General features: G+C 44.0%; 1 protein-coding gene across 1 annotated transcript; it reads right to left on the reverse strand.

The window, feature by feature from the left end:
• Window positions 1–13,990: 13,990 nt before the first annotated feature.
• On the reverse strand, window positions 13,991–94,321 carry LOC139559625 (voltage-gated potassium channel subunit beta-1-like). The gene is made up of 14 exons (XM_071375775.1): window positions 93,027–94,321; window positions 66,345–66,388; window positions 64,745–64,782; window positions 63,509–63,588; window positions 60,934–60,978; window positions 60,224–60,268; window positions 58,705–58,748; window positions 54,952–55,038; window positions 21,748–21,833; window positions 21,256–21,376; window positions 20,977–21,071; window positions 20,751–20,871; window positions 20,541–20,629; window positions 13,991–20,066 (listed from the first exon to the last, which is right to left on the reverse strand). The coding sequence occupies exons 1-14, from the start codon at window positions 93,254–93,256 to the stop codon at window positions 19,971–19,973; spliced, it is 1,221 nt and encodes a 406-aa protein (XP_071231876.1). The 5' UTR covers window positions 93,257–94,321; the 3' UTR covers window positions 13,991–19,970.
• Between the last annotated feature and the right edge of the window lie 49,858 nt (window positions 94,322–144,179).

Below are 144,179 nucleotides of genomic sequence, written 5' to 3' on the forward strand. Positions count from 1 at the left end.
TCCAGGGACAGGGTTAGGACGATGAGAGCATCTACAGGGGTCTGGAAGGAGTGAGATGGAGAGGAACAGACACTTACTGCTCCGTCTACTGGAGATGCAGGAAACAAGGAGTCTGACAAACACCCATAGCTGGCTGCCATCCAACAGTGTTTGTTTTCATGGAGTGGAAAGCGCCAATTGGATTACAGGATGCATCCCAGCCCAGGTGCTAATCTTGATGCTAAACCAATAGAGGTTCAGATGCCTTGTGTCCCTGGCACTACACACACATTGTTAATCTCTACAACAGTGAGTGTTCCTCACTCCTGGTTCTGGAGAGACAGTGTGTGCAGGCGTTTGTGCCAGCCCAGCACTAACGCAACTGGGACAATCAAAATCTTTCTTGATGAACAGTTGATTAGCTGAATCAGGTGTGTTAGTGCTAGGCTGGAATAAAAGCCTGTACACACTACAGCCCCCTAGGACAAAGAGAGAAAGAACACTGCTCTACGATGAAGAGAGAAAGTGAACTAGAAGAGTCAACCTTGTTGCTAGTAGAGGGGTTGGACGAGCCTGTGTGTAGAAACCCACCCCCTGGATGATGGGTAGAGGACTTGCACCATTCTCCGAGCCACAAGAACACTCATAGAAGGCAGGCATCAGGAAGGTGACATCCTGAAGGGACCAAAGACTGAGTGAGGACTATTCAATAGAGCTACATTAGACAGCCCACTACAGCATATAGACACAGCTACAGAAGAAAAGTACTCTGAAGTACTTTAGCTTATTGAATACAAAAGGTCCATACAATGAGTCTTGTTTCCATCAGCCATTACCTGAAAACACAATGAAGGGTGCAGAACTCATAACTATGATAAAGATGAAAATGTATATTGGAAAGAATTTAATTGAAAGCAAACCCCTGAACCTGAGTCTGTATGACATAAGAGGTGCAAATGAATACCTTTCCCTTTAGCTCAGCGTTGCCATAACCCAGGAGGCTGAGGGTGGAGGATGAGGAGACCACTGAGAGGGGCAAACACCCACACCATCCCAGAATACACCAGCCCCGAACCAGAGGAGAGGACACCACTGTCCTCTTTGACTCCTGAAGGATGGCACATAGACTTCAGAGAAAGAAATAATATTGATCTTACATTATGCATGGAATTATACATAAAACATCATGTAAAAAGAATAGAAAACGAGAATACCACTGTGTCCTACCAGAGGACAGTTCCTTTCCATGTGGCTGCTCACAGTGTTGTGAGGTCTCTGCTGCTCTGCAGACTGGGAAGGAGAGGAGGGGGAAACACTGCTGGTTCTTGAGTCCTCCAGAGGTGTCTTTGGGTTCTGAGCAGACCAACCCATCCCCATCCCTCAGCTGCTGGGGTATCCCACACACCACCGATCAGCGTGGCAGACGTGTTGTTGCCTACCCTTACCACCTGGTGGCAGCCCGTCAGGAAGTCCAGGATCCAGTTGCAGAGGGAGGTGTTTAGTCCCAGGGTCCTTAGCTTACTGATGAGTTTCTTGGGCACTATGGTGTTGAATGCTGAGCTGTAGTCAATGAACAGCATTCTCACATAGGTGTTCCTTTTGTCCAGGTGGGAAAGGGCAGTGTGGAGTGCGATTGAGATTGCGTCATCTGTGGATCTGTTGGGGCGGTATGTGAATTGGAGTGGGTCTAGGGTATCCGGGAGGATGCTGTTGATGTGAGCCATGACCAACCTTTCAGAGCACTGCATGGCTGCCGACGTGAGTGCAACAGGACGGTAATCATTTAGGCAGGTTACCTTCGCTTCCTTGGGCACAGGGACTATGGTGGTCTGCTTGAAACATGTAGGTATTACAGACTCAGTCAGGGAGAGGTTGAAAATGTCAGTGAAGACACTTGCCAAATGGTCCGCGCATGCTTTGAGTACACGCCCTGGTAATCCATCTGGCCCCGCGGCTTTGTGAATGTTGAACTGTTTAAAGGTCTTGCTCACATCGGCTACTGAGAGCGTTATCACAGTCATCCAGAACAGCTGGTGCTCTCGTGCATGCTTCAGAGTTGCTTGCCTCGAGGCGAGTATAAAAGGCATTTAGCTCGTCTGGTACAGTGCTTCCTCCTTTAAAAGTTGTGTCATACTGCGACACACCTTGAGGGCTGCTGCAGCATTCTGTGGCATGTTATCTATTTGTTAGCCATTTTTTCTGTTAATTCAAGTTGTTGCTAGTTTGACCACCAGAGGGAATCTTTGAGAAGCATTTGATAACCGGGAGGAAGGAGTAGACTGTCCTTGTAAATAAGAATCTGTTCTTAACTGATTCCATATGTGTTATTTCATAGTTGTGATGTCTTCACTGTTATTCTACAATGTAGAAAATAGTAAAAATATAGAAAATCCTGGAATGAGTAGGTGTGTCCAATCTTTTGACTGGTACTTGCTTAATTAATTAGATTAATATTATGGTGTTTCTATTCCATGAAAAACGAAAAACCCTCTGGTTAAATTCAGATCTTCTCGCTCTTGTAGTGCACACTGGACGTTCGGGCAGAGGAGTAGGGTTGATTTGAGCGTTCTGGCCTTATAACATTTACATTTACATTTAAGTCATTTAGCAGACGCTCTTATCCAGAGCGACTTACAAGTTGGTGCATTCACCATATGATATCCAGTTGAACAACCACTTTACAATAGTGCATCTAACTCTTTTAAGGGGGGGGGGGGGGGGGGGGGGTTAGAAGGATTACTTTATCCTATCCTAGGTATTCCTTGGATAGGATAAAGTAATCCTTAACGGCAGTCAAGCGCCCAAGCTAACATTGGCTAGCTTGCTAGCTACTTCCAGACACAAATCAGACCACTCTGACCATTTTACACACCCTAGCAGAGCTGGTTAGGCAGTTTTTGTGTTAACCAGAGCGTTGGTGACTGCAACTGTGCTGCTGGAAACAATTTAATTGCGCTTTTTTGCCTGACGTTTATTGACACCGGCCATATTCAACTGGTGTTGAGCGCTCGTAAATTCATTATTCTGCGCTCTGGTACATGAAATCGGATTAGATAGCCAGAGCGAATTTACGAAAGCACCCATTGAGAACGCACAACGACTATACCATTTACCTAAAATAAGAATGACGGGAATAACCAAGTCAATAAACATTGGGTAGTTAGACAGCCTATAGTTAATATACTGTCATGTTTGATGTAAAACTACTAACGTTAGGTAGATAGCTAACATACCGGTACGTACTGCTGTAATGATATACTATGTGGTTCGTAAGGACAGAATAGCTAACAAATTATCAGTCAACATAACGTGTAAGGTAACTTATTTGAGAAAAGATGCGCTCTATCCACTCTGCGGCTTGAGCATGCTTTTGGTGCACAGTCGATAGCGCGCTGGACATCGGGCAAGAAGGTTGATGGTTCGAAACCTGTTCCCTGCTTTTTTCATTTGAAGTCGTGCACAATTATCAGTTTATTGTTTGGTTTATATTGTCCATTAATTGTCAGTTAGAGACACAGTAGTGCATTGGGACCCAAAAGCATAATCAGTGCTCTAACTCTCTCCTTGGTCGTTAAGGCAAATCTGGTCTGTGATAGGACGGAGGTTTTCACACCAAGCTCGGCTATTAGACTATTCTTTAGTAAAGGTTGAGTAGTCTATTGTTCAGCTATTAGCCCCCCTCCCCAACTTGCAACAAATGGATGTATTTTTGTTGAGAGCAAAACTTTTTTTATTTTCAATCAAAATCATTTTTCATAAAGCAATTTATTTATTTTCAATCAAATTTTTCTGAAAGCAAAAATGAGGCTTCAAATAAAAACAATGTTTTTCAATCAAATATTTTGTAATAGAGCGCAAAACGTTATGCGTTTTATTCCCCAAAAATATTTAGGAAACAAAAATGTCGCTATCAACCCCCCTCCATTTTGGCCATTTTTTGAATGCCAGTTTGGCTACAACCAATACTGTTCAGCCTTTCTTTCCGACACAAAGGAAGTCATAGCGGACACCTACGAAGGACTGTGTGATGATAGCATCTCAGGTAAGCGGCACTGGGTGTTCTTCCGTCCAACTGACATAGATACATAAATAAAGTAATATGATAAATCATGCAATTATGATTCTAAAGCTAACCAAAAACATTTAGCTACTAACGCCTGTTCTTGCCATTTTCAGTTGAATTTATCTTACTTTCTTTCATGACAACTCATAAGCAGGCCATGTCCTATTTGTTTCAGAGTCGATATACAGTGTCTTGCGAAAGTCTTCACCCCTTTGGCATTTTTCTTATTTTGTTGACTTGCAACCTGGAATTAAAATAGATTTTTGGGAGATTGTATCATTTGATTTACACAACATGCCTACCACTTTGAAGATGCAAAATATGTTTTATTGTGAAACAAAGAAGAAGTAAGACAAAAAAACTGAAAACTGGAGCGTGCATAACTATTCACCCCCGAAAGTCAATACTTTGCAGAGCCACCTTTTGCAGCAGTTACAGCTGCAAGTCTCTTGGGGTATGTCTATATAAGCTTGGCACATCTAGCTACTGGGATTTTTGCCCATTATTCAAGGACAAACTGCTCCAGCTCCTTCAAGTTGGATGGGTTCTGCTGGTGTACAGCAATCTTTAAGTCATACCATAGATTCTCAATTGGATTGAGGTCTGGGCTTTGACTAGGCCATTCCAAGACATTTAAATGTTTCCCCTTAAACCACTCAAGTGCTGCTTTAGCATTATGCTTAGGGTCATTGTCCTGCTGGAAGGTGAACCTCTGCCCCTGTCTCAAATCTCTGGAAGACTGAAACAGGTTTCCCTCATGAATTTCCCTGTATTTAGCACCATCCATCATTCCTTCAATTCTGACCAGTTTCCCAGTCCCTGCCAATGAAAAACATCGCCACAGCATGATGCTGCCACCACCATGCTTCACTTTGGAGATGTTATTCTTGGGGTGATGAGAAGTTTTGGGTTTGCGGCAGACATAGCATTTTCCTTGATGGCCAAAAAGCAAAACATTTTTCTTATCTGACCAGAGTACCTTCTTCCATATGTTTGGGGAGTCTCCCACATGCCTTTTGGTGAACACCAAATGTGTTTGCTTATTTTTTTCTTTAAGCAATGGCTTTTTTTCTGAACACTCTTCTGTAAAGCCTAGCTCTGTGTATGGCTTAAAGTGATCCTATGGACAGATACTCCAATCTTCGCTGTGGAGGTTTGCAGCTCCTTCAGGGTTATCTTTGGTCTCTTTGTTGCCTCTCTGATTAATGCCCTCCTTGCCTGGTCCGTGAGTTTTGGTGGGCGGCCGTCTCTTGGCAGGTTTGTTGTGGTGCCGTATTCTTTCCATTTTTTAATAATGGATTTAATGGTGCTCCGTTCAAAGTTTACGATATTATTTTATAACCCAATCCTGATCTGTACTTCTCCACAACTTTGTCCCTGACCTGGTTGGAGAGCTCCTTGGTCTTCATGGTGTCGCTTGCTTGGTGCTGCCCCTTGCTTAGTGGTGTTGCAGACTCTGGGGCCTTTCAGAACAGGTGTATATATACTGAGATCATGTGACAGATCATGGGACACTTAAATAAAGTCCACATTTGTGCAATCAAACTAATTATGTGACTTCTGAAGGTAATTGGTTGCACCAGATCTTATTTAGGGGCTTCATAGCGAAGGGGGTGAATACATATGCACGCACCAATCCATTTAAATTCCAGGTTGTAATGCAACAAAATAGGAGAAACGCCAAGGGGAATGAATACTTTTACAAGGCACTGTATAATCATATTTCATGACAGTTTAACGGTTGTCTTTTTTACAGAAGGAAGACAGAACTGTCAGGGAATGCTATTCTGATATGTCAGGTGAAGAGATGGACCAGAAAGTCAGGGCCATTAAAGCAAGGATGCCCCATGCGGGCTTTAGAATGGTCAAAGGATGTCAGAGAGCAATGAGCCATCGTGGACAATGGCGAAGAGTTAGGTAGTCTTTGCAGCGTGTAGATGGTACAGGTATCATTGCCAGAATGATCCAGCTTCTTTGCATTGCCTGGCAAAAATTCTCAGTTCCTGCTCCCCTGCCTCTCATCCACATTGATACAAATCATCAATTGATAAGGTACTAAGATGTATAATGTCTCCATCAAATCTAAGGAATTATTTAAACTTTTTTATTGTTACTAATTCGTAGACAAATGTTCAATGATGTATGAAATTGTATTGTTCTTCATCAACTGGTAATACATTAATAATGAAGCAGGTTAACGGGCTAAACATTTCACTTTTAATTCCAATGCTTTTTTTCAATATACAACATTGTCATCTTTGGCGGTATAGATGGATTTTCAAGGAAGGTAAGTATATCATTTTGTATGCATATTGCATATTTCCCATCACCTAATGAACAACCACAATACCAGTCTGGTGTTAAGCTTTCTGTGCTGTATTGACGTATCCTGAAAATGACATCTGCTGCTTTAGATTGAACGGTCATATCTCAGTTATTTTCAGATCTACAAAAAATAAGCTATTTTCTTTACTTTCAGAGTGCGAGCTGATCAAGGGGTCGAAAATGTAGATATTCCCAGATGTATGTTCACTGTTCAAGGAACAGGCCGTGGAAGCTTTATTGCTGGCAAAAGTGTCCATAACCAGAGGTAATTAAACTGTTCTGTGTTATTTTTCTCCCTTCCTCTCTGCCTGTCTTGCTGTACATGGAACCTGTCTCACATGCATTAATTCAAAAAACTTAATGTCAGCTGCTAATTTTAAGATTTACACCACATAAACACTCAGCCATTTTCACTGGACTATCAAGCCCCTGTTGCTGCCAAATGTATCACCACTAATACATATTTGTTTCTTTTGAGCATTCCAGATTCAGCAGGTGGAGGACCTGCTTTATCAGGAGGATAATCTGAAATCTGGAAACACTGACAATGGGGTCATTGTTCTTGACATCCCATGCCCCCTGTCTACTGAGAATCTTTCTGTGCTGCAACGTCAAGTGAACCCTACCACTGACTCCTCATCTTTTGGTCAGGACATATACATGCATGCTCTGCGATTAGTTATGAGTCTCCAGCCTTTTTAGGTGCAGTCCTGACACACTATGTAGGATATTGTTTCAGCCCCAATGACACTCTTGATAATGGCAAACATTTGTATTTTTTGGAGGAGGGTGAAAGGATACCAGGCCCAGCTGTCAAAGTGAGAGAGTAGGCTATTCTGGATAAAGCAGGTTTTTGCCTTAGCACTACTCAGCTGATTCAAATGATCAAGTCATCATCAAGCTTCAAGTGGTATTTATGTATTCATGACGCTATCCTTGATATGATCCTGCTATTGTCACATGCTACACATGCACATGTATCTATCTATCCAATGTTATCATGATTTGTTATAAGGGATATTATACCTATATTATACAGGAAGTATTATTAACGAGATGCTTTACATTGAAATACAGATAGAGATGTAGTAGTGCCAGAGTTAATGATCCAAGGTCAGGTTTGCATTTCACCTCCTGATGATTATGATGACTGACCGTGTTAGAATAAAAATTTAAAAAAACATAATCATGCTCTCTCTCTATCCATATGTCTCTCATCTGCAGGTACTGTATGTTTTGATGTGAGAGAGGAAGCCAGTCCCGTCATCGCCACCTCACCCGCTCTTAAGATAACCTTCGGGCCGACTGGGAGCCCAAGGCTGGTTAGGAGACACCGCAAGAGACACTATGTAATCGTGATGAAGTGAGAGAATATTAGGGTAGCACTGTAATTCATGAATCATATGCTGTCTTCCCTGCTCCTCTGTTTTACCTCTTTCCTTTTCTGTCTTCTACACCTCTCTCCCCACCTCCTATTTCTTCCTATTTTTTATAATGCACACCATATGTGCATTGAAGTACAGACTGAACTTGTATTTATAATGGAATATTACAATTATACTATTTATAATGCATGTATTATGTATTTATAACACCTGGATAATGAACTTTCAATAAAGCGTTAAACATGCTCCACTGGTTGAAATTAAGTATCTCATTGGATTACTACACCTATGCTGTGTCCTCAGATTAATGCACATGAAGGGAGTTAGATATGCATAGGTGTATTTCTGTATATATGAATTACAAATCAGCCTTTACTTAAATCATGTTTATAGTCTTTTGCATAGTTACAATGTGTAATCATTGATGTCCCAGGAGCAGGAGTGGTAAACACTGTTGAAGTGTATAATTGTAATACATACATGCAGACACAGAATAATTTAAAGAACAGCTGCTCATTCTGTTCCCCAGTTCCGGAGGTCTAGGTCAACGGCTTTCTAGGATTCGCTGAGCAGGGATTTTCCTCATTGGCGCCAGACCGACCCGCACCGCGCCCCTGTGGTTGTCCCCGAGGCCGGTGTCATCCCGCTGCTGGTGCAGCGTATCGGGGGGGGGGGGGGGCTTTCTAGGCTTCTCTGAATGAGATTTATTATCATCAACTCCGGACTGTCTTTTCTGATTACACACACCTGGTTCCCATTTCCCCTGATTAGTATGTTATATATTTGCCATCTGTTCCCTCTGTATTTGTCGGTTATTGTTCCCATGTCTGTTGGTGGTGTGAGTACCTATGCATTGGTGCAGCTGTTATGCTGAGTGCTTTATATATTGCGTATTACGGGTATCGTGCCGTGTCATTCAACGAGGTTTACCCTCACTCTTTTTTTGGGGTACAGCCCAGTGTTTTGTATACATGTTTGTTATGGGTGTATTAAAAATCCCTATTTTGTATTCCTGCGCCGGTCTCCAAATCCTTTATACCAGCGTGACAGTTTGATACACCTGGTATTGGATATGACTGAAAATAATGTCTGACAGAGATTCATACCTTTTATATATTTATTTGCACCTTTATTTGCCAAGGAAGACTATATGATCAGTGAATATATTCAATGTACAGACTGCAATGTGGGGATCTCATGCATGGTAATAACTACAGTACATTGTGACGGCCCTGAAATTTTCTGAACCGTCTCAGTGCTTTTCCTTCCAATAGGGCGCTTCCCCTTTAATTCCCAATTAAATAGCCAGCATCAGCTGCGCAAAAGTGGGGTTGTGATTGAGACATGAATGAGGATGTGTTCAATCCTCAGTTCCTGAAGCTTCGCTATTCCGTTTGTTTTGTAGCCTAATAGCTAGTTTACCCAGGATCGGATCCACTCTTTGCGTCTGTGGACTACACCTCTCTGTTGTTCTTCGTGGCCTTTTCTCCGCTCCACAACCTTTTTGTACACGGTATTTCATTTGTTTTGGGTTGATGTATACTGTGATTTATGTAGTTAGTTGTGCGGACGTATTAGTCTTTGATACGCTTTATAGATGTGTTGTAAAATAAGTGGTATTTTGATTGTATGATTAATACTGGGTTTACACTACGGACCAACGTTGCGTGACTAAGGTCACTTGAATCCCTGAACTTCTTTACCGGGCTGGACTCTTTTTAGGCCCGAGGTACAGGACATTTCTGGAGGAACCAGAGCTCATTATTTGTTATATTGTTATGTGTGTGTGTGATCATTTGTTGTTAATACAACCCACACAAAAGAATACACTTGTTTTTCAAGTTCTTTCCAATGTTTTAAGGGTTTATGAAAAGTGTATTTCCAACCTGACTTTTACATAAGTCCTTTGTATTGGTGTAGACTTGACGGACCAGATGGGACTCATTCCCTCCCAAACCAAAAGGAGAAACCAAAGTGGTAGGCACAACCTACCTGGCACCCCTATAAATAACCTCAAGTCAAAACCGTTACATAAAAAATGGCACCCCAGATGGGACCTCAACATTGAGAACTAACCAAAGCAAATCTTTTGTGTGGAATTAAAATAATGGATTCACCCCAAGAAAATGTGCACATCCATATTCTACCTGTCAATGGGAATACACAGGGCCATTCTGACCACCGACAATACAATTCATAATGTGAATGGAAATAATGGAGTTGATTTGGGCCAGAGCCCTGGGAATCTGAATGCTCGGTCTGGACCACAGGCCACAGGAGGTCTAACCAGTTATTCACTTATTGACATGGATCTGTGTGAAAGTACTGAGCTAGCCCTCCCTCTGACGCCCAACCTTCCTTCATTGTCTGGTTTATCTCCAGAGGTTGTAGTCTTACAACTTCAAGGTGACATCCTTGATATTCGTTGGACTCAACAACATCTCCAAACTCTAATCCACCATAAATTAAAATGTCTGAGTGACGAGCAACAACAGAGTGCCATGGAATTCAGAAACTCACTGAGCACTCTAACCCACACTTTGACAGAGCTCAGTGAGAGTGGAAGACGGGAAATGACTGGTGCCATGGACAGGCAGTTTGACTACCAATGAAACCAACTCACTGCCACTCCAGGACCTGCATCCATGGCACAATAAAGTTATTATATTCTACTCAAGCCATAGGCTTCATTAATGCCATTCAGACTTGAAGTCGATAAAACAACTTTGATAGCTGAGGTTCATAGATAGGTTCTGAACTAATATTCATACCAAAAGTTTTAGGGTCCATACACAGATCGGCTACATACTGTAGCTAGCTACACATCCATAGGCATACAGTTATTTTTATCCTCCAGTACACATTAAGCAAATAGTTTGCTCGCTATGTTACTTTAGCTGTATTGCATGGCAAATATAAGCAAAGCAAGCTAACACAAATGTACATTCAATTTGCAGTAAATGCTTTAGCTAGCTAGATTCTTTACGTCCGCTGTTTCACAAGATGACAGCCTGGTTTGCAGGTTTTCTCAGCAGTCCCTAAAACATTAAACAACACAAATTACAAATTCATTCTCATATCATAACACTAGCTAGCTAGCCGGCTAATGTTAGCTAGTCAGCTAACTTTCTTAATAGCGATTTTTGTAAATTAACTTAATGACAGAAAAATATGCACAAACGTTTGTCTCTACATTAACTAACATATTCCTCTCAATTGTAAATGTTTTGCTTGACTCGTTATGACGTTACAACTACTTACATTTGCTTCCACCGTAATGTTTTGTCAGCCATCTTTGCTGAAGAAAGTCACCAGGGACGGGTTCGTCAAATTCATAATTGAAACCACTCAATATGATTGGTCATATAAAAACCTTGGGACCCAAATGCATAATGAGTGCTCTAACTCCCCCTTGCGGTGGTCTGGAGAAATGAAGCCGTGACCCTGGGTACCTCTAAAAAAACTGATTTAAGTTTGCCTGCATTAAAGTCCCTGGCCACTAGGAGCGCCGCTTCTGGAGGAGCATTTTCTTGTTTGCTTATGGCCTTATAGAGTTGGTTGAGTGTGGTCTTAGTGCCAGCATCGGTCTGTGGTGGTAAATAGACGGCTACGAATAATTTAGATGAGAACTAGATAGTGTGGTCTACGGCTTATCATAAGGTACTCTACCTCAGGCAAGCAATACCTCAAGACTTCTTTAATATTAGCATTTTAGTGTTGTATTTTGGAACAGGCTTGAAAAGCTAAGTAGCCAATAGGCAGAGGGTAGCAAACTTTGTCTGATTCTCTGTAATAATGGCATGGGAATAATAATGCATTTTGTTTTGTAAAGTGGTTTCTTGCATCAAACAACAACATTTTCAGTCACCTCCTTGTCTGAAGAACAACTGGATGAACAGGTTAATGTCAAGCCCTGCATGCTTTTTTCAAAAGTCTCATGGACTGTAGGTCTACATTGAACATGTAGGCTGCTACTGTAGGCTGAATCATAGAACCGCTATTTCCATTTTTATAAAAATTATGTGATGCATTTTCTCCATTATTTTTTTTAATGGTAGGCCACTACTGTAGGCCTACATTATGATCAAATAGCCACAGTATTAGAGGGAACATTGCTCCTCAGCACAAATTTCTGCAGGCCCACCAACCAATGAATTTATGTTATGCCCCTGGAATAGAGCACACACAATCTCCTATACTATTCCATTCGGATTAATATTTGAGTTTCATTCCAAATCGCAATACACACCAATTTTTCATATTTATGTTTTTTCATCTGAAATTATTTCTTATGTGTGTGTAAAATATGTAATGTTCGTATCCTGTATATTTGAATTTGATATGTGGTTGTCTCACCTAGCTATCTTAATATGAATGCACTAACTAAGTCACTCTGGATAAAAGCATCTGCTAAATGACTAAATTGTCAAATGTAACTATTTTACATATAGAACTCATAACTGTATAAATAAATAAAAATGTATATAAATAAATATTGATGTCACAAATGTATTATTTGTACAGTTCTTTATTAAAAGTATGTATAGTGTTTAAGTAGTTATGTTTCACATTTGACTGTAAAACCAAGCAGTACTACCCATCTGACAGCGAGGTGGATATATAGCGTTTTGAACCATATGGAAACTATCAAGTGTTAGATTTCAAGCAAATACATGTCTGTCATTGAACAACCCCATTTCATGACTAGATGGTGAAACATTCTCTCTACAAGTTCTTTAAACAGTAAAAGCTAATTTACCAACATTTCGGGAAAAATTAAATATATCGTTTTGGAATAAAACTCTTGATTTGATCTATACAATACATTACTATGTGAACATTTTGCAAATGGACAAGCTAGTTGGCTCGCTCGCTAACAGCTGTGTTAACTTTTCCTTGCTGGCTTGCTTGAGCAGGTTGGTTGCTAAGGTCAGAAGAGCTGCCATAAATTCAGATGAATCTTAAATAAGGTCGCACCCGACACGGTATCGTGTTTAGTGACACAAGTTCATGGGTAGTTGAATGCTAAATATAATCAAAGAAAGAGATTCAACTTCGCTTTGTTATTTGTAGCTAACGTTATGTGGTATCCCAGGAGGTCTACCCCAGGGGGTGGTAATAGAGGGGAGGTACGTGATGCGACGTTGGCTCCCTCTGCTGGGAGTACACGAGCTGGACACCCCGACACGGATAGCTCCAAGTGGAGGTAATTAGGGATAGTGCCAACCAGCCGTGGAGGCCACATAAAAGGAGCACTGTGGCACATCACGAGAGAGAACTGGGAGAGACTGACACAGAGCCAAAGCGGAGAAGAAGTACCGAGCCAAACCTAAGTGATTGTCTTTGTTATATTTATTTTATGTCCTAGTAAAGTTGTGTTTGCGGACTAAAACCTCCCTGTCTCTGTGTTAGTCTCTGCATGCTCAACCCAACACCTCACAGTTTACCACAGTTAGATGGTCAAGAAAAGTTTGCATTATAGCTAGCGGCTAAGTGGTTCTCCTAAACCTGCTACGAAAAGTCAATTTTGACAAAAGCTGTATCCCTTCTAGACAAAACCGGCTTTGGCAGAGGTACCAAACACTGCATTAGTGAAAAGGTGATGAATCAGTGCATTGTGTGCATCAGAGCAAAAGTTTATATTCCTTTGAAATCAATAAAAGGTTTAATGTTGTTCAAATAGAACATCGAAACAATTTAGATATCTTATTGACTTCTGCGTGCTGGTGGAAAAAGCTACATAATGAAATTGGTAGCCTACATCCTTAACTTTAGAGGAACCTTTTCCCAATAAAGTAATCAATTCTACTCTGACCATTACTTTCACAAATATGAATCATGTTCCTTAGTCCTGGAAACTTGTCTTTTACTTGTTTTTTTTACTACATATTTACAGTGCTGCTTGATATGAGGCGCTTTCTGAACAGAAAATACCATTGTTCACACTGGATATTTATTAATATATGTACAAATTAACAACAACAATAACAAATACAGTCTTCACTCAAAACTCAACCACTAACATAATCTCATTATACAATTTTACAGACATTGTATTCAGTTTTAGCCCTGCTGCAATGATAAAGGGCACAGCTAATAACTTGGATAAAATGAAAATGCTTCTCGTGGTTTGGCGGGTCATGTTTCAGAGGACTCGAGCCTTCGCCTCCCAAGCAGGTTGGGGAGTTGCAGCGATTTTACAAGATCGAAATTATGGACAAAAATGGGGTAATTTAAAAAAAATATATATTAATATACATGTTTTAATGTTTCTGTACGTGCTTTGTGGGTAATGCTGTTTACACAATGATAGAACTACGTACATGAGTTCAATATCTGTCAGCAGAAGAGACGATCCAGAGAAATGGGAAGATCCTATGAAAATAGTATTCCAATAGTGTGTTCTGCTGTCCAGCATTGAACAATTTAAATGAGTTAACAGTCATTACAAATGTTTTGAATTTGAAATATTCAACCCAACACACACACCTCTGTTGGTATTTTAGCATCATGATGCAAAAAAAACGAAAGATCTCATCATGTACCAAGGAGTTCATTATCACAACAACAATGCAGGGCTAGGTAAGCACTCAGGTCGTAGGGTAGGAAGGGCTCAGCCATAACTGACCATCACGGACAGTAGAGATCATTCGTACATGCCACTGTCAATCACTCTGAAGACAGGAACACAGTCCTCTGTCCAATAGTTTTTCCTCAAAATGTCCTACTGTAGTCTACAGAGGTCAGCAGGATGGATAGAGAGAGGGTTCACTTTGGCTTCTACAGAATGCAGGACAGCTGGGTGTACCCAGAGCCATGTACAGTGGCAAGACAAAGTATGTGAACCCTTTGGAATTACCTGGATTTCTGTATAAATTGGTCAGCAAATTTGTCACAACAATAGACAAACATAGTGTGCTTAAACTAATAACACACAAATTATTGTAATTTTCGTGTCTATATTGAATACATCATTTAAACATTCACAGTGTAGGTTGGAAAAAGTATGTGAACCCCTAGGCTAATGACTTCTCCAAAAGCTAATTGGAGTCAGGAGTCAGCTAACCTGGAGTATAATCAATGAGACGAGATTGGGGATGTTGATTAGAGCTGCCTTACCCAATAAAAAACACTCACAAAATGTGGGTTTGCTATTCACAAGAAGCATTGCCTGAGGTGAACCATGCAAAAGAGATCTCAGAAGACCTAAGATTAAGCTGGAAAGGGTAACAAAAGTATTTCTAAAAGCCTTGATGTTCATCAGTCCATGGTAAGACAAATTGTCTATAAATGGAGAAAGTTAATCACTGTTGCTACTCCCTAGGAGATGCCGTCCTGCAAAGATGACTGCAAGAGCACAGCGCAGAATGCTCAATGAGGTTAAGAAGAATCCTAGACTGTCAGCTAAAGACTTACAGAAATCTCTGGAACATGCTAACATTTCTGTTGACGAGTTTACGATACGTAAAATACTAAACAAGAATGGTGTTCATGGGAGGACACCACGGAAGAAGCCACTGCTGTCCAAAAAAACATTGCTGCACGTCTGAAGTTTGCAAAGGTGCACCTGGCTGTTTCATAGTGCTACTGGCAAAATATTCTGTGAACAGATTAAACTACAGTTGAGTTGTTTGGAAGGAACACACAACACTATGTGTGGAGAAAAAAAGGCACAGCACACCAACATCAAAACCTCATTCCTACTGTAAAGTATGGTGGAGGGAGCATCATGGTTTGGGGCTGCTTTGCTGCCTCAGGGCCTGGACAGCTTGCTATCATCGACAGAAAAGTGAATTCCCAAGTTTATCAAGACATTTTGCGGGAGAATGTTAGGCTATCTGTCTGCAATTGAAGCTCGACAGAAGTTGGGTGATGCGACAGGACAATAACCCAAAACACAGAAGTAAATCCCCGCTCCTCCGCTCTCTCCACTGGCTTCCAGTTGAAGCTCGCATCCGCTACAAGACCATGGTGCTTGCCTACGGAGCTGTGAGGGGAACGGCACCTCCGTACCTTCAGGCTCTGATCAGGCCCTACACCCAAACAAGGGCACTGCGTTCATCCACCTCTGGCCTGCTCGCCTCCCTACCTCTGAGGAAGTACAGTTCCCGCTCAGCCCAGTCAAAACTGTTCGCTGCTCTGGCACCCCAATGGTGGAACAAACTCCCTCACGACGCCAGGTCAGCGGAGTCAATCACCACCTTCCGGAGACACCTGAAACCCCACCTCTTTAAGGAATACCTAGGATAGGATAAAGTAATCCTTCTAACCCCCCCCCCCCTTAAAAGAGTTAGATGCACTATTGTAAAGTGGTTGTTCCACTGGATATCATAAGGTGAATGCACCAATTTGTAAGTCGCTCTGGATAAGAGCGTCTGCTAAATGACTTAAATGTAAATGTAAATCAACAACAGAATGGCTTCAACAGAAGAAAATACGCCTTCTAGAGTGGCCCAGTCAGAGTCCTGACTTCAACCCCATTGAGATGCTGTGGCATGACCTCGAGAGCAGTTCACACCAGACACTGAAACAGTTTTGTAAAGAGGAATAGTCCATAATTCCTCCTGACCGTTGTGCAGCTCTGATCCGCAACTACAGAAAACGTTTGGTTGAGGTTATTGCTGCCAAAGGAGGGTCAACCAGTTATTACATCCAAGGATTCACATACTTTTCCCACCCTGCACTGTGAATGTTTACACAGTTTGTTCAATAAAGATATGAAAAAGTATTATTGTTTGTGTGTTATTAGTTTAAGTAAACAGTGTTTGTCTATTGTTGTGACCTAAATGAAGCTCAGATCAAATTTTATGACGAATTTATGCAGAAATACAGGTCATTCCAAAGTGTTCACATACTTTTTCTTGCCACTGTATATAGAGAGTTAGGACACTTTTTTGAATATTGTTCTAACTCTAGACATTTAGTTAATTTAAATATTCCCCATGCAATGTTAATGAGGTGCTAACATGGCTGCCATAGAATATTGACATTTATACAATGGGTGGGTCTAATCCTGAATGCTGATTGGTTAAAACCGCATTCCAGCCAGTGTCTATTCCACAAGTTACCACCAGCTAAATCAATGATGTTAAAATGCCTATTTACTCTGTTCCATCTGACTACGCAATCCACTGTCTCATCAGCCCAGCCAGGCACTTTATAAACTTGATCTCCACTATAATAAGCATCTAGACATTTTCTCACATTTCTTTTAGACTAACATTTAGTTTTCAATGGCGTAGATTTATATAAACCTTGCAGTTTATCTCTCCAACATTTGCAACATCGTTTCAATATTCAAATTCGATCTCTAGCTGTCCCATAGTAATGAATGTGTCGGGAGTTGGGACGAGACAGACAGCGTTTCTTACATGCTGACCACACTGCTCTCGCGTGTGCATCTGTGTGTGCCATCGCACGCATGTTCATTTTGTCCATATCAAAACGAACTCTGAACCAAATATATTCATTTGGGGACAGGTCAAAAAGCATTAAACATTTATGGTAATTTAGCTAGTTAGCTTGCTGTTGCTAGTCCTGGGATATACACATTGGGTTGTTGTTATACCTGAAATGAACAAGGTCCTCTACTCCGACAATTAATCCACAGATCAAAGAGTAAACTGAGTTAGTTTCTAGTAATCTCTCCTCCTTCAGTCTTCTTCTTTGGAATTTGGCGGTTGACCACCAACTTTAAGGTGCATTACCAGCACCAACTGGACTGGAGTGTGGACCTCAGTTCATCTTTCAGTCACTCACGTGTGTATACGCTCCTAAAAACCAATGAGGAGATGGGAAAGGCGGGACTTACAGCATGTCAAGCATCACAAATAGAGCCAAGTTCTATTTTAGCACCTGGCTACGCAGACGCTCGTTGATGCGCGCGAGCAGTGTGGATGCAATGACTGAATAACATGTATGTGCACATTTATTTTGCAAAGCTCGCACACGCTACGCGGGCGGTGTGGTCAGCATGTCAGCCAGTCGAAATCATGAATCAGCTGGCATAATTTTTATGTATATATACAAAGAAATGTCAATTGAAAAAAGGTCAAACGAAACGAAGTGTAGCTAATTTGCAGTCTTTCCAGCTTCAGTTTGAAGTGATTGTGTTAGCTGTGTTGTTGGCTAGCTCCTCTGAACAACATTTTCCTGACGAGTGAGCACAATTTCTATGCCAGGCAAAATCGTGCCTCATTTGCTCCTTGTTATGGATGTTTCCAATTAAATGTCTCTAGAAAACAGCTTAAACAAATGCAAATGCAGCTACTTTGCTGTTATTCTGTCTGCACTTTTTGATGTGACTGTAAGTTAGCCGTAGTTGGCTACCTAGCAAGCAAGGGATAAGAATGTTGCCAGCCAGTATGGCAATGGAACATTTAGAACGAACAACTGGGTCACATCCATAGATACAGAACAAAAAGACTGAACGACTGGGTTGCATCTCTGGCAACCGAACCGATAGAATGAACGACCAGCCGGCTTGGGTAGCAACCCTAGATTTGTGTCGGAACTATATCTTGTGGAAGAATGAAATAGTATTAAATAATTCATCAAAATATATATTTTTATGAAAATATGTCAATCATTACTGGAATATGTGATAATAGTGATAGTGATTATGTCCTTGCAGCCGGTGTTTGGAGGATATATTGGCACGCGTTGTCACTTAAGTCATGTACAGTGCCTAGTGAAAACCTACGCACCGCTTGTACAGTCTTCAAATTTTGCTGCCTTGAATTTAAATCTGAAACGGGATTAAATAGGATTTTTGTTTTCCTGCTGATCTAGACAATCTACACACATTTTCAAAGTGAAAGGAGATGCATAGAAAATGTCTAAACGGATTCAAAAATAAGAAGCAAAGATATCTTGATTGCATAGCTCTTGGTGGATGCACTATTTGCAGCAGTTACTGCTATGACTCATTTTAAATAAGATTCCACCAACTTTGTACAAGTTTTAGGGCAACATATATACATTGTGTTTGTCAAAATTGCTCAAGCTCAGTCAATTTGGTTGGGAATTATTGATGTATTAGCAATATTCAAATCTTGTCTCTGATCTTATTAAAGCAGATGTAGGCCAAGTCAGGACTGAGACTGGACCACTAAGGAACACTAAACATCTATTCGAAAGCCATTCTGGAGTGTTTTTGGCCTTAAAATTCATATAAATTTCCTTCTGAAAAATACAATTATATCCTAGTGTTAGGTCTTCAGAGGAATGAGGCATGTTTTCTTGTAAAATTGTAGATTTGCTTTGCTCCACATACTCCCCAGATATTGCCGGTGACATGCATACCCATAACATGATACTGCCACTACAATACTTGAAAATACAGAGGTTTTCACTCTGTGATGTGTTGCGTTGGATTTACCCCAAACTTTTTCTTATTTAGGCCAAAAAGTGAATTTCTTTGCCATGATGTATTGCAGTATTACTTAATGGCCTTGTTGCAAATTGGATGGATGATTTAGAATGGATGTTTTAGCACAGGCTTCCTTCTTTTTACTTTGTCAGACATGCCAGTAATATGGAGTGAATGTGACGTTGTTGATCCATGTACGTCTTTAGCCTCATAGTGATATCCCTGAGCAGTTTTCCATTCTCGGCCACAGCACATTTAGGAAGGGTGGCCAGATCTTTGCAGTGTCTGGGTGATATGATACACCATCCAGAGATGAATTATCATACTTGACCATACTCAAAGGGATATTTAGTGGCTTGGGATTATGTTTAACCTCCCCCGATCCATGCCTGTCTAAAAATGTATTGCAGACATGCTTTTAAAGCTCATTGGTGGCTCTGAGGATGAATCATTGTTCGAAATGCACTATACACTATCCTCTGACGTTACAGAGACAGAGGAAGTTGCTCTCAAATCAAGAGAAAGACTACTTTTACAAACAGATGGACCCCATTCAAGAAATTGTGTGATTTTTTTTTATGAGCACATCTTGATAACGAGGATTGTTTAGGCAAGTTTAAACTGTCTGCACTGTAGCAGAGCTGTGGCATGCATGCTTTGTCAAGTAGAGCTCTCAGTTAACGACATTGAGTACAGATTGATCTTCATACAGATGAGGCAGGAGGAGGAGCTGTGCAGAACACACACACATACACAAGAGCAGGGTTGGGCACACACTGGAGGTGCCATTGATGAGAACTTGTCCAGATTAGGCCTATCAATCACAGTTCTGTAAAATGGTTCTATCCTAATGTGCTTGATGAAAGTCCTTCTTACTGTGCGGTCGGTTTCCCAAGACGTGGTCAATCTCTGTGACAATGCCTGCTGTCATCTTTGGAATGACCTACAATATATGAAGAGGAGAAACAAAACATTTGATTCAGTTAGTTGTGAAGGTGATAGCAGTAGTTAGTAAAAACACCACAATAGATGTACTGTATCCAAAATATTCAACGAACAGTGTAGACTAGAGAGAGGGAACAGTTTTTGAGTGCTGAGAAAGGGATGCCAGAAGCATTACATAATTGATTACAATTTTTATTTACTACGTCCATGGTCCAAGTTCCGGCCTGGTCGTCAGTAAGACAGCTGGTCTAGCTCAGTTGGTAGAGCATGGTGTTTGCAATGACAGGATATATGGGATTACCCATATGTAAAAATTGTATCCACAGATAACTGTATATCGCTTTGGATAAACGTGTGTTCTAAATGTCATGTATTGTTATTATTATTATATATTAAAGCTTGAAATGTATTCTTCAAAGGAGTCCTGCTCCCATAAATGCTGACATTATAGTATATGAGAGATGCTCCTTGCCTCCATGGCCCTCAGGTTCTCTGCAAGCTGGATGGGGTTGGATGTTCCCAGCAACACTGAGCTCACTCCTTCATTCCTCAGGCACCAGGCTAGAGAAAGAGAGAGAGAGGTTAATCAGGACAAGTCCCTTGTGGAGGTAGTCCCTCCAAGACTCAAAATAGGGCAATCCTCTACATTTAGCATGGTTATCTGTCTGTGCCGATATCTTACCGATGGCTAGTTGTGGCAGAGTGCAACCCAGCTTCTCAGAGATGGTAGTCAGCTCCTTCAGCTTGGCCTGTTGTTTCCTCCCGTCCTCACTCACTATCTTCTCCTTCAACCAGGCATACGGCTGGTGGAGAGAGAATGGAGAAGGATCTTAGAAAAGCCCTGAGGACCAAGCAGACATTCATAAAACCCCTCAGGTGTTGTTGGGACAAGAAGATACGAGCAGTACCTTCATGGAGGCCCTGGAGCATTCTGGGATACCATTCTCATACTTCCCAGTGATGATTCCACAGGCTAGAGGCGACCAGGATACCACACCCACACCTGCAATGGCACGTGGTAGTCAGGCCACATGACAGGCAAGGTAATCATCAGACGACCATGGTACGGAAGGACAAAAGAACTGGTATCTACAGTGTACCTTTTGAGGCATGGAATATTGACTGGTATGTCAAAGACCACAGCATGCAGGCCACAGCATGCACAGTCCAATATAGATACCACTTGCCTATCTTGTGGTAGAGCTCAGGCAGCTGTGTCTCCACCTTGTCCCTCTGGAAGAAATGATACTCGGCCTGCTCACACACCGGAGGGATCAGGTTAAACTGCCTAGCCACAGAGTACGCCTCCTAAAAGAATGAGGGATGAGAAAGAGAGGAGGAGGAAGGGGAGAGAAACATGGTGAGGAAAGTGGGATCTGAACTTTACTGACTGCATTTATCTTTTAAAGCTTTGCATTTCTTGTCAGACCAAACTTCCATATCTTCAAAAACATTGATATTACAAGACATCACCTGCACTTTTCAGACTTCATTTACCTTCACCCTGTAGTGTTTGTTTACTCCCTAATGTCAGACTTCAGAAGCATTCATTTCCCAAGCATGCTAGTGAATTATGTGGACAGAATCTAGTTAGTAGGTCTACAGCAAATTAGAGTATGAGGTTGTGAGGAAGTGAGGTCATGTATTGTGAGGTTGTGAGGAAGTGTGTTCCTGCTCACCATGATCTCCATGGCAGACCACCGTGATGTCCCCCAGTACATGGACATACCCTGGTTGATCACATGGGTCATCGCCCTCACGATCTCTGCAGAGACAAAAACAACAAACACCTGCTAGCCACGGGAGGGGACCATGGCTTTTTTGGACAAATGGGATGTTGTGAGTATTGATGTAGGTTGGCATCTGCCCCTTTCTGCACAAAGGGAGTTGGGAGAGTATAGCAAAATAAGATAATTTATGTTTTTAAGTGATGTTCCCCTGAAAATATATATTAATTGTCCGTTTACCTGTAAATCGAAGCCTGGTTGTGTTTTGAGTGGAACATACATAGAGGAAAACTGATACGATGAAGATACTCCAATGTTAAGGAGACATCAGAAAGATCACTTCTCACTAAACGATGCATTATAAAGGCTTTGTATAATTTCATCCAGTAGTTTTGAAAGTAGCGCTCACGAGCCAAAACGGGTCCACGAAAATGTTGTATGATAAATTACGTTCTGCTAAATAAATAAAATACAAAAATATTCCTGAAATTTGTATATGTTACGAATTCCAATTCCTACAATGTGTTAGCAATTTTAAAGTGCTTAAAATCCTGTTCAATCTTCTTAAATCAAATATTGACTTTTGTTGTCTAATATCCTACTGGGCACACCAAGTCATTTCAACCTGGAGAATTGGGTAATATTTGTTAGATGAGATTCCAACCTATTTTCACCCTCTCAAAAAGACCACTGTTACGGCTTTCTAATTCCTCCTCCTCGGACGAGGAGAGGCGAGAAGGATCGGACCAATACGCGGAGTGGTTAGTGTCCATAATTTATTAGCATCAAACTGAACACTATAATGAAACAAAATAACAAATAGAAAACCGACAAACAGTCCCGTGTTGCACAACGACTACACGGAAGACAAACACCCACAAAACACAAGTGAAACCCAGGCTGCCTAAGTATGATTCTCAATCAGGGACAACGATTGACAGCTGTCTCTGATTGAGAATCATACCCGGCCAGACACAAACATCCCAACATAGAAAATACCACATAGACAAACCCACCCAACTCACGCCCTGACCAACTAAATAAATACAAGAAAAAGGAAAACAGGTCAGGAACATGACATAACCCCCCCCTTAAGGTGTGAACTCCGGGCGCACCAGCATAAACTCTAGGGGAGGGTCTGGGTGGGCGTCTGTCCACGGTGGCGGCTCTGGCGCTGGTCGTGGTCCCCACCCCACCATAGTCAAACCCCGCTTCCGTGGCCTCCTCCCAATGGCCACCCTCCATGTCAATCCCACTATAACAAAGTGCAGCACCGGACTGAGGGGCAGCTCCGGACTGAGGGGCAGCTCCGGACTGAGGGGCGGATCCTGGCTGGCTGGCTCTGGCTGGTCCTGGCTGGACGGCTCTGGCTGGTCCTGGCTGGAAGGCTCTGGCGGATCCTGTCTGGCGGAAGGCTCTGGCGGATCCTGGCTGGCTGGCTCTGGCGGATCCTGGCTGGACGGCTCTGGCTGGTCCTGGCTGGACGGCTCTGGCTGAGCCTGGCTGGCGGAAGGCTCTGGCTGAGCCTGGCTGGCGGAAGGCTCTGGCTGAGCCTGGCTGGCGGACGGCTCTGGCTGATCCTGGCTGGCGGAAGGCTCTGGCTGAGCCTGGCTGGCGGAAGGCTCTGGCTGAGCCTGTCTGGCGGAAGGCTCTGGCTGAGCCTGGCTGGCGGAAGGCTCTGGCTGATCCTGGCTGGCGGAAGGCTCTGGCTGATCCTGGCTGGCGGAAGGCTCTGGCTGATCCTGGCTGGCGGAAGGCTCTGGCTGGTCCTGGCTGGACGGCTCTGGCTGGTCCTGGCTGGACGGCTCTGGCTTGTCCTGGCTGGACGGCTCTGGCTGGTCCTGGCTGGACGGCTCTGGCTGGTCCTGGCTGGACGGCTCTGGCTGGTCCTGGCTGGACGGCTCTGGCTGGTCCTGGCTGGACGGCTCTGGCTGGACGGCTCTGGCTGGTCCTGGCTGGACGGCTCTGGCCATACGGACAGCGCTGGGCAGGCAGACAGTTCAGACAGCGCTGGGCAGGCAGGCAGTTCAGACAGCGCTGGGAAGGCAGGCAGTTCAGACAGCGCTGGGAAGGCAGGCAGTTCAGACTCAGGCTGCGCTGGAGAGGAGGAAGGCTCTGACAGCACTGGACAGGTGGGAGCAGCTGGAGAGAGAACCCGGAGAGACAGCCTGGTGCGGGGGGCTGCCACCGGAGGACTGGTACGTGGAGGTGGCACCGGGTATACTGGACCGTGAAGGAGGACACGCGCTCTTGAGCACCGAGCCTCCCCAACCCTACCAGGTTGAATGGTCCCCGTAGCCCTGCCAGTGCGGCGAGGTGGAATAGCCCGCACTGGGCTATGCTGGCGAACCGGGGACACCATCTGTAAGGCTGGTGCCATGTACGCCGGCCCGAGGAGACGTACTGGAGGCCAGATATGTTGGGCCGGCTTCATGGCACCCGGCTCGATGCCCAACCTAGCCCTACCAGTGCGGCGAGGTGGAATAGCCCACACTGGGCTAAGCACGGGTACTGGGGACACCGTGCGCTTTACCGCATAACACGGTGTCTGACCAGTACGACGCCCTCTCACTCCACGGTAAGCACGGGGAGTTGGTTCAGGTATCCTACCCGGCTTTGCCACACTCCACGTGTGCCCCCCTCAACACAAACAATATCAACATTTGAAGGAGATGTTTTTTCTGCTTGGATAGCTCCATCTATGCCACTGAGCCTGGCTTTAATTCCAGTTTGTTTACAAATTAATTATTGATATGTTGGCTTTAAGTCTCCATTTCCACCGAAAATCTAACTTAAAGAATAGAACTAAATCATATCCAATCCAACTTTAAATGCACTTTAAATACGGTTTGATTTGATTTAGTTGTATTATTTTACTTTGATTTTTTGGTTGAGATGGAGACGTGAATCCAACATACACTAAGTGTACAAAACATTAAGGACACCTTCCTAATATTTTGCCCTCAGAACAGCCTCAATTCATCAGGGCATGGACTCTACAAGCCGTTGAAATCTCGAAACCGTTCCACAGGGATACTGGTCCATGTTGACTCCAATGCTTCCCACAGTTGTGTCAAGTTGGCTGAATGTCCTTTGGGTAGTGTACCATTCTCGATACACAGTGGAAACTGTTGAGCATGAAAAGCCTAGCAACATTGCAGTTTTTGACACAAACTGGTGCGTCTGGTGCACCTACTACCATACCCCGTTCAAAGGCACTTAAATCTTTTGTCCTGCCCGTTCACCCTCTGAATGGCACACATTCGCAATCTATGTCTCAATTGTCTTAAGGCTTAAAAATCCTTCTTTAACCTGTCTCCTCCTCTTCATCTACACTGATTGAAGTGGATATAACAAGTGACATCAATAAGGGACCATAGCTTTCACCTGAATTCACCTAGTCAGTCTATGTCATGGAAAGAGCATGTGTCCTTAATGTTTCGTAAACTCAGTGTATTTATAATTAACTTGTAGATTCAATTGGAAATCAACCAAAGCTTGAAACTCCAGGCCTACATATCTATTTTTAGTTGATCCTGGACTGAATTTAAACAATAGCTGTTGATGACTTCCCAGATACTAAATACAGTAGGCTTAAATAGCATCATTGATGTTGTATGATTGATCAAGTATGGTTCCATTTAAATTGCTCTGTTGAACCTACCTTTTGGAATGACTTCAATAGCAACAGTTAATCTATTTTTTTAACATTTCTATTTCACCTTTATTTAACCAGGTAGGCCAGTTGAGAACAAGTTCTCATTTACAACTGCGACCTGGCCAAGATAAAGCAAAGCAGTGCGACACAAACAACACAGAGTTACACATGGGATAAACAAACGTACAGTCAATAACACAACAGAGAGGTAAGGCAATAAATAGGCTATTGTGGCGAAATAATTACAATTTAGCAATTAAACCCTGGAGTGATAGATGTGCAGAAGATGAATGTGCAAGTAGAGATACTGGGGTGCAAAGGAGCAACAAAAAAACAAAACAATATGGGGATGAGGTAATTGGGTGGGCTAGTTACAGGTGGGCTGTGTACATGTGCAATGATTGATAAGCTGCTCTGACAGCTGATGCTTAAAGTTAGTGAGGGAGATATAAGACTCCAGCTTCAGTGATTTTTGCAATTCGTTCCAGTCATTGGCAGCAGAGAACTGGAAGGAAAGATGGCCAAAAGAGGAGTTAGCTTTGGGGATGACCAGTGAAATATACCTGCTGGAGCACGTGCTACGAGTGGATGCTGCTATGGTGACCAGTGAGCTGAGATAAGGCGGGGCTTTACCTAGCAAAGACTTATAGATGACCTGGAGCCAGTGGGTTTGACGAGGGCCAGCCAACGAGAGCAAACTGGTCGCAGTGGTGGGTAGTATATAGGGCTTTGGTGACAAAACAGATGGCACTGTGAAAGACTACATCCAAGTTGCTAAGTCGAGTGCTGGAGGCTATTTTGTAAATGACATCGCCGAAGTTAAGGATCGGTAGGATAGTCAGTTTTACGAGGGTATGTTTGGCAGCATGAGTGAAGGATGCTTTGTTGCGAAATAGGAACCCGATTCTAGATTTCATTTTGGATTGGAGATGTTTAATGTGAGTCTGGAAAGAGAGTTTACAGTCTAACCAGACACCTAGGTATTTGTAGTTGTTCACATATTCTAAGTCAGAACCGTCCAGAGTAGTGATGCTAGACGAGCGGGCGGGTGCTGGCAACGATCGATTGAAAAGCATGCATTTAGTTTTACTTGCATTTAAGAGCAGTTGGAGGCCACGGAAGGAGTGTTGTATGGCATTGAAGCTCGTCTGGAGGTTTGTTAACACAGTGTACAAAGAAGGGCCAGAAGTATACATAATGGTGTCGTCTGCGTAGAGGTGGATCAGAGAATCACCCGCAGCAAGAGCGACATCATTGATGTAAACAGAGAAAAGACTCGGCCTGTGGCACCCCCATAGAGACTGCCAGAGGTCCGGACAACCTGCCCTCCGATTTTACACACTGAACTCTATCTGAGAAGTAGTTGGTGAACCAGGCGAGGCAGTCATTTGAGAAACCAAGGCTGTTGAGTCTGCCGATAAGAATGCGATGATTGACAGAGTCGAAAGCCTTGGCCAGGTCGATGAAGACAGCTGCACAGTATTGTCTTTTGTCGATGGCGGTTATGATATCGTTTAGGACCTTGAGGTGCACCCATGACCAGCTCGGAAACCAGATTGCGTAGTGGAGAAGGTATGGTGGGATTTAAAATGGTCGGTGATCTGTTTGTTAACTTGACTTTAGAAAGGCAGGATAGGATAGATATAGGTCTGTATCAGTTTAAGTGGAGGTTCCTCAGCAATCATTCTCATGACAGCGCAATGGTTATAGTCAGTGACAATTATCAAAACTAAGCAGGGCTGGATGATGTTAAAACTCTGGATGGGAGACTGAAGGGATAGCTCTCCAGGAGGAGGTCTTGCCCAGCCGACAGTTTTTTTCTGATAGTGAATATTACATTGAAGATCTGACGTTGTTTCAAAGGTAAACATTTTACATATTCCATACAAGGTTTTTCTATGTTGAAAATTGGTTACCATGACAACATAATCCTTTGGTTGACATTGATTACTTTTTTCAAATCTTATGTATTTTCCACATAGATTCCCGCGTCAAAATAATTTGACAAATTATACTGAACAAAAATATGAACGTAACATTCAACAATTTGAATGATTTTACTGAGTTACAGTTCATTTAAGGAAATCAGTACATTTAAATAAATAAATTAGGCCTTAATATATGGATTTCACATGACTGGGCATAGGCCAACCCGCTGGGGAACCAGGCCCAGCCAATTAGAATGAATTTTTCCCCACAACAGGGCTTTATTACAGACAGAAATACTCCTCAGTTTCATCAGCTGTCCGGGTGACTGGTATCAGACAATCCCGCAGGTGGTCACAGAGTCCGAGGTGCTAAAGGAGCTCCTTAAACTTGACCCCCAAAAAAACATCTGGGTCAGATGGTTTAGACCCTTTCTTTTTTAAGGTCGCTGACCCTATAATTGCCAAGCCTGTCTCTCCTTTCTGGGCAGGTTCCCATTGCTTGGAAGGCAGCCACGGTTCATCCTTTTTTAAATGGGGAGATCAATCTGATTTTAACTGTTATAGGCCTATTTCTATTTTGCCCTGTTTATCAAAAGTGTTGAAAAAAAAAAAAAAGAAACTGACTTGCTTTCTTGATGTCTATAGTATTCTCTCTGGTATGCAATCTGGTTTCCGCTCAGGTTATGGATGTGCCACTGCAACCTTAAAGGTCCTCAATGATGTCACTATTGCCCTTGATTCTAAGCAATGTTGTGCAACAATTTTTATTGACTTGGCCAAAGCTTTTGATACGGTAGACCATTCCATTCTTGTGGGCCTTTGGGGTCTTTGGCCTGGTTTTCTAATTAACGCTCTCTCAAAGAGTACAGTGTATAAAGTCAGAACATCTGCTGTCATACACTGCCTGTCACCAAGGGTGTACCCCAAGGCTCAATCCTTGGCCCCAGGCTCCTTTAAATTTACATCAACAACATAACTCAGGCAGTAGGAAGCTCTCTCATCCATTTATATGCAGATGATACAGTCTTACACTCAGCTGGCCCCTCCCCGGATTTTGTGTTAAACGCTGTACAACAAAGCTTTCTTAGTGTCCAACAAGCTTTCTCTGCCCTTAACCTTGTTCTGAACACCTCCAAAACAAAGGTCCTGTGGTTTGGTAAAAATAATTCCCCTCTCCCCACTGGTGTGATTACTACCTCTGAGGGTTTAGAGCTTGAGGTAGTCACCTCAAACAAGTACTTAGAAGTATGGCTACACGGTACACGGTACACGGTCCTTCTCTCAGCACATATCAAAGCTGCAGGCTAAAGTTAAATATAGATTAGTTGGTTTCCTCTATCGTAATCGCTCCTCTTTCACCCCAGCTGCCAAACTAACCCTGATTCAGATGACCATCCTGCCCATGCTAGATTACGGAGACGTAAATTGTAGATCCGCAGGTAAGGGTGCTCTCGAGCGGCTAGATGTTCTTTACCATTTGACCATCAGATTTGCCACCAATGCTTCTTATAGGATACATCACTGCACTCCATAATCCTCTGTAAACTGGTCATCTCTGTATACCCGTCGCAAGACCCACTGGTTGATGCTTATTTATAAAACCCTCTTAGGCCTCACTCCCCCTATCTGAGATATCTACTGCAGCCCTCATCCTCCACATAGAGCACCCATTCTGCCAGTCACATTCTGTTAAAGGTCCCCAAAGCACACACATCCCTGGGTCGCTCGTCTTTTCAGTTCGCTGCAGCTAGCGACTGGAACGAGCTGCAACAAACACTCAAACTGGACAGTATATCTCCATCTCTTCATTCAAAGACTCAATCATGCACACCCTTACTGACAGTTGTAGCTGCTTTGTTGTTGTTGATTATCTCTACCTTCTTGCCCTTTGTGCTGTTGTCTGTGCCCAATCATGTTTGTACCCTGTTTTGTGCTGCTACCATGTTGTGCTGCTGCCATGTTGTGTTGCTACCATGTTGTTGTCATGTTGTGCTGCTTCCATGCTGTGTAGTCATGTGTTGCTGCCATGCTATGTTGTTGTCTTTCGTCTCTCTTTATGTAGTGTTGTGTTGTCTCTCTTGTCATGATGTGTGTTTTGTCTTATATTTTAATTTAATACATTTTTATTTTTAATCCCAGCCCCCATCCCCGCAAAAGGCCTTTTGCCTTTTGGTAGGCCGTCATTGTAAATAAGAATTTGTCCTTAACTGACTTGCCTAGTTAAATAAAGTTTAGATAAATAAATTATAGAAAAAAGAAGCCGGATGTGGAGGCCCTGTATGTAACCACGCGTGGTCTGTGGTTGTGAGGCCGGTTGGACGTACTGCCAAATTCTCTTTAACGACCTTGACGACGGCTTACAGTAGAGAAATGTATATTGAATTCTCTGGCAACAGCTCTAGTGGCCGTTCCTGCAGTCAGCATGCCAATTGCACTCTCCCTCAAAACTTGAGACATCTGTGGCATTGTGTTGTGTGAGAAAACTGCACATTTTAGAGTGGCCTTATATTTTCCCCAGCGCAAGGTGCACCTGTGTAATGATCATGCTGTTTAATCAGCTTCTTGATATGCCAAACCTGTCAAGTGGATTGGTTATCTTGGCAAAGGAGACATGCTCACTAACAGGGATGTAAACAAATGTGTGCAACAAAAAATGAGAAAAATAAGCTTTTTGTGCAAATGGAAAATGTCTGCAATCTTTTATTTCTGCTCATGAAACATAGGACCAACACTTAACATGTTGCATTTATATTTTTGTTCAGTATACATTGAAACAACGTTGATTTAACTAGTTTGTGCCCTGTGGGAACTTTCTCACAAACATTGTGTGGTATAAAATAAATAAAACAATTCTGACATTGTATTCCCATTTAAACTGTGTTGTCCTTTAAAATGGCTGAAAGCGCAGTGATAACACATTTACTGTAGATGACAACTAAACAAGAATTTGGTTGTCCTTTTAGATGGCTGAAAGCATAGTGATAACACATTAGGAATTCAACAAACTTCTGGCTGACTTTTAGAGTTGGTGAAAAAAGGTTGCAATCTCATTGACGTCTCTACCAAAATATTACCCACATTTACATGTTGAAATAGTGTGGTGTGCGTGTGCCCAGTGGGTAGCTTGTAGAGGCTCTAATCAGAGTAGTAACATTTGATGTAGCAGAAGTCACCCGTAGTGGACCTTTGTCAGTTCTTTAATGCTGCCTATGACCCTCTGTAATTCAATAACCTCTCTCCTCCCACAGAAACAGTGTTTGTGTATCGCTCTTCACGCCACAATGGCCCTGCAATACCACTCTACCCTCAGGCACAAACAGAACTGACAAAGGTCCCCTTTGGGTGACTTACATTTACATTTACATTTACATTCGATGTAGACTTCTGCTACATCGAATGTTACTACTCAAGTTGTCTAACTAACCAGAAGCTCTATTGTAAGGAAACCAGAACATTCAATTCAATTCCATATACTTTAGATGGGGCAAATATGCTAGGCAAGCAGTGCAATTTGGTAGCTTTACAAAATCCTATATCTATACCCCAAACAAGAAAACGTTGGTAAGATGATAACACAGTACAACTCAACAGGCAGTATAGTATATATATATATATATATATATAAAAAAGTGAAATCACACAGAGAGCTTCGATGATAAAATTACGGGGTGGCAGGTAGCCTAGTGGTTAGAGCGTTGGGCCAGTAACCGCAAGATTGTTGGATTGAATCCCCGAGCTGACAAGGTAAAAATCTGTCTCTGATTCAGAGGTGTTGGATTAAATAAGGAAGACACATTTCAGTAGAATGCTAGAATCCCCCTTTCCCCCAATCCCCCAGTAGAATCCCCCATTCCCCTCATACCCTTACAAATGTGTAGTCTAATCAAGAAATGCAACAGGATGTATTGGGTTTGGGTGCATTTCTCCATAAATAACTACAATCATGCTGTACAACAATATGTAAAACAGGGAGAGATGAAAAAAGATAGATGAACCTACATCAGTGTGATTAAAAAAAAAAAATGTGATTCCCTTTCATGAGCAGCTCATTCTGTGAGCCTACAGACAGCGGAGAGTGCCAGAGTGTGTGGGTGAAACAGATGGGAAGTGGAGAGGGGAAAATATCAGGCATGAACAACAATACATCAGTTCTGAGATGGAAGAGAGAAATGGAGAAAGAATGAAAGAGATAGCTGTGAGGCGTACATTGTTCATCAGATTCGATGAATTCTTAAAGCGGCAATCAGCAGTTGAACAAAATGGAAGTGTTCTTGCTGTCACTGTTTCGCTAAAAACTCAGGGATGGGGCTGGACAATTGCAACCACTCTCAAATTCATAGACAGACCCACAGAGTTTCTAAAACTAGAGGTGCAACGCCATAAGATTTCCGGAAACGCTTGACGAACAGACCAGGCTGGGGTTTGAGAAGACAATGAGAGAAGTGAAAAATTCTTCCTTTGTTGTTCATTTTCTCAAAATCTAAAGGCACAACCCAGATTCGAGACAATGTCTTAAAGAGCTGAACATGTGATTACTCCAACCTCGTGAAAGTGACAAACTGACACGTTTTCATTTTTGTCCAAAAGCATTTTTATACCGAAGAAGTGCCTTTGATTTGACGCCCTGCACATGCGCAGTTCGGCGTGAGGCAACTGTTAGAACAGACGCGCATGACCTTAGCTAACCAACATTGACATGACATGGCCTACAAGTGTGATCTGGGATTTTATTGGAGAAGCAGTTTCGGTCTATCTTTATACTGCACTGTCTTTGACAGAGCTATAGATGTAAGGACAAAATTATAGTTTTAACCATGGTTTACATTGACTTTGTTTACAAACATTGGGGTGAAACATGCTTATATTTCGGGTTCTGATGAGGCAAGACAGTTGAACTAAACTCATGAGGCATTTCTAAGTTATATTCTTCAAGAATCAATGGGTACATATCAATATTTTATAAGTCCAAAAATGGACGTACTGTAGTAACCCAGCTAACAACAAATGTTCCCACAACTTTAGAGAATGTTCCCTTCCCTCTATAGGTCATTAACTAACGTTTTCATAGGAATGTACCCAGGATGTGCTTGGAATATACAAGAAAATATTCCCTTAATGTCAAATAGAACTTACCTAAAACATGGTTACCATGAACTCACTTAAGATATTAATGTTCTATACCCGGGAATGTTGCAAGAACATTCATGTGTCCCGTTTCTGTGTGTTAGGAGAATATTCCATGAACGTCCCACCAAACATACACAGACCATGGTTGCCATGTTCTCAGAACATAAGATATTAATGTCCTAGACACGTTTCATGGGAACATTGCGAGAACATTTATCTGTCCAGTTTTCTGTGGGCCTAAGGAGAATATTCCATCTACGTCCCACCAAACATACACAGAACATAGTTATCGTGTTCTCAGAACATAAGATATTCATGTTACAGACACGTTTCATGGGAACATTGCAAGAACATTCATGTGCACAGTTTCCTGTGTTAGGAAAATAATCCATCATCATCACACCAAACATACACAAAACATGGTTGCTATGTTCTCAGAATATAAGACATTAGTGTTCTAGACGGGTTTCATGGGAACGTTGCAGGAACATTTATGTGTATCAATTGTCAGGACGTCGCTTTATAGTTCTAAAGAATTGCTCCCCCCAACAACAAAAAAATCTTTACACATCACGTTTTGTTACTGTTGCCGAGCCAATCAATGCCCTGATTGGTGAACCACGGATCCATTCATAGCTCGCTGTCTGTTGGCAAGGTTAGAGATACTCACACACATATTTGACATACAGTAATTTTCTATGGGAATCTAGATTTCTGAGGCATCTGGTTACAGTTCCTATGGCTTCCACTAGATGTCAACAGTCTTTAGAAATTGGTCGATGTTTTTCTTTTGAGTAATGAAGAAGTAGCCCTTTCCTTTCTGAGTGTCGAGCCAAGTGGACTGTTTTGTTTGCGGTGCGCGACCTGACGCTCGCTCCACTTTAATTTTATCCGCTATTGAACACAGTATATTCCGTCTTTAATTTTATCGATTATTTACGTTTTAAAATACCTAAAGTTGGATTAGGAAAGTTGTTTGAAATGTTTGGACCAAGTTAACAGGTAACTTATTAGATCATTTTTAGTCATGTTGGGCGAGTTGGAACCGGTGTTTTTCTGAATCAGACGTGCCAAATGAATTGACATTTTGGGGATATAACGACGGAATTTATAGAACAAAAGGACCATTTGTGATGTTTATGGGACATTTTGGAGTGCCAACAGAAGAAGATCTTCAAAGGTAAGGCATGAATTATATCGTTATTTCTGAGTTTTGTGTCACGCCTGGCGGGTTGAAATATGATTGTCATGTGTTTGTATGATGGGGTGTTGTCCTCAGATAATCGCATGGTTTGCTTTCGCCGTAACGCCTTTTTGAAATCTGACACGGTGGCTGGATTAACAAGAAATTAAGCTTTATTTTGGTGTATTACACTTGTGATTTTATGAAAGTGAAATATTTCGAATAATTTAATTTGAATTTGGCGCTCTGCCATTTCACCGGATGTTGTCAAATTGATCCCGCTAATGGGATTTGATCCCTAAGAAGTCATCATGTTGAAATCCTTGAGCGGTTTCCTTCCTCTTTAACTGAGTTAGGAAGGACGCCTGTGTCTTTGTACTGACTGGGTGTATTGATACAACATCCAAAGTGTAATTAATGACTTCACCTTGCTCAAAAGGATATTCAATGTCTACTTTTTTTTGTTTTACCCATCTACCAATGAGTACCCTTCTTAGCGGAGCATTGGAAAACTTCTTTGTAGTTGAATATGTGGAAAGTGGTCAAAATTCGTGCTCAAGAAGAAATCCTACAGATTCCCATATTTGAGTGACAAACTCATTTTAACTATATCACATAGGTATTTTAACTTTGACAGTAACATATTTTGATAAGAATGTGAGAGTAGGGTGATTCCCTTAACTCGTCTCTTAAACTCATTCCACAGAGGGCCGAGTGTCTTCCTCCCTTGTAATTGATTGATGAAGTAAGGTCACTAATTAGGAAGGAACTCTTCTCGCCTGGTTGTCTTGATCTTAATTGAAAATAATAATAAATAAAACAGCAGACACTAGGCCCTCCATGTAAGGACTTTGACACACCTGTCTTTGCGGGTCTCAAATCCAGGCCATCAGCACCATCAGCACAAACACCATAACCACTGTCCCAATAAAGGATTGCTCTAGGACATGTGCTTATTGGGTCAGTATAGTTAGGCCCTGTCCAGTACTGAAAAAAGCCTAACCCTTCCTCCCTAGGCACTTGTGTGGATCTGAAACAACTTTATAGGTGTAAGTGTTATGCTGATGAATGAGGACCCAAAAGCGACGTAATAGTAACAGAGTCTTTATTCCAGTATCAAACAAACAATGATTCTCCTGGATATATCAAAGGTAAATCCAAAACAGGAAACTGAAATCCTCTCGTCAGTAGAGAGGAACGACAGGAGACGCGACCACAGACTGCAGGTCGCTTCAGGAAGGCACAGGCCGTAGCTGACATAGACACCTGCTCACACGCAGCATCTGAAGAAGGCAAAAACACGACAGGGCGGAACAAGGACACAGGAACAGCAAACATCAAACAAGAATCCGACCAGGACAGAAGCGGAAACAGAGGGAGAAATAGGGACTCTAATCAGAGGGCAAAATAGGGGACAGGTGTGAAAGAGTAAATGAGGTCGTTAGGAGAATAAGAAACAGCTGGGAGCAGGAACGGAACGATAGAGAGAGAGAGCGGGAGAGGGAGAGAGGGAGGAGGAGAGAGAGAGAGAGAAAGAGGGAAAGAACCTAATAAGACCAGCAGAGGGAAGCACAGGGACAAGACATGAAGATCAAAGACAAAACATGACAGTACCCCCCCACTCACCGAGCGCCTCCTGGCGCACTCGAGGAGGAACCCTGGCGGCAACGAAGGAAATCATCAATCAACGAACGGTCCAGCACGTCCCGAGATGGAACCCAACTCCTCTCCTCAGGACCGTAACCCTCCCAATCCACTAAGTACTGGTGACCACGTCCCCGAGAACGCATGTCCATGATCTTCCGTACCTTGTAAATAGGAGCGCCCTCGACAAGGACGGGGGGGGGGAGGGAAGACGAACGGGGGCGCGAAGAAAAGGCTTGACACAAGAGACATGGAAGACAGGGTGGACGCGACGAAGATGTCGCGGAAGAAGCAGTCGCACAGCGACAGGATTGACGACCTGAGAGACACGGAACGGACCAATGAACCGCGGAGTCAACTTGCGAGAAGCTGTCGTAAGGGGAAGGTTACGAGTGGAAAGCCACACTCTCTGACCGCGACAATACCTAGGACTCCTAATCCTACGTTTATTGGCGGCTCTCACAGTCTGCGCCCTGTAACGGCAAAGTGCAGACCTGACCCTCCTCCAGGTGCGCTCACAACGTTGGACAAAAGCCTGAGCGGAGGGAACGCTGGACTCGGCGAGCTGGGACGAGAACAGAGGAGGCTGGTACCCAAGACTACTCTGAAACGGAGATAGCCCGGTAGCAGACGAAGGAAGCGAGTTGTGAGCGTACTCAGCCCAGGGGAGCTGTTCTGCCCAAGACGCAGGGTTTCGAAACGAAAGGCTGCGTAATATGCGACCAATCGACTGATTGGCCCTTTCTGCTTGACCGTTAGACTGGGGATGAAACCCGGAAGAGAGACTGACGGAAGCACCAATCAAACGACAGAACTCCCTCCAAAACTGTGACGTGAATTGCGGACCTCTGTCTGAAACGGCGTCTAACGGGAGGCCATGAATTCTGAACACATTCTCAATGATGATTTGTGCCGTCTCCTTAGCGGAAGGAAGCTTAGCGAGGGGAATGAAATGTGCCGCCTTAGAGAACCTATCGATAACCGTAAGAATCACAGTCTTCCCCGCAGACGAAGGCAGACCGGTAATAAAGTCTAAGGCGATGTGAGACCATGGTCGAGAAGGAATGGGAAGCGGTCTGAGACGACCGGCAGGAGGAGAGTTACCTGACTTAGTCTGCGCGCAGTCCGAACAAGCAGCCACGAAACGGCGCGTGTCCCGCTCCTGAGTAGGCCACCAAAACCGCTGGCGAATAGAAGCAAGTGTACCCCGAACGCCGGGATGGCCAGCTAACTTGGCAGAGTGAGCCCACTGAAGAACAGCCAGACGAGTAGAGACAGGAACGAACAGAAGGTTACTAGGACAAGCGCGCGGCGACGCAGTGTGAGTGAGTGCTTGCTTTACCTGTCTCTCAATTCCCCAGACAGTCAACCCGACAACACGCCCTTCAGGGAGAATCCCCTCGGGGTCGGTAGAAGCCACAGAAGAACTAAAGAGACGGGATAAGGCATCAGGCTTGGTGTTCTTATTTCCCGGACGATAGGAAATCACGAACTCGAAACGAGCGAAAAACAACGCCCAACGAGCTTGACGTGCATTAAGTCGTTTGGCAGAACGGATGTACTCAAGGTTCTTATGGTCAGTCCAAACGACAAAAGGAACGGTCGCCCCCTCCAACCACTGTCGCCATTCGCCTATGGCTAAGCGGATGGCGAGCAGTTCGCGGTTACCCACATCATAGTTGCGTTCCGATGGCGACAGGCGATGAGAAAAGTAAGCGCAAGGATGGACCTTATCGTCAGACTGGAAGCGCTGAGACAGAATGGCTCCCACGCCCACCTCTGAAGCGTCAACCTCGACAATGAATTGTTTAGTGACGTCAGGAGTAACAAGGATAGGGGCGGATGTAAAACGCTTCTTGAGGAGATCAAAAGCTCCCTGGGCGGAACCGGACCACTTAAAGCAAGTCTTGACAGAAGTCAGAGCTGTGAGAGGGGCAGCCACTTGACCGAAATTACGAATGAAACGCCGATAGAAATTAGCGAAACCGAGAAAGCGCTGCAACTCGACACGTGACTTAGGGACGGGCCAATCGCTGACAGCCTGGACCTTAGCGGGATCCATCTGAATGCCTTCAGCGGAAATAACAGAACCGAGAAATGTGACAGAGGAGACATGAAAGGCGCACTTCTCAGCCTTCACGTAGAGACAATTCTCTAAAAGGCGCTGGAGTACACGTCGAACGTGCTGAACATGAATCTCGAGTGACGGTGAAAAAAATCAGGATATCGTCAAGGTAAACGAAAACAAAAATGTTCAGCATGTCTCTCAGTACATCATTAACTAATGCCTGAAAGACAGCTGGAGCATTAGCGAGACCGAACGGCAGAACCCGGTATTCAAAATGCCCTAACGGAGTGTTAAACGCCGTTTTCCACTCGTCCCCCTCTCTGATGCGTACGAGATGGTAAGCGTTACGAAGGTCCAACTTAGTAAAGAACCTGGCTCCCTGCAAAATCTCGAAGGCTGACGACATAAGGGGAAGCGGATAACGATTCTTAACCGTTATGTCATTCAGCCCTCGATAATCCACGCAGGGGCGCAGAGTACCGTCCTTCTTCTTAACAAAGAAAAATCCCGCTCCGGCGGGAGAGGAAGAAGGCACCACGGTACCGGCGTCGAGAGAAACAGACAGATAATCCTCGAGAGCCTTACGTTCGGGAGCCGACAGAGAGTATAGTCTACCCCGAGGGGGAGTGGTCCCCGGAAGGAGATCAATACAACAATCATACGACCGGTGAGGAGGAAGGGAGCTGGCTCTGGACCGACTGAAGACCGTGCGCAGATCATGATATTCCTCCGGCACTCCTGTCAAATCACCAGGTTCCTCCTGAGTAGAGGGGACAGAAGACACAGGAGGGATAGCAGACATTAAACACTTCACATGACAAGAAACGTTCCAGGATAGGATAGAATTACTAGACCAATTAATAGAAGGATTATGACATACTAGCCAGGGATGACCCAAAACAACAGGTGTAAAAGGTGAACGAAAAATCAAAAAGGAAATGGTCTCACTGTGGTTACCAGACACTGTGAGGGTTAAAGGTAGTGTCTCACATCTGATACTGGGGAGAAGACTACCATCTAAGGCGAACATGGGCGTGGGCTTCCCTAACTGTCTGAGAGGAATGTCATGCTTCCGAGCCCATGCTTCGTCCATAAAACAACCCTCAGCCCCAGAGTCTATCAAGGCACTGCAGGAAGCAGCCGAACCGGTCCAGCGTAGATGGACCGACAAGGTAGTACAGGATCTTGATGGAGAGACCTGAGTAGTAGCGCTCACCAGTAGCCCTCCGCTTACTGATGAGCTCTGGCTTTTACTGGACATGACATGACAAAATGTCCAGCAGAACCGCAATAGAGGCAAAGGCGGTTGGTGATTCTCCGTTCCCTCTCCTTAGTCGAGATGCGAATACCTCCCAGCTGCATGGGCTCAGTCTCTGAGCCGGTGGGAGGAGATGGTTGAGATGCGGAGAGGGGAAACACCGTTAACGCGAGCTCTCTTCCACGAGCTCGGTGACGAAGATCTACCCGTCGTTCTATGCGGATGGCGAGTGCAATCAAAGAGTCCACGCTGGAAGGAACCTCCCGGGAGAGAATCTCATCCTTAACCTCAGCGTGAAGTCCCTCCAGAAAACGAGCGAGCAACGCCGGCTCGTTCCAGTCACTGGAGGCAGCAAGAGTGCGAAACTCTATAGAGTAATCCGTTATGGATCGATCACCTTGACATAGGGAAGCCAGGGCCCTGGAAGCCTCCTTCCCAAAAACTGAACGATCAAAAACCCGTATCATCTCTTCTTTAAAGTTCTGATAATCGTTAGAACACTCAGCCCTTGCCTCCCAGATAGCTGTGCCCCACTCCCGAGCCCGACCAGTAAGGAGTGATATGACGTAAGCGATCCGAGCTCTCTCTCTTGAGTACGTGTTGGGCTGGAGAGAGAACACAATATCACACTGGGTGAGAAAGGAGCGACACTCAGTGGGCTGCCCAGAGTAACATGGTGGGTTATTAACCCTAGGTTCCGGAGACTCGGAAGACCAGGAAGTAGCTGGTGGCACGAGATGAAGACTCTGAAACTGTCCAGAGAGATCGGAGACCTGAGCGGCCAGGGTCTCAACGGCATGACGAGCAGCAAACAATTCCTGCTCGTGTCTGCCGAGCATTGCTCCCTGGAACTCGACGGCAGTGTTGAGAGAATCCATAGTCGCTGGGTCCATCTTGGTCGGATTCTTCTGTTATGCTGATGAATGAGGACCCAAAAGCGACGTAATAGTAACAGAGTCTTTATTCCAGTATCAAACAAACAATGATTCTCCTGGATATATCAAAGGTAAATCCAAAACAGGAAACTGAAATCCTCTCGTCAGTAGAGAGGAACGACAGGAGACGCGACCACAGACTGCAGGTCGCTTCAGGAAGGCACAGGCCGTAGCTGACATAGACACCTGCTCACACGCAGCATCTGAAGAAGGCAAAAACACGACAGGGCGGAACAAGGACACAGGAACAGCAAACATCAAACAAGAATCCGACCAGGACAGAAGCGGAAACAGAGGGAGAAATAGGGACTCTAATCAGAGGGCAAAATAGGGGACAGGTGTGAAAGAGTAAATGAGGTCGTTAGGAGAATAAGAAACAGCTGGGAGCAGGAACGGAACGATAGAGAGAGAGAGCGGGAGAGGGAGAGAGGGAGGAGGAGAGAGAGAGAGAGAAAGAGGGAAAGAACCTAATAAGACCAGCAGAGGGAAGCACAGGGACAAGACATGAAGATCAAAGACAAAACATGACAGTAAGGCTGTAAGAAATAGGGTGAACGCACTTTGAAGTAAATCTCAACTCTGTTAAAAGTACACTCAAGAAACGCGTTTATTGATCATTGTGATTCAGGAGTATCATTATTATACGTTAACATCACAGGAGGTTGGTGGCACCTTAATTGGGGAGGAAGCGCTCGTGGTAATGGCTGAAGCGGAAGAAGTGGAATGGTATAAAATACATCAAACACATGGTTTACATGTGATCCCTGCTTTTTGTTGCTGTTTCCACCTTCCCTGCGAGCTGCCCTGTCTGGAACTGCGAGGAGTAACAGCGTAGCCTACGTTGCTACCATGAGAAAGACCAAAGCCGGTGAGAGTACCTTTGAGGATAGGTCTATCACAGGTGAGAGATATTTTAGACAACCAAAAAGATTTCTATAAGCAGTTGTTACAACATCAAGCAAATAACTTCAAGAGTTGTGTACAAATACTGGTGGAGTCAACTAATAAAAGAATGGACGACCTGATCAGACAGGTCCAGGACCTGAAGAACAGTTTGCAGTTCTCCCAGAGTCAGCTCGATGAGTTTAAACAGGAAAATGGCAAGATGACAGCAATCTGTAAGTCATTGAGAGAGGACTTTAGTTCTGTATGTGAATCCATGATAACAATGACGGACAAATCAGATTATCTCGAGGGACAATCAAATCAGAACAACATTGTTGTGGAAGGAATTGCAGAATCTCCACATAAGACCTGGACAGAGTCTGAGGAAAAAGTGAGGGAAATGATCTCAGAGAAACTGAAGATGGACCACAGGAAGATTCCCACAGGATTGGAAAACCCACCACCGGCCCACGTGACAGGCCCAGGCCAATAGTGTTTCAAGTTCAAGACAGGCCCAGGCCAAGTTTAAGACAGACCCAGGCCAATCAAGTTCCTGATGTTCAAGGACAATGTAGCTGTTTTGGAAAGAGCCAACAACTTGAGAGGAACATACATTTTCCTCAATGAGGACTATCCTGAAGCTGTGCGCCAGAAGAGAAAATAACTTATTCCGTCCATGAAAGCTGCCAGAGCGCGTGGGGACAATGATTACATCTGCTATGACAGGCCATTGTCCACCCTCATTCCCAAAAGCCTGGAAGGGATGAGAGAGCCAAGCCTATGGGTTCATAGATTCAATCCCAGAGCGCACACACACCAACTGATTAATGGAATTCGTTTTTTTTCTCTTGCTTAGTTTGTTATTTTCCATATTATGTCAATCTCTGAGAAGCTACCCAGGAAAGGCTGAAAATAGCCCATATAGCCCTCTCCTTGTTCGGGCGGCGTTCGGTGGTCAACGTCACCGGTCTTCTAGCCATCGCCGCTCCACTGTTCATTGTTCCATTTGTTTTGTCTTGTTTCCCCGCACACACGGTTTACATTCCCTAATCACACTACATATATATTCCCTTTGTTCCCCCCGTGTCTTTGTGTGGATTTGTTTTTGTTACGCTTTTTGTGTGACACGCCAGGCTGGTTTTTCTCCAGGTACCGTGTTCACCGTAGTATAATTGATTGTTAAACATTTTTGCATCATTGTGACACTTGTCGCGCTTTTCACTTTTGCTTTTGGCTGGAGGTTTGTTTGACGCAGTTGCGTCCGTCTGTTGTTTGCTTCTGCCAAATAAAGTGTGTGCCTGATCACAACTCTCTACTCTCCTGCACCTGACTTCTACACCAGTAGCGCACAACCTGACACATATATTAGCCATTTCTGAGACTTATTTAGATAATTCCTTTGATGATACAGCAGTAGCAATACAAGGACATAACATCTATAGAAGAGACAGGAATGCTTATGGGGGAGATGTTTCTATAGATATATTCAGAGCCATATTCCTGTAATGCTTAGAGAAGATCTCTGTCAAGTGTTATTGAAGTGCTGTGGTTGCAGGTTCAGCTGCCTCATCTAAAGCCTATTATTTTGGGGTGTTGCTATAGACCACCAAGTGCTAACAGTCAGTATCTAAATAATGTGTGTGAAATGCTTGATAGTGAATGTGATGTTGTTGAATTCTAGTTTGAAATACTTGCTTTACTATAAGTTAATTGTTACATGTATGAGGAATGTATATGGTGGGGTCAATGGAGGTGGTATAAGAAAGAGCCAGCGCCCTGTATAGTTACTAAGTAAGGGTAAAGGGAATAACATGTTTGCGGTCACTGATAAGGGTGGATAGGTGTTGATTAGTTTGTGGGCCAAGGTCAGGTCAGGTCACATGAAGGGAGAAGGCACAGTTTATTACCCACATCCCTAAACTTCCTGCCTAGCAACAATAATGTGGTGTTTAGAGAAAGGAGGAGGCTCTGCCTAAATGGGGGTATAAATATGTGTAAAGAGGTATTTTTCTTTGCAGCTGTTTGACCCAGTGGGTGAATAAACTTGGTTTGAAGTGTAAAACTAACAATGTAAACAGAGAGGTCAACTTTCTTGGGGACCTCAATATTGACTGGTTTTCATCAAACAGTCCGCTCAAGAGGAAGCTTCCCACTGTAACCAGTGACTGTAATCTGGTTCAGGTTATTAATTAATCAACCTCCAGGGTGTTTACAAACACGACAGGAACAAGATCACCCACATGTAGTGATCACATTTTTTGCTTTGACTCTTATGTGGATGATCTAAAAAATATTTGTTGGTCTGATGTGATTAATAAAGAGCATCCAGACGGGTGCACTTGTTTCATTTGTGAAATTGCTTCTTCCAATTATTGATAAACATGCACCTGTTAAGGAACGGACTTTTAGAAATATTAATGGATTAATGAGGAATTGAAAAACTGTACGGTTGAAAGTGATGGGGTAAAAGGAGTGGCTAATAAGTCTGGCTGCAAATCTGTGGCTGATTTATTGCAGATTAAGAAATTATGTGACTAAACTCAACAACAAAAAAAGTAACAAATAAATGAAGCCAAGATCAATGATATAAAGGATGATGGGGGGAAAACTTTGGAGTACCTTAAATTATTGGGAGAAAGACAAATTCAACACCACCCTTCCATCAAATCAGATGGCGTATTCATCACAAAACCATTTTATGTTGCCAATTATTCTAATGATTACTTCATTGGCAAAGTGGGCAAACTTAGGCAGGAAATGGCAACAATGAACAGTGAGCCATTAAGGCCACTACTACCTGTCATACATTTAATCTGAATCTACAGGAAGGTGTTTGTCCTCAGGCCTGGAGGGAAGCCAAAGTAATTCCGCTACCCAAGAGTGGTAAATCGGCCTTTACTGGTTCTAACAGCAGACCTATCAGCTTGTTGCTAGCTATCAGCAAACTATTGGAAAAAATTGTGTTTGACCATATACAATGCCATTTCTCTGTAAACAAATTGACAACAGACTTTCAGCATGCTTATAGAAAAGAGCACTCAACATGTACTGCACTGACACAAACGGATGATGATTGGTTGAAAGAAATTGATCATAAGAGGATCGTGGGAGCTGTACTGTTAGATTTCAGTGCAGCCTTTGATATTATTGACCATAACCTTGGTTTTCTTTAAATGGAAACCTCTCTATTGTCAAACATGTAGGGTGTGGTGTACCACAGGGCAACTCTCTAGGCCCTGCTACCCTTTTTTATTTTTACCAATGATCTGCCACTGGCATTAAACAAAGACTGTGTGTCCATGTATGCTGATGATTCAACCATATACATGTCGGCAATCACAGCTAGTGAAGTTACTGAAACCCTTAACAAGGAGCTGCAGTCAGTTTTGGAATGGGTGGCCAGTAATAAACTGGTCCTGAACATCTCTAAAACTCAGAGCATTGAATTTGGTACAAATCATTCCCTAAACTCTAAATCTCAGCTGAATCTGGTAATGAAGGGGTTGGCTGTTTTTTATTTTAGTAGGGGGACCGGAGGACCGGAGGAGGAGGCTCCTCCTGCACCAGGTGTGGTCGGAGAGGACACACCTGGTGCTGGAGGAGCTCGTCTGGGAGTCAGGATGGTAGGCAGATCACTCCTCGTTCACCCCAGGTGAGTCAGCACCAGACTCACCCAGAGCTCCCTGTTGGTCATATGTTCCTACAAATTTTTCTCCCTCTCTACAGCATAAGGCGCTAGTCGATTCAGGCACAGCTGGAAACTTTATGGATCGTGGGCTCGCGTTAAGGCTAGGGATTCCCCTGGTGTCGTTAGACCAACCTTTCCCCGTGCACTCCTTAGATAGCCGACCATTAGGGTCAGGGCTGGTCGGGGAGGCCACGGTTCCACTGGACATGGTAACGCAGGGGGATCATAAGGAGCGGATTAGTCTCTTCCTTATTGATTCACCTGCGTTTCCAGTGGTGCTCGGGATTCCCTGGCTGGCTCATCACAATCCTGAGATTTCATGGAGACAGGGGGCTCTCCGAGGGTGGTCAGAGGAGTGTTCAGGCAGGTGCATAGGAGTTTCCATCGGTGCGACGACGGTGGAGAGTCCAGACCAGGTTTCCACTGTGCGCATTCCCTCTGAATATGCCGATTTGGCTATCGCCTTCTGTAAGAAGAGGGCGACCCGATTACCACCTCATCGACGAGGGGATTGCGCGATAAACCTCCTGGTAAACGCAGCACTTCCGAGGAGTCACGTGTACCCGTTGTCCCGGGAGGAGACAGTGGCTATGGAGACATATGTCACTGAATCTCTGGGACAGGGTTATATTCGGCCCTCCACGTCACCCGTCTCCTCAAGCTTCTTTTTTGTGAAGAAAAAGGAGGGAGGTCTGCGTCCGTGCATTGATTATAGAGGTCTAAATTCCATCACAGTAGGGTTTAGTTACCCGCTACCTCTCATCGCCAAGGCAGTGGAATCATTTCACGGGGCGCGTTTCTTCACAAAACTGGACCTTAGGAGTGTCAGGACCCGGTGCGAGAAACAGTCACTAAATCGGCAGAACCCAGAAGATGAGGCAGACACAGCAGTACTAGAGATGGTGGTTTAATAAAAAATAGATATCTTCCAAAATACAAAGAAAATCCACAAAGTGGTAAAAACAGCAAGGGAAAAACAAACCTCAAAAGACTAATCCAAAATACAAAAGAACAAAACCAGAGAACCTCTGGAAAATCCAACAAGAGAAAAATATATGTTCACAACAAGGCTTAGCTGGGGCTGGGTGCTAACATACAAACACTGAGCAAGGAACTGAGGAACACACAGGGATTAAATACTAACAAGGGAACGACATACAGGTGCAAACAATAATTAGAGCAAGGGAAAAACAAAAGGTACAAAAAAGGTGCAATGGGGACATCTAGTGACAAAAAAACAGAACAGTCCTGGCCAAAACCTGACAGAATCCCCCTCCTAGGAACGGCTCCTGACGTTCCTACCAGCCTTCTCAGGGTGGAGGGCCCTGAACTGACGAATGAGGTCAGGGTCCAGTATGTCCTTGGCAGGAACCCAGGAGCGCTCCTCGGGACCGTAGCCTTCCCAGTCCACCAGATACTGCCAGGACCGCTGCACCCGGCGGGAGTCCAGTATCCGGTGGACGGTATAAGCCGACTGGCCTCCGATGACACGGGGCGGAGGGGGAGGTCTGCCTGCCGGAATAAGGGGAGAAAAAACAACAGGTTTTAATAAAGAAATGTGAAATGTGGGATTGATTTTAAGGGATCTGGGTAAGTGCAGGCGAAAAGTAACGGGATTGACTCTCCTGGCAATCTTAAAGGGTCCGATGAATCTCTGGGACAGCTTGCGAGACTCCACCCGTAGCGGTAAGTTTTTTGTTGAGAGCCATACTCTCTGGCCGGGGTACAGGGTAGGACCAGGACGGCGACGTCTGTTGGCTTGTCGTTGGTACTGCTGTGAGGAACGCAGAAGATTAAGACGGGCCTTCTTCCACGTAAGCCGACAGCGTCTGATGAACCTCGAGGCTGAAGGCACTCTGACTTCTGCCTCCTGGTCCGGGAACAATAGAGGAGCATAGCCAAACTGACACTCGTGCGGGGATATACCAGTGGAGGAGGAGCACAAGGTGTTGTGCGCGTACTCAGCCCAAACAATGAAGGATGACTATGTGGATGGGTTGTTGGAAACCATACATCTGAGGGTGGTTTCCAGCTCCTGATTCATCCTCTCAGTTTGGCCGTTGGACTCCGGATGGTACCCTGAAGATAAACTGGCCGTGGCCCCTATGAGTTGGCAGAAGGCCTTCCAAAACCTTGAGGCGAACTGGGGACCTCTGTCGGAAACCATATCTTGCGGGATGCCAAAGACTCGGAACACATGGTTAATCACCAACTCAGCTGTTTCCTTGGCAGAAGGTAATTTGGTCAAGGGAACAAACCTGGCCGCCTTAGAAAACCTGTCGATGATGACTAGGATCGTAGTATTACCATGGGACGGAGGAAGGCCAGTAATAAAGTCCAGCGAGATATGGGACCAGGGTCGGTGGGGAATAGATAAAGGGTGAAGGAGTCCTTGAGGGCGGAGGTGAGAAGATTTGCCCTGGCAGCACACGGAACAGGCCTTGACGAAAGTGGCAACGTCTTCTTTTATGGTGGGCCACCAGAACTTACGCTGGATGAACTCCAAGGTGCGACCTACGCCCGGGTGACAGGTGAGGCGAGAGGAGTGCCCCCACAGAAGGACTTGGGACCTTGCTGCCTTGGGAACAAACAACCGATTAGCAGGACCTCCTCCAGGGCCCGGTTCGATGGCTTGAGCTTGTTTCACGGTATCCTCCACTTGCCACGAGATCGGAGCCACGATCTTAGCGGCAGGAAGAACAGTCATGTCAGTATCTTCTCGAATGGCAGGAGAGTAGACTCGTGACAAGGCATCCGGTTTGAGATTCTTCGACCCGGGTCTATAGGTGAGAATAAACTGGAATCGGCTGAAGAAAAGAGACCATCGAGCTTGTCTGGAGTTCAACCGCTTCGCCTGCTGGATATACTCCAGATTTTTGTGGTCCGTAAGCACTTGAAACGGTTGAGAAGCCCCCTCGAGCCAGTGTCTCCATTCCTTCAATGCCATCTTAACCGCTAGGAGTTCACGATCCCCCACATCGTAATTCCTCTCGGCCGGGGTAAGCCGGTGAGAGAAGAAGGCGCAAGGATGAAGCCTCTTGTCTTCACCCCTCTGAGACAGGACAGCTCCAACACCAACCTCTGATGCGTCTACCTCCACCACAAAAGGTTCATCCGCCGTCGGTAGTGTCAGGATGGGAGCAGAGAGGATGCGCTGCTTGAGTCCTTGGAAGGCCGTCTCAGCTTCTCTTCCCCACAGAAACCTTGTGTTGCCACCCTTGGTTAAAGCTGAGAGAGGGGCTGCCACCGAGCTGAAGTTCTTGATGAACTTGCGGTAGAAGTTAGTGAAGCCCAGGAAACGCTGAACTTCCTTAACGGACTTGGGGGTGGGCCAATCTGCTACCGCCCCTACCTTCTTGGGGTCCATCTGGACTCGACCGGGTTCCACTACAAATCCCAGGAACTGTACTCGAGAGGAATGGAATTCACACTTTTCCGGCTTAAAGTACAAATGGCTGTCTAGGAGGCGTTTGAGCACTTGTCTGACATGCTTAGTGTGTTCTTGAAGGGAGCTCGAAAAGATGAGGATGTCATCCAAGTAAACAAACACGAAAATGTTAAGCATATCCCTAAGCACATCGTTTATGAGCGCTTGGAACACAGCCGGGGCGTTGGTCAGGCCGAAGGGCATCACCAAGTATTCGTAGTGACCAGTAGGCGTGTTGAAAGCGGTCTTCCACTCGTCACCGGGTTTGATCCGCACAAGATGGTATGCGTTCCGCAGGTCAAGCTTAGTGAAGACCACTGCTTCCTGGAGCAGCTCAAAGGCTGTGGCCATAAGGGGTAGCGGTTACGGACGGTTATGGCATTAAGTCCCCGGTAGTCGATGCAAGGACGTAATCCCCCGTCTTTTTTGGCCACAAAGAAAAACCCTGCTCCCGCCGGCGAGGTGGATGGACGCATGAGGCCTGCTGCCAGAGCGTCCTTGATGTAGGTATCCATAGCAGCTCGTTCGGGAGGAGATAGGGAAAAGATCCGACCCCTGGGGGGGCAGGTGCCCGGAAACAGGTCGATGGGGCAATCGTAAGGTCTATGGGGTGGTAGTTTGGTGGCCCTCTGTTTGCTAAATACCGGTTTGAGGTCATGGTAACACTCAGGAACTCGGGACAGGTCGATGGATTCTAGAGACTCGGGAGGGGAACTCGGGGAACTTGGGAAGATACAAGTGGCTTGGCACGTAGGACCCCACTGCTTGATAGTGCCCACAGACCAGTCGATGTGAGGGTTATGGCTGTGAAGCCAGGGGTATCCAAGGACGAGAGGGAACTCGGAACACGAGGTCAGATGAAAGTTCATCACTTCCTGGTGTTGGGAAACTGAAAGACGCAAGGGGGTAGTGACACGAGTGACAAGTCCAGATCCCAAAGGGCTTCCATCCAACGTAGTAACCCTTATGGGGTCACTTAGAGGTTCAGAGGGAACGCCATTCTCCTTCGCCCAGACACCATCCATGAAGTTACCTGCGGCTCCAGAGTCTACCAAGGCTTGAAGGGGAAGCTCGTGGTTGTCCCAGGAAAGGGTAACTGGAATGAGCAGGCGGGAGTCGGATGGATGAGAGGAGGTTATGTTTCCCGTTACCGTCCTCCCAGGCCTGCACGGGAGAGTGCGTTTTCCCTGGAGCCCGGGACACGTGGAGAGGAAATGGCCCGGTTTGCCGCAATATAGACAGCATCGCTCCCTCATCCGGCGGTCTCTCTCAGCCTGGGAGATGCGTCCAACCTGCATGGGTTCCGGTGGAGTCAGCGGGGATAAAGGTGGAGACTCGGAGCTGGGACCGATAGGAGCTAGGGTGAGAGATCTACGGTTGAGCTCTCTCTCTCTCAGACGCTGGTCTATGCGTGAAGCCAACTTGATCAGGGACTCGAGGTTGTCCGGTGGTTCCCGAGTGACCAGTTCATCTTGGATGGTGTCGGAAAGACCCTTCAAAAAGCACACTGTGAGCGCCTCGTCATTCCAGCCACTCGCTGCTGCCACCGTGCGGAACTGGATGGCATAGTCCGTCACGCTGCGCCGACCTTGGCGGAGAGTCAGGAGCTGTTTGGCTGAGTCAGGACCGCTGGTAGGACCTTGAAACACTCGCTTGAATTCTTCAGCAAAGGTAGAGTAGCTGGCACAGCAGGGACTTTGGGCATCCCACACAGCAGTAGCCCAGGCTAGGGCTTTTTCCGACAGCAGGGTGATGATATATGCTATCTTGGACCGGTCGGTGGGAAATGACGAGGGTTGCAGCTCGAAGGAGAGAGAACATTGGGTGAAAAACCCCTTACAACCACTCGGATCACCTGAGAACCGTTGGGGAGGCGGCAGACGAGGTTCAGCCAGGGGGTTAACTGCCACGGGCACTTGAATCTGATGAACTGGAGCAGAAGCGGTTGCAGGAGAAAGTTGATCAGAAATCTGCTTTATGGAAGTCATCATCTCCGACAGAAGTTGAGAATGTCCAGCCATTAAGGCCTCTTGCTGAACCAGAGCAGCTTCGTGACGTTGGACAGTCCCCTCGTGGTGGGACAGCATGGGAAAAAAGTCCTGGGTACTGGCTGCCTCTGGGTTCATTTTAATGGCTCAGTGTTTCTGTCAGGACCCGGTGCGAGAAACAGTCACTAAATCGGCAGAACCCAGAAGATGAGTCAGACACAGCAGTACTAGAGATGGTGGTTTAATAAAAAATAGATATCTTCCAAAATACAAAGAAAATCCACAAAGTGGTAAAAACAGCAAGGGAAAAACAAACCTCAAAAGACTAATCCAAAATACAAAAGAACAAAACCAGAGAACCTCTGGAAAATCCAACAAGAGAAAAATATATGTTCACAACAAGGCTTGGGCTGGGGCTGGGTGCTAACATACAAACACTGAGCAACGAACTGAGGAACACACAGGGATTAAATACTAACAAGGGAACGACATACAGGTGCAAACAATAATTAGAGCAAGGGAAAAACAAAAGGTACAAAAAAGGTGCAATGGGGACATCTAGTGACAAAAAACCAGAACAGTCCTGGCCAAAACCTGACAAGGAGTGCGTATAATTTGATCCGGGAGGGAGATGAGTGGAAGACCGCGTTTAGTACCACATCTGGCCATTATGAGTACCTCGTCATGCCGTATGGGTTGAAGAATGCTCCAGACGTTTTCCAATCTTTCGTAGACGAGATTCTCAGAGACCTGCACGGACAGGGGGTGGTAGTGTATATTGATGATATACTGATCTATTCTGCCACACGCGCCGCGCACGTGTCTCTGGTGCGTAGGATACTTGGGCGACTGCTGGAGCATGACCTGTACGTCAAGGCTGAGAAATGTGTGTTCTCCAAACAAGCCGTTTCCTTCCTGGGTTATCGCATTTCCACCTCTGGGGTGGTGATGGAGTGTGACCGCGTTACAGCCGTGCGTAATTGGCCGACTCCGACCACGGTAAAGGAGGTGCAGCGGTTTTTAGGGTTTGCCAATTACTACCGGAGGTTTATCCGGGGTTTTGGTCAGGTGGCTGCTCCCATTACCTCACTGGTGAAGGGGGGCCGGGCGCGCTTGCGCTGGTCAGCAGAGGTGGGCAGAGCCTTCAGTCGCCTGAAGGAGCTGTTCACCAACGCTCACGTGCTGGCTCATCCGAACCCCTCTTTGGCGTTCATAGTGGAGGTGGACGCGTCCGAGGTCCGAGGCTGGGGTGGGAGCCGTGCTATCACAGCGCTCGGGCACGCCACCGAAGCTCCGCCCCTGCGTTTTCTTCTCGAGGAAGCTCGGTCCGGCGGAGCGGAACTATGACGTGGGGGACCGGGACTTGTTAGCTGTAGTCAAGGCTCTGAAGGTGTGGAGACATTGGCTTGAGGGGGCCAAGCCCCCTTTCCTCATCTGGACTGACCATCGTACATAGGGTTCAGTGAGTAGCACATAGGGTTCAGTGAGTAGCAATAGATGAGTCAGGGAGCCAATTCAGTAGTGCTACTACGCTAGGCGAGCTGGAGACATGGCGATTCAGACAGCTAGCGGGCCGGGGCTAGCAGATGGGCCTCCGGGAACGTCGTAACGGAAGAGCCTGTTGAAACCACCTCGGACAGTTATGTCGGCAGACCAGTCGTGATGGATCAGCGGGGCTCCGTGTCGGCAGTAAAGGGTCCAGGCCAATTGGCAAACAAGGTATTGTAGCCCAAGAATTGGCTGATGGACGTCTTTGGCTAGCCGGGAGATGGGCCTAGCTCGAGGCTAGCTCCAGGCTAACTGGTGCTTTCTTCGGGACAGAGACGTTAGCCAGGAGTAGCCAATCAGATAGCAGCTAGCTAGCTGCGATGATCCGGTGTAAAGGTTCAGAGTTTGCGGTAGGAATCCGGAGATGTGGTAGAGAAAAAGCAGTCCGATATGCTCTGGGTTGATATCGCACTGCGCAGACTGGCAGGAATTGACCGGGCTGAGGCTGGCTGATGTCCGAGTGCTAACTGGCTAACTGACTACTAGCTAACTGACTACTAGCTTGTAGCTACTTTGCTGGCTAGCTTCTGGTGGGGGTTCCGGTTCTAAAGTATAAAAAATTGCAGATCCGTACCACATTGGTTGAGGCGGCGTGTTGCAGGAGAGTATGTTCTGTCCGTAGATGGAAATTGAGATAAAAAATATATACGAAATATATACGAAAAAAACGATATATACACGGGACGGGACAGGACAAGACAAAAACAGACATCCGACTATTACACCATCGCTTCAGTAGGTCCTATGATTGAGTGCAGTCTGGCCCAGGTGTGTGAAGGTGAACGAAAAGGCACTGGAGCAACGAACCGCCCTTGCTGTCTCTGCCTGGCCAGTTCCCCTCTCTCCACTGGGATTCTCTGCCTCAAACCCTATTACAGAGGCTGAGTCACTGGCTTACTGGTGCTCTTCCATGCCGTCCCTAGGAGGGGTGCGCCACTTGAGTGGGTTGAGTCACTAACGTGATCTTCCTGTCCGGGTTGGCACCCCCCCTTGGGTTCGTGCCGTGAGGGAGATCTTCGTGGGCTATACTCGGCCTTGTCTCAGGATGGTAAGTTGGTGGTTGAAGGTATCCCTCTAGTGGTGTGGGGGCTGTGCTTTGGCAAAGTGGGTGGGGTTATATCCTGCCTGTTTGGCCCTGTCCGGGGGTATCGTTGGACGGGGCCACAGTGTCTCCCGACCCCTCCTCTCTCAGCCTCCAGTATTTATGTTGCAATAGTTTGTGTCGGGGGGGCTAGGGTCAGTCTGTTATATCTGGAGTATTTCTCCTGTCTTATCCCGCGTCCTGTGTTCATTTAAGTATGCCCTCTCTAATTATCTCTCTCTTTTTTTCTCTCTCTCTGTTTTGCTTTCTCTCTCTCTCTCTCTCGGAGGACCTGAGCCCTAGGACCATGCCTCAAGACTACCTGACTTGATGACTCCTTGCTGTACCCAGTCCACCTGATCGTGCTGCTGCTCCAGTTTCAACTGTTCTGCCTATGGAACCCTGACCTGTTCACCGGACGTACTACCTTGTCCCAGACCTGCTGTTTTCAACTCTCTAAAGACAGCAGGAGCGGTAGACATACTCTGAATGATCGGCTATGAAAAGCCATCTGACATTTATTCATGAGGTGCTGACCTGTTGCACCCTCTACACCCACTGTGATTATTATTATTTGACCCTGCTGGTCATCTATGAGCATTTGAACATCTTGGCCATGTTCTGTTATAATCTCCACCCGGCACAGCCAGAAGAGGACTGGCCACCCCTCATAGCCTGGTTCCTCTCTAGGTTTCTTCCTAGGTTCCGGCCTTTCTAGGGAGTTTTTCCTAGCCACCGTGCTTCTACACCTGCATTGCTTGCTGTTTGGGGTTTTAGGCTGGGTTTCTTCTGTAGAGCACTTTGTGATATCAGCTGATGTTAGAATAGCTTTATAATTGATTGATTGATGACCACATTTCCACTACCTCTCATAAATTGTTAGTACTTATTAATTCTATATAGCTGGACATCTCTCCATTGTCTTCTTGAAATGCACTTTGAAGTGAATCTCAGCTCTCTTAAAAGTACACTGAAGAAAAACAGTTTTATTGATCAGGAGTAACATTAAAACAGGGTGAAATGACCCACCAACATTAGACCACTGTACAGAAAGCCCGAAAATTGCTGAGAGAATAGTAAGATTAACTGATAACTGACGCAGACATGGTGCTGTAGCAGAAAGATTGGATGGACATGAACCAAGATGTTGTGAGTTCAAATCCCAGGTGAGGACAAGATGAATATGAATTACTGTATAGATGCAAAATGTATTCATGTATGTCAATGTGTTTCAAATATGTAAATTGAAAACACTGAATGTTAAATAGCACTGTGGGTGTCCCTAACCTTGCCAAAGGTCAGTGGTTCACCAATTATGGCCTTGATAGGCTCGGCAACAGTAACAACGGGTGATGTGTAACGAAACCCTTTTATTTTGGGGAGAACATTTCTTCGGGATCGTCAGGTGACGTCCTGACAAATGATACACAGAAATATTCCTGCAACGTTCCCATGAAACGTGTTTTAGAACATGAATATATTGTATTCTGAGAACACGCAACCCTGTTCTGTTTATGTTTGGTGGGACGTTGATGGAATATTGTCCAAATGCTCAGAAAACTGGACACCGGACTGTTTTTGCAACATTCCAATGAAACGTGTCTAGAACATTAATATCTTATATTCAGAGAACATGGCAACCACGTTCTGGTAACTCTAACATCAGCACATACTAAATAGGTTCTCATGAGGTTTTTGCTAACATACAATGTTCTCCTAACTAACGGAAAACTAGACACTCAAATATCTGGGGAACATTAAGGGTAACATTGCAAAAACGTTCTCTTTCCCTAAAATTGTTAGCCTGGGATAGGATCACAGCTGGGTGTGTGTGTGTGAGAGAGAGTTTGTGTGTGTGTGTGCGCGTGCCTGTCTGTCTGTCAGTCCATCTGTCCGTCCATCTATCCATCTGCTTTGCTTTCTGTGTCTGTCAATCGGTCAATCAGTATCGTATTTAGTAGTGATGGGTACATCAGAAGAGACAACATTTGTCTGTTGTTGGCCGTGGGGCAAAGACGATCTAGCAATCTTTCTTTGAAAATGTCTACGCATGGTGCATGTGTGACAGACGTCAGCGGCTCTGGGTGACAGGCTCAGGTTGTGTACAGTCTGGACCCCCGGTGGCTTGTCTAGGGCTGAGGGAGTAAGAAGGATCCGAGCTTAGAGAGAACAGCAGGGGCTGTCTAGCCACTCCAAGAAATAGAGGAGGGGATGGAGAGAGAGAAGGCGGTTAGGAGACAAGAAATCTCTAGCAAGTTAGTGATGTGACCCACTCTGTTATAGGAGAGCCAAGAACGAGCGGAAGTAAGTAAGCGAGGCAAAGGCAGAGAAAAAAAAGCAAAGAGACACAAATTAGAGAAAGATAAATTAAAGAAGAGGAGCACAGTAGGGCTTCTATCTCCATGGAGACCAACCCCAAAATATACCAGCTACCCTCGAGGGGGGCTCTAATCCTGTTTCAGTAGAATGAGGGGAGGGGAGCAACACACACAGAGGCCTTGTTGAAACTTACTGAACACAGAGAGGGGGGGGGCAGTGTGTACATGCCTGTGTGAGTGTGTTCATTTGTGTTTGTTTGCTTGCTTGTGTGTATGTGTGTGTGTGTGTGTTTGTGCATGCACATTACCGTGTGTGCATGTGGAACAAACGAGTGCCAAAGTAAACCAACAACAATACCATCAATCACTCCCATCCCTGAGAGTCACCCTCTCCCTCCCTCTTCCCCCGGGGTCTCTCACCCTCCATGGGGGTGTTGCTGTCGGGCCGGTTGGCAAACACCACATCCACATACTCCAGCTGCATCCTCTGTAGAGAGCTCCTCAGACCTGCGGGACAGAGAGAGAGAGGGACAGAGAGAGAGGGACAGAGAGAGAGGGACAGAGAGAGAGGGACAGAGAGAGAGGGACAGAGAGAGAGGGACAGAGAGAGAGAGAGAGGGACAGAGAGAGGGACAGAGAGAGGGACAGAGAGAGGGACAGAGAGAGACAGAGAGAGAGATAAACACCCGTTAGAAACCTGCAGTTACAGAACACAACAAGCCACAGAGGATCTGAGGGAAGGTGAGGGAGACCTTTCCTCCTCTGTCTCTCTCATCCTGTCAGATGAAGGCTTTGCTGTTTGAATCCCGAGAGGGAAGAGGGATGCGGGGTAGAGATGAATGAGGTATTGTGTCTGTCAGCTCAGCTCCATTCACAAAAACTAATAGGAGAGCAGACATAGATGAAAGGATGGAGAGGAGAGGATGACAGGAAAGGCAAAGAAAAGAGGTGTGTACATGAGTGTGTACATATGTGTTTGTAAAAGTGTGTTTACGTGTATACTGTATGAGTGTCTGCGCATGTGTGTGTGTGTGTGTGTGTGTGTGTGTGTGTGTGTGTGTGTGTGTGTGTGTGTGTGTGTGTGTGTGTGTGTGTGTGTGTGTGTGTGTGTGTGTGTGTGTGTGTGTGTGTGTATACGTGTGTGTGTGTGTGTGTATACGTGTGTGTGTGTGTGTGTGTGTATACGTGTGTACATTTCTGTGACAGATGAATGCCAGTCCTTAAAGTTAATCCTGTGAGGGAGTCATGCTCTCCCCTGTCACCATTCACACATCTCAATCCATGTCCTGTCATCTACAACCCGGTAATCCCAGGAACATTACACACATGCGCGCACACATGCATGTGCACGCGCACACACACACTAATCTGAGTCTGCTCTGCCATGATTTTTATAAGGCTCTGAAGGGACTCTATTTTGAAGTGACTCACACACACTCACACGACTTGCACTGATTAGGCAGTCTTAAGGCCTCTACGTGCCTCTATTTTTGGAGATTAGAGAGAAGTGGATAGAAGGGTAATACATCAAATTAATTCCATTGGTGGATATTGGATAAAGGAGGAAACAAGCAAGGTCATGAACAAAGTCCTGTTTAATCTCTTTAAATCTCTTTAAATATCCTGTCAATCAGTAAATAAAACCACCCCCCAAAAAATCATTTTGCCTCACGAGCCCTCTACTATAGGAACCAGTTTAGACATCATTCAGAGATATGAATACGGACATCAACTGTCTTTCTCGGCCCAACATCGATTATCTTGAGGTGACACCGCCTCACCTGCCAATGCCCTTCAAAAAAATGCTGTGAACAGCTGTCTCTTTTAGACAATCAGATGCTGCATCGATTAGCCGGCAGTGACAGCCACAGCAACAGCTTAAATAGGTTGTCATCAACTGTGTCTCTCAGCCAATCGTGTGCTTCATCAGTTCGCCTGCGGTGACATCCACCACATTATGGTGACACAGGCGCTGTGCCTCAGTATTGTTATCTATCCTCCAGACAGGACAGCTGAGCCCAACTCATTTGCTATGCTCTCTTTCTCACTGTTTTCTCACTTTCTCTCACTTTATCTTGCCCGCTTTCTTCCTCTCTCCTCCCTCCCTCTCTCTCTCTCTCTCTCTCTCTCTCTCTCTCCCTGTCTCTCCCCCCTTCTCCCCATTCTTTATCTCTCATACTAAACATACGATTCTGTTCTTCTTTGGGGGTAAAGTTAGAAGCTGATATGAATGTTAATACTATATGAGAGTGCTGCAGGAGGTGCAGGCACTGCTGTGGACGGGACGTTGTTGGGCTGGGATCAGGGAATTGGTTTGGGGCAGCGTGCGGATTGGGGTAACCTGGGTGTCAGGTTTAGCTGTGTAATACCCTGAAAACTGTAAAATAGGAGACTGGAGGGACTGAAAGGGGAAACATGGAAAGGTAAAGTGGGAGATGGCAGGAGAGGAGAGGACAGAAAATAAGAGGAGAGGAGAGGAAAGGAGATGCTCGGAGAGAAAAGAACAGGAGAGGACACTACAGGACACGAGGGTATGGATAGAGGGGTGCTCATGTCTATCATATCATATTACAAATGGACCAACTCAAGACCCAGAGACATCTGACCCTGAACGGTGGTAGAGACATACAGGTTCTTCAAAAGAGGAGGTTAAAGTTCAACTGAGCACACAGGAGGAAATAAAATAAAAGTGTATTGGTCACATGCATATGTTTAGCAGATGTTATTGCGAATGTAGTGAAATGCTTATGCATCTAGATCCGACAGTGCAGCAATATCGAACAATTTCACAACAACACATAATACACACAATCTAGTAAAGGAATGGGATGAGAATATATAAGTATCAAATATATGGATGAGCAGTGACAGAGCGGCTACGATGCAATAGATAGTAAAGAATAGATAGTGAAGGATACAATATACATTATATACTGTATATATGAGATGAGTAATGCGAGATGTGTAAACATTCTTAAGTGGCATTATTAAAGTGTCTAGTGTTCCATTTATTAAAGTGGCCAATGATATCAAGTCTGTAGGTAGGCAGCCGCCTCTCTGTGCTAGCGGTGGCTGTTTAACAATCTGTGGCCTTGAGATAGGAGCTGTTTTTCAATCTCTCTGTCCCAGCTTTGACGCACCTGTACTGACTTTGCCTTCTGGATGGAAGCGGGGTGAACAGACAGTGGCTCGGATGGTTATTGTCCTTGATGATCTTTTTTGCCTTCCGGTGACATCGGGTGCTGTAGGTGTCTTGGAGGGCAGGTAGTTTGCCCCCGGTGATGCGTTGTGTATACCGCACCACCCTCTGGAGAGCCTTCCAGTTGTGGGCGGTGCAGTTGCTGTACCAGGCGGTGATACAGCCCGACAGGATGCTCTCAATTGTGCACCTGTAAAAGTTAGTGAGGGTTTTTGGTGACAAGCCACATTTTTCAGCCTCCTGAGGTTGAAGAGGAGCTGTTGCGCCTTCTTCACCACACTGTCTGTGTGTGTGGATCATTTCAGTTTGACAGTGATGTGTACCCCGAGGAACTTAAAACTTCCCAACTTCTCCACTGCTGTTCCATCGACGTGGATAGGGGGCTACTCCCTTTGCTGTTTCCTGAAGTCCACGATCATCTCTTTTGTTTTGCTGACATTGAGTGAGAGGTTATTTTCCTGACACCACACTCCGAGGGCCCTGTCCTCCTCCCTGTAGGCTGTCTCATCGTTGTTGGTAATCAAGCCTACTACTGTTGTGTCGTCTGCAAACTTGATGATTGAGTTGGAGGCATGCATGGCCACGCAGTCGTGAGTGAACAGGGAGTACAGGAGGGGCCTGAGAACGCACCCTTGTGGGGCCCCAGTGTTGAGATTCAGTGGAGTGGAGATGTTGTTTCCTACCTTCACCACCTGGGGGCGCCCGTCAGGAAGTCCAGGACCCAGTTGCACAGGGCGGGGTTCAGACCCAGGTTCTCAAGCTTAATGATGAGTTTGGAGGGTACTATGGTGTTGAATGCTGAGCTGTAGTCAATGAACAGCATTCTTGCAGCAACCAATCACAAGAGAGAGGGAGAAGAGAGAAAATAAAACTGTGGATATGAAAAGGAGGGGATTATAGAGGTGAACTGGGGTATGGAGTGATGTGGAGGACAAGACAGAAGGAAGAGGAGGAGAGGAAATCAGCCACTTTACCTTCAATTATATGCTTTCTGTTGAGTCCTTTCTCTGTCTCCGCTCTGGAAAAGAACACAGAAGTAAATACACACACAGAAAAGTATACACGAAAGGGCACACACCAGTGCATGCACACACAAACACACACACACACACACAGAGAGACACACAGACACACAGACATACAGACGCACAGATTTACAGTGACTAGAGCATTGAACTTGTCCCACCAGCCTCTAATGAGCTGTCTACAAATCGATGAATAGACAAGAGACACAACAGGCCCTGGGAAGTGTCGGTAGCGACAAAACAACTTTATCGTCTGTCAGCACTGAAAATGCAATGCCCTGTAATCTGTCATGGTGGATGTCTGAGTCAATGACAAACTGTCAGCGACATCATCCTCATCTACCCAGCTCTCCCCCATTACTATCCATCTTCTCTCTTTCTTCACACCCCCTCCCTTCAATCCTTTCTTTGTCTTCCTCTCCTTAGTTTATTCTTCATGCTCACCCCCCTCTCTTTTCATAATATATGCCACTTAACAGACACTTTTAGGCAAAGCAACTTACAATAATGCTTGAATACATTTTACACATGGGTGGCCCCAGCAGGAATCAAACCCACAACCTTTTTCATTGCAAGTGACATGAACTACTGACAGAGCCACACAGAATCTCTTTTTGTGCTCTGAGAGTTGGGGACTGATATTCCAGGCACACAGAGAACTGTAGCGTGGGGCTGAGTCATCCTGGATCTCTGGCTGTGTTATTCTCTGTTATGTTATCGGCTCCCCCAGCTGTGTGTGCGAGTCTGTTCAGAGACGCAGAGAGCCTCGTCAGGCCCCAAACAGACTGCCAGGCTGGTTGTTAATCGTCTCTCTCTCTCTCTCTCTCTCTCTCTCTCTCTCTCTCTCTCTCTCTCTCTCTCTCTCTCTCTCTCTCTCTCTCTCTCTCTCTCTCTCTCTCTCTCTCTCTCTCTCTCTCTCTCTCTCTCTCTCTCTCTCTCTCTCTCTCTCTCTCCCTCTCTCTCTCTCTCTCCCTCTCTCTCTCCCTTCAGTGAAGAGGGCTGTGTCACCACAGAACCACTCTGATACTTCAAAGATAGAGCTGGTTGAGCTCTATGGTACCATGTTGCTGTGCGCTACTTTTGGCCTGAGTATGTGCACAAATCTTGGACACCCTCCTTCATCACAGTGCAAATCCAGCCTTTTGTGGCTCTAGTGCACTGTAAAGGGAAGAGCGTTTTAGTTGAGATTTGACCTGCAGATTCAGTAACAGACACAGGAACGACTCCGATCTGACCAATTATCTAGATCCTCATTAGGAACCTCAAATAGACAGGATATGTCTAATAAAGAGAAGATGAACAGGTTAGAGCTCTCGGATGGATGATCCTTTTCAACTTCTGTCCTGACAGATCTCAGACAGAACTCAGACAGAACTCAGACAGTATACGGTATAGGAGAGCCTCAGTACAGACCGTTCAAAGTCACATTGGCGTGGTGCTCAGAATGTCTGAGGAGGAACATACTTACTTCCCTCCCCAGTAGAGCTTGGTGGTGATCACCAGACTCGACCTCCTACATAAACACAAAGGGAGAGAGATCAGCCAGACAAACAGAGGGAGAGACATGGACATCCTTATCCGTATCCTGATGAATATAGCCTTATGTTATGTCTTAATACTGTAGGGGAGTCAACAATATGGATCCTTTAGCTTTTTTGTACATGCTATTCAAGTATGCGGAAAAGTATTCTGGGACACTTTCTCTGAACTTTGATAGGATACAGTGTATCGACTCAAAGTAAAGTCAAATCCCCATTGCTTGGCTGTTTAATGATTAAATCGGAGGCGGTGAACCGACATGAACTGAAGAAATGAAGCAGCAAAGATATATGAGATCAGTATGTCCTGATAGCTGAGGCCTGACCACCTACCAGCCTTTGCATAGCCAAGAACACATCACTTTCCTCTGATTGCCATGGTTACTGCTGCAGACCTAGTTAGCAGATGGGTGGATGAGTTATGTTGGTGATGGAATTGAGAGAAAATGTGTGGGTTGATTAACGGTAGACTAACGGTAGATTAACGTTTGTTAGCTGGCCCCGTCTATCTCTCTCTCTCTCTCTCTCTCTCACACACACACACACACACACACACACACACACACACACACACACACACACACACACACACACACACACACACACACACACACACACACACTTAAAAGATGATACATACCTCCAGCACTTTTTCTTGATGATGTTCCCCAGGATTATCTCGGCTCTGTAATAAAGCAGGTAGATTAACTCTAAGGGTGTGTGTGTGTGTGTGTGTGTGTGTGTGTGTGTGTGTGTGTGTGTGTGTGTGTGTGTGTGTGTGTGTGTGTGTGTGTGTGTGTGTGTGTGTGTGTGTGTGTGTGTGTGTGTGTGTGTGTGTGTGTGTGTGTGTCTACATGGTAGTAGCTGAGACAGACAGGCAATACAGTTGTCATGCATTTAATTAGCCTATTTCTCAGCGGTGCCGGTGGATAAACAAAAGGCCAAGACCAAGTGGTGCACAAAAAAGCCGCAAAATAAGCTTTTTCTGATCAAGCTCGTGCCAAATTACGGAACCACATCAGCAAAGCTACCACATCAGCCTCGAGTGACGAAACACCATCGCAGGTGGAAGCTAGTAGTCCTACTTATGCATCAGCTAGCACTAGCAACCTCCCAGTCCCGACAGAGAACTCACTGCCCGGGCCAGGCAATGACAGTGGCCTTGCTCCTCCTCTACTTCCTCCGCTCGAGAATAGTGACTAGTGAAGACCTCCTTCTCTTCCTCCTCTCCCAGAAAACCAAGCTGATGACTGCCAGAGACCTGGCGGCTAGTGGACTGGTTTTACGCAGCACAAACTTTATTTCAAAGTTGCGCGAGAGCAGAAGTCGGCTAAGGTAGTCTATAGGCCTGCAGGACAGTTCTATATTCCCCATAAATATTTGGGTTACTGATTAGTATGCTGTTGCATTGAAAATTTGTTTTACAATCTGCAATGTTTGAATTACCCACTTTAATTACTGAACAAGAAAATACATTATTGCCGCCAGCCAGCATTCTGAATAGCAGCATTGCGACACAGTAGGCAGATAGCTTCGTGAAACATCAACGTTAGGCTTAACATGACAAAATTACAACCAAATAAAAAATAAACATGTATCCATTTAAGGAAATCTATAGGCTACTACAAGCACTAGCACCTGACTGGCGCAGCGGTCTAAGGCACTGCATCTTAGTGCTAGAGGCGTCACTACAGTCACTGGTTTGATTCCAGGCTGTATCACAACCAGCTGTGATTGGGAGTCCCATAGGGTGGCGCACAATTGGCCCAGCGTCGTCCGGGTTAGGGTTTGGCTGGGGTAGGACGTCATTGTAAATAAGAATTTGTTCTTAACCTCTCTAGGGTATGTGGGGCTCTAATGTCCCACCTGACCAACATCCAGTGAAAGTGCAGGGCAATGCAATGGAACTCAAGCTAACTCTCACGTGAACGCGCGTGGTCAGCTCATGGCACTCTGGGCGAGACCTTCTCAAGCCTCGAACAAGGTTCTAAAGACTGTTGACATCTAGTGGAAGCCTTAAGAAGTGCAATATGACCCCATTTCTACTGTATCTTGGATAAGCAAAGAGTTGAAAAACTACAAACCTCAGATTTCCCACTTCCTGGTGGGATTTTTTCTCAGGTTTTTGACTGCCATATGAGTTCTGTTATACTCACAGACATCATTCAAACAGTTTTAGAAACTTCAGAGGGTTTTCTATCCAAATATACTAATAATATGCATATTCTAGCATCTGGGCCTGAGTGGCAGGCAGTTTACTCTGGGCACGCTTTTCATCCGGACGTGAAAATACTGTCCCCTACCCCAAAGAAGTTAACCAACTTGCCTAGTTAAATAAATAATGACATAATCTGATAGGCAGCCGCATAGACGTCGACATTTCAGAACCATGGACAGCGATTGTCTGTTCTTTGTAAGTGGCTGACGCATTAGATTTTTTGGAGGAGAGCGGGATCACAGGGAAACTGTGCTACGCTAGTGGTGCTACACATTGGTAGGTGCCTTTACAATGTAAAGTGCTTGAGCATTGACAAAGCGTTCCAATCTGTTGCTAAATCCAACCGACCCATTACTGTGGAATTCAGTTGAGGATGAAAACCGAAGCCCCAGAATGCTGCGTTAGAAGTCATTCGGGAAGATAGCACGTTTCATACTGTATAACAGGAAGTACTATTAGAACTTGATCAAATGAACCATTGCGCATTATCAATGCTCTCCATATACACTGTATGCATCCTGTACTACGTTCAATTATGTGTGCATGGAAGTGTACATGTACTGGTGTGGGTGCCAGCTTGTTTCAGCCTCAGCTGAATTCTCCTTGTCTTGGCAAGGCAACTATGTTGAATACACAAACAGTCTGGCATGCACCCACGCTGCAAACCTAATTGCTTTAGAACTAATCTCATTCCATATGGTTGATTCACACCACTGTCAGCTTGGCTGACCCCTGTACTTTGTGGGGTTTATTGCTGGTCTGGAACAAAAACCTGCACTGTATGTGTGTGTCAACCCACCAAGACCAGATTAGCCAGGTTGTTGTTTGTGTCGCACTGCTTTGCTTTATCTTGGCCAGGTCGCGGTTGTAAATGAGAACTTGTTCTCAACTAGCTTACCTGGTTAAATAAAAGGTGAAATAAAAAATACAAATAAAATAGCCATTCCTGCCCTCTGGTTTCAGGTAGGTAGGTAATAGGTATTCAGATCACACTCACTTCCCCCCAGCGTAAACTTCGGCTGTGTCGAAGAGATTGACCCCGTTCTCATAGGCGATGGTCATCAGCTGCTCAGCCACCTGAGAAACACAAGAGGCTTCATCAACCCAGGAGAACAGAGAGCTGGCAGCGGAGAGGCATTCGGCAGAGACACAACAAGAGAAAATATTTTGAAACTCAAAATGAAACGGAGCAGTTCTAGCTCAGTTGGTAGAGCAAGGGCTCTTGCAACGCCAGAACAATGGGTTTGATTCCTGGACCGCGTGTAAGCACACATGACTGTAAATCTATTCAGATCAATTAATCTGCTAAATATCATATATTGTACTGGGTAGAATTCAGCAAAAACAAATGAGAGAAATACATTTCGGTTGGGATTTGTGCCATAAATGCTAAAACGTTAACATTTGGAAATAGTGCCAGGGAAACTAAGCCAAAGCATGGATTGTTGTCAGACATTGTTCATAGACTGCTTACAGGGTAAGGAAACCAATATGTCATTTTGTCGTTTGGGTGAACTATCCCTTTTTGCACTATTTCAATGTTTTAGTACCTAAATGAATATTGTCTTGTTATCTAGTCTGTGGGATCTCCCTGTTACTATACATAAAATACACAATCCAAACAGACAATATCAACACCCTGTAATTTCCCCACAACACTTTGTCAACATCATTCTACTTTTTGTACCTGCAGGCCACTTTCACAAGGACAATGCAGTCTACCCGTATCAGCGTCTCCAGTAGACAAATGTCACAGTTCAATGCCCTCACTCCACCAGTGTGTGTGTGTGTGTGTGTGTGTGTGTGTGTGTGTGTGTGTGTGTGTGTGTGTGTGTGTGTGTGTGTGTGTGTGTGTGTGTGTGTGTGTGTGTGTGTGTGGCATGCACGTGTGTGCATGTGGCATGTATTTAAATGTGCGTGTGTGCGTGTGTGTGTTTGTTCAACTGTGTGTGAACTGTCTCCATGTCCTTCTCTCTGTCCATGTGTGAGCCAGAAAGCCTCTGGGGTTTTGGCCCATGAATCTGAGAGGCAGCAGGGTGAGGGAGTGTTAAGGCAGAGGAGGTCTTGGTGCTAACAGGAGCTGACTGGGAAGGAGACCTGTTTTGGGACGACCACACTAACCAGGGGTCCGGGATAGCTCAGTTGGTTGGAATGCTGCTCTGGTAACACCAATGTTGTGGGCGCAATTCCTTAACGGTCTCATGCATTGCTTGTAATTTGAATCCTGACTTACCTCATCTGAAATCTGACCTCCAAACGTTACCCAAGTACCTAGGAAAAATAAATGTCAAAGTCATAAATTCTGGAACAAAAAAAGCCATTTGTACAAAATGGAACATTCTAATCTTAACTTTAAACCCCTCTATGTTGATAGTGATAGAACGTGTAACCACAAGTCACCCAGCAATTGCTAGCTTTGGACACAGAAATATGACTAACACTCTCAAATCCAACATCTAACAAAAAAATGTGAAAGGTCAGAGGGCACAGTAGGATAAATTCTGGCAGGGTCAGTACTCATCCTCTTGTTTCTCTCCCTGTCACAACCCTGGCCTCGACTCGACTTACCCATGATTCACCACTGCTAAACCCACCCTGGGTGGAGCTGCGTGTTTGTGTGTGTGTGTGTGTGTGTACGTGTGAGTCCTTTCATGTGTGTGTGTGTTACGACGCTAACTTTGCTCCCAGTCTTTGCAGTGTAAAGCTACAGCCCCTCTGTCCTTGTCAGAATCGCCTAGCATCACCCCAAAATAATTCAGTTACTGTGTGTTTACTGTTTGTTGACTTCTCCCTTTACCCTCAATTACCCCCTCAGTGTTTCAGCTGGGTCATTAGAGTTGCTGTACAAGGCAATAGGCGAGCATGACTTATTTGCCTTGCTCAAAAGCACAAGGATGACTTTATATTGTACTATTACTGCGCACACACACACACACACACACACACACACAAACACACATAGAAGATAAACACAAAGAGCGTGTTAATCTGTCGGGTTGGCTGACAACATCATGAAAATGATGCGTATGCATCAACGGGGCCGGAAGCCGAGCTTGTTGTGATTTTGAACAGTCAGATAGCTAGCAACAATGACAAGAAGCTCCCATATGGGGAATCGTAGGCGGCTCGTTTAATTTTTTCTTGTTCTTGATAGCGCGTCTCGTGTTGAAAGTGTTTTGACTCCTTTCATGTCAACGTTAATATGGTTGAAATTCGACAGCTGGCTAAACAACAACTACAACAGTGTATTACAACATGTGCTCCTTCTTCTAAGCCGACTCCGTCTGTTTTGCCCCGTAGTTGTGCACTAGTCGATTTCGTTGCTTAAGTATTCATAAGGCAGATGAATTAAATCAATCCTATCAAAGAGCCTGTTTACCCCCTGGTTGTGCATTAGATATGGGTGATAATTGAGCAGCTTGTTTTCTGAAACCAGGAGCACTGATTAAATATTAACAAGAATAGGATTAAATTACTGTAAATAGCTGCACACTGTCCCTCAACACTCAGAGTATAGAAGATGCTAAACTTTGCCTCTCTGTATCTATGTCACTCGCATACACACACACACACGCACACACACACACACACACACACACACACACACACACACACACACACACACACACACACACACACACACACACACACACACACACACACACACACACACACACACACACACACACAACCACTTGCATCCCTTTGCACAAACCCATAGGACATAATAAAGCATTAGTACCTGGAAAGAGTTGAGCTGAATACAGAGGTCACACATGGATGCTAATCAAATCATTAGCGATGTGTCACTCATGCTAACTAAACGTACTCACCGAGGCCCAAACAGGAGACACGCAGGCCTGATTTCCCCAGGTTCCTGTTGGAAAACACATCCCATAATGTTACTGAGATGAAGAAAACTAGTGTTGCGTGTTCATGATATTAGAAACACACACACACATACACACACGTCCTCTTGTCTCTTGACAATCTAACAATGGCATGCTATTTGATGGGATGTACACACGAGACATGTACACAATTCACTGGCAGCTGTTTGCTCCGTTTTGCGCCGAACAATTGAAAAGGAACAGAAAATCAATTGTAATCTCTGCGCGGAGCGTTTAATAATGGTCATTGTGACCTTTATTGACCTCCTCGTATTTGATATGGGAGAATCATTGGAACACGGGGTCACCTCTGTCGCTGGTCCAATCATGAATCCGAATTGAGAGATTACTGGGAGAAGAGAGTTGATTTAGCCCATCTATCACACACTACACTCTCACGTTGGATTTTCTCTGGCCCTGAAGCATTGGGATGTTTTTAAAAGCCCCTTGAGGACTATATGGGCCGATTGGACTTGTTTCATTACTTCATACTGTACCTCTGTGGGGTTTGAAATTATATGAACGATTTTGTACAAAACTATAACTGTTTTAAGTAAGCCATCAATCTTTTTTCAGTCTAAGATGTTTTTTTCCAAATCAGACTCTTAAAGAAATACACAGATATTTTTTTAATTTAACCTTAATTTAACTAGGCAAGTCAGTTCAAAACAAATTCTTATTTTACAATAATGGTCTCGCACACACGACAGAGATAACAGACAATTCTACCCTAAAACATTATATTGTTATTGTCTGCCAAACCCTCCCGTAACCCGGACGATGCTGTGCCAATTGTACGCCGCCCGGGATCGAACCAGGGTCTGTAGTGACGCCTCAAGCACTGAGATGCAGTGCCTTAGACTGCTGCGCCACTCGGGAGCTCTTACACACATACAGTATACACACATGCATGGACGCACGCTCACATGCACACAAACTCGCACACACAACAGAGATAACAGACAATTCTACCATAAAACATTATATTGTTATTGTCTGCCTCAGGAACACAACACGACTATCTGTAGCATCTGCCACCATCACCACTGCAGTGCTATCTTATTACTCTAATACGACTGCAATCCCCAAAACGTTCACCTTTCTCGATCTCTCTCTCTCTCCACCCTCTCTCTCGTTCTCTCTCTCTCTACCCACCCACCCACTCTTGCTCTCTCCCCCTCCCTCCCTCCCTCTCTCTTTCTCTCTCTCTCATTCACTCTCTTGTTCTCTCTCTCTCGCTCGCTCGCTCCCCCCCCCCTCTATCTCTCTCTCTTTCTTGCTGTCCCCCTGACCATTAACTCTCTCACAGTATACCTCTGATCTATGGCTCTCTTCTAAAGCCTCATTTATTCCAAGCTAATTCTCAATTTCCTCCTAGCTGATCCACGCTAATACAAAAAGAGAGGGAGCGAGAGAGAGATAGAGTTCCTCTCATGGAGTAGGAGAAAATAGGTAACGACTGGAGAGAAACCCAAGACCATTGATCTTCACACATGCACGCATGCACACAAACACACTCATGCACGGTAGCATGAATATGCACGCATGCACGCACGCACGCACACACCCCATTACTCACTGTAATACAGGACTAAACGTCCTCACATATTCCTGAATCAGAGGAAACAACAACGTCTATCTGTAAAAAATATGCCGCTGCTCTCAGGCAAAGAGACGTTTTCACTGACTCCATTCTCCATTAAGATTACCAACACCGTTAATGACACTGTTAACGGCTGAGCAAACAACTAATGGGCCTTACAGGACGAGACATGGCCATTTGAATCTAACCCCATGCTATCAAACATCACTTCAGACCAACACAATTAGGCATGTACAACATAAGGCTAAATCACTCACAACCACTGGCAAAACTGCGATGTAGGGCCTTAGACCACTGCGCCACTCGGGAGGCCCCCAAGCCGCGCTTCTTAACACCCGCTCGCTTAACCAGCTGCACCAATTTGTCGGAGGGAACACCGTTCAACTGCTGACCGACATCAGCTTGCAGGCGCCCGGCCCGCCACAAGGAGTCACTAGAGCGCGATGAGCCAAGTAAAGCCTCCCCCGGCCAAACTCTCCCCTAACCCGGACGACGCTGAGCCAATTGTGTGCCGCCCTATCGAACCCCAGGTAGTAGTGACGCCGCAACACTCTGGTGCAGTGCCTTAGACTGCTGTGCCACTTGGGAAGCCTCTTATACACATTCTAAGATCACTTCTTTCTAATAAATCCTGCAGAGTGATGAGTGCACCTGGGATCACATCTGAAAATGTTCTAGATTACCCTGCAGAGCTCTTCCTGTAGACCGAGAGATACTGTATGTGCATCATTTGGGAAGGTAGCTATCAATCTCTACTGGCTGACCTCAGACAAGGTGTCTCTCCTTAGTGAAGCAGCACATGTAATGAGCTACGGGGCGTCAGGGCTGGGGTGGAGACACCAATGATTCCAGAGATGAGACTTTACTCAAGTCTAGAAGTGGAGGGAGAGGAGTGGGAAGATTTAACCTTGAGAGTTGTAATGTGTGTTTGTTTGTTTGTGCGTGGGTGCGCGTGCGTGCGTGCTTGTCTGCTTGCCTGTGTGTGTGTGTTCATTTTTGCAGAAGACATTTGTTCTAGGCTAGGCCATTTACATAGTATAACACATTCAGTACAGTCAACATGCAAAACATATAGTACATTAAACACAGTTTCTTATGCATGGGGGATGCCTAAATGTGAAAAGCCTTAAAGTGGAATGTCAAATGAGCCACATGAAGACACCCCAATCGTACAAACCGACCTGTCACGCCACATAAACATCCCCTGCTACGTCACTATAGCTACTCGCTAGTGCTATTTTTATCCCATATTCCAACATCCTCTGTTTAAATAGATGATCAAATTAACATCTAGTGATACTTCTTAAATCACACCCTGAAAATAGTGGAATAGTCACCACTTACACTCTAGGAGAGATATAATGAATCCCTGAGAAGCCGTTTCATAGCTATCTCATCAAACTTAGACTATGGAAAATAACTTTGAGGGAAAGTTAGGATATTAGGGGCTGCCAGAGAAAAGCTATGAAGCAGAGAGAGGAAATCATAAGCTAAGCCTGCAGACGTTGCTTAGGGATCGCCTGAAATTGTCCTTGACTGACACTTGGTGGACCGAGAAAAGAGGGTGAGGAAGAATAGGGAGAGAGAGACAGGGGAGGGAGACAGACAAGTAGATGGAGGAAGGAAATGGTACAGAGGGAATTGGAGTGATAGGGGAAGAGAGAGAGAATGAGAGAATGAGAGAGGGAGGGAGGGAGGGAGGGAGGGAGGGAGGGAGGGAGGGAGGGAGGGAGGGAGGGAGGGAGGGAGGGAGGGAGGGAGGGAGGGAGGGAGGGAGGGAGGGGGAGAATGAGAGGGAGAATGAGAGAGAGAAAGGGAAAAAGAGAGAGTGAGTCCAACATGTAGATAGTCACAGAGGGGAGAATCTAAAAGTCCAAAAGTCTATTCAGATCAAACACACTTCGCTAAATGACACAGAATGAGAAATGTGAAATGACAGCTGGTCCCCCACAGGGTTCAGTCAGTGTGTGTGTGTTTGTACATGCAACTGTCAGTGTGTGTGTGTGTGTTTGTACGTGCAACTGTCAGTGTGTGTGTGTTTGTACGTGCAACTGTCAGTGTGTGTGTGTTTGTACGTGCAACTGTCAGTGTGTGTGTGTTTGTACGTGTGTGTGTGTGTGTGTGTGTGTGTGTGTGTGTGTGTGTGTGTGTGTGTGTGTGTGTGTGTGTGCGTGCGTGCGTGCGTGCGTGCGTGCGTGCGTGCGTGCGTGCGTGCGTGCGTGCGTGCGTGCGTGCGTGCGTGCGTGCGTGCTTTCGTTAGTACATGTGAAATGTGAAATGACAGCTGGTTCCCCACAGGGCTCAGTGTGTGTGTGTGTGTGTGTGTGTATGTGCGATCGTGTGTGTCTGTGTGCGTGCGTGCATACCATGTGTGTGTGAGTAAATGATCTGTGCATGTTATGGGGCCCAATTAAACTTTAATACTGGACCCCTGGAATTGACTGGACATCAAAGGTACTGAATGGGGGAGGGAGATGGGTCACTTACCCAGCACAGCCTCTTTGGAACTTGTGTATGGAAAATTCAACATCTCGAGTCTCCCTTGGTCACTAATTACATCGGTGGGCAATTTACTGTATTATAGAGCTAGTGTTTAATACATAGGTTTGCTAAAGACACTAACATACAGTTGAAGTCGGAAGTTTACATAAACCTTAGCCAAAATCATTTAAACTAAGTTTTTCACAATTCTTGACATTTAATGCTGGTAAAAATTCCCTGTCTTTGGCCAGTTATGATCACCACTTTATTTTAAGATTATGAAATGTCAGAATAATAGTAGAGAGAATGATTTATTTCAGCTTTTATTTATCACATTCCCAGTGGATCAGAAGTTTACATACACTCAATTAGTAGTTGGTAGCTTTTGCCTTTAAATTGTTTAACTTGGGTCAAACATTTTGGGTAGCCTTCCACAAGCTTCCCACAATAAGTTGGGTGAATTTTGGCCATTCCTCCTGACAGAGCTGGTGTAACTGAGTCAGGTTTGTAGGCCTCCTTGCTCGCACACGCTTTTTTAGTTCTGCCCACAAATCTTCTATGGGATTGAGGTCAGGGCTTTGTGATGACCACTCCAATATCTTGACTTTGTTGTCCTTAAAACTTCTTATGGCTGGGAGGCAGTATTGAGTAGCTTGGATGAAAAGCGTGCCCAGAGTAAACTGCCTGCTACTCAGGCCCAGAAGCTATGATATGCATATTATTAGTATATTTGGATAGAAAACACTCTGAAGTTTCTAAAACTGTTTGAATGATGTCTGTGAGTATAAGAGAATTCATATGGCAGGCAAAAACCTGAGAAAAAATCCCACCAGGAAGTGGGAAATGTGAGGTTTGTAGTTTTTCAACTCTTTGCCTATCCAAGATACAGTGGAAATTTGGTGTGATTGCACTTCCCAAGGCTTCCACTAGATGTCAACAGTTTTTATAACCTTGTTTCAGGCTTCTACTGTAAAGGAGGAGAGAATAAGAGCTGATTGAGTAAGGGGTGCTGCCAGAAGGCCATGAGCTCGTTCAGGCGCACTCACGTGAGAGGTAGCTGCGTTCCATTGCATTTCTAAAGACAAAGGAATTCTCCGGTTGAAACATTATTGAAGATTTATGTTAAAAACATCCTAAAGATTGATTCTATACATTGTTTGACATGTTTATACGAACTGTAATGGAATGTTTTGACTTTTCGTCTGGCCTGCGCGTCGTGAATTTGGATTTGTGAACTGAAGGCGCGAACAAAAGGGAGGTATTTGGACATAAATGATGGACTTTATCGAGAGAAAAAAAACATTTATTGTGGAACTGGGATTCCTGGGAGTGCATTCTGATGAAGATCATCTAAGGTAAGTGACTATTTATAATGCTATTTCTGACTTCTGTTGACTCCACAACATACCTGTATGGCTTGTTTTTGTGTCTGAGTGCCGTACTCAGATTATTGCACAATAATCTTTTATCAATGTTTATTGTGAGTATTTCTGTAAATTGATGTGGCTCTCTGCAAAATCACCGAAAATTTTGGAGAAAAAAAACATTACTGAACATAAAGCGCCAATGTAAACTAAGATTTTTGGATATAAATATGAACTTTATCGAACAAAACATACATGTATTGTGTAACATGATGTCCTATGAGTGTCATCTGATGAAGATCATCAAAGGTTACTGATTCATTTTATCTCTATTTCTGCTTTTTGTGACTCCTCTATTTGGCTGGGAAAATGGCTGAGTTTTTCTGTGACTAGGTACTGACCTAACATAATCAGATGGTGTGCTTTCATCGTAAAGCCTTTTTGAAATCGGACACTGTGGTGGGATTAAAAACAAGTTTTTCTTTAAAATGGTGTAAAATACTTGTATGTTTGAGGAATTTTAATTATGAGATTTCTGTTGTTTGAACTCAGCCGTAAGACGTTTTAAACCATTTTGCCACAACATTGGAAGTATGCTTGTCCATTTGGAAGACCCATTTGCGACCAAGCTTTAACTTCCTGACTGATGTCTTGAGATGTTGCTTCAATATATCCACATCATTTTCCTGCCTCACTACGCCATCTATTTTGTGCAGTGCACCAGTCCCTCCTGCAGAAAAGCACCCCCACAACATGATGCTGCCACCCCTGTGCTTCACGGTTGGGATGGTGTTCTTTGGCTTGCAAACTTCCCCCTTTTCCTTCCAAACATAACAATGGTCATTATTGCCAAACAGACCAGAGGACATTTCTCCAAAAAGTACGATCTTTGTTCCCATGTGTTGTTGCAAACCGTAGTCTGGCTTTTTTATGGTGGTTTTAGAGGAGTGGCTTCTTCCTTGCTGAGCGGCCTTTCAGGTTATGTCGATATAGGACTCGTTTTACTGTGGATATAGATACTTTTGTACCTGTTTCCTCCAGCATCTTCACAAGGTCCTTTGCTGTTGTTCTGGGATTGATTTGCACTTTTCGCACCAAAGTACGTTCATCTCTAGGTGACAGAATGCGCCTCCTTCCTGAGCGGTATGACGGCTGCGTGGTCCCATGGTGTTTATACTTGCGTACTATTGTTTGTACAGATGAACGTGGTATCTTCAGGCATTTGGAAATTGCTCCCAAGGATGAACCAGACTTGTGGAGGTCTACAATTGTTTTTATGAGGTGTTGGCTGATGTGAGCAAAGAGGCACTGAGTTTGAAGGTAGGCCTTGAAATACATCCACAGGTCTTGGCTAATTTCTTTTGATTTTCCCATGATGTCAAGCAACGAGGCACTGAGTTTGAAGGTAGGCCTAGAAATACATCCACAGGTACACTTCCAATTGACTCAAATGAGGTCAGAAGCTTCTAAAGCCATGACATCATTTTCTGAAATTTCCCAAGCTGTTTAAAGGCACAGTCAATTTAGTGTTTGTAAACTTCTGACCAACTGGAATTGTGATACAGTGAATTATAAGTGAAATAATCTGTCTGTAAACAATTGTTGGAAAAATGACTTGTGTCATGCACAAAGTCGATGTCCTAACCGACTTGCCAAAACTATAGTTTGTTAACAAGAAATTTGTGGAGTGGTTGAAAAACAAGTTTCAATGACTCCAACCTAAGTGTATGTAAACTTCCGACTACAACTGTACATACACTACCGATCAAAAGATTTAGAACACCTACTCATTCAATTATAATTATTTAATTTTTTTACTATTTTCTACATTGTAGAATAATAATGAAGACATAAAAACTATGAAATAACACATATGGAATCATGTAGTAAGCAAAAAAAGTGTTAAACAAATCAAAATATATTTTATATTTGAGATTCTTCAATAGCAACCCTTTGCCTTGATGAGAGCTTTGCACACTCGTGGCATTCACTCAACCAACTTCACCTGGAATGCTTTTCCAACAGTCTTGAAGGAGTTCCCACATATGCTGAGCACTTGTTGGCTGCTTTTCCTTCACTCTGCGTTCCGACTCATCCCAAACTATCTCAATTTGGTTGAGGTCAGGGGATTGTGGAGGCCAGGTCATCTGATGCAGCACTCCATCACTCTCCTTCTTGGTAAAATAGCCCTTACACAGCCTGGAGGTGTGTTGGGTCATTGTCCTGTTGAAAAACAAATGATAGTCCCACTAAGCGCAAACCAGATGGGATGGCGTATCGCTGCAGAATGCTGTGGTAGCCATGCTGGTTAAGTGTGCCTTGAATTCTAAATGAATCACAGACAGTGTCGCCAGCAAAGCACCCCCACACCATAAAAACTTATCCTCCATGCTTTACGGTGGGGAAATACATATGTGGAGATAATCCGTTCACTCACAACGCATCTCACAAAGACACAGGGGTTGGTATTAAAATCTCAAATCTGGAGAGCCAACTCCTCGTGCTTACCGTGGGGAGTGAGTGATCGGTCAAGCACCATGCTATCCGATTCGGCGCACCATGCCTTCAGTGCAAGCTCCCCGCAGTGGCCGTGCTAGTGGGCATTCAGCCAGGACGGATTGTGCTGGTTCAGCGTTCCTGGTCTCCGGTGTGTCTCTTCGGCCCAGGTTATCTGGCGCCAGTTCTACGCACGGTGTCCCCGGTTCGCCAGCACAGCCCAGTGCGGCCTGTTCCAGCTCCCCGCACTTGCCGGGCTACAGCGGGTATCCAGGCAGGACGAGTTGTGTCAGCTCTGCGCTCCAGACCTTCGGTGCGCCTCCACGGTCAGTGTATCCTGCGCTGGCTCTACGCACTATGCCTCCAGTGCGCCATCATAGCCCAGTGCGTCCTGTGCCAGCTCTCCACACTCACAGAGCTAAAGTGAGTATCCAGCCAGGATGTGTTGTGGTAGCTCCACTCACTAGGCTGCCAGAACGTCTCCTCAGTCCGGTGAGACCTGTTCCGGCTCCAAGTCCGGAGCCTCCAGCGACGGTCCCCAGTCCGGAGCCTCCAGCGACGGTCCCCAGTCCGGAGCCTCCAGCGACGGTCCCCAGTCCGGAGCCTCCACCGACGTTCCCCAGTCCGGAGCCTCCAGCTACGTTTCCCAGTCCGGAGCCTCCGGCAATGATCGGTGGTCTGGTTTCTCCGGCGGTGATCTACGGCCCAGGGCCGCCACCAAAGCGGAGAGATCTGCTGGCGGAGGGGAGTCTACGTCCCGCACCGGAGCCGCCGCCGTAAGGGATGCCCACCCGGACCCTCCCCTTTAGAGTCAGGTTTTGCGGCCGGAGTCCGCACCTTTGGGGGGGGGTACTGTCACGCCCTGGCCATAGAGAGGCTTTTATTCTCTGTTTTTGTTAGGCCAGGATGTGACTAGGATGGGCATTCTAGTTTCTTTATTTCTATGTTGGTGTGGTTCCCAATCAGAGGCAGCTGTCTATCGTTGTCTCTGATTGGGGATCATATATAAGTTGTCCTTTTCCGTTGGGGTTTTGTGGGTAGTTATTTTCTGTTTAGTGTCTGCACCTGACAGAACTGTTTTTGTTTTTTTCCCTTTGTTATTTTGTTCGAGTGTTTTTTGATTAATAAAACATCATGAACACTTACCACTCTGCGTTTTGGTCCATGTATTCCGACAAGAGCCGTGACAATACACAAGAGGCACAAAACACAGACACACTCACACTCACTCACACATACAGAGGGGCATCCAGGCATGGAATGATAATCTCCCATTCTGGGAGAAAATGCCAGCGTAAGCAAATATTCTTCCCATTACCTTTATGTGGGTAAGACCAAAAAGAACAGGTTAAATAATTTGCAACTACACCTCTCAAAGTCAGATATGAGAAACGCCAATGTCTGGGAGACACTCATCTATTACTGAATGATGGGTGTCTTCGGGAAAGCAAGGAGCTTCAGGTGATAACGGTTTGTTTCTAGACTGGACTGATGTAGGGTGTTTGAGATAGGGGGTTGCGGACTGGAGTGAAGTAGGGGGTTTGAGATAGGGGGTTGCAGACTGGAGTGAAGTAGGGGGTTTGAGATAGGGGGTTGCAGACTGGAGTGAAGTAGGGGGTTTGAGATAGGGGGTTGCAGACTGGAGTGGAGTAGGGGGTTTTGAGATAGGGGGTTGCAGACTGGAGTGGAGTAGGGGGTTTTGAGATGGGGGTTGCAGACTGGAGTGAAGTAAGGGGTTTGAGATAGGGGGTTGCAGACTGGAGTGAGGTAGGGGTTTTGAGATAGGGGGTTGCAGACTGGAGTGAGGTAGGGGTTTTGAGATAGGGGGTTGCAGACTGGAGTGAGGTAGGGGTTTTGAGATAGGGGGTTGCAGACTGGAGTGAAGTAGGGGTTTTGAGATAGGGGGTTGCAGACTGGAGTTGAGTAGGGGGTTTGAGATAGGGGGTTGCAGACTGGAGTGGAGTAGGGGGTTTGAGATAGGGGGTTGCAGACTGGAGTGAGGTAGGGGTTTTGAGATAGGGGGTTGCAGACTGGAGTGAAGTAGGGGGTTTGAGATAGGGGGTTGCAGACTGGAGTGAAGTAAGGGGTTTGAGATAGGGGGTTGCAGACTGGAGTGAAGTAGGGGGTTTGAGATAGGGGGTTGCAGACTGGAGTGAAGTAAGGGGTTTGAGATAGGGGGTTGCAGACTGGAGTGAAGTAGGGGGTTTGAGATAGGGGGTTGCAGACTGGAGTGAAGTAAGGGGTTTGAGATAGGGGGTTGCAGACTGGAGTGAAGTAAGGGGTTTGAGATAGGGGGTTGCAGACTGGAGTGAAGTAGGGGGTTTGAGATAGGGGGTTGCAGACTGGAGTGAAGTAGGGGGTTTGAGATAGGGGGTTGCAGACTGGAGTGAAGTAAGGGGTTTGAGATAGGGGGTTGCAGACTGGAGTAAAGTAGGGGGTTTGAGATAGGGGGTTGCAGACTGGAGTGAAGTAGGGGGTTTGTGATAGGGGGTTGCAGACTGGAGTGGAATAGGGGGTTGCAGACTGGAGTGAAGTAGGGGGTTTGAGATAGGGGGTTGCAGACTGGAGTGAAGTAGGGGGTTTGAGATTTAAAAAAAAAATAATAATAATAATTTCACCTTTATTTAATTAACAAGGTAGGCTAGTTGAGAACAAGTTCTCATTTACAACTGCGACCTGGCCAAGATAAAGCAAAGCAGTGCGACACAAACAACAACACAGAGTTACACATGGAATAAACAAGCGTACAGTCAATAACACAATAGGAAAAAAAGAACGTCTATATACAGTGTGTGCAAATGGCGTGAGGAGGTAAGGCAATAAATAGGCCATAGTAGCGAAGTAATTACAATTTAGCAATTAACACTGGAGTGTTAGATGAGCAGATGGTGATGTGCAAGTAGAAATACTGCTGTGAAAAAGAGCAGAAAAGTAAATAATAATATGGGGATGAGGTAGGTAGATTGGATGGGCTATTTACAGATGGGCTATGTACAGCTACAGCGATTGGTTAGCTCCTCAGATAGCTGATGTTTAAAGTTAGTGAGAGAAAAATAAGTCTCCAGCTTCAGCGATTTTGGAAATTCGTTCCAGTCATTGGCAGCAGAGAACTGGAAGGAAAGGCAGCCAAAAGAGGTGTTGGCTTTGGGGATGACCAGTGAGATATACCTGCTGGAGCGCGTGCTACGGGTGGGTGTTGTTATCGTGACCAGTGAGCTGAGATAAGGCTGAGGTTTACCGAGCAAAGACTTATAGATGACCTGGAGCCAGTGGGTCTGGCGACGAATATGTAGCGAGGGCCAGCCGACTACTGATGATGGCGACAAGTAAAGGAATGACTTTGGCTTCATGAGTCATATTAGTTGTTAAGTAACTGTACCTGTGTTGTTGTAGCTAGCTAGCTAATTAGCTAGCTAGTGAACATGTGTCTGTGAGATGTGTCATATTCTGCATCGTGCTGCTACATTAGGAATATAGACAGTACACAACGATTGTCCATTAAAGTCTAATAGAGGAGAAGCTAGGGGACATTCAAGCTTCCCTCACAGGATGGACAGTATGTTGAATACAAAGAAGTCGTTGACTCTCAAGAGGAGATGTGAAAGGTCCCAAAACAACAATCTCCCCTGGTATCAAAGTGACTCCGAACACCTCACTGTACCCCGCAGGCACACCATATGCAAGCATTCCCTTTGTATAACTGTAGTATTTATTATAGGCGTTAGTAGTATATGTTTCTTCTACTGTATACACTGAGTGTATAAAACATTAGGAACATGTACCCCTTTTTGCCGTCAGAACAGCCTCAATTCGTCTGGGCATGGACTCTACAATGTGTTAAAAGTGTGTCACATGGATGCTGGCCCATATTGCCTACAATGCTTCCCACAGTTGTGTCAAGTTGGATGGATGTCCTTTGGGTGTGTCACGCCCTGACCTTAGAGATCCTTTTTATGTCTCTATTTTGGTTTGGTCAGGATGTGAGTTGGGGTGGGGAATTTAATATTCTATTATTTGTATTTCTATGTTTTTGCCGGGTAGGGTTCTCAATCAGGGACAGCTGTCTATCGTTGTCTCTGATTGAGAACCATACTTAGGTAGCACTTTTTCCCACCTGTCTTTGTGGGAAGTTAACTTTATTTGTTGGCACTTAGCCTTAAGCTTCACAGCTGCCTCTGATTGGGACCCATACCAGGCCAACATAGAATAATTTTTTTTTTGTATTGTATGACACATATTATATCTTAATAACATATTCATGGACATATACTGTGAAGGAGCAGCGGTGAAATGTCCCTTTCATTTTGGGGCTGCATGTCTCCAACTTCAGGATAATTTAAACAGGCTAATCATTTGTTTTGTCAGTCAATGTAGAGCTAGCTATCTAACTATGTAAGTAAGCTAGCAACAACAATTTGCTAAACAGCTGGTTAAGTCACTGCACTGGCGACCGATGTCCTTGCTATGAATTTTTGCAGGAGATAGCCACCGCTTTGTTTTTACTTTATCACAATTGCAAACTATTAAATCACTGTCACAACGTTTGTAATACATTTGCTAGTTTCTTTCGTGCAAGGTCATATGCGAGGACAGGGATATCATAAATCAGGAACTATGTTTTAGTTTTTTTAATGGCGGATGCTCTGGAATGAAAAAAATTGAATATGAGTTCCACATCCTACAAGACAGATCGGTTGAGGGACGAGCATCGCTTAGGAGTGACGCCATCTGAATCGAGACAATGGCTTAAGGTCTGATAAGTTACACGTTTATTAAAACCGGTTGCTCAAAGCCAGATCGGGAGGACACACTGCTTGCGTCCCAAATGGCACACTATCCCCTATATAGTGCACCACATTTGACCAGGGCTCATTTGGATCTGGTCAAAAGCAGTGGACTTAATAAGGATTAGGTTGCGATTTATTCTAATTATTTACATTTTAGTAATTTAGCACAGGGTTTCCCAAACTCAGTCCTGGGTCAAACAAATGTGACTATGATTTCTGTTTCCCTCTAAAAGTTGCCTTTGAAAGCTGGGCTATTTGTCACCATGTCAAAACGAATATTAGTTGAGGCTTTGGAGAACTCCAACCCCCCCCCCCCCATCTCTCTCGCTTTTTAACAGTGTGAATACACACACACACTGCTGATCTGTGATAGGCGACTGTCCAAGTAAACAGTTCACTGACTCTATGCACACTCACAAGACCATATACACACATTACTGTATATATTCACTCACTCACACTTGCTACACTGACAACCTCACACAAAACCCACACACATTCACATATACTACATACGCACACACACACGCCGACACAACACAAACACACATACACACATACACGCTTTTACACTCATCATATGATGCTGCTACTCTGTTCTTTATTTGACTCGTATTTGTATCTATCCTGATGCCTAGTCACTTTACCCTGCCTTCATATTTACCTCAAGTACCTCTTACTCGTGCACATTGACATGGTACTTGTACTCCCTGTGTATAGCTCCATTCTTGTGTATTTCATTCCTCTTGTGTTACCATGTTTCTTTTATAATTATTTGTTTACTCTGCATCGTTGGGCATGGCTCGTAAGCAAGCATTTCATAGTAAAGTCTACACTGTTCTATTAGGCACATGTGACAAATACATTTTGATAGAATTTTTCCATTCCATTGGTTCACTAAGCTTGTAGCATCCCATTCTGCACTTTTTAGATTCCATTGGTTCACTAAGCTTGTAGCATCCCGTACACTACCAGCAAACTGGTGTGAGACTTCCTTATAAAGACGTAGAATCATTCAGACTGGAAGATACTCCCTCCAATTCTGAGAGCCCCCGCTTGTTGGGGAGTTGCAGCGATGAGCCAAGATCGTAATCACGAAATTGGGGCGAAGAAGTGGGTAAAAAAAAAGTATATTCAAGGGTTTTTCTTTATTTTTACTAAACTATGAAATAACACATATGATATCATGAAGTAACCCAAAATGTGTTAAACAAGTCAAAATATATTTTAGATTTGAGATTCTTCAAATAGCCAACTTTTGCCTTGATGACAGCTTTGAACACGCTTGGCATTCTCTCAACCAGCTTAACCTGGAATGCTTTTCCAACAGTCTTGAAGGAGTTCCCACATATGCTGAGCACTTGTTGGCTGCGAGAGTGTGCAATGCTGTTATCAAGGCAAAGGGTGGCTACTTTGAAGAATCTCAAAATATATTTTGATTTGTTTAACACTTTTTTAATTACTACATGATTCCATGTGTTATCTCATAGTTTTGATGTCTTCACTATTATTATACAATGTAGAAAATAGTCAAAGTAAAGAAAAAACCTTGAATGAGTAGGATGTTCTTTTGACCGGTAGTGTATATGTAAGTATTTTTCACATCTCCATGACAACTGTGAATGACTCAAACGGCCGTATTATCACGTTGTGGTTCCGTCTGGTCGCGCTGCTCGCGCTCTGTATCAGGATTACACCCTCAGATGTTTTCCCAATGTGACATGTGAGGCAGAGCGTGACAGCTACACAAACACACACACACAAGGATGTACACACTCACACTCACACCCACACACCAGTGACAGTCAGTGCCGTTTAAGATTAGGAGGACGGCACCAACTTTACACTCGTGGGAATTGGCCTATATTAAAATGTTTCTTACAGAATAAATGTGAAAATGCATATGCATAAGAGTGGTAGCAATTGAAAGGTAACAGTTTGGAGATTATGGGGAAATGATTCGACCAAAGTTGAGGACACAACATTTCACCTGACACGAGACTGAATCCAAACATTACACTGTTGATTTGATGTGGATTTGACATTTATTGTACTTTTCTCTGCATTTGTTGATATCGAAATCTAAAAATACTTTGAATACATTCCCTGACATGATACAAATATTAATGGAAAATGTGGGGGGGTGCAACATAAGAAAAAAATAGGGTTTGAGTGAGACGTCAAATTGCTGTCTCCAAGTGGCCACACACCTCTCTAATGCGTGCACAGTTCCTAAGTCATTTCAATGTACTTTTATGACTCTAAGAAGAGTCTTCAACTATAAGGTGCTTTTTTGAGCTCTCCTAGCTGTGCTGTTGAGGAACCAGATCAAGAACACTTGTAGTTGTTTTGTTTGGAACACAACCCTGCATCTCTGCCATCACAGAATTACTGTTGTTGTTTATGCAATCAAAAACATCTTCTTATAAATGAAAGGAGTCTTGAGCCACTGGCGTAGTGGAAACCCCCACAGCAACCGCAAGGCGGAGAGGCCTATGAGCTCTGAGGTCCCATGCGCCCATCATCTCAAATCTAGGCCAAAATATTCTCATTTTGACAGTAACCCTCTTTTTTTTATTTTCACATGTAGCAAGTGAAGCATTTGTGTTGTCCAATCTACATGGGTAGACGGTGATCCAGACAGACAATATACACTGAGTGTACAAAACATCAAGGACACCTTCCTAATATTGAGTTGCACACTATCGCAGGTGGAAGCTAGTAGTCCTACTTATGCATCAGCTAGCACTAGCCTATCTCCCAGTCCCGATAGAGAACTCACGGCATGGGCCCGTCTTAATGTTCCAGTCTAGTTGGTGCTAAAGGGGATGAAAGGGGTGCTCTGTTGCATCCCGCAGTGTGTGTGACGTTTGGTGTGGCGTTCCTTTATGTTTTTAATTTGTACACTTTGTTTACAAACAATCTGCCATCTGTCAATGATGGATTCACAGGGGTGGGGTGTTGGACTGATCTTGTTGATCGTGTACATACCCGCTACAAACGGACTAAATTATGAAAACGCTGCTGGCAGCGGAATCCAATACAGCAGAGAGTCCTACTACCATGCAACTCAAACAGGAACGCGATGGATATCCCAATGGCCCATCTAATCCTGAGTGTCTGCGAGTGGATTACAAACCTAAATGCAAATGTGGAAAATGCGGGGGAATCAGAAAATAAATAAATAATTAAAGACCAAACCTCCCTTACCCACCACCTTGCCTGTTTGCCTGTTTGCTGCCATTTACTGAGACTTGGCTGGATGACAGAGTCCCGGACAGGGAAGTGGAGCCGGCCGGCTTCACTCTGGTCAGAGCGGACCGTGATCTGACAATCACAGGGAAACATCACAGCGGGGGCGTCTGCCTGCTTGTCAGGGACCAGTGGTGTAAATCGATCCTGGTAAGAAAGAGCCTCTGTACCCCCGACATTGAATTACTGTCTGTGTCACTGCGACCCTACTATCTGCCGTGTGAGTTCCCCCTATTGTTTGTTACCGTTGTGTACATTCAACCGAAAGCTAATATAACAAAGGCATCAGAGATGATTTATAATCTGTCACAGAAACTGGAATCCATCTCCCCCGACGCACCCACATTTATTTTAGGAGATTTTAACAACTGTACTTTGCACAAAGTCCTGCGCACATACCACCAGTATGTGAAATGTCACACTAGGAAAAATAAGACTCTTGATTTGTGCTATGGGACAATACCAAATGCGTTCTCTGCCACCACCAGACCTCCCCTGGGGACATCAGACCACAATGTTGTCTACCTCAGGCCAACCTACTGTCGCCTCCTGGAGACGGAGAAACCCACAGTTAAAACTGTCCAGATCTGGAACGACAACAGTATCACTTGTCTCCAGGGGTGTTTTGACTGTACTGTGTGGGAGGTACAGTGGTTTGCGAAAATATTCACCCCCCTTGGCATTTGATCTATTTTGTTGCCTTACAATCTAGAATAAAAAATGTTTTGTGGTTTGTATCATTTAATTTACAAAACATGCCTACCACTTTGAAGATGCAAAATATGTTTTTATTGTGAAACAAACAAGAAATAAGACAAAAAAAACGGAAAACTTGAGAGTGCATAACTATTCATCCCCCCCAAAGTCAAGCTGTAAGTCTCTTGGGGTATGTCTCTATAAGCTTGGCACATCTAGATACTGGGATTTTTGCCCATTCTTCAAGGCAAAACTGGTCCAGCTCCTTCAAGTTGGATGGGTTCCGCTGGTGTACAGCAATCTTTAAGTCATACCATAGATTCTCAATTCGATTGATGTTTGGGCTTTGACAAGGTCATTCCAAGACATTTTAATGTTTCCCCTTAAACCACTCGAGTGTTGCTTTAGCGTTATGCTTTCGGGTCATTGTCCTGCTGGAAGGTGAACCTCCGTCCCAGTCTCAAGTCTCTGGAAGAGTGAAACAGGTTTCCCTCAAGAATTTTCCTGTATTTAGCACTATCCATAATTCCTTCAATTCTGACCAGTTTCCCAGTCCCTGCCGATGAAAAACATGTTCTCGGGGTGATCACTGTGTTCTCGGGTGATGAGAGGTGTTGGATTTGTGCCAGACATTTTCCTTGATGGCCAAAAAGCTAAATTTTAGTCTCATCTGACCAGAGTACCTTCTTCCATATGTTTGGGGAGTCTCCCACATGCCTTTTGGCGAACACCCAAACGTGTTTGCTTATTTTTTTTCTTTAAGCAATTACTTTTTTATGGCCACTCTTCCGTAAAGCCCAACTCTGTGGAGTGTTTGGCTTAAAGTGATTTTATGGACAGATACTCCAATCTCCGCTGTGGAGCTTTGCAGCTCCTTCAGGGTTATCTTTGGTCTCTTTGTTGCCACTCTGATTAATGCCCTCCTTGCCTGGTCCATGAGTTTTGGTGGGCGGCCCTCTCTTGGCAGGTTTGTTGTGGTGCCATATTCTTTCCATTTTTTAATAATGGATTTAATGGTTCTCCGTGGGATGTTCAAAGTTTTGGATATTTTTTGATAAACCAACCCTGATCTGTACGTCTTCACAACTTTGTCCCTGACCTGTTTAGAGAGATCCTTGGTCTTCATGGTGCCGCTTGCTTGGTGGTGCCTCTTGCTTAGTGGTGTTGCAGACTCTGGGGCCGTTCGAAACAGGTGTATAAATACTGAGATCATGTGACACTTAGATTGCACACAGGTGGACTTTATTTTGTGGCTGTTGGACTTCCTGAGCCAATGGTCACAGCGGGTCAAAATAGGTCCCCAGTGTCGGACACACGCAACACCAACACAGGCTCTCCTCAGGGATGGGTTTTGTCCCCACTCCTGTACATCTTGTACACTATAGTTGTACTAGTTCCCATCCTGACAGACACCTCGTTATTAAGTTCGCTGATGACACTGCCTTGATCAGCCTGTTGCATGATGACGAGGGACACCATGGCCCGGTCCTAAATTACTTTGTAGAGTGGTGTGACGAATCACACTTGGTCCTCAATACCAACAAGACCAAAGAGATCTGCATAGACTTCAGGAAGCGTATCTCTGCAACATCTATCAGAGGTCAGAACATAGAGATTGTAGAGGAACACATACTGTATATGGGTGTCCTCTTGAACAATAAGCTTCAGTGGAGTAAATGTACAGACCTGATCTACAAAAAGAGTCAATAGAGACATTCTCAAAAACCTGGGATATTTTAATGTAGACTGTACTATACTGACTCTGTATTACAAATCTTTCATTGAGAGTATTTAAACTTTTTGTATTGTTTGTTGGTTTGGCAATTCCACTGTCAGCCAGAGAAATATGCTGAGAAGGATTATCACCACAGCAAGCAAGGTACTTGGAGTCAAACAGACAGGCCTGGATGAGATCTTTAAGGTCAGGGCCCTCCGCATGGCTCACAAAATCAATTTAGACCCAAGCCACCCCCTGTACCCGGACTTTGAACTACTCCTCTGGGCACAGGTATAGGGCTCCCCTCTGCAGGAAAAACAGAACTAGACAATCATTTGTGCCAGGTGTGATATCCCTCCTAAATAGCTCGGACCAATGTTCCTATCGACCCAGTAAGGCCAGCAGGCTAGTCTCTTTTTATTGGCATGTAACTGTTATGCAAGTTGTATTGTCAATTTGTTTTGTTATTTAAACGCCACCTTAAACATGTACATGACACTGCAACAAAATTTCCGCATGGGGACAATGAAGTCAGTAAAGTAAAGTGACAGTGGCCTTGCTTATCCTCTTCTTCCTCCCCTCGAGAATAGTGACAGTTCCTCTAGTGAGAATATCGGTCCTCCATCTCCTCCTCTCCCAGAAAACCAAGTTGATGACTGCCAGAGACCCAGCAGCGCTCATGAGAGCGACCCTCCCTTCTGTAACCACTGGTAAGCCTAAGAGTGATGAGACAGATAGCTCCGACAGCGTGGAGTCCGACTTCCAAAGTGTAATATAAATAGGCTACCAACTAAATACTGTAAGTGCCTTCAGAAAGTATTCACTTGACTTTTTTTCAAAATTTTGTTGTGTTACATCCTGAATTTAAAATGGATTCATTGAGATGTTGTGTCACTGATTGACACACAATGCCGCATAATGTCAAAGTGGAATATTATTTGTAGAAAATGTTCGAAATTAATAAAAATGTAAAGCTGAAATGTCTTGAGTATTCAACCCCTTCGTTATGGTAAGCCTAAATAATTTCAGGAATATAAATGTCCTTAACATAATAAGTTGCATGGACTTTCAGCAGGACAATAACCTAAAACACAAGGCCAAATCTACACTGGTTGCTTACCATCTATGGCAAGACTTGAAAATGGCTGTCTCGCAATGATCAACAATCAACTTGACAGAGCTTGAAGAATGGGAAAATTGGAAAAGAATGTATAATCCACGTGTGCAAAGCTTTTAGAGACTTACCCAAAAAGACTCACAGCTGTAACCGCCTTCGACAAAGTATTGACTCAGGGGTGTAAATTGTTATGTAAATGAAATATTTCTGTGTTTTATTATTCAATAAATGTGCAAAAATTTCAAAAACATGTTTTCACTTTGTCATTATGGGGTAATGTGTAGTTAGGTGAGAGAGAAAAACATACATTTAACAATTATGAATTCAGGCTGTAACACTAATGTGGAATAAGTCAAGGGGTATGAATACTTTCTGAAGACACTGTAGGTATAGATAGGCTAGACTGCATTGTCTGCATAATGAAACAATCCCTAGCAAGCTATTGTTTTGACGGTGGACTGATTGTATTATTTGGCATTAAAAGACTGGTTTTACACAGCACAACTTTCTATACAAGCTGCGAGAGAGCCCAAATACAGCTAAAGTAGGCTAAAGGGCAGTTGTATATTCTAAAACAATCTATTGGTTACTGATTAGTATGCTGTTGCATCGAACATTCAATCTGCAATTTTTGAATTTCCCCCTTTTAATTACTGAACAAGTAAATACTCTACATTATTGTCACCAGCCAGCATTCTGAATAGCAGCATTGCGACACCGTAGGCCTATGGATTCGTGAAACATCAACATTAGGCTTAACATGAGGAAATGGCGACCAAATAAAAATAAACATGTATCCATTAAAGAAAGCAAAGATATAGGATACTACAAGCACTAGCATTCAGGTGTGAATCACAATAGACAAACATAGGCTCATTCTGTTCAGAGCAACCCAGGGAGTGACATCATGTCATCTTGCAACTGTACAAACATAGTGATCATCAACATTGAGACTGTATATGAGTTTTATGATAAGAAAATGTGAAGTGCACATTTGGAGTCACAGGTGTTTGGCATGTTTGTATGACATCAAAGTGGAATTTATTAAAATCCTCAACGCCTCATTTTAGAAAATACATTAGGTCCTCTTAATTTACAGCATTTCCCTCACTCAGACAACAAAAAATGTGCTAAAGTTGTCCAACTAGTGGGAGGAATGGGACCAACTTCTTGAGCGTGCGATGCTCAAGTTCCGAACAGCATCCAAAACTCATACAGCGCATTGAAGTGCAGAGCCTCAGCTCCAATTTAAGCACTTATTAGTGCCCAAATCTGACATTTTCAATCCTTACACAGGTACAGGCAAGGCCTTATTTCTATTATAGCATATTGAAAATTCCAGAAAATGATGTCATGGCTTTAGAAGCTTCTGATAGGCTAATTGACATAATTTGTGCCAATTGGAGGTGTACCTATGGATGTATTTCAATGCCTAACTTCAAACTCAGTGCCTCTTTGCTTGATGGGAAAAAATAAATAAATAAAGATTAATAACAAATAAATTAACAAGTCTGGTTCATCCTTGGGAGTAATTTCCAAGTGCCTGAAGGTACCACCTTCATCTGTACAAACAATAGTACGGAAGTATAAACACCATGGGACCACGCAGCCGTCATACCGCTCAGGAAGGAGACGCGTTCTGTCTCCTAGAGATGAATGTACTTTGATGTGAAAAGTGCAAATCAATCCCAGAACAACAGCAAAGGACCTTGTGAAGATGCTGGAGGAAACAGGTACAAAAGTATCTATATTCACAGTAAAACGAGTCCTATATCGACATAACCTGAAAGGCCTCTCAGCAAGGCAGAAGCCACTGCTCCAAAACCGCCATAAAAAAAGCCAGACTACGGTTTGCAACTGCACCTGGGGACAAAGATCGTACTTTTTGGAGAAATGTTCTCTGGTCTGATGAAACAAAAATAGAACTGTTTGGCCATAATGACCATCGTTATGTTTGGAGGGAAAAGAGGGATGCTTGCAAGCCGAAGAACACCATTCCAACCGTGAAGCACAGGGGTGGTAGCATCATGTTGTGGGGGTACTTTGCTGCAGGAGGGACTGGTGCACTGCACAAAATTAATGGCATCATGAGGGAGGAAAATTCTGTGGATATATTGAAGCAACATCTCAAGACATCAGTCAGGAAGTTAAAGCTTGGTCGCAAATGGGTCTTCCAAATGGACAATGACCCCAAGCATTCTTCCAAAGTTGTGGCAAAATGGCTTAAGGACAACAAAGTCAAGGTATTGGAGTGGCCATCACATAGCCCTGACCTCAATCCCATAGACAATTTGTGGGCAGAACTGAAAAAGCGTGTGCGAGCAAGGAGGCCTACAAACCTAATTCAGTTACACCAGCTCTGTCAGGAGGAATGGGCCAAAATTCACCCAACTTATTGTGGGAAGCTTGAGGAAGGCTACCCGAAACGTTTGACCCAAGTTAAACAATTTAAAGGCAATGCTACCAAATACTAATTGAGTGTATGTAAACTGGGAATGTGATGAAAGAAATAAAAGCTGAAATAAATCATTCTCTCTACTATTATTCTGACATTTCACATTCTTAAAATAAAGTGGTGATCCTAACTGACCTGTAACAGGGAATTTTTACTAGGATTAAATGTCAGGAATTGTGAAAAACAGAGTTTAAATGTATCTGGCTAAGGTGGATGTAAACTTCCAACTTCAACTGTAGGAGAACAGGTCAAGAGACAAATTGGAGTGATCAAGACAGTGACACATTCAATAGTGCATTGCACACTCTTCCCTGCATCTAGCTTATCTGGGGTGTAATCATTAGTCCGAACTAAACTAAAACGAGAGTTTCTATTGGACAAATTCAGGTAGGCTGTCCCCATTTTATTCAGTTCGCTTCCATTTAAGAAACAATTTGCAACAGAATTGGCAGAATGAATACACCCTGATCACTTGCACACACAGTTAACTTTCAAAGCAGCCGCATACAGCATCATCACTTTGCTCGTTGTATAATTCCTTCTCTCATCTACACACTCTCCTCCTCACCTTCTCTTGTGGACTTCAGTGGACAACACAACAGCTGTCTGTGAGCAGGCGCAATAACCTCTCCAAGCCAAACCGTCATACCACAACCGCTAACAGCTACACAACCTACATCGTTGTCACCATATTAATGTTATAGTCAACAAACTAGATCTAACGGAATAGTAAACCTACAATCCATGTGTACAATCACCCAGGACAGTGTATGGCAAGCAGTTTAGCAGTTACACTGGGGGGCCTAGGTGGCAATAAATTAATACAACCGAAAGCTTACCATGACTTGGAAAAGTTGCAGTGTTGGATAGCTTTAGCCAGCTAGCTAACATAAATAACATTCGTCTCTGTTTGAGTCAGGTTGTTGAGTAGGCTAAATTAGCTGCATTAGCTAAGTACATGAAAGGTAAAAAATGAAGAAAAAAATACAACAAAATATAGCTAGCTCTCTTTCTTTGTCTCTGCTGCTTCTCCTTCATTTTTGAAGAAATTAATTAATTCAATACTGTCCAACTATTGTTTTTCTCTTTCTTTGAGTCAACTACTCACCACATTTTATGCGCTGCTTTGCTAGCTAGCCGTTTTCAGTAGTAGATTTATTATCTGATTCTTTGATTGGATGGACAACATGTCAGTTTATACTGCAAGAGCTCTGGTAGGTTGGAGGATGTCTCCGGAAGTTGTCATAATTACTGTTTAAGTCTATGGAAAGGGGTGAGAACCATGAGCCTCCTAGGATTTGTGTTGAAGTTAATGTACCCAGAGGAGGAAGGAAAATAGCTGTCCTCCGGCTACACCATGGTGCTACCCTAGAGGGTGCTGTTGAGGGTACTGTAGACCTTCAATGCAAAACAGTGTGTTTAATCAGTTATTTGGTGACGTGAATATATTTAATATAGTTTAACCTAAAAGGGATAACCTTTTTAAAGGAAGTTGATGTATAGCATTTACTCATACTTCTTACTTTTACTCAGGTATGAGATTAAGTACTTTTTCCACCTCTGTACTTAAGTACATTTACAAACATATGTTTTTTAGTCATTTTCTATTGAGGTATCTCTACTTCTACTCAAGTATGACAATTGAGTACATTTTCCACCACTGCGATTTCCTCATCTTCATCAAATTCATTCACATTCAATTGCTGTAGTTGCCTCCATTGTAAAAACTGTCCCTTCTCTCTCCAACTGTTTCTGCTGTGATACAATGACCTCACACAGACATCTTACAGTAAATCTACAGATCATTAAGCCTCAACGAGTATTTCATATAGAGCTATTATTACTCTTCCTCAAGTAATTATTATGAATTTAGTTATATACTGTATACTTACATCATACACATGTAGTATGCATCAAAAACTCTCCAAAGCTCTATATTTCATAAATGAATGCTTTACAAGTCATGAATAAGGTATCGTAACCACACTACACACATGCATTGGTGCTGAGGAAAGCAGGAATTGTCCTTTATATGGTTACTGTACATAATACACATAAACCTACACATCTCTTAAACACATTCTAAACAACTTGTACATTTAAACTAAAACATTCTAATTCCCTCATGAATGTTTGGATGTCATCATCTATTGTTCATAAACCTGCAGGCAAATTTAACTGTAACTGACTGAGAGCAATTACCATTCCTCCACTAGGGGATGGCAATCAATAACAAAACAATTGAATGTCCTTGCACCTTGTACTGGGACCTCAAGTCACTGAGGAGTGGAGCTCGTGTCATCCACTTACGCCAATCCATAAACAGTCACCATATACAAGATTGCTCAGTAACTCAATCCTAAACACTATAACTCAACACTTAATGGTCAACACACTCTGTATGGAAAACTGTGCAGTTCATGACTGTATGACTCATTACGTAAGACTCTATAACCGCTTGAGTCCCACCGTCACTCCGGCCGGATTTTTTTTGCTTCTAAGCCTTCTTAAACACTGTGTGCTTGAGCTACAGACTTCTGTTTTTAGTATTGGATTTGTCTATTTCTTCTGCAACCGCTGATGCCAACCAGCGATTGACGGGGGGCTGAACTAGAGCAGTGTTTGTGAGAAGGGTGGATCTCAAACTGTTCTTCTCACAAAAACGTCTGAAAGTACAAATGGTTTGAGCTACAAACTATTCACAAGCCACATAGTACACATAATACTTCAGAAAGTATTCCAAATGTTGTTGCGTTTTACAGCCTGAATTGAACATGGATTACATTTAGATCTCGTGTCACTGGCCTACACAATGCCCCATAATGTCAGAGTTGTAACTAATTCATGACAAATGAAAAGATGAAATGTTTTGAGTCAATAAGTATTCGACCCCTTTGTTAAGGCAAGCCTAAATAAGTTCAGGAGTTCAAAAAAATAAAAAAATAAAAATACGTTGCAAGGACTCTGTGCACAATAATAGTGTTTAACATGATTCTTGAAGGACTACCTCATCTCTGTACCACACAAGACAGATAATTGTAAGATTCCTCAGTCGAGAAGTGAATTTCAAACACAGATTCAACCACAAATACCAGGGAGGTTTTCCAATGCCTCGCAAAGAAGGGCCCCTATTGGTAGATTGGTAAAACAAAAGCAGACTTTGAATATTCCTTTGAGCATGGTGAAGTTATTAAGTACACTTTGGATGGCGTATCAATATACCCAGTCATTACAAAGATACAGTTGTCCTTCCTAACTCAGTTGCTGGAGAGGAAGGAAACTGCTCAGGAATTTCAACATGAGGCCAATGATGACTTTAAAACAATTACAGAGTTTAATGGTTGTGATCGGAGAAAACTGAGGATGGATCAACAACATTGTACTTACTCTACAATACTAACCTAATTGACAGAGTGAAAAGAAGGAAGCCTGTACAGAATAAAAATATTCCAAAACATGCATACAGTTTGAAATAAGGCAATAAATGTGGTGGCAAAGCAATTAACTTTTGGTCCGGAATACAAAGTGTTATGTTTGGGACAAATCCAATACAACACATACCTGAGTACCACTCTCCATATTTTCAAGCATAGTGGTTAAGGACTGGGGAGTTTTTCCAGGATAAAAAATAAACGGAATGGATCTAAGCACAGGCAAAATCCTAGAGGAAAACCTGGATCAGTCTGCTTTCCACCAGACCCTGAGAGACGAACTCACCTTTCAGCAGGACAATAACCTAAAACACAAGGCCAAATCTACACTGGAGTTGCTTACCAAGAAGACAGTGAATGTTCCTGAGTGGCCGAGTTACAGTTTTGACTTAAATCTGCTTGAAAATCTATGGCAAGACCTGAAAATGGTTGTCTAGCAATGATCAACAACCAATTTGACGGAGCTTGAAGAATTTTTAAGAGAATAATGAACAAATGTTGCACAATCCAGGTGCGGACAGCTCTTAGAGATTTACCCAGAAAGACTCACAGCTGTGATCGCTGCCAAAGGTGCTACTACAAAGTATTGACTCAGGCTTGTGAATAATTATGTAAATTAGATTATTTCTGTATTTAATTTTCAATCAATTTGCGAACATTGCTAAAAACATGTTTCACTTTGTCATTATAGGGTATTGTGTGTAGATTGGTAAAATCGTTTTTCACATTTAATCCATTTTGAATTGAGGCTGTAACACAACACAATGTGGAATAAGTCAAGGGGTATGAATCATTTCTGAAGGCACTGTAAGAGTCGTTAGAAGGTAAGGGCTTCTGTTCTTCTACATAGATCATAGGAAATCCCAGTGTCTATAATACTGTAATATGCTCACATAGTTGCTGTCACAAACTCAGGTGGATATTCATTTCCAATTTATGTACTTTTTTATCACGTTTTTTGCAACTGTTTGTCAAATTGTGTTGTGTTTTACTTGTAGCCCTGGTTGCCCTGAAAAGAAAATAGTAAAACACTTCAATGTGACACTGCTTGGTTCCATGTGGGTCTAATGCTTTATAACACATGAATGAATAAGCTACTACAACAATAAATCGTAAACACTATACGAAGACTCATTACTTAAGCACCAATAACTCATTGACTAAGCATGTATAAAACATGAATAAGCGCTCATTACCACAATTACAACAGTAATTCATCTACGTACCGGTACTTCATGCCAGTGAGCTTGGCGGTGGACTCCTTAAGGTTGTGGTGGTAGCGGTTGGTAAAGGAGCCCAGGCTGCGGGCGATGAGGGCCACCGTACGGAAGCGTGCCCGCGCCTGGCTGGCCGTGTTGGCACTGGTGGCATTCTGCTTGCTGTGCCCTCCATTCCCCGGGGGCCTCAGCCCTCCTCTTCCTCCGTCCTGGTCCGAACATGCAAACGACACCTGCATGGTGGTGGCTGTACTGTCGGTGGTGGTGGTGGGTTGCTGGGGCTGCTTGCCAGCCTTGCTCCAGTCTTCACTGGGTTGTATGTGTCTGTAGTGTCTTTGTCTCTCCTGAAGTGGTTTTTGTCTCCTTTAGTGGTCATGCACTTCACTGTTTTGTCGAAAAGTCCCCTCTCATTCTACCTCTTTCTCTTCTGTTTGTTATACCTGGCTCTCAGCCCTTCTCTTTCTCTTCCCTCCTCTACTCGGGCTAGTCTGTGTCACTGAGGAGGTTCTCCGGGAGCAGGGGACTGCAGTGGAGGGGTCTCCTTCACCCTCCAGCGTCGGCTAAACCCTCCAGTCAAGAACCAGGAGTGGGAGCGGACTGCACTGCATACAGAGCAACACACATAGCCACACACAGACTCGCTCACACACAGAATCTCTTACACACTCGCAACCAGATCTTAACAGACCAACACAAACACTCTCGCTCTCTCACACACAGACCAAAATCTTCAGTCTTCCAAATCTACACACTGCCACATGCGGAGAAAAACATTCTTACACCGAGCCAGATATCTACAGCGTTCGGAGATTAAAAGAATGAAGAGATTCTTGGATTGTCCTTCAACTTCGAGGAGAAGTGAGCTGTCCCGTGAGGAAAGCAGGAGTCCCACTAAGACTTGCATCCCACCAGGACCTCTGGTAGTGTAGAGAGCTGATGTGCAGGCTTTCTAGACAGGAAATCCCGCTTCTAAAAGTCCCCCGTGCCGAGAAGAGAGGGACAGCTTCCAATGCTCTGCTCAGAAGGAAAACGTGCTCCGTTTGATACAGAGACCCCAGAATGATAGTGAGGAAGTGAAGAAGAGGAGGAGGAGGAGGAGGGAAAAGGACGAAGCATGATGCCTCTCTTCTGGAAGGAAAGGACAGGCGTACAATGAGAGGGGGAGTGAGGAGCCGAGAAGGAATGCATGGTGGTGAGTGTGAGAGTGAGCGAGGGAGTGATTGAAAGAGAGAGACAGGCTGCTGCCTCTAAATGACTGGCTGAAATGACCACAGTTTCCTCACTAGCGACACACAGAGAGAAGAGAACACAGTGTGAATGGAAGGGACAGAGCTGAAGCCAAGTTGTGTGTGTGTGTGTGTGTGTGTGTGTGTGTGTGTGTGTGTGTGTGTGTGTGTGTGTGTGTGTGTGTGTGTGTGTGTGTGTGTGTGTGTGTGTGTGTGTGTGTGTGTGTGTGTGTGTGTGTGTGTGTGTGTGTGTGTGTGTGTATCAAAGAGTGTTTGTTTATTGAGGTAGATGCTCAGAAGTATTATAAGCATAGCTGCATTAAGTATGGGTGCAGGGGGTACTACAGCACCCCCTGGTGGTGAGATGGTAAAACTGCAGAAGATATATAACATTTACATTTAAGTCATTTAGCAGACGCTCTTATCCAGAGCGACTTACAAGTTGGTGAGAACTTGTGTTGTTGCAATTAAAAACTGTTATTATATTTTTTCCCGTTGCATTATTGATTAAAAAAAATAATAATATTGGCTATAATATAGTGTAATACAGTATATAAAAATGTAAATAAAATCTTCAAACTGTACAACCAGGCCTCGACAATGCACTACCGTGAGGTTGAACGTTTCCATTTGATTCCTTTCTGTAGGCTAATAGTAGCATTTACAAGGTCAATCAAAATCAAAATGTCTCCGATAAATATCTATTGTCAAAATGTATATATTATCACGACTGAATTCCTGTAGTTCAATGCTCCCCATGGCGCCCCCTTCTGGCCAGTGGGGAAAAAAGTAATAGTGGGGTTTCAAAATGTATATGACAAGGTCAGCGATCCCGGATAAAATGAACAAACTTCCAAAGAAGGAAAGATGTAGGAGGACTATCCATACCAAACTTTAAATTGTATTTCCAGGCACTTCCAGCAGTTCTCCCCATGCTAAATAGGTTTAGACATGATTATTATGCCCCCTGACTGAGTATATAGAGACATATGGTGTCTTCTATTGCCCTGGAAGAGGTGTTCGTCACTGATATATCACTTCAACAATGTAAACAACGCTTTGGTCTTATTATTTTCTCACACAATTTCTATTTGGCGGAACATTTTTAAACAACGTAACTGGGAATCAAAACGACATGCCCCATATGCCAATATTTCACAATAATGACTTTTCGATTTGGAAGGCGTCTTTTTGCTTCCCCCCCAATGGTCCAAATGTGGAATCCGTACCCTTACCAATATCATGGACAGTAATGGTTTGAGAACATTCCAAGATGTAAAAGATACATAGACATTACCAGGCAACTGTTTTCTATATTTACAACTTAGGTCAACTATGCTGGCCTTTGGAGTCCCTTGGGAAACCGAACTACTGAACCATTCAATGATGGGATTTATAAAGAAATTATCTGTGCTACTGAAAGGACTGATCTCTATAATATATAAGCAACTTTTATAAAGCTAATATTCTGAGATTGCCATTAAACATGTATGGTCCACAGAACAACCCTTTAACTGGAACAGAATATGGAAAAATATGACCTTGGCATCTCGTAATCTGAACCATCAATTTATACATTTTAAGTTTGTTCACAGACTGTATGTAACACCAAGGAAACGTTTTACGATGACATTGGCCCCAACTCCCAACTGTTCACTGTGTCCCCTAAATCAGGCAGGCACATTCCTTCATATGATGTGTGAGGGCCCCTGCAGTTAAATTCTTCTGGAGCAAAGTTACCAAATTCATTTGAAGTGCTTGAATGTAACCCTTCAATGCTTTGAATCTATTATCTTACATAACATTGATAGCTCCTGTAATCTTTCAATCAATCAGAGATGATTACTGCTTGCAGGCAGCGCTGCCTCAGTGGATGGATACATGTTAGCTGGGTGGGATTGGGGGAATGGGTTGGGAGGCTGGGGAGGGGGCACCACTTATTTTTTGGTTTATTTTCCTATTTATACTTCATTTATAATTACTTAAACTTGAAATGTGATCCAAATGATCAATATGTCGTAGTTATGTACCTTTGTAATGTTTTTTTTAAATCTTATTTTTGTCTTCTTCTTCTGAGTGGCAGCCCACAGGTACAATGTATGAATAGAAAATATATGGAATATGAAATGATATGAATTAAAATATTTTACCTGTATCCCCCCACGAAAATATATATTTTTAAATCCTGGTAGCCAACCAATGCAACCTGCTATCACAGCAGCCCCAAGGAATGAAAACAATGAGCATGCTGCATCTAGCACCTGCAGCAGTCCACACGGGTCCAGGCCCTATCTGACTGGCGCCGAAACGTTAGCCTCTGAGGGCGCTCTCCCGGCGCACGCCCGCCAGCCCCGGCACCGGAGAGGCTGCTAGGCCTTCACCCACGGCTGGCGCCAGGCTGAGCGCTGTCAACCCAGGGGCTCCCGGAGCGTCCCGCTGAGGGGCGACAGAGGACGGCGCATTATGCCGGAGCCTGAGTGCTATGTTTCTCATGCGTTTAAGGCAGTGGAGAAAATGCTTATCAATGAGGAAAATGTTAGATTCAATCGCATTTTTGTTAAATGGTGGTTTTGCAAACTGGTGCAAAGCAATCAAGAGATTCTGGGAACATGAGAAATCACACTTGCACACAGATCAATTACAAAAATTGCTTGCTTTAGATAGCACACCGATCAATGCCTTGCTATCAGACTTGCTGACATCCAGACTTCGGAGAGACTGGATGAGATCCTTCTACAGTTTGATCACACTGTACAGAGGGAGATAGTCACGCTCATCTGAATGTGCCTTTCTATATGGATTGACAGCTGGTTGCACCACTGACGTGAGCACGATGTAACAGTACTCATGCAGTCTACAGTACGTCGACCAGAACCTGGAGTCACACTATGATTTTGGGGGGTTTTACCATGCCCCCGACTCCACAGCGAAAATCTGTTCTTTTGTGTGAAGGATATTTGCGTTTAAACACAGCTCCAGGGATTCTGCTTTGATGGAGTAAGTAACACGTCAGGCCGTTTTTCAGGTGTACAGGCTCGACTGAAAGAGGTATTTCCAGGTACCATGTGCAGCATGTGCACTGTAGGAACAATTCACTGGATTTCGTTTTGCAAGAAGTCACCCGCGAGGTGAGCCTTGTGGCTGACACACTGAACGCTGTGCATTGTGTGGCCGTCGTCATAAGGGAATCACACAAGCGCAAACAGTTATACAAGTTGCTTTTTTGTTGTGGAAGAAGTAGTGAGCAACATCCTAGGCCTGTGTCCAACCATGTGGTGCATGCACACAGTGGCGATTTTAGTACGGAAATCTTGGTGGGGCAAAAAAAATAATATGTGGGATGTATGCCAGCAAAGCCACTACACAACACAACACTAAACAATAAATGAATTGCACTATAACAGTGATAAAAACGGTGCCCACAAACTGTTAGGGTCTACATAAAGCTGTCCCAACAGCAGTCTCAACAGCAGTCCCAACATCTTACCACTGCTACACCTGGCTATCAGCGGAGTGTTGTCTGGCAGCGAAACAGCTCATTCAGCCTCATTTGCAGCCTTTAAAAAAAAATTGCTGATATGGCTGACTTGCTTAAACAAATGTGGTTTCTACTGACAATTGAGATGTGGCATAAGGGGACGACAAGCGGATAAGAGGCAATCCAAAATGTCGATTAAGACATTAATAAGCGAGCTAGGACGGACGTTGTCAATATAACTATTTGTTCAGCACTTTTGAAACGTACAGCGACAGAATTCAGAACATGGGCCGCTCTTACAGTTTTCTCCCTGTACACCAAGTCAGAACCGTAGGACAAATAAAGAGGGCATATAAGCAGACAATGAAAGCTCTACAATATTCAATGATTACATTTCTCAAAAACAGGTTATAGGCTACATGTGCACCACCAAGTCAGAACAGTAAGCAAAATTAAGAGGTGAAAATAGACCAAATTATTAGGGTGAGGCACATGGGCTACTAACACAACATACACTTAGTATTACTTTCTTAGCTACAGTATACATATCTCCCTGGCATATTACATAATTTATGCAGAAGCATACAATACATTTTTGGAGTCACTTGAACAGGAATTCTAAACATTCAACATTGGTCATGCGGTCAATGAAGCATGATTTGTGCCGCGCTCAAAACAACTGTTAACTCAGTTGAATGTTTAGAATTTTTAATTTTTAATTAGGAAAATAGACCCTTAATCTTAGACTTGGGACCACACAGCCACTCCACTGAATAGAAGGCTAATGATTGCTTTGCAATGCACTGATTCCTTCCAAACCACTCATTGTTGAATTTGCTATTTCCAACTTGTTGTTTAATGTTTATGTCCAATGGCTGATGAGCACCGATACGTTTTATCTATAATTTCTCTTCATTACTTGTCTTCATATGACAAGGATTAAAAAGGATTTGCCAGTAGATTGTCGACTTGATTCATGATGCTGACTGGTAGCTAAGATTTTGAAAGTATGATGTTGACATGATCAGTCCAATCAAAGCTACTGTATATATAACATGATTTGACGTCATTTTATCTGTGTCCAATGGCCTTGAGCCTTCTTGGATGGGCACTTCTAATGTAACTATATGTCAGCACCCAAGGGGCTAGAATTTTAGATCTCTACACTTAGACTTGGCGGTGACGTACTGTCCCCATGAGTGACAGAACACTGAGCCGATTACGGCGCAACGCTCCGTATTTTCTGCTGACTTGCCCCACCACCACAGAAAGCACTGAGCTAGACTGAAACACCTGCATTTTGGAGCTGCCTAACTCAAGAAAACAAAAAAGAGACTTCAAAACATCTGGGAGGCCAAACCTTGAAGCCCAGCCTCCAGGGGGACCCCAATTTAATAATAATTTGGATTGGCAAAAATCACAATGTATGGGCATTTTGTCCTTTTTTTTCACCCAACTCTTAACGTAAATCCAATGACATGACGACGTTTGGTTGATTTCACGTTGAATTCACGTTAGTTGAAAACTCAAAACTAGACGTGGAGCTGACGTCTGTGCCCAGTGGGAAGTCTAATTCCTCTGAGCTCTTCTTAAATAAGCAACCAGAAGCTATCTGTTGTGTTCACATATCTAAGTGATACGAGCCAGAAAGAGTACTGTGAAATGAAGTATAACCCTGTTCTAGCCTGCCTCTGATATGCTCTGCTCCGTTCCACCAGAGCTGCATGTATGTGTTACAGAACACTGATGTGAAGACGCAGGATTTCACAGTTCCCTGAGTAAAGCAAACCCCAGGGCCATGGCAAGACTTACGTATATCCTTTATGAATTCATTTGATAACTCTGAGTTGTATCTGTCTGTTGATGTTTTAGAATCGAATACACAATGTTGTACATTGTATTTCTGTAAATCCGACGGGTTCTCTTTTGGTTGCTGTGCCAAGAGACATTGTGTCTTCTTGTGTCTAATGTTTACTTGTTGTATAAGAACCCAATGGAAAAATGAAGATGAATTATAATGATATTTTCTTTTAACAAAATCAGTGCAAAAAAAGAAAGAAAAAAAGATTGGTAAACTATATTTATTTCCTTCTAATTTAACCATAACAAAATGGTCCACAACAAACTTAGCAAAAGACTATGATTTACCATACTCAAAGTACTGCATCAAGTATGCCAAAAGATTTTCACAGAGACATCCAAAAGCCTACCACCATGAGGCAAGGGTGAGTTTGGGTAGATCTAAGCTGTGAGACCTGTGAGAGACACAGTCCGGTACGTTTTAGGTAGAGGTTGAACACGGTGCCGAGATGTCCATCACGCTTGTGCCTCAATGCCTGTAAGCCAAAACGTCCTCCTTGTTCAACCCATTTAAAAGTATGTCACTCAAAGTTGTCAACTAGAACTGACACATTCTAGGTTGGAAGAATCCCCGACGGGCAATGATGACTCTGATTATCCCCCGGCTAACTACTTTACCACAGTAAGAATCTATAAATGAGATGTGAAAGAGACGGCTTAGATTAGAATGTCACTGAGACAGAGACTCAGCCTATATAAGAAACTAAGCACACAGGGGAATATGAGAATGCACAATTAGGTTGTCAGAAACTCCACAAAACTGAAGATTGAGTCCCCCTATCTGCTTCGTTCTCCAATAAATATACATAATTGACTTCCTCGTTAAATAAAGATAAAATAAAAAAAAACATAATTCAGCAAGACCAATTTATGAATCACATTATCAGTGTGCCTCATTTTATTGCAGGCAATTCCTTTCTCAAACCCGAAAACACACGGTACAAACCAGTTGAGTTGTCACCAGGAGTGTAGGCAAGACTTCATTACGTAGAAACAACCGTGCATATATTGCACATAAGAGAACACACTATGGCAACCTGTGCTTTTCTATGGCATTCAGCAGGATCCGGGATAATTGCTATCTGAACTAGACTTCCTGTTAAAAGAACAGGCTTGAATAAACATTTTGAATGAGGTTGTGAAGTCACTGCTGCTGCTGTAGTCTTTCTCTCTCTTTCTCTCCATTTCTCTTTTGATTTCTTCATTTCTTTCTCTCTCCCTCCTCTCTGCTGCTTTCTTTCTCTCTTCCTATCGCTCTCATTTCTTATTAGATTTCTTTCTCTCTTCATCCCATCTCCTTCACGCTCCTTTCTTTTCCCCCCGTCTCCTTCCCCCCTTCCCCCTCTCTTTCCCCACCAGCCCATCTGTTCCCCTCTCTCCATGCTAAAGTACCATTCACCACGCCGCTCTCTGTCTCCACGCCAGACCATACCAAATCTCTCATGTTGTAGATGTGCCTGGGCGCAGTAGTCATTAACATGCAGCTCATATCTAGAACTACAGAACCAAACTACTAGAACTAGAATCAGCCTCCAATTGTGTTGGCATTGACTCCATGCTAACTTATTAGGCAAATCAAATATTACCCTGGGCCGGTTCGCACGAATGTACTGCGGATCAGAAGGAAGCTGAGGGAGAGAGAGGGGTGTGGCCAGGTAAAGGTAAAGTAATCTGTTTTTTTGTCAGCGAAGCCATGGTATTGATCTTATGTGTATCACTGAGTAAGGGAAGATTTAGGCTGATCAAGGTTATGGTTGCTCTGGTGATTCGTCATCATCATCACCACCAGCACCATCATCTTCGAGTCCATTCAAATTCCAATTCCAACATTTCTTAATTGAAAAGCATTGAAGAGAATTGGAATTGGAATTTAAGTGTACTTATTGAATTGTCTGGAATGGAATTGACCCCAACCCTGATACAGTTTACAGTGATAAAGCGGATAGGGAGTCATTACATCCAGATTCAAAAGGCCCTATCCCTGGCATCAGTGTTGGTGATGCCCGTGTGTTCGCCTGAAGCACATCAACCATAGTACAAAGACAGCTGTAAAGGATTAGAGGTTTACTCGAAAGGCTTGGCGATGAGATTTTCAAATATAGTTCTGTAAAAGGCATACAGTATGCACAAATGAGGATCTTACAGCTAGCTATAGGCGTTTATATGATAAACTATAGGCTTTTCTTATGCTATATATACACTCCCCTCTGTGTTTTTTGCTGAACAAAAATATAAACGCAACATGCAACAATTTCAAAAATGTTCCTGAGTTACAGTTCATACAAGGAAATCAGTCAATAAATGAATTAGGCCATGATCTATGGATTTCACATGACTGGGCAGGGGCATTGGGGAGCCAGGCCCACCCATTGGGGAGCCAGGCCCAGCCAATAAGACTTTTCCCCACAAAAGGTATTTATTACAGACAGAAATACTCCTCAGTTTCATCAGCTGTCCGGGTGGCTGGTGAAGAAGCAATACGTGGAGTTCCTGGGCTGGCATGGTAGCACGTGGTCTGTGGTTGTGAGGCCCGGTTGGATGTACTGCCAAATTCTCTAAAAGGACGTTGGAGGCGGCTTATGGTAGAGAAATTAATGTTCAATTCTCTGGGAACAGCTCTGGTGTACATTCCTGCAGTCAGCTTGCCAACTGCATGCTCCCACAAAACTTGAGACATCTGTGGCATTGAGTTGTGTGACAAAACTGCACATTTTAGAGTGGCCTTTTATTGTCCCAAGCACAAGGTGCACCTGTGTAATGATCATGCTGTTTAATCAACTTTTTGATATGCCACACCTGTCAGGTGGAAGATTATATTGGCAAAGGAGAAATGCTCATTAACAGGCATGTAAACACATTTGGCCACAAAATTTGAGAGAAATTCAATTGTTGTGGACTATTTACATTGACACACCCCCACACTATTTGTTTTTTACACTGCAGCTACTCACTGATTATTATCTATGCATAGTCACTTCACCCCTACCTACATGTACACATTACCTCGACTAACCTGTACCACCAAACATTGACTCGGTATCGGTACCCCTTGTATATAGCCTCATTATTGTTATTTTATTGTGTTACTTTTTATTATTTTTTACTTTTGTAAAAAAAATCTTAACTCTTTCTTGAACTGCAATGTTGGTTAAGGGCTTGTAAGTAAGCATTTCACGGTAAGGTCTACTACACCTGTTGTATTTGCCGCATGTGACAAATAAACTTTGACTTGGTTTATTTGTAGCAAAAATAAACCAGTGGATCCTTCTGGTCTGGAGCCTCAACCGACTAATTTCACTAGCTAGTTCCCATTGCCATAAAACGTGTTCATGAACATGAACCCCTTATTTATTCGTTATCTTGTGTGGAATGTTTGCAATGACTCGGTCTCTGCATTATCCACCGGGTAACTGTCAACTTGTGAGTCTAAAAAACGGACCCTGAAGGTGACGTAATCTGCATTGTAAGTATAAATGTAATGTTCAAAGCCATCATTTTCAATCAAATACAAATACATTCTACAATGTAGAAAATAGTAAAAATAAAGAAAAACCCTTGAATGAGTACAGGTAGGTTTCCAAAGTTTTGATTGGTACTGTATATGGAACCTGCCAATTTTGTAATATGTCCATATATGTTTGTACATATAAGGCTTAACATATACTGTATATAGATGTCTGTAAAAAATATATGTCAATATATTCTTTTTCCGTATGAGTGTGATCAACCTTTTATTAAAATCAGGCTCGTTGACATAACAAACAAAGAGCCTTTTATGCCATATTTGGAGACACACCAGTACATTCTACTGTTGACTTAACACACGAGGACGCCATACCATATTTGGAAAAACCTTTCAGTTTGTGGTCTTATTTACATACATTAGTTGAGAATATGTTCATGTGTCAGTGGGTGCCATTTAGTTAATCAGTTCCTTGTGCTGACCTTCATAGTTCCAAGTCAAGAGCTAAAAAAGAATCATATACTATACACACTATCACATACACAGATTCATCAGTATACAGAACCATAAAAATGTGATATATTCTGTTCATCACCACTTACTAACTCTATTGGACATTGGTGTAGTTTTTTTTTTATTTGACCTTTATTTAACTAGGCAGGTCAGTTAAGAACAAATTCTTATTTTCAATGACGGCCTAGGAACCGTGGGTCAACTGCCTTGTTCAAGGGTATTGATCATTCACATACTGTTCTGCTGAACCTGTAACACATTTCACGCAGGGTCAAGAACACAGGGGAACTGATGAGCATACCTGACTCCTCCCCTGAGGTCACACCTGATTGGCCTATTACCCATGAGACATGACCAATGCGATGAAAGTGTGTGTGTGTGTGCAAATTAGAAACATTGCAGTTAATGTGTGATGGTGGATAAGACCATGGGTTTCATAGTGCAAAGATTACCATCTAGTGTTGGAGGACAGCCACTACAGTAGTGATATGAGATGCTCATGTCTCTGTCTTCCCTGTACTATAAGACCCTTTATGTGGGTAGAGGAAGGCGGAGGGTCCCCCACTCTGTTGTCCATCTGGGGGTCTTCACTGATGTTCAGAGACAAGTCCTTACAGAAAAACCCACACTTGAGGAATGGTTGTGGTGCTATAATCTCATACACTTCCAACAGCACACCTTTACAGTGGTTTATATCTTTCCAACTGACCCACCAAATAAACACATCTTTAAGCCTAATTTTTGGTAGAAAAGACAAGTGTCGTCTGGGTGGGTCGCAGACACTCGTCTGGAGTGCTGAGCGACAACGTCTGTGACCCTCCAGTGCTCCTCCACGTCTTTTTGTCTGCTTTGTTGTCACTTTTGTCTGCAACTTGAATTTTCTACCATACATTTGGCTTTAGCCAGGGTGACTCACAAGGCATTAGCCGTGACCCCACTCCTCATCCACCATTTTGGAAACACTGCCACCTGTATGACCATAAACCCTCAACCTCTCTCCAACTGCTCCCTGTCCTCCTCAGTAACATGTGGAGGTGTTATCTACTGTTTTGAATATTTTGTGATATTAGGTACAGGTGGAGAGAAACATGTTACATTGAATATGTCATAATAGCATTATTGAACACTTTTGGTAGCAAAACTCAACAGACATAAGATAATGAAACTGTCACGCCCTGGCTATAGAGAGGCTTTTTATTCTCTATTTTGGTTAGGCCAGGGTGTGACTAGGGTGGGCAGTCTATGTTCTTTTTTCTATGTTGTTGTGTTTCTATGTGTTTGGCCTGGTGTGGTTCCCAATCAGAGGCAGTTGTCTACCGTTGTCTCTGATTGGGAGCCATACTTAGGTAGCCTGTTCCAACCAGTGTTTGTGGGTAGTTGTTTTTTGTTTCGTATTCTGTACCAGACAGAACTGTTTCGGTTATTCTTTTTGTCATTTTCATGTTTAGTGTTGGGTTATTGAATTAAATATGAACACGGACAACGCTGCACATTGGTCCTCATCTTCTTCTCTTGAATGCCGTGACAGAAACACTAAGTTCCATGAACATTTTATTCATATTTATTCAAGTCAAGCTCATTGACGTAAGGAACACAGAGCCTTTAATGCCATATTAAAAGACACATCAGTACATTCTATTGTGGACACAACAGGAAGCCATGCCATATTTGGAAAAACCTTTTCGTTTGCGCTTTTATTTATAGACATGAGTTAAGTATACGTTCATGGGCCAGAGTGGACCTTCATAGTCCCAGGAAAAAAGCTCAGAGTCATACACTGTACACGCTATCAAAAACAGGTTCTCAGTCACAGGAGGCTGCTGAGGGGAGGATGACTCATAATAATGTCCGGAATGGAGTGAATGGAATGTTTTTTGACACATGGAAACCATGTGTTCGATGTGTTTCGGTACCATTCCATTTATTCCTTTCCAGCCATTATTATGAGCCGGTCCTCCCCACTTAAGGTGCCACCAGACGCCTGTGTTCTCAGTATACAGAACACGAAAATGTGCAATGTTGCATTGTGTTCTGTTCATCACCACACTTACTAACTCGATTGGACATCGGTGTAGTGATATTGATCCTTCACATGCTGTCCTGCTGAACTCGTTACACGTTTCACTCTAGGGTCAAGAACACAGAGGAACTGGTGAGCATACCAGACTCCTCCCTGAGGCCACATCTGATTGGCCTATTACTCACGAGACACGAGCCATGAGATGAGAGTTGAAACCCACACTGCGTATGCAAATGAGAAACATTACAGTAAATGGCTGAGTTCCAGGCCAACTACATTGCAGACGCATGCCAGATCTCACAATGGATAGGATAGGTGTCTAACATTTCATCCACATCATGTGATATAGCAATCTGACACTGACTGCTCAGTAGATAATGTAGCACGCAACCATTGGTTGATGTAATGCAACATTTGCAGTGTAGTCTTTTCATAGTGGAAGGACAGTCACTACTATACCCTGTACGGTCAGAGGGGGACCCTCTACCTCCATCGCCCCACATGGTCAGACCATGCGTGTCAGTAGAGGAAGGTGGAGGGTCCCCCTCTCTCTGTGGTCCATTTGGGGATCTTCACTGATGTTTAAGAGACAAATCCTTGAAGCAAAATTGACACTTGAGAAATGTTTATAATCGCAGAGTTCTTTAGAGAAGGGAACTGTACTGTATGTTTAGATGTAACATTGTTTGTCACTCATAAAACCAAATGTACAGTGAGGAGGAAAAGTATGTGAACCCCTGCACAGTTTTCACTTCGTGTTGTTTCAGAGTCTGAAATGTTGAAACTTTTAGGCCAAGGTTCAATCGGATGAAGCATTAACCGGCGATTGCCGACATCCGCATAGCATAATGTTTTGGCGTCGGAGGTGTAACTGCGCCGGAGCGGTCAAAATCGGTGAGCAGCTACTCTTGATCATTGTCATGAACCCACACCCATCCCACTCGCTTCAGAAGTTCAGAACAAGAATGCGTAAGCCATATAGAAATAATGATGCTCAACTTGAAAATGATGAAGATTTCTATCAGCCTAATCGAGGTGTCGATTACATCTCACATTCCAGTGTTCGAACATGTAAACAAGGCCGCATGGGACTTCTCTTAATGTGACTCCGTGCAGCCAATGGCAATGTCCACTTTAGGTGTAATGCCAGGAGCCGATTTGACAGCTCTAACGCAGTTCCACTTCCGACACTGCCAAAACAACCGCTATGTGGATGTTCGCTAAAGCGTATCTGATTGAATAGAGCCCTTAATGTATTTATATTTTTTACACTTACCCTTTTTTGGAGGCTGCAATTCTTACATGATCAGATATTATTTGGTATGTGCACTCCCTATACTATTATGTCTGGTGCTCTTAACACTGTAGCTATAGCCATCTGTGACTTCAACTTTTTTCCATCTAAGGAACATAGCAAAAATCTGAAACCTACTTTCACTTACGTTCTTCTACCTCTTCCACTCTGAATAATCTCCAAACTCATACAAAACATGGATGGCAGAGTCCCAAAAGGAACCAAAAACTGAACACATTACTCAAATTCTTGCCTCACTTCTCCTAGCCAAAGAACCCTTTTGCAACCATCTTTCACACGGACACACTCTCACCGACCTTAAAGACATGCTCATGCTCATTGACTTGACTTCTGTGCACCCAGCAGAGTCAGACATTTTATGACTTCAGACTCGACTTGATAGAAAATAAAATAACTTGAGACTTAACTTGGACTTAGAGCCTCAAGACTCAGGACTTTGACTTGAGACTGATGACTTCAAGTGATCTGGCCAGGTTACGTAATGTTTTGTCACTCATTTTGTGGCACAGTCTTCACGGATTATTCTCCACACAGCCAGCGACCGTAGCCACAGCAGCACCCTTGCAAAACAAAAAATGCAACAGATTGGCTAGTGAAAGGCATACTCGGCCCTCTGATTGAACCATCAAACTGTCAATCAAGTTGTTTCATGTTTGATATGATACATTTGACCATTTCCTACCCTCTGAGTGGGCGCAATGTTTATTGTGCACATGAACATGTGCAAGATTCATGAGGTAGAAGTTCTGTTTATTTAATTCAATGCACGGTTTTCTTTGTTCATATTCCCCGGGTTATGACGGAGTTCCCCGATGTCCCCGATGTCTGTCATAATTATGCTCTGGTTGTGCATAATAGGAGTGCACACGCCTTAGTGCGCATAGACATATGCTTTGTAGCCTGCGAGCCATGCTTTGGAGTCAGTACACTGATTAAGATAAAAATTATTGTTCCACGTATGAATGGTGAGGAAATATCCTTAAGTCTGACGAATGTAGCAATGTAACAATCGGTGTGGAAATGATGTGTTGAAATTGAAAAATTTGAGTTTGCGAAACACTTGAGATCCTATGCACAATGTAGCCTAATCAAATGTCCAATGCTAGGCGTAAAGTGGAAATGCAATGCATCAATGGGACGCAACTAAAGGATCTAAAGATACTGCGTGTTTCAATTTAAATAAAGGGGACAAAACCTATAATGGGATGAAAGGTTTAATGCATCTAAAATGCCAAACGTGCACATGTTCAAAGCAAAATGGGTCAATATGTTGAAACGGATGACTGTGTTTTAAGCATTAAAAGAGGTCTCAAGGGCATTGCGTTTAGCAATCATCAACAACTGTGTCATTGTAAATTGAGTGAATTAAAAGTGAATGATGACGGATTAAATCCCAAATAAGTCCCAACTGGAGAGGGCAAGGAGCATTTAAATTCACTCTATGCAGACCGGAGAGGCAAACTTGGAGTGTGTATGCAAAATGAATGAAATAAAAGTATTATTGTTGAGGGAGGACATTTTGAAACTGTGAATGAGGGTCTTGACGCATTTGATGTTGTTCTCAATGACTTTAAGAATGCTTGTGAATCTGTGCTAGAGCTGGTCACAGAGGAGGAACAGGAACAGGAGAGCATTAACTATTATCAATCAAGAATTAGGATTCATGAACATTTCCTGAAAGAGGTATAAATATGGAAAAATGCTGAACAGGAGCCAAAAACACTCATTGAACCACATGGCAGCATTTCCAATGTGTAAAAAATATCAAGTGAAATAAAGTATTCTAATGCCGCATCATCCTCAGTGTCCTCTGCACCCCTAAAAGTTGAGGCAGTGGGAGCAGTTCTACTCACTCGCAAGCATCATTACAGGGCAAGCATGCATTGGAACTGGAGAAAGCTCAACTGGATCAACAGAAAGCTCAACTGAATGCTAGGATAGGAAAAAAATGGAACTGGAAACGGACATAGCAGCTTAAATTGCCAGACTGAAGGTCCTGGAGAGTTTTAAGTCAATTTCTCAATCCCATGCTGTGGCAGCCCACTTACTAAGCCCAGAAGATGGAATTAACTCCTATTTTGAGAACCAGGATCCCGAGGTCTTTTAGGAACCTGAACCATCACCTGTTGAGTTTTCAGGATTAAGTGCAGTTCCAAAAAAAAACACTACAAAGGGTTTTACAGCTAAAGCTTAGCCCATGGAAAATCTGAAAAGTCGATCTGCTTCCACCATGAACAGAAATGGCACATCATGTCGTCGCAAACGACCACTCCACTTTGTGGGGAATATGTCCACTAAACACGAATCTAAATGCCCATACCTGGAAACAGTCCTGGAGGACTGCTTAACTTGTCATCCACTAATTGATTCCGGCGCGACAATATCGCTCATCTCTCAAACATTGTTCAATGATCTCAAAAGAGCTTTGAAGCCAACTAAACGTTGGTTAAAAGTGGAACGATGCGACACTACACTTCGAGGGATCACTCAGACCAACTCGCCTCTCACATTGAGAGTCATGCTGAAACTTCACTTCCAGGACGTATCGCTCGTTCACCATGTGTATGCTACCAGCCTCGAATCTGTACCCCTGCTACTTGGAGCAGACTTGATGGATCGGTTACTCCCACTGATGGATTGGAAAACCAACCAGGTATGGTCACAGGCCACCGTGCCTTCTCCACTGACCACACTGTCTTCCCCTAGCGCTAGCTGGAACGCAGTCATTCACGAGGTGTTACGGATACAAGTATCCTGTGTGTATCCTGTGTGTATTTCTGTTCTCTCCTTCTCCCCTACTCACAGGTGACAATCATCATTCCCCAATCAGTCATCAATCAGTCCCTAATCAGAAGACACCTGCTCCTTTTCTCCTACCCAATCACATTCCCTTTCCCTTGGTTTAAAAACCCTGTCAGTTGTGTTCTCTAGAGCTCAATCTCTCTGTCAATGCCATATGTCTGTAGATCCATTGTGTGGTTTAGCATCTACATGTCACTTTGTCCCCACCTGTGAGTATTGGTTTTGTTATGGTGTTTGTTTGACGGTGGGAAAAGGGGGTACCAAGATAAGTCGCCCATGGGCATACACTACCCGTAGGTAAACTTTGTTAAATACACTAGTTAGAACTGGGCGGACCACCCACTGTATTTTTGGTTAGTTAGTTAGCTGTTGGTGAAGTAGGCTAGTCTAGCTTAGGGGTGTTTGTGGATACTTATTATTTCTTTCCTTGGGTCCAGCTCAGCCCCTTTTCCTGCTCCCCCCATTACCGTGTGTTTGTAAATAAACCCTGAGTGTTTGACGGTAGATATTTTAGTTGTCGTGGTTATTTCGTTCTCACTCTTACTTTGTCACTACTATAATTTGCATGAGTTATGTTACGGGTCCCATTGCCATCCCCCCTAGACTGTCGGGCCAAAGGGATTCGTAACACGAGGGGTATCTGTCGAAAGCACCCCTTGAGAAAAAGATGTTTCGAAACCTCTTGGTGCAGAATCCGATCCAATGAGATATTACGATATCTCGACACATTCCATCAGCAAATCTGAATGACCATTCTTTTCATGATTTCGAGCCAGCTGTTTCTGTGAATGAGCAATTTCCCTCCTCCTTGCAGTCGTGCAATACGGTAGTTGAGATGAACTTCTCTTGCCCTTCGGACACTTCCGCAAGCACTGCGGCCGTCTCAGCAAGAAAAACATTGATGCGCAGAGTATACTCTGCTTCCGATGATACACCTTCCGCTTTGTGGTGGACTGTCACCCCTTACAATGACACTAATGTTGTCAGTCCAGCAACTGACCCGATGACTCCCACTGGTGAAACACTTTGCGATATCACAGACCAATATCCTCGTCTCAGTTCACAGGTACTGAAGAGGTTGCCACATGCGGACGCGGTGGTGACTAACAGGCCTCGACAGCCACTGAGCACAAACACCAGGAGATTTGGTTGAAAGGTTACAGCCATTCTCATAATTGGGGTGGCAGGGTAGCCTAGTGGTTAGAGCGTTGGACTAGTAATTGAAAGGTTGCAAGTTCAAATCCCCGAGCTGACAATGTACAAATCTGTCATTCTGCTCCTGAACAAGAGTTAACCCACTGCTCCTAGGCCGTCATTGAAAATTCAAATTTGCTCTAAAATGACTTGCCTGGTTAAAAAAATAACAACGCGGCCACTGACAAATTGTACATAGGGTCCGACCTTTTCGTTTGCGCCTCGGACACCAACACCACCCGCTGGTGGTGGTGGTGGTGGGGGGGGTCCCGAGACACAAAGGGGGGGAATAGTAGCCCAGACCCATGGTGAACCTCATCGAGGCCGGTGGGAGGGGTCGAGACTATGGGCAACACCGTATGAGACCGCCAGAGCATAAAATAAATCTAGTTGTAAACTCCCCTATGAGAACAGTGAGGAGCAGACAGGCCCCTAGACGGGGGATAATCTTAGAACACATCTAAGATATTTCTGAGGTGTACCACACTGGTCGTAGAAGTCCATGGGACTTCCACCTCAAACAATTGGCAACATTTTTTTTAAATAGTCATGCATTGCCATGTGTAGGTTCAACTACAATACAACTAGTAAAATGCTCTAATCATGTGTTCCGGTAAAATAATATTTCAGAACAAATTGGTAGGACATCTGGTCCCCTTGAGTACCAGTACCTATAACAGCAACAGTCATTCCAGCTACAATCAGTAAGAAGGTTAGAGACCTAACCAATCAAATTACCCTTGACATCAGCGACATAGTAGTTAGGAGTCACTCAGAGTGCAACACGAGGAGGGGAATCTCCAGTGCACTCTTCCAATGGTTAACACACATGCCACTAATAAATAGAATCCTCCATTCAGGAGGAAAATTATTAGAAGTCATGAACCATGATCACACCACGTACGACTGGTCCAATACTTAAAGAGTACTTCCGTCGTGAGGTTAGCTCCTCCGTGGATAACATAGCTATGAAATAGACTTCTTCATACCTATCGCCACTACAATAGTGGAAGACACAGTGACTTGTAGTAAAACCACCACAGACACCAATTCTGACTGACCTCCAGGAATTGACCTGAAAATTACCTCACTCCATCAGACTCATCCTGAACAAGTTGTAATCTGCCAGGATACTTGGATACTTCTTCCCTTGACATGCGCGCTTGTGTAAGCATAAATGCACATGCACAACCAATTAGGATTTATGCTAGGATCACTTAAGGGTCCGAGCAAAATACCAGTCTTAGTAAAGTTGAACATTTACTTTGAGGCCTTTGACTCTACAGCTACAGTACTCACCAGTTTTCTTCCTAGAAGTCCATAGGTCATCCCTGTAGACTTCCCAAAACTAGTGCCTTACAGCTGTAGACTTATTATGTAGTTATCAACTTAGGATAGTGCCTTAGCAACACACCAAGTAGGAAAACACTAGATTTGACATTAGAGACAATGCCATGATAGTCATTTTGCCAGGACATTGGACGTATATAGAATACAGTCCAGTTAGATGATTTTTGTGTGAGAACTATATTTTGTACATCTTTTGTTTATGCTTTCATTCTTTTTCGGTTCAGTTCCTTTGACACTTAGGAAGTGATAGAGCCATAAACAAAGTCCCCATACAACCATCACTTAGTGCCACAACGCCGCTCATTGGGGAATGAATGTAATTATATGTATTTTGTGAGTGTGTGTGCATTGTTAACATCTGCCTAAGTTACTGCCCAGATCTTCCAGTCTGGACGACCAGACGACGGGTCCGGAATGGCGATCCCAAATCCAGACACCCACTGCCCATCCTTGTGGCGGCCTACCCCGCTGTCAGAGAGCCTACCAAGGTAAACCACCAGAGGGGGGGACGGCAATGGCAATCACCAACCAGGACATCCCCTGGCCACTCCTGTGGTACTTTGCAGCTTCCAGGAACCTACCAAGGTAAACCACTAGAGGGGGACCGCAACGGCGATCACCAACCGGACATCAACTGCCAATCCTTATGGTGGACTGCTCCGCTTTCAGAGATCCTACCAAGTTCAACCACCAGAGGGGGACTGCAACAATGATCTACAAACCAGGGGGGACTGTCATGACGTGGCCCTCTTTGGGTATAGCGAGTACCCTCCCCCTCTCTCTTACCACCTCTCTCCCTCCTACACCCAGGCTCTGTTATCTCAGGTCATAAATTCCATGAGGAGACTCTCTTCCCCCCCGGCCATGCGGTATAGAGAGAGGGTTCATAGTAGAACAAAGGAACTTCTTCTACCTCACAGAACTTGAGAACTGAACAATATCCATGTTTTGGAGAATGTGTAAACGGTCGGTGGAGAATCCAGATACAACCGGTCCATTATGTTTAATGTTTGTGACCTCATGAGAGACAATACAGCCACATTACCATAACTCTGTTTATTCAAGAGTCTCCGATTTGCATCTAATTATTGTATAAAATGAATGAGTAAAGATGAAACTATTTGTGATTTTAAACTGTTTAATGAAGAATCCAATTCCCTTTAAAGTTTAACTAAGTCATTGGCCTGCCCCATGAGCACAGACATTGATCTGGCATCATAGGACAGCCTTTTCTGCTGTTCCGAATATAACCCCCACCTGGAGAATCCCACTTCAGACCATGCGTACCTTGATCACAGAGGGGGCAAAGGTTTGAGTAGAGACCATAAAAACCTCAGTATAAGCTAAGGTTGTAATGGTTGTTGAAACTCTGAGACTATCGATTCCGACAGAATAAGAGCAAATCTTCAAAACGAGTCAAAACTACTAGTCTGCAGCTAGAAGTTATGTCGACCTGAAATGCGAAGACCGACAACCACCGAAACATCTATTCTATAAGAACATTTCTGAATGGGACTCTGAAGTATCCATTCTAACCACGAAAGACTCCAGGGACGCAAAGAGAAGTTCAGATGAACTTTCCAACAGAAAGACGGACGATTCCAACAGAGATCATGACGACACACTGAGCATAAATATATATATTGATTGCAATTATTCCCGAATGAGTGAGCATTCATGTGCAAAGGATTTGTATTTCTATCAATATAATTATCAACTGTGTAGTGTCTTGTCTTTCGCGCCCTTCTCAGTCCCTTTGTCTACCAAGCCGCCATATCGGTTTATCCCACTAGGGCACATCCCCTATCATTTCCTTGTAACCATATCTACTGTTTGTTTGTTATGCATTTCTGTGATTATTTAGTTACTTAGTAAATAAAGGATTTTGACGATTGATGTATGGATGATTCATAGTGAAGGCTGGGTTCGTGCAGATAACCAACAACTTACGACGTTTGGAATGAGACTAACGTGAGGTAAAGAACAATTCATTAATTAGAAGACTAATTGATCAGATATTAAAATATCTGAAAAGTTATATTAGGAAAATTATAACTTTGTAATCTGAAGATTTTCCTTGGTGCCCCGACTTCCTAGTTAATTACATTTACATGATTAGTTTAATCACGTAATAATAATTACAGAGAATTGATTTGATAAAATAACAGTCTTCAATTTAACTTCTTATGGCTGCAAGCCCGACGTCGGTACACTTATGACAACAGACAGCTCAAGTGCAGGGCGCGAAATTCAAAATATATATTTTTTTAAATATTTAACTTTCACACATTAACAAGTCCAATACAGCATATGAAAGGTACACATCTTGTGAATCCAGCCAACATGTCCGATTTTTAAAATGTTTTACAGGGAAGACACAATATGTAAATCTATTAGCTAACCACGTTAGCAAAAGACACCACTTTTTTTACTCCACCAGTTTTTTACTCCATCAGTAGCTATCACAAATTCGACCAAATAAAGATATAAATAGCCACTAACCAAGAAACAACTTCATCAGATGACAGTCTGATAACATATTTATTGTATAGCATATGTTTTGTTAGAAAAATGTGCATATTTCAGGTATAAATCATAGTTTACATTGCAGCTACAATCAGAAATTGCACCGAAAGCAGCCATAAAACTTACAGACACCAACGTCAAATACCTAATTACTCATCATAAAACATTTCTGAAAAATACATAGTGTACAGCAAATGAAAGACAGGCATCTTGTGATTCCAGCCAATATTTCCGATTTATTAAGTGTTTTACAGCGAAAACAAAATGTAGCGTTATATTAGCTTAGCACAATAGCCAGAAACACTTGGGCGCCGACGACTAGTTCACATCTACGACAGATATATGAAATAGCATCATAAAATGTTTCTTACTTTTGCTGATCTTCCATCAGAATGTTGGACAAGGTGTCCTTTGTCCAGAACAGTCGTTGTTTGGATTTAGAACGGCAACTTTCCCTCTTCATTTAGCACGCGCACTAGCCAAGTGGCACGGATCTCTCCATCGTCAACAAAGTCAGAGAACGGAACACGGCAAAACTCCCGAAAAAAATTCAATAATCTGATTAAACTATATTGAAAAAACATACTTTACGATGATATGGTCACATGTATCAAATAAAATCAGAGCCGGAGATAGTAGTCGTCCATAACGGCAGCTAAACAGAAGGCAATCCCACTGTCCACCTCGCGCTCCCAAGAGTACCGGAAATGAGGGACACGTCATACAAAGAGCTTGTATTCCAATTCAGACCAAGATAAACACTAAATTTCTTCTCTCACAGCCTCTTGACATCCAGGGGAAGGTCTATGAAGTGCACGTAGACTCTTACGTATCATGCCCATGTATAGGCAGGAAGAAGAACAGAGCCTCGATTTCAGACTTTCCACTTCCTGGTCAGGAAGTTTGTGCCAAATGAGTTCTGTTTGACTCACAGATATAATTCAAACGGTTTTAGAAACTAGAGAGTGTTTTCTATCCAATAGTAATAATAATATGCATATTGTACGAGCAAGAATTGAGTACGAGGCCGTTTGAAATGGGCACCTTTAATCAGAGCTACTCAATACTGCCCCTGCAGCCATAAAAAGTTAATGATGCCAAAGACACAACACCTTCAAGGCCCTTACCTGGCAAACCCTCATCTAAGTCTTGCTAAGATTTCGGCACAAGCATATTGCCATGATGGCAGACATCGAAGGAATGTTCCATCAAATACGTGTCCATGAAGATGACTTAGACTTCTTGCAGTTCCTATGGTGGTAAGATTGTGACACTAAAAAAAGAATAAAGGAATACAGAATGATGGTACATCTCTTCAGTGACATATCCTCTCCAAGTTGTGCAAACTTTGCACTGCGAAAGACGGCAGAAGATAACTGTGAGTGTACAATGAAGAGGTGAGTGAAACCTCAAATCAGTGGCCACCGAAGAACAAGCCATAGCTCTCACACAAAAAACAGAAATGGGTTCAAGTGGACCAAGTGGGTCAGCAACAGCCGCACTGTGCTGGCTTCTATCCATGATGAACACAAAGCCAAGAAGAACTGGAACTGGAGAACTAGAGAAAAGCTGCCTGTAGAAAGATCACTTGGAATCTGATGGAACATTGAAAGTGATGTGTTTACCTTCTGAGTCACTGTCAAAAACAGACACCTTACAAGAAGAGGTACTCTCTCAACTGTCAGCTCTATTTACAATCCATTAGGTTTCCTTGCCCCATATACTAGATACTGATTCCTGCATCAATTCCCTGTACAGGTTCATCTATCGAAGAGGCCCAGTAACAAGTATCAGAACAGACAATGGCACAAACTTCGTTGGAACACAGAGAGAGCTAGGAGAAGCTTTGAAAGAGCTGGATCACAACAAGATACAAAATGCATTATTATTGATCCTGGGGCCCAGCAAAATTAAGGCAGTAAGGGAGAGGTTGATCCGACTGGTGAAAAATATCCTCTATTCAGCAAGTCCTGGATGATAAGGCTTTGCAGACAGCCTTGTCGGAGTTGAGGCGATCATGAACGACTGTGACATATGTGACATATGACCCTAATGATCTAGAACTCTACATCTGAAAGCAAAGCCAGTCCTGCCGCCAGGACTATTCCAGAGAGGAGACCTATACTCACGAAGGAGATGGAAGCAAACACAATATATCACTGACTTCTGGAAGAGATGGATAAATCAAATGAAATCTAATTTTATTGGTCATATACACATAGTTAGCTTGTGTTCCTAGCTCCAACAGTGCAGTAGAATCTAACAATTCACAACAATACACACAAATGTAAAATAATGGAATTAAGAAATATACTGTATAAATATTAGATTGAGAAATGTCGGAGTGGCAGAGAATAGAATACAGTATATACATATGAGATGAGTAAAGCAGTATGTAAACATGATTAAAGTGACTAGTGTTCCATTATTAAATTGGCCAGTGATTCCAAGTCTATTTATATAGGGCAGCTGCTTCTAAGGTGCAGGGCTGCGTAACAGGGTGGAAGCCGGCTAGGGATAGCTATTTAACAGTCTGATGGCTTTGAGATAGAAGCTGTTTTTCAGTCTCTCGGTCCCAGCGTTGATGCACCTGTACTGACCTCGCCTTCTAGATGATAGCGGGGTGAACAGGACGTGGCTCAGGTGGTTGATGTCCTTGATGATCTTTTTAGCCTCCCTGTGACATCGGGTGCTGTAGGTGTCCCGGTAGTTTGCCCCCAGGGATGCGTTCGGCAGACCCCTACCTACCTCTGGAAAACCCTGTGGTTGTGGGCGGTGCAGTTGCCGTACCAGGCGGTGATACCGCCCAATAGGATGCTTTCAACTGTGCATCTGTAAAAGTTTGTCAGGGTTTTAGGGGCCGAGCCAAAATTCTTCAGCCTCCTGAGGTTGAAGAGGAGCTGTGTGTCTTCTTCACCACACTGTCTGTGTGGGTAGACCATTTCAGATCGTCAATGATGCGTGCGCCAAAGAACTTGAAGCTTTCCACCTTCTCCACAGCGGTCCCGTTGATGTGGATAGGGGCGTGCTCCCTCTGCTGTTTCCTGAAGTCCACGATCAGCTCCTTTGTTTTGTTAACGTTGAGTGAAAGGTTATTTTCCTGGCACCACTCTCCCAGGGCCCTCACCTCCTCCCTGTAGACTGTCTCGTCATTGTTGGTAATCAGGCCTACTATTGTTGTCGTCTGCAAACTTGATGATGGGTGAACAGGTAGTACAGGAGGGGACTGAGCACACACCCTAATGGGGCCCTTGTGTTGAGAATCAGCGAAGTGGAGGTGTTGTTTCCTACCTTCACCGCCTGGGGGGCGGCCCGTCAGGAAGTCCAGAACCCAGGTGCACAGGGCGGGGTTCAGACTCAGGGCCCCGAGCTTAATGATGATCTTGGAGGCTACTATGGTGTTGAATGCTGAGCTATAGTCAATGAACAGCATTCTTACATAGGTATTCCTCTTGTCCAGATGGGATAGGGCAGTGTGCAGTGCAATGGCGATTGCATCGACTGTGGATCTATGGGGCGGTAAGCAGTGGTCAAATGTTTTTCCAGATTGATACAGTCAGTGTTGGTAGAACTTCGGTAGAATTTTCCTCAAATTTGCTTTGTTAAAATCCCCAGCTACAATAAATGCGGCCTCGGGATGTGTGGTTTCCAGTTTGCATAAATTCCAGAGTAGTTCTTTGACGGCCGTCGTGGTATCGGCTTGAGGGGGAATGTACACCACTATAACCGAAGAGAATTCTCTTGGGAGGTAAAACAGTCAGCGTTTAATTGTGAGGTATTCTAGGTCGGGTGAACAAAAGGACTTGAGTTTTTGTATGTTATCACAATCACACCATGACTAGTTAGTCATGAAACATACACTCCCACCTATCTTCTTCCCGGAGAGTTCTTTATTCCTGTCTGTGCGATGTACTGAGAACCCAATTGGCTGTATGGACGGGGACAGTATATCTCGAGAAAGCCATGATTCCGTGAAACAGAGTATGTTACAATCCCTGATGTCTCTCTGGAAGGAGATCCTCGCCCTGAGCTCGTCTACTTTATTATCCAGAGACTGAACATTAGCGAGTAATATACTCGGAAGCGGTGGATGGTATGCACGCCTGCTGAGTCAGACAAGAAGTCCACTCCGAATACCTCTTCTCCACCGGCAATGTTTTGGAGCAGCCTCTGGAATAAGTTAAATTGCCCTGGGTGGTACAAACAAAGGATCCAATTCGGGAAAGTTCTATTCCTGGTCGTAATGCTGGTGAGTTAACTAAGAGAAACTTCAGTCCTGGTGACCTTGTTTTCATCGTCGATGACACAGCCCCAAGGAACTCTTGGCTGATGGGGCGTGTGGTGGAGGCTTTGCCAAGGGCCCAAGGTCTTGTCCGGAGCGTCATGGTTAAGACCAAGACCAACATCTTACAGAGACCTATCAATAAACTCTGTCTGCTCCTGGCGACGGCTGACTGAGACACACACACACAGCGCTCCATCTTTGAATCACGTGCACCTCTGATTCTTGGCTGTTGAACGCTTGTTGAGCGCTTGAATTTTGGATGTTGAACACTCAAAAATTCAACTCTGGGACTGAGATCACTGGATTCTTGTTCTATATCCGACCTTGTATATTTGTATATATAGCTATGAACTGTAATACTGCTCTGGTATAGTGTGTCTTGTGTATTGGCTCTATTTTTGAATACTAAGTCATTGTTATGCTTTCAGTGCAGTTAACATTTAGGGGCCGGTATGTTAGAGCCAATTTTAAACATATTTGTATAAAAGACAGAACATACAGAGCTCCGCGTATGTGTGTGTGTTTATATTAATGCATGTGATGAAATATTAGGTACTTACCTATGTGATTTATACTTACCTGATTGAAATACAGTGCATTTGGAAAGTATTCATACCCCTTCCCTTTTTCCACATGTGATTACGTTACAGCCTTATTCTAAAATATCTATATTTTTATGTCTCATCAATCTACATACAATACCCTATAATGACAAAGTGAAAATAGGTTTTTAGAAATTTTTGCTATGAGACTCGAAATTCAGCTCAGGTGCATTGTGTTTCCATTGGTCATCCTTGATGTTTCTACTTCAATTGATTGGACATGATTTGGAAAGGCAGACAGCTGTCTAAACAAGGTCCCACAATTGATAGTGCATGTCAGAGCAAAAACCAAGCCACGAGGTCGAAGGAATTGTCCATAGAGCTCAAAGACAGGATTGTGTTGGGGCACAGCTCTGGGGAAGGGTACCAAAAAATGTCAGCAGCATGGAAGGTTCCCAAGAACACAGTGGCCTCCATCATTCTTAAATGGAAGAAGTTTGGAACCACCAAGACTCTTTCTAGAGCTGGCTGCCAGGCCAAACTGAGCAATCAGGGTAGAAGGTTCTTGGTCATGGAGGTGACCAAGAACCCGATGGTCACTGATAGAGCTCCATAGTTCATCTGTGGAGATGGGAGAACCTTACACAAGGACAATCATCTCTGCAGCACTCCACCAATCAGGCCTTTATGGTAGTGTGGCCAGATGGAAGTCAGTCCTCAGTAAAAGGCACATGACAGCCCGCTTAGAGTTTGCCAAAAGGCACCTAACGGACTCTCAGGACAGATAGTAATGGCGCCGACAGAGATGGTCGCTTTGCTTCGAGTCTTTAGGAAACTATGCAGTATTTTGTTTTTTATGTATTATTTCTTACATTGTTACCCCAGGAAATCTTAAGTCTTATTACATACAGCCGGGAAGAACTATTGGATATCAGAGCGACGTCAATTTACCAACATTACGACCAGGATTACGACTTTCCCAAAGCGGATCCTTTGTGTGGACCACCACCCAGGACAATGGATCTAATCCCAGAAGCCGACCCAAAACAACGGCGCCGCAGAATGGGCAGACGGAGCGGCCTCCTGGTCAGGCTCCGTAGACGTGCACATCACCCACCGCTACCGAGTATACTACTCGCCAAAGTCCAGTCTCTTGACAACAAGGTAGATGAAATTCGAGCAAGGGTTGCCTTCCAGGGAGACATCAGACACTGTAACATTCTCTGTTTCACGGGAAACATGGCTCTCTTGGGATATGTTGTCGGAATCGGTTCTCTGCCAAGGATTCTGCTGTGAATAAAAATGTACATTTCATGAGCAGAATGTCGGGGGGCTGGAACATAATTGCAAATAATTTGTAGACTGCAAATTGAGCGCAAGAAGCCCAAACATATATCATATTTGACTAAAACATTATAATTTCAAGCATTGCTTATATTTGTATAGGATCACGTGTCTCTCTAATTTACATAGGAATAGATTTTCAAAATAAAAATAATTTGGAGTTGATCTCTTTTATGTCCAACAATGACAATCCCCCCCCCCCCCCCAAAACAACTTAAGGGGCCAAATAAAACCAATGCTGCCAGTTGGGGAACCCTGCCAGTCTCAGTCACTAGATCTCAATCCAATGGAAACCTTATGGGATATTCTGGAGCTGCACCTGAGACCACGTTTTCCACCACCATCAACAAAACACCAAGTGATGGAATTTCTCATGGAAGAATGGTGTCACATCCCTCCAGCAGAGTTCCATACACTTGTAGAATCAATGCCGAGGTGCATTGAAGCTGTTCTGGTTCGTGGTGGCCCAACTTCCTGTTAAGACACTATGTTGGTGTGTACTTTTATTTTGGCAGTAATCTGTACCTTTCAGAAAATGTAATTACAGCAGTACAAATAAATGTTTTGTCATACCCATGGTATACTTAAGCAATAAGGCCCGAGGAGGTGTGGTGTACGCCCAATATACCACAGCTAAGGGCTGTTCTTAGGCACGACGCATTGCGGAGCCGTGGTATATTGGCCATATATAACAAACCCCCGAGGTGCCTTATTGCTATTATAAGCTGGTTACCAACGTAATTAGACCAGTAAAAATACCATGGCTGTCAACCAATCAGAATCCAGGGCTCGAACCACCCAGTTTATAATATAAAATAATGCACCCCTATCTATCTAGTCTTCAGTTATGTTTTGATAACCTGCCTTACACACATACATTTTCTCTCTCTTCCACATACTTTCACCATGTTTCATATGGATTATATACTGTGATCAGACGTGTTTGTGTGTGTGGGAGGAGAGCTGTTCTGTCTGCTGTTTAGCTAGTCCTCCCACGCAGTGCAGACTAAAGTGAGAGGTAGGCTATAGACAGAGAGCGCTATAGTCTATTTCAGGCTCTGGATGTGCGGCCTGCACTGCACTCACTAAAGACCAGAGTGACTCACCCACTCCTCCACACAATCTTACTTCTGCAGCAATCCAGAGGCAAGCACAAATCACACTATGCTGTACAAACCTCCACTGCACTTCTTGATTTCCTTATCTTCTCTTGATCTAGCTTCCTTTTTCAATTCTCTCTCTCTCTCACTCTCACTCTCGCTCCCCCTCTCTCCATCTCTCTCTCTCTCTCTCTCTTCTCTCTCTCTCCCTCTCTCCCTCTCTCCCTCTCTCCCTCCCTCTCTCCCCTGTCCGTAAGAAACAGTTTGAACTAAAGAGGTCTAAATACATTTTAAAGGACAATGACATTCAAATGAACCAGGTGTTGAGTTGAGCAGCTGACGTAGGGCCTGAAGAATGAAAACGAATCTTCACTGGTTACGGTAACCACATCCTGTGTGACAACACAGAGGTAGTAGGAAGGGGTGACTTCCTGCTTCTAAAGCTTCTACATCTCTGTCACGCCCTGGCCTTAGTTATCTTTGTTTTCTTTATTATTTTGGTTAGGTCAGGGTGTGACATGGGGGATTTATGTGTTTTGTCTTGTTTTGTATGTTTATGGGGTGTTTTCTAGTCTAGGTGTTTGTATGTCTATGGTTGCCTAGATTGGTTCTCAATTAGAGGCAGCTGTTTATCATTGTCTCTGATTGGGAACCATATTTAGGCAGCCATATTCTTTAGGGATTTCGTGGGTTATTGTCTATGTGTAAGTTGCCTGTGTCTGCACTTTTCGTATATAGCTTCACGTTCGTTTTGTTGTTTTTTGTATAGTTTGTCAAGTGTTCTTCGTTTCGGTAAATAAATAGAAGAATGTATTACTATCACGCTGCGCCTTGGTCCTCCTCTCTTCCTCCATACGACGAACATGACAGAATAACCCACCACAACCGGACCAACTAGCGTGAAAGGAAGGAACAGCGCTTTGTGGAGCAATGGACTTGGGAGGAAATATTAGACGGCAAGGGACCATGGGAACAGCCGGGTGAATATCGCCGCCCCAAGGCAGAGCTGGAGGCAGCGAAAGCCGGCATTATGAGGAGCTAGCTCGGCAGCGCGGCTGGAAGCCTGAGAGGCAGCCCCAAAAATGTATTGGGGGGGGGAACACGGGGAGTGTGGCGAGTTCAGGTAGGAGACCTGCGCCAACTTCCCGTGCTTACCGTGCGGAGCCGAAGATGGAACCAGAGCCAGTCGGGGTGGAATTGGAGGTGAGCAAGGGGAGTGAAGCAGAGACTGTGAAGGAATTAATGGGGAAATTGGAGGAGAGTGAAATGAGGGAGTTGCTGTGTTGGTGCATGAGGCACGACATCCGCCCGACGGAGCGTGTCCGGGATTTGATGTTACCTGAGTCAGCTCTCCATACTCGTCCTGAGATGCGTGCTAACCGTCTGGTAATGACAGTGCCAGTCCCACGCACCAGGCCTCCTGTGCGCCTCCCTAGTCCTGCATCTCCTGTGGCAGCCCCACGCACCAGCTCTCCTGTGGCAGCCCCTCGTACCAGTCCTCCGGTGCCGGCGCCACGAACCAGGCCTCCAGTTCCAGCACCCTGCACCCCGCCTTGAGGTGCGTGTCCCCAGCCCAGTACCACCAGTGCCAACACCACACACCAGGCTTCCTGTGCGTCTCCAGAGCCCTGTACGCCCTGTTTCTCCTCCCCGCACTCGCCCTGTGGTGCGTGTCCTCAGCCCGGTACCACCAGTGCCGGTACCACGCACCAGGCATCCAGTGCGTCTCCAGGGTCCAGTACTCCCTGTCCCTTCTCCCCGCACTAGCCTTGAGGTGCGTGTTCCCAGCCCGGTAACACCAGTTCCGGCACCACGCACCAGGCCCACTGTGCGCCTCCAGGGTCCAGTATGCCCTGTTCCTGCTCCTGTCTGTACAGCGCCGCCCTAGCTGCCCGTCTGTACAGCGCTGCCTGAGCTGCCCGTCTGACCAGCGCCGCGTGAGCTGCCCGTCTGTCCAGCGCCGCGTGAGCTGCCCGTCTGTCCAGCGCCGCCTGAGCTGCCCGTCTGTCCAGCGCCGCCTGAGCTGCCCGTCTGTCCAGCGCCGCCTGAGCTGCCCGTCTGTCCAGCGCCACCTGAGCTGCCCGTCTGTCCAGCGCCGCCTGAGCTGCCCGTCTGTCCAGCGCCGTTTGAGCTGCCGTCTGTCCAGCGCCGTTTGAGCTGCCCGTCTGTCCAGCGCCGTCTGAGCTGCCCGTCTGTCCAGCGCCGTCTGAGCCGCCCGTCTGTCCAGCGCCGTCTGAGCCGCCCGTCTGTCCAGCGCCGTCTGAGCCGCCCGTCTGTCCAGCGCCGTCTGAGCCGCCCGTCTGTCCAGCGCCGTCTGAGCCGCCCGTCTGTCCAGCGCCGTCTGAGCCGCCCGTCTGTCCAGCGCCGTCTGAGCCGCCCGTCTGTCCAGCGCCGTCTGAGCCGCCCGTCTGTCCAGCGCCGTCTGAGCCGCCCGTCTGTCCAGCGCCGTCTGAGCCGCCCGTCTGTCCAGCGCCGTCTGAGCCGCCCGTCTGTCCAGCGCCGTCTGAGCCGCCCGTCTGGCCTGAGCCGCCGGAGCCGCCCGTCTGTCCTGAGCCGCCGGAGCCGCCCGTCTGTCCTGAGCCGCCCGTCTGTCCTGAGCCGCCGGAGCCGCCCGCCAGTCAGGAGCCGCCGGAGCCGCCCGCCAGTCAGGAGCCGCCGGAGCCGCCCGCCAGTCAGGAGCCGCCGGAGCCGCCCGCCACTCAGGAGCCGCCGGAGCCGCCCGCCAGTCAGGAGCCGCCGGAGCCGCCGGAGCCGCCGGAGCCGCCCGCCAGTCAGGAGCCGCCGGAGCCGCCCGCCAGTCAGGAGCCGCCGGAGCCGCCCGCCAGTCAGGAGCCGCCGGAGCCGCCCGCCACTCAGGAGCCGCCGGAGCCGCCCGCCAGTCAGGAGCCGCCGGAGCCGCCCGCCAGTCAGGAGCCGCCGGAGCCGCCGGAGCCGCCGGAGCCGCCCGCCAGTCAGGAGCCGCCGGAGCCGCCCGCCAGTCAGGAGCCGCCGGAGCCGCCCGCCAGTCAGGAGCCGCCGGAGCCGCCCGCCAGTCAGGAGCCGCCGGAGCTGCCCTTCAGTCCGGAGCTGCCTTTCAGTCCGGGGCTGCCCCTCAGTCCGGGGCTGCCCCTCAATCCAGAAGCGCTCCTCAGTCCAGTGGGGCCCTTTATTAGAGTTCAGGTTTTGTGGCCGGAACCTTGGGGGGGGGTGGGGGGTACTGTCAAGTTCTGACCTTACTTCCTTTGTTTTGTCTTTTGTTTTAGTTGGTCAGGGCGTGAGTTGGGTGGGTAATCTATGTTTTCTATTTCTGTGTTGGTTTTCTGTGTTTTGGCCTGATATGGTTCTCAATCAGAGGCAGCTGTCAATCGTTGTCCCTGATTGGGAACCATATTTAGGTAGCCTGTTTTCTGTTGGGTTTTGTGGGTGATGGTTTTCGGTCTTTGTGTGTCTGCACCAGATAGAACGGTTTCGGTTTTCACGTTTGTTGTTTTGTATTTGAAGTGTTCAGTTTTTTGGTTTATTATTAAATTAAGATGAACACTAACCACGCTGCGCTTTGGTCCTCTCCTTCTTCCACCGACGACAGCCATTACATCACTGTAGTTCACACCCCAGATTATGATGCCAACACAGTTGCTACAGTCCCATTTGTTTTCACTGCAGCCTTGTTATAATTTGTACGGAATGGGGTTAGTCAACAGTACAGGAGAAAGATCGCCGTGTGGCGAGGATAGCCGTACTGGAAGCCCAGCTTCAGATGCAAGGGTAATTTAAGTGTAGGAAGGGATGAAACAGTGTCTGTGCCACCAATAAGTATAGATAGTATTAAAAATCCCCTCGCACAGTCCCGGCAGCCAGACAATTTTCTCATGGCTTCTGAGAGGAAATGCTGTAGGAATGCTCAACCGGTGTCGCTCATTCAGCCGACAGAAACTTTCAACCAGTTAGAGTCAGAGTCTTCTCTGGTCTCTCCTCCACCCGTTACGGGGTCTGAGATGCCGGAGCCTCCCACCATTAGCTCTATCAAATTGAACACCCTAGTCATTGACGACTCCATTACCCGTAGTATTAGACTTAAAAAGAATCATCCAGCGATCATACACTGTTTACCAGGGGGTAGGGCTACCAACGTTAAGGCTAATTTGAAGATGGTGCTGGCTAAGGCTAAAACTGGCGAGTGTAGAGAGTATAGGGATATTGTTATCCATGTCGGCACCAACGGTGTTAGGATGAAATTCAGGGGTCACCAAGCGCAACATAGCTTCAGCGTAGTCAGTGTAGTCAGCTCAGCTATCCCCATTGAGACCGTGTCTGTGCCTCGATCTAAGTTGGGCAAAACTAAACATGGCTGTGTTCGCCTTAGCAATCTCACTGGAATAAAGACCTCCATTCCTGTCATTATTGAAAGTCCCAAAATAGGGCTACTTAATGTTAGATCCCTCACTTCCAAGGCAGTTATAGTCAATGAACTAGTCACTGATCATAATCTTGATGTGATTGGCCTGACTGAAACATGGCTTAAGCCTGATGAATTGACTGTGTTAAATGAAGCCTCTCCTCCTGGTTACACTAGTGACCATATCCCCCGCGCATCCCGCAAAGGCGGAGGTGTTGCTAACATTTCCGATAGCAAATTTCAATTTACAAAAAAAATGACTGCGTTTTCGTCTTTTGAGCTTCTAGTCATTAAATCTATGCAGCCTACTCAATGACATTTTATAGCTACTGTTTACAGGCCTCCTGGGCCATATACAGCATTCGTCACTGAGTTCCCTGACTTCCTATCAGACCTTGTAGCCATGGCAGATAATATTACAATTTTTGGTGACTTTAATATTCACATGGAAAAGTCCACAGACCCACTCCAAAAGGCTTTCGGAGCCATCATCGACTCAGTGGGGGGGGTTTTTCTTACGTTTGCAATTGCAACAAATAATCTGCTCAGACCCCAAACAAGGATCATCAAAAGCCGTGCTATAAATTCTCGGACAACGCAAAGATTCCTAGATGCCCTTCCGGACTCACTCCACCTACCCAAGATAAGTTAACTGAGGAACTAAATTTAACATTGCGTAATACCTTAGATGCAGTCGCATCCCTAAAAACAAAAACAAATTGTCATAAGAAACTAGCTCCCTGGTATACAGAAAATACCCTAGCCCTGAAGCAAGCTTCCAGAAAATTGGAACGGAAATGATGCTACACCAAACTGGAAGTCTTCCGACTGGCTTGGAAAGACAGTATCGAAGAGCCCTCACTGCTACTCGATCATCCTATTTTTCCAACTTATATTGAGGAGAATAAGAACAATCCAAAATGTATTTTTTATACTGTCGCAAAGCTAATTAAAAAGCAGCATTCTCCAAGAGAGGAGGGCTTTCACTTAAGCAGTGATAAATTCATGAACTTATTTGACAAAAAGATCATGATCATTAGAAAGCAAATTACAGACCCCTCTTTAAAGCTCAATTGTCCTCAGTCTGCACAACACTGCCAGGACCTAGGATCAAGGGAGACACTCACGTTTTTCAATATTATATCTCTTGACACATTGATGAAAATAGTCTTGGCCTCTAAACCTTCAAGCTGCATACTGGACCCTACTCCAACTAAACTATTGAAAGAGCTGCGTCCTGTGCTTGGCTCTCCTATGTTGAACATAATAAACGGCTCCCTATCCGACGGATGTGTACCAAACTCACTAAAGGGGCAGTAATAAAGACTCTTGAAAAACCCAAACCTTAACCCAGATTTTTTTTTTTTAACTATCGGCCTATATCGAATCTCCCATTCCTCTCAAAAATCTAGAAAAAGCTGTTGCAACTCACTCCCTTCCTGAAGAAAAACAATGTATACAGAACGTTTCAGTCTGGTTCTAGACCCCATCATGATACTGAGACTGCACTCGTGAAGGTGGTAAATTGCCTTTTAATGGCATCAGACCAAGGCTCTGCATCTGTCCTCATGCTCCTAGACCTTAGTGTTGCTTTTGATACCATCGATCACCACATTCTTTTGTAGAGATTGGAAACCCAAATTGGTCTACACGGACAAGTTCTGGCCTGGTTTAGAGCTTATCTGTCGGAAAGATAACAGTATGTCTCTGTGGATGGTTGGTCTTCTGACAAATCAACTGTAAATTTCGGTGTTCCACAAGGTTCTGTTTTAGGAGCACTATTGTTTTCACTATATAACTATATACCTCTTGGTGATGTCATTCGGAAACATAATGTTAACATTCAGTGCTATGCGGACGATATACAGTTGTACATTTCGGTGAAACATGGTGAAGCCCCAAAATTGCCGGGCCTGGAAGCCTGTGTTTCAGACATAAGGAAGTGGATGGAGGCAAATGTTTTATTTTTAAACTCGGACAAAACAGAGATGCTAGTTCTAGGTCCCAAGAAACAAAGAGATCTTCTGTTGGATCTAACAATTCATCTTGATGGTTGTACAGTCATCTCAAATAAAACTGTGAAGGACCTTGGCGTTATTCTGGACCCTGTCAAGGACAGCTTTTTTCCATCTTCATAACATTGCAAAAATCTGAAACTTTCTGCCCAAAAATGATGCAGAAAAATGTATCCATGCTTTTGTCACTTCTAGATTAGACTACTGCAATGCTCTACTTTCCGGCTACCCGGATAAAGAACTAAATAAACTTCAGTTAGTGCTATACACGGCTGCTAGAATCTTGACTAGAACCAACAAATGTGATCATATTACTCCAGTGCTAGCCTCCCTACACTGGCTTCCTGTTAAGGCAAGGGCTGATTTCAAGGTTTTACTGCTAACCTACAAAGCATTACATGGGCTTGCTGCTATCTATCTTTCCGATTTGGTCCTGCCGTACATACCTACACGTATGCTACGGTCACAAGACGCAGGCCTCCTTACTGTCTCTAGAATTTCTAAGCAAACAGCTGGAGGCAGGGCTTTCTCCAATAGAGCTCCATTTTTATGGTATGGTCTGCCTATCCATGTGAGAGGCGCAGACTCGGTCTCAACCTTTAAGTCTTTATTGAAGACTCATCTCTTCAGTAGGTCCTCTGATTGAGTGTAGTCTGGCCCAGGGATGTGAAGGTGAACGGAAAGGCACTGGAGCGAAGAACCGCCCTTGCTGTCTCTGTCTGGCCGGTTCCAATCTCTCCACTGCGATTCTCTGCCTCTATCCCTATTACGGGGGCTGAGTCACTTGCTTACTGGTGCTCTTCCATGCCGTCCCTAGGAGGGGTGCGTCACTTGAGTGGATTGAGTCACTGACGTGATCTTCCTGTCCAGGTTGGTGCACCACTCGGGTTTGTGCCGTGGGGAAGATCTTCGTGGGCTATACTTGGCCTTGTCTCAGGGTAGTAGGTTTGTGGTTGAAGATATCCCTCTAGTGGTGTGGGGGATGTGCTTTGGCAAAGTGGGTGGGGTTATATCCCGCCTGTTTGGCCCTGTCCAGGGGTATCGTCGGACAGGGCCACAGTGTCTCCCGACCACTCCTGTCTCAGGCTCCAGTATTTATGCTGCAATAGTTTGTGTCAGGGGGCTAGGGTCAGTCTGTTATATCTGGAGTATTTCTCCTGTCTCATCCGGTGTCCTGTGTGAATTTAAGTATGCTCCCTCTAATTCTCTCTCTCTTTTTCTCTCTCTTTCTCTCTCTCTTCTCTCGGAGCACCTGAGCCCTAGGACCATGCCTCAGGACTACCTGGCCTGATGACTCATTGCTGTCCCCAGTCCACCTGGTCATGCTGCTGCTCCAGTTTCAACTGTTCTGCCTGCGGCTATGGAACCCTGACCTGTTCTAATGTGATCTCCAACTGTCCTCCCTCTTGCGTTTATGAACACTACTCTCCATCTTCCTTTAAACACTACATTTGTTAGTTCAATCAATATAAAGGTACATGGGGAACAGAAGTATACATAAAGAGTATACAAAGGACAGTTGGGCTACGGGGCACAATAACACATTACACAAAGACCTTAAGGGATATACCCATATTTATAGTTCTATTAATTAATTGTCTTCAAATATGGTTAAATTTCCTTTTTTAAGGTAAGAAAAAGGGGGGTTTTGTTTGTAAATTTGTGAATATGACTTTTGGCCAAAAGAATAATGAAATTAATTACATAAAATGTTTCAAATCATTTATATCGTAGTTAAAGAATCTAAGCAGTGCATCGCTCCATAATTTGGTAAAATCTTCATAAATCTGATTAATAATTAAACTACTGATGTCTTGCCACAGATTCTTTACATGAATACAATGCCAAAAAACACACCTTTTCTGGGTGGTCGTTCCAAAAGGTACAATTTGTGTTTGTCTTTTTGCGAATTCTTCATATAGTAGTTATAGTATTTAGGAATAATAATACATTAAAAAAATTCCTTCATTTTGCTAATAAGTAGTTATTTGAGGCAACAGACAAACTTTTTTTCCAACAGATATTATCAATAAAACGATTCATGACATAAGGTACAGTATATGTATACAACGTCGTGTTGAAACAAGGCGTTTCTGTTGTTGCATGGACCAAAATAAAAACAAAGCTTTCCTACTGATGAGTCAACAGGGATAATCGAAGGTAAATTCTGAGGGTCAGGTCTTGACACATTCCTGAATAAAAAAAGCAACACCTGAGGGAATGGCATCTAAAATGATTACAAAGTCTTTAGGTGTTACAGGGATCTTGGGAAGTGATCAAAAAAATCCTCGTAATTAAGTAAAATGCCCTCTGCATTAACAAGTTGGCTGACCAATAGGATATTATTTAGGCACCAATATTCTAAAAACAAATATGTATTTTTATACAATTTGTCCCGATTTATTCCAGATGTAATATCTGTGTGGAGAGAAATTATGCTTATGAATTAAGGACCATGAAAAGCAGGGAGTTTCACTTGAACTTTGACAATATTATAATTGCAAACCAACATGAAGTTAAAGCCACCAAAAGTAGAGAAGACATGATGAGGAATAAAGTTCCACATAGAAGTGGGTCTTCTTAGGAATTATTTTATCCAATTGACCTTAAAGGATCGGACCCCTTTTTAAAAAATGTACCTAAAATGACATACCCAAATCTAACTGTCTGTAGCTCACGACCTGAAGCAAGGATATGCACATTCTTGATACAATTTGAAAGGAAACACTTTGAAGTTTGTGGAAACGTGAAATTAATGTAGGAGAATATAACACATTAGATCTGGTAAAAGATAATATAAAAAAAAAAATAAAAATATTTATTTTTTAATTTTTTCATCGTCTTTGAAATGCAAGAGAAAGGCCATAATTAATTATTGCAGTTTAGGCGCAATTTCGAGCATTGTGTGTGCAAAGTTTCAGATTGATCCAGTGAAGCGTTTCAATACTGGACAAAGTCTGCCCAAATGTGCCGAATTGGTCAATTGATACGTTTCAAGTACATAACTATAGAGAACATACAAAAATGCTATGGTAATAAAAAAAAATAAGTTTACACACTCCCAGGAATGTCATACATGATGGATCCTTAGCTTATACACTAACTTTCACACATCTAGATGGCCGGGCGGGGTGGGTGTGGAGCCAGAGAGCAGTGGGGTCAAACTGTAAAATCCAGTTCCTACATTTGAATATAAAAATTCATTTTATCAAACAAAACTATGCTACATTTTCTCTCTGGGACCCTCAGGATGACAAATCAGAGCAAGATTACTGAATGTAAGTATATTGTTTACCTTCAGAGGTGAATGTATCAAACCAGTTGCCGTGATAAAAGTTTTGTTGTTGTGCACTCTCCTCAAACAATAGCATGGTCTTTTTTCAAAGTAATAGCTACTGTAAATTGGACAGTGCAGATAGATTAACAAGAATGTAAGCTTTCTGCCCATATAAGACATGTCTATGTCCTGGGAAATGTTCTTGTTACTTACAATGTCATTCACAATGTCATCACGAGTGCACATTACTTCAACCGTCCCAGTGCAGGGACACCGATCCCATATGCTGCGTTGTGCCCTTCTCCCTGAGTGTGCTGCGCAATCCAAAGCATCTCTCACTCACACGGCTCTAGGTCACGTGATCAGGTCTTTCTCACAGGCTACAAGTTAAGACAGACACATAGGGGACACAACTGTGTGTGATCAGGTCTTTCTCACAGGCTACAAGTTAAGACAGACACATAGGGGACACAACTGTGTGTGATCAGGTCTTTCTCACAGGCTACAAGTTAAGACAGACACATAGGGGACACAACTGTGTGTGATCAGGTCTTTCTCACAGGCTACAAGTTAAGACAGACACATAGGGGACACAACTGTGTGTGATCAGGTCTTTCTCACAGGCTACAAGTTAAGACAGACACATAGGGGACACAACTGTGTGTGATCAGGTCTTTCTCACAGGCTACAAGTTAAGACAGACACATAGGGGACACAACTCTGTGTGATCAGGTCTTTCTCACAGGCTACAAGTTAAGACAGACACATAGGGGACACAACTGTGTGTGATCAGGTCTTTCTCACAGGCTACAAGTTAAGACAGACACATAGGGGACACAAGTGTGTGTGATCAGGTCTTTCTCACAGGCTACAAGTTAAGACAGACACATAGGGGACACAACTGTGTGCGTCCTTATCCAATTCCGAGGTGCAAATTGAAGATATTGGAAGAACTGTCCACATTTACTTTTTGTCAGCCAACAAGATGAGTAGGCCTAACGAACAGCAAAAGCACTATCCTATGTCAATCTACTATCCCACATAGTACAAAAGTCGACCTATTCTATTCTGTGCGAGAAATAAATATTCCAAACATAGTCTGGGTTTGTGGGATGTGATAGATCCCACATTAATACAACCACTAGCATCAAAAAAAACGTTTTTATGCAATGTGGCTGACGCAACAGATCAATAAGTTTAGCTTAAAATGTTGATAAACTATTAGGTTATTTCTTCACATTATAAGTGCAGCAATGCACACATGGTAGAAGGCTATAAGTTCCATATGCAGAAAACACCATTATCATAAGTGACCGCAAATGCAATTATGCATGTAATGCTTTTATTATGAAGGTTATATATGAAGCTTATATATGCCAGTTAGGCTCTACACCCCTTGTAAAGCGGATTAATGTGCTTAATTTTAAGAAGTTACTTGGCCACTTTAGTTGAATACAAACCTTATCAAAACATATGGGCCTACCGGCTAGGCTACATGAGGTGTGCGACTATGATTCGAACAAGTCACAAAAAAAGGCTTTTTTTCTTATGCTGGGCATCATTCACAAGTGATAATATAAACTCAGCAAAAAAAGAAACGTCCTCTCACTGTCAACTGTGTTTATTTTCAGCAAACTTAACATGTGTAAATATTTGTATGAACATAACAAGATTCAACAACTGAGACATAAACTGAACAAGTTCCACAGACATGTGACTAACAGAAATGGAATAATGTGTCCCTGAACAAAGGGGGGGGGTTCAAAATCAAAAGTAACAGTCAGTATCTGGTGTGGCCACCAGCTGCATTAAGTACTGCAGTTAGATTGCCTGCAATGACAACAAGCTCAGTCCGATGATGCTGTGACACACCGCCCCAGACCATGACGGACCCTCCACCTCCAAATTGATCCCGCTCCAGAGTACAGGCCTCGGTGTAACGCTCATTCCTTCGACGATAAACATGAATCCCAACATCACCTCTGGTGAGACAAAACCGCGACTCGTCAGTGAAGAGCACTTTTTGCCAGTCCTGTCTGGTCCAGCGACGGTGGGTTTGTACCCATAGGCGACGTTGTTGCCGGTGATGTCTGGTGAGGACCTGCCTTACAACAGGCCTACAAGCCCTCAGTCCAGCCTCTCTCAGCCTATTGTGGACATTCTGAGCAATGATGGAGGGATTGTGCGTTCCTGGTGTAACTCAGGCAGTTGTTGTTGTCATCCTGTACCTGTCCCGCAGGTGTGATGTTCAGATGTACCGATCTTGTGCAGGTGTTGTTACACATGGTCTGCCACTGCGAGGACGATCAGCTGTCCGTCCTGTCTCCCTGTAGCGCTGTCTTAGGCGTCTCACAGTACGGATATTGCAATTTATTGCCCTGGCCACATCTGCAGTCCTCATGCCTCCTTGCAGCATACCTAAGGCACATTCATGCAGATGAGCAGGGACCCTGGGCATCTTTCTTTTGGTGTTTCTCGGAGTCAGTAGAAAGGCCTCTTCAGTGTCCTAAGTTTTCATAACTGTGACCTTAATTGCCTACCATCTGTAAGCTGTTAGTGTCTTAACGATCATTCCACAGGTGCATGTTCATTAATTGTTTATGGTTCATTGAACAAGCAAGGGAAACAGTGTTTAAACCCTTTACAATGAAGATCTGTGAAGTTATTTGGATTTTTACGAATTATCTTTGAAAGACAGGGTCCTGAAAATGGGACGTTTCTTTTTTTGCCGGGTTTAGAAGTCCCAAGTGATAGGCGAATTTTGTCAACCATCAGACTATTCTTCATTTAATCTTGTCTTAACATATACTAAAGAATATATGTGTGACATTTGTTTTGATTTAGAATGGACCATTATTATGCACCTGTATCGAAATGGGGGCAGCAGGCAAAAATACACGTAAAAAATATGCAAAAATATGCAAAAATACAGGCCCCCCATCTATACACTTAAATAGCGAATGGAGGACACTTTTCCCCGTGGTTTATTTTCATGCCAGCTAGGTAAGTGCTTGTATTATTACGCAATTATCCGTCAACTGTGGGGAAAAAAAATATTTTTTAAATAACTAGACGCAGTACAACTGAGTCGAGGGCGTTCGAAATGGTGTTGGCTGCGGATCTGGTTCTGTTGTAGGTAGCACCATCTGCTCTTTTTAAGGATGTGCCCCTTTCTCTTAAAGGCTCCAGATCCATGTGTACAGGGATGCTCAGCCAGTCACTGGGATGACAACCCAACTTGGGATGGGGGAAGGTTTTAGCGGGTGGAATATTGGAGGACAATTAGAGGTTTACTTTGTCGCAGTTACAGTATGCTTAACAGTGTAAATATCATGGTACTGCTATATGGATACTCAATTATTAATGGTAAGTTTACAAACATATATTATGGTAAGTATAATCAAATAGCTAGTTATAATTGTAATGGCTTATCAGATAATAAGAAAAGATGATCAGTCTTTACCTGGCTGAATATAATATCTATATCTATATTTTACAGGGAACTCATTTTACACCTTTGGACGAAGGCAAAGGGTGGCTACTTTGAAAAATCTCAAATATAAAATATATTTTGATTTGTTTAACACTTTTTTGGTTATTACATGATTCATAGCTTTGATGTCTTCACTATTATTCTACAATTTAGAAAATATTCAAAATTAACATAAAACCCTGGAATGTCCAAACCTTGGACTGGTACTGTATATATATTTTTTTAAGTATTTGGGGGATTGGAAATGATGCAGACAATTGCATTGATAGAAGCCACAATCTAGCTGCAATATAAACGGTGATCTACCCCCTAAAAAAGCCTCTAGACTTCTGATCCTTAGTAATAGTTATACCTAAATATGTACGTTCTTCTTTCACTGGAATACCATAGTCACACCATTTTTGACAGCCATAAGTTCATATGTATTAATGTTAAGACATAGACCAGATGCTACGGAAAATGATTATATCATATTGATCGATATGGGAATATGACTAGCGTCTTTCAGAAAAAATGTAGTATTGTCAGCCAGCTGGCTTATAATAATTTCTTTACCAGCTATGGAAATACCTTGTACAGGACTATTAATATAATTTGTAAGTAGTTGGGTGACTAATAAAAACAGATACGATGAGATAGGACAACCTTGCTGAATTCCTCTCAAATCTAGGTGAGGTGCCATTTTTGAGTTTGATAATGTACCGGTCTTGATGTACCGACAGATGCTGGATAATGTACCGACAGATGCTGGAAGACGGGAAGCAAGTACAGGGTGAGGATGTAATAATAAATAGACATGAAACAAATCAAAATCCGCATCTGGACAAGAGAACCAAAACAACATCAATGCAGACACAGGGATGACACTGAGGAAGTGACAGATATAGGAGAGGTAATCAATGACGTGACGGAGTCCAGGTGAGTCCGATGAAGCGCTGGTGCGCGAAACAATGGTGGCAGGTGTGCGTAATGATGAACAGCCTGGCGGCCTCAAGCGCCAGAGAGGGGGAGCGGGAGCAGACGTGACAGTACCACCCTCTACGGGCGCCACCTGGCGTCCTACCTGGGGGAGCCAGCCGAGGCGCGGGAGCCCGACGAGCCGGCCGAGGTGAGGGAGCCCGACGAGCCGGCTGAGGCGTGGGAGCCCGACTAATAACTTGTAAAATTCTGACGTAATTCCATCAATACCTGGGGATTTATTGTTCTTTAGACGTTTGATAAACTCGATAATCTCTTCAACAATGATGGGTTCATCACTGTTCATAGTCTGTATCAATGATAGAATTAACAGTATTCAGTGAGTCAAAAAACATATCTGTGGATTCCAGAGGAGGCTGGAGGGAGGAGCTATAGGAGGACAGGCTCATTATAGAATGGCATTCATGGAACGGTATTGAACACATCAAACATATGGAAACCACATGTTGAATCCGTTCCATTGATTCCATTCCATTCCAGTGAAATTTCTCAAGTCTAAAGAAATAGTATGAATTCTGTTCTGCCTCCTCAAGCCAGTTTTCCCTGTATCTAATAAAGGCTCCTTCTGCTTTTATCTATACACTGAGTGTACAAAACTTTAGGAACACCTTGCTAATATTGAGTTGCACCCCGTTTTGCCCTCAGAACAGCCTCAATTCGTCAGGGCCTGGACTCTACAAGGTGTCAAGAGCGTTCCCCAGGGAAGCTGGCCCATGTTGACTCCAATGCTTCCCACAGTTGTCAAGTTGGCTGGATGTCCTTTGGGTGGTGGACCATTCTTAATAGACATGGAAAACTGTTGAGCGTGAAAAACCCAGCAGTGTTGCAGTTCTTGACACAGTTCTTGACATACCCCGTTCAAAGGTACACATACAAAATCAATGTCTCAATTATCTCACGGCTTAAACCGCCTTCTTTAGCCGGTGTCCTCCCCTTCATCTACACTGATGGAAGTGGATTTAGCACATCAATAAAGCATCGTGGCTTTCACCTGGATTCACCTGGTCAGTCTGTCATGGGAAGAGCAGGTGTTCTTAATGTTTTGTACGCTCAGTGTATCTGTCATCCAGTTTATTTTGTAACTCAATCAGTTCCATCTTCTCCTCCCCTGAAAGGCCGGCTGGAGGTTTTTTGAGAAAGAGGAAGCTATTACCACCTTTTCCTCCTCAGCTCTTCCGGTCTAAGCAAGAGTATTACCATATAAGGTCATTTAAAGTGCTCCCAGCTATTGCAATAAGACTTTTTTTGCACAAGCCCTTTCCCATAAGTGTGAAAGTAGACCTTTAACCTCAAACTTAACTATATGGTTATTCAATAAGGAGCTATTTAGCTTCCAGTAGGATGCTCTACCATGGTTAGTATAAGGGGTAAATCATTTCACATAAATGGAAATGGCCTGTGGTCTGTGAGGGGAGCAGTAAAAACATTTTGAGTAACACACTTTCAACACATTTCGATATAAGCCAAACATCTATTCTGGACTGTCTGGAACTGTTCAGTGGCAGGGCAAGACTCCGTGAAGATGGTGTACGGTGTAATGAAATATGTCACAATGTGTACGGGGCAATAAGCATACTTACCAGAAGTCCACTGCCATGCTCTGATAATAAAAGTATGTGCATTGCAAGCATATATGGTTTGGACAGTTATCTCACCGCGGTGAGTTGCTGACATCTATTGCCACTTGCGGTGTAAGTTCGATTACCCCATTGGGAGAATTTAATCATCACCTTGAAAATGGAGCTTGGGTGCTCAATTCAATCAAACCTGCATTGGAGTATTTATGCAGTAGTTATTTTTCCAATGGTCAAATTAACTCACAGATTGGTCTTGGGTAATGTATTAAAACCTACAACTACTACCAGGGTCGACCCCTCTCACAAGTATGCTTTCATTTGTCAGACTTAGAAGTGTGTGGGTATGGGATGAATATTGTTAAAGGATTTGAAAAATATGATGATAATTGCCCCATGTGGTAATGGAACTTCCAGCCATTGAACTATGAGCCAACTGTCTTAGCAGACTGCACCACCATTCAGTCAAAACAGCTGTGGAAAAAATACGAGTTGACACGACCCCCTTTGTCATCTGTTTCTTGTTACGATGGATGTAGCTCCGAATATAAACATACACTTCTCACAGCTTACATTATTATATTTTTATCTACGTTAAAGGACATAGATGTGTATGAAACCGTAAACAAAGGCGCTACATTTGGTCATGTGGAAATGTGCCTTACTGCCTTTAGAATGTTGTGTAATGTTGGTAGTCTAGTCAAGGAAGCATCATAGAAAAAATATTGGCACACCCCACTTACCAAGACCATTGCCAAATAAGGTGTGACGTCACCTGCTTTTATAGTAATTCCTTGAGGTCGTACCACACAGTACATCTAGAAGGGAGTGTGTTTCATACCAAACCCCTTCCTTGGTTTGGTGCGGTAGTGTGAATCAGGCATTGGTACACTCAATATGAGATATGCAACATTCAGAATCCATTTTCTTGATTGTTTGAAATGAATTTGTACGGACACATATTGTACCCAAATATTGGGGATAGCCTAAGTCATTGTGAGATTTTTTTTTTTGATTTCCTGATAATTGATAGTGCAGGTTGTGAGCTCTGCAAACAACGTGTCCACAGTAAATGACTGTAATAATATTGAATGCATTCACAGAAATGGCCATATTAAACCAATCACTCTAGATTACAAAGGACAGGGATTCATTTGAAATGTACTACTGGTGATATATGGATATATGTAATGCGGAATTGATGAACATAAACAATCAAAGGGCAACAACTCCCATAATGAATGCGCACGAATTGGCAGGGGGGGTTAGGTGATTGTTTTTTTGTTTTTTTGACTTGTGAACGGTATATTGTCTGTAACACACCTGATAGTCACTATATGATTTTTGTTCTTCCATCCCTCAGCTCCCTACGTTGAGTCTGAGAACTGCCAGCACACAGCTGCCATGAAGGAATGTTGCCCACAAAAGGAGTTGCGGTGTGGATAGTATTTGTAATTCACCCCTGAAAGTCGTATTCTGCCATTCCATTGAGTGTGTTGTTGTCTTACAGTCAATGTAGCTTGTGTCATTGGGTCTAATCATGATGATGGGGGGGTGGGGGTGCTATTATTTCACTTTCCATCTCCTTTTGTCTTTCCACAATCATCAAGCTGTAATGATGGACATTTTAGAGAATTCAACATTTACTCTGTCTGCACAGCTTCCCAGGCAACCACCTGCTACGATACAAAATCAGCTTTCCCAGGAAAAGAAGGGGGGCATATGCTGTGAAGCCCTGTGAAGACAGACCCAACATACTTTAAGTTATAGTTATTCATTTCAAATCAATTGAGCACTTCAGGCACACAAAAATTCAAACACTGAAAAGTTTCACAAAAAAGTCCACAACCAAATATTGCGTATTTCAAATTGAGTACTTCAAAAACACCAGAAAACACTTTGTAGATTGAATGAGTAGATCACTCCATCAATGAATTGATAGCATCATAACACAGAACAGTAAAAAAAATAAAAGGACATTTAGTTCATACCCAAACATTTCCCTTTTCAAAAACATTACAAGCTACGTATGCAGGCTCCTGAATCTCCTCTTCAACGAGGTCACCCTTCATCTAGCGGCGTTTGTGGCGAGCTGTCCATCCCAGGGCCCCTGTCTGCCCAGTGTGAGAGGCCGGATGAGGAGGCCATAGCTGGACTTGTCTACCGCTTCTATCTTGGGGATAACTGAAGCCAAGTCGGTGACGGAAGCCTTCTTGATTGAAACATGGTACATGGGTCCCGCTCCCCTCCCCTCCCCATCAATCTCTGTAGTTAACTTTTACGTGACATGATATCACATTTTGTTACTTTGTATTGTTTTTTCAAGCTTTCGGAGGGAAAATGTGTGTTACAAATGGGGTCCTGTACACTGTAGGGCACCGGGTGCCTATATTAGGATTATAGCGCTAATAAGTTTATGTCAAATGATGTGTCACCATTATTTCTCATAAGTGTTCGTGTTGATCAACATTTTGGCTATGCTGGCCTATTGTAAATAATAAAATAAATGTCTGATCAATACATACAATTCTGAACATATTGTAATTTATAATGCTAATGCAGAGGCACCAATAAATTGTCACTTATTGTATACTGTTTTCATGTACATTCCCTTATGTCTAAGCTTCTAAGGTGACTCAGGCTTTACTCATTATTGTGATGAAGTGTAACAGTGAACTTTATTCTGTAATTAGTTACAAAACAATAGAAATGCAATAGTGTATTGCTATAGTTTGTCTGGATATCCAACAGTCCATGATCAGCTCTGTTGACCATGAGAGCATTTTGCAGAGAAAATGCCTCGAGGCATACTATTTAGGCTCAGAATGACATGTGGCCCATTGTTTATCTTGTCACCTGGCAACTAACACAAGGGTATTTCAAAGAGCTGTCGGTCAAGCCGAGCTCATGAATATAAGCTCCCCGCCCACTCAGCCTGTTCTTTCAGGCTTCCTGATAGATGAGAGAAAGGTACAATTTCTTCAATTCTGAGCATTTTAATAGTGTAAAAATATTATAGGGGTGCTTGGTCATGCACGGATATTTTTACTAAATAGGATTTCTGTGCGGGACCTTTAATAAATAGTTGTACGATGGGAATATCCATAAACAAAAACGTTTTCTTGAAAAGAGGAAAGTGAGCGCTTTTTCAAACCTGTTTGTGAGTTCCTAGGTCAAGCCATGTGTTAATTAGCATCTTAATTAGCCTAGAATACTTATTTTCCAGACATTGAAAAGATGTCTAGGTTTCACAAGTTTGGACAGCACAGTCCAGTAGAGTACAGTGGAGTATGGTACAGTACAATACAGTGTATTATAGTACAGTATAGTTGAGTTTAATTCAGTAGAGTACAGCACAGTATATACGAGTACAGTGCAGTACAGTAGAGCAAAGTAGAGTACAGTACAGTAGAGTACAGTTGAGTTTAATTCAGTAGAGTACAGCACAGTATATACGAGTACAGTGCAGTACAGTAGAGCAAAGGAGAGTACAGTTGAGTTTAATTCAGTAGAGTACAGTAGGATACAATAAAGTACATTATACTGTACTCCCTGCTGTGCTGAACTGAACTATACTCTACTTTTCTTTACTGTGCTGTGCACTATTGTATACTGTACTTTCCAAATTTGTGAAACAATAGACGTTTCTGATTGGTTCAGATTTGGTCCGGTCTGGACCCGCTTGTCAAAACTGTGATTCATGCGACTCCGACTGAGAGTCAGCAACATTCTCACACACACACACACACACACACACACACACACACACACACACACACACACACACACACACACACACACACACACACACACACACACACACACACACACACACACACACACACACACACACACACACACACACACACACACACACACACAGTGGTGTAAAGTGCTTAAGTAAAAATGTCACGACTTCCACCGAAGTCGTTTCCTCTCCTTGTTCGGGCGGCAGTCGGCATCACCGGTCTTCTAGCCATCATCGATCCACTTTTCATTTTCCACTTGTTTCCCAACACACCTGGTTTCCATTTCCCTCATTATTTGTTGTGTATTTAACCCTCTGTTCCCCCCATGTCTTTGTGTGGAATTGTTTGTTGTAAGCGCTTGTGCACATGTTACTGGTGCTCGTCAGGTTTTTTGTACCCATATTCCGTTGTATTTTTATGCCGTTGGTTTTTAGATTAAACTGCTCCGGCTACTACCTAGTTCTGTTCTCCTGCGTCTGACTTCCCTGCCACCAGTTACGCACCCCTTTACAAAAAATGCTTGAAAGTATTACTTGAGTAGTCTTTTGGGGGGTAACTGTACTTTACTAATTTTGACAACTTGTAGTTTTACTCCACTACATTCCACTACATTTTCAATTACACCCAAAAGTACTAGTTACATTTAGAATGCTCTGGCAGGATAGCAATATGGCCCAATTCAAGCACCTATCAGTATAACACATTGTCATCCCTTTTGCCTCTGATCTAGCAGATTCACTAAACACAAATGCTGCATTTGTAATTTATGTCTGTCCTTAAATCTGGTTTGCTTAATATAAGACATTTGATGCATAGCATTTACTTTTACTTTATATGACAGCTGAGTACTTTTTCCACCACTGCAATTAAGTACATTTCAAACTAGATACTTTTAAACTTTTTACTCAAGAATTTTACTGGGCGACTTTCACTTTTACTTGAATCCTTTTCTATTAAGGCATCTTTACTTTTACTCAAGTATGACAATTGAATACTTTTTCCACCACTGCACAACTGTTCCTGTTTGAAAAAGCATTCTTTGTTTCCAACCAAAAATGTTGTTAGCACAAATGTTTACAGCTTTACTTTTTTTTTATTTTTACATTTGATCAGAATATTTCATTTTCATTCAAATATCAGATGGTTACTGTTGTTTAATTTATTAAGACGATTTGAATGGAGTAAGAACTACAATGTAAGAACTACATTGTAATAATCTCTGGCTTCATTTATAACCTTGCGTAAATTTTACACGAAATATATGCATGCAATATTTCTGAAAAGACTGTGCAGGTTTCAAAATATTGAGATGTATAAACTTGGCGCACACCGTACATAAGCATGTTCCCCGTTTATAATATCAGACAAAAACAATAGAAAATTGTTGTGGACCTGTAAACTGATCATTTGAATTGAATAATGTTTTGCATTTACTTTTTCCCGAATCTAAATATGCTGCACTGTGCGTGCATTATAAAACACTGCCTACTAGAAAAAGAAAGAAAACTACAGTAGGCCTACTTACAGTGGTAGCCTACGCACTTCAATGAAAAATATAAACTGTCTGTTCACCTGTATGTTATAAACCGCACCCCCTTTCTAATGCATGGGACAGATAAACAAAATTATATAAGACTATCTAACAGGCCCAATCAAACGAGAGGTGCACATGGAAATTCGTTGTGTGGTTACTTCAGAATGAAGAATTTATTCTGTAATGGTTACTATATATGTATGCTATTGTCTACTCGAGAAAGTTCACATGACAGTATTCAGACGTAGCCTACAAACATGGATGGAAAAGGTGAAACGTCTGTTCTACCGTCAAACTGTGCTTCTGATCGGATCGCATAAAGCTATTCACTACTCTGAAGTGGGTCCAATTAAATGAGAGTTGGGACAGACGTTTATAAATGAGGCCCCTGTATGGACATAGAGTAGTGCCAAAATTATATTAAATACATGTTTTAATTGTTTATTTTACCCTTATTTACCAGGTAAGTTGACTAAGAATACATTCTCATTTACAGCAACTACCTGGGGAATAGTTACAGGGGAGAGGAGGGGGAATAACGAGCAAATTGGAAACTGGGGATGATTAGGTGACTGATTGTATGAAGGCCAGATTGGGAATTTAGCCAGGACACCGGGGTTAACACCCCTACTCTTATGAAAAGTGTCATGAGATCTTTAGTAACCACAGAGAGTCAAAGACGGCACCTTACACAGGGCAATGTCCCCAATCACTGCCCTGGGGCATTGGGATAGATTTTTTTAGATCAGAGAAAAGAGTGCCTCCAACTGTCCCTCCAACAACACTTCCAGCAGCATCTGGTCTCCCAAACAGGGACCGACCAGGACAGATAGAGTACAACTCACAACTCACAAATTTACAAAAATTGAAAACTGAAATCACAATTACATAAGTAATCACACCCTTACTCAATACTTTGTTGAAGCACCTTTGGCTGCGATTACAGCCTTGAGACTTGGGTATGATACTACAAGCTTGGCACACCTTTATTTGGGGATTTTCTCCCATTCTTCTCTGCAGATCCTCTCAAGCTTGGATGGGCAGCGTCGCTGCACAGCTATTTACAGGTTTCTCCAGAGATGTTGAATCGGATTCAAGTCCGGGCTCTGGCAGGGCCACTCAAGGACATTTAAAGACTTGTCCCAAAGC

The sequence above is a fragment of the Salvelinus alpinus genome, chromosome 30, assembly GCF_045679555.1.
Source record: "Salvelinus alpinus chromosome 30, SLU_Salpinus.1, whole genome shotgun sequence".
Taxonomy (NCBI): Eukaryota; Metazoa; Chordata; class Actinopteri; order Salmoniformes; family Salmonidae; genus Salvelinus; species Salvelinus alpinus.

What these genes read in the sequence shown, in the direction of transcription:
- LOC139559625 (XM_071375775.1), bottom strand. Translation starts at nt 93,256, where the DNA reads ATGCAGGTGTCGTTTGCATGTTCGGACCAGGACGGAGGAAGAGGAGGG. An exon ending in GAAGTTTACGCTGGGGGGAA is followed by an intron (nt 60,979 to 63,508) that starts GTGAGTGTGATC and finishes GCTTTATTACAG; the next exon opens with AGCCGAGATAATCCTGGGGA. An exon ending in ATCAAGAAAAAGTGCTGGAG is followed by an intron (nt 60,269 to 60,933) that starts GTATGTATCATC and finishes GTGTTTATGTAG; the next exon opens with GAGGTCGAGTCTGGTGATCA.